This window comes from Nicotiana tabacum, chromosome 2 (assembly GCF_000715075.1).
Source record: "Nicotiana tabacum cultivar K326 chromosome 2, ASM71507v2, whole genome shotgun sequence".
In the NCBI taxonomy this organism is placed as follows: domain Eukaryota; kingdom Viridiplantae; phylum Streptophyta; class Magnoliopsida; order Solanales; family Solanaceae; genus Nicotiana; species Nicotiana tabacum.
This window is the reverse complement of record NC_134081.1, coordinates 48,642,460-48,786,638: the sequence shown is the minus strand read 5'-3', so window position 1 is coordinate 48,786,638 and position 144,179 is coordinate 48,642,460. Positions and strand designations below refer to the sequence as shown.

Below are 144,179 nucleotides of genomic sequence, written 5' to 3'. Positions count from 1 at the left end.
ACAACAGGAATAAAATGTGCCGACTTGGTCAACCTGTCAACAATCACCCAAACTGCATCAAACTTCCTCAAGGTCCGCGGCAACCCAACTACAAAGTCCATAGTAATTCGTTCCCATTTCCACTCTGGTATAGTCATCTGCTGAAGTAGGCCACCTGGCCTCTGGTGCTCATATTTCACTTGCTGGCAATTTAGACACCTAGATAAATACTCAACTATGTCCTTTTTCATTCGTCGCCACTAATAATGCTACCTCAAGTCACGATACATCTTAGTAGCACCTGGATGAATAGAATACCGAGAACTGTGTGCCTCCTCCAGGATCCTTTTCCTCAGTCCATCCACATTAGGAACGCATAGACGATCCTGGAGTCGCAGAACACCATCTGCTCTAATAGTAACTACCTTGGCACCACCTCGTAGTACCGTTTCACGAAGAGCCATTAAGTATGGGTCATCATACTGGCGAGCATTGATCTGTTCAAATAGTGAAGATTGGGCCACCACATATACAAGAACTCGGCTGGGCTTTGAAAATCCAGCCTCACAAGTTTGTTAGCCAAGGACTAAATATCCGAGGCTAATGGCCTTTCCTCTGCTGAAATGAAAGCCAAACTACCCATACTCTCCGCCTTTCTGCTCAAGGCATCTGCAACCACATTTGCTTTGCCCGGATGATACAAGATAGTAATATCATAATCTTTTAGTAACTCCAGCCATCTGCGCTGCCTCAAATTTAGATCCCTCTGCTTGAACAAATGCTGCAAACTGCGATGATCAGTGTAAACTTCACAAGACACCCCATAAAGATAATGCCTCCAAATCTTTAGAGCGTGAACAATCGCAGCTAACTCCAAATCATGTACTGGATAATTCTTCTCATGGGGCTTCAGCTGACGTGAAGCATATGCAATAACTCGCCTTTCCTGCATCAATACACAACCCAAGCCAACACGTGGCGCGTCGCAATACACAGTATATATTCCCAAACCAGATGGTAACACTAACACGGGTGCTGTAGTCAGTGCTGTCTTGAGCTTCTGAAAGCTTGACTCACAATCATCGGACCATCGGAACTGAACACCCTTCTGGGTTAATTTTGTTAAAGGTGCTGCAATAGATGAAAAACCTTCCACGAATCGACGATAATAACCTGCTAAACCCAGAAAACTCCTGATCTCAGTCGCCGAAGTGGGACGATGCCAATTCTGAACTGCCTCAATCTTTTTGGGATCAACTTTAATACCTTCGCCCGATACAATATGTCCCAAAAATGCTACAGACTCTAGCCAAAACTCACATTTAGAGAACTTAGCATATAGCTTTTGTTCCCGCAATGTCTGAAGCACCACTCTCATATGCTGCTCATGTTCCTCCTTACTGCTCGAATAGATTAATATGTCATCAATAAAGACAATGACAAACGAATCAATATATAGCATGTATACCCTGTTCATCAAATCCATAAACGCTGCCGGGGCATTAGTTAAACCGAAGGACATTACCAGAAACTCATAATGACCATATCTAGTCCGAAAAGCAGTCTTCGGAACATCCGAATCCTGAATCTTCAACTAATGGTACCCCGACCTCAAATCGATCTTAGAGAACACCCTAGCACCCTGCAACTGATCAAATAAGTCATCAATACACGGCAACGGGTACTTGTTTTTAATAGTGACTTTGTTTAATTGGCGATAATCAATACACATTCGCATCGTGCCATCTTTCTTCTTCACAAATAATACCGGTGCACCCCAAGGCGATATACTCGGTCTAACAAACCCTTTGGCTAGTAATTCTTCAAGCTGTTCTTTCAACTCTTTCAATTCTTTCGGAGCCATACGATACGGTGGGATCAATATAGGCTGAGTATCTGGAGCCAAGTCAATACAGAAATCAATATCACGATCAGGTGGCATACCTGGAAGATCTGAAGGAAATACATCGGAGAACTCCCAAACTACAGGTACTGAATCAATAACTGGAATCTCTACAGTAGTATCCCGAACATAGGCTAGATAAGCCAAACAACCCTTCTCAACAATGTGTTGAGCCTTTATAAAAGAAATAACTCGATTAAACGAACTAACAGGCGAACCCTTCCACTCCAGCTTAGGAAATGCTGGAATAGCCAAGGTAACAGTCTTGGCATGACAATCTAGAATAGCATGGTATGGAGACAACCAGTCCATGCCCAGAATAATTTCAAAATCGGTCATCTTAAGCAATAGGAGATTTGCTCTAGTTTTATAAGTGCAGAATGTAATAATACAGGACCGGTAGATCCGGTTCACAACAACAGAATCGCCCACAATAGTGGACATATAAACAAGAGTACTCAAGGACCCATGAGAAACATCCAGGAATGGAGCAAATAGAGATGACACATATGAATACGTAGATCCTGGATCAAATAATACTGAGGCATCTTTGCCACAAATAGAAATAATACCTGTAATCATGGCATCTGAGGCCTCTGCATCTGGTCTAGTCGGAAAAGCATAAAACAGAGCTGGAGCGCCAACTGGCTGGCCTCCGCCTAGCTGAACTCCACCCCTAGGACGGCCCCTACCCACCTGTCCTCCACCTCTTGGTGGTCGGACTACTGGTGGAGCAATTGGTCCGGTAAGCATAGGCTGCTGACCCTGATGTATTGGTCTACCTCGAAGCCTGGGGCAAAACTTTCGCATGTGACTGGGATCCCCGCACTCGTAACAACTCCTCGGTGCGATGGGCTGCTGACTAAGTGTCTGGCCCTGGGGACCTGAATACCCACGGGAAGAACCCTGAATAGCTGGTGGGCGATAAGAGCTCTCTGGTATAGCACTGAAATAAGGTCGTACTGGAGCACCCCGAGGAGGCGGTGGTGCCGGATATGAGGGCCTGCTGGACTGCCCTCTCACGAACTGATCTCTGCCCCCAGACGGAGCACCTCTGAACTCTCCAGAATACCTGAACCGCTTATCTCTCATACCCTGCTCTCGGCTCTGCTGACGTACACCCTCAATCCTGCGGGCTATCTCCATGACTAGCTCATAAGAAGTACCCATCTCAACCTCTCGATCCATAGTGGCCTGAATGCCAGTATGTAAACCAGCAACAAACCTCCGCACTCTCTCTGCCTCAGTAGGGAGTATCATAAGTGCATGGCGAGATAACTCAGAAAACCTCGCCTCATAATCGGTCACTGACATCTGACCCTGCTGGAGCTGCTCAAACTAAAACCGCATCTCTTCCCACTGGGAGGGTGGAATATATCTGTCCAGGAAGATACGGGTGAACCTGTCCCAAGTTATGGGAGGAGAATCTGCTGGTCTGCCAAGAACATAAGACTGCCACCATCTACGGGCTCTGCCCTCTAGCTGAAAAGTAGCAAAGTCTACCCCATGAGACTCCAATATCCTCATGTTGTGCAGTCTGTCCCTGCAACGATCAATGAAGTCATGTGGATCCTCATGTCTCTCACCCCCAAAGACAGGAGGATGTAGTCTAGTCCATCGGTCCAATAATTTTTGAGGATCGGCGGCTACAGCTGGCCTGGGCTCAGGTGTAGCTGTTGTCACTGGCTGGGCTCCACCCACATGTAGTGCACCCTGGGTCATATATATAGCAGCTGCCTGTCCATGGGCCTGTGCGGTAGGGGTTTGTGCTCCCCCACCCGCCTGAGATGTGGTTGGGTCTGCCGGAAATAAATCGGCCTGAGTCATATTGTCCATGAACCGCAGCATACGACCCATGACATCCTGAAATCCTGGTGCAGATGTGAAATCCATCGGAGCTGGCTCTGCCACAGGCACCTCACCCTGTTCCTCAATAATGGGATTTTCTGCTGGACCCACTGGCGGCATAACTGGAATAGTCCTGGGACGTCCTCGCCCTCTACCACGGGCTGGAGCCCTCCCTCGGCCTCTGCCTCGGCCTCTAGCAACTGGGGGAGTAGCTCTTCCCTGCTCTGGAACCTTATTAGAGCGCGTTCTCACCATCTGTGAGAGAATAAGAGAAGGATATTTAGTATTACATTAATTGCACGATGGAATATGGAGAAAGGTAGTTTCCTAACACCCTATAGCCTCTCGAAGATAAATACAGACGTCTCCGTACCGATCCGCAAGACTCTATTAGGCCTGCTCATAACTTGTGAAACTTAAGTGAACCTAGTGCTCTGATACCATGTCGTCACGACCCAATTTCACCTAAAGGTCGTGATGGCGCCTAACACTACAGCTAGGCAAGCCAACTAATAAATCAAACGTACATTGGTTAAACTTTTATTCCAAGAAAATAATAAAATACCAACTTCTACCAGTGTGTGTGCCAAGACCCGGTGTCACAAGTGCATGAGCATCTAGTAGATTATACAAAACTCTGAATACTATCTGAAATGAAATAGATAGAATGTAAATACAAGAAGAGATACTGGTAGCTGCAGAACGGCTCGGAAAGGCAGCTTACCCCTATGCCTCGGGATGACGTGGATATGTGATGATAGGTCCTCCACTAGTACCTGTCTCAGATCCTGCACAAAAAGTGCAGCAAGTGTAGTATGAGTACGCAAACAACGTGTACCCAGTAAGTATCAAGCCTAATCTCGAAGTGGTAGAGACGAGATGGCCAACTTTGAGACTCACTATGGGTCAATAATAATAATTGAAATAAGACTAGAATATTTAAATCAGCATGATTCCCAGAATATAACAATAATTTATTTAACCAGCAAAAATAATTAAATTCCTTCAAAATGCAACAATTCTCCGTATATATATAGCTTTACAAGCTATATATATATCAAATAGCTTTACAAGCTGCAATTCAATTTCAATGAATTTCCAATATATTAAATAACTTTACAAGGTGCAATAAACCGTCAAAGTATCGTGTAATTATTATTATTATTAAGCACGATTTCTGTCGAGGTCGTTCGGCCCGATCCAGAATATTGTGTACACTGCCGAGGGACGTGCGACACGATCCATAGATGCATCTATCCTTCCGAGGCGTTCGGCTCGATCCACAAGAAAGGAGGATATTTTCTTATGTACCCCCGGAAGAAAAGTATATTTATTATAAAATAAATTCGGGAGAATGAACAGTTTGTTTTAACAATGAATTAATTTAAACAGAAAATCAAGTATATGAGATTTCCTTCCTTTAATATTTTTATCTAACAATTCACAATATATATATATATATATATATATATATATATATATATATATATATATATATATATATTAAATTAAATAAAGAATACAATTTACACAATTTATTCATGCTTTGAGTCCTAAACTACCCGGACTTTAGCATTAATAGTAACTACGCACGGACTCTCGTCACTGTAATGACCCAACCGGTCATTTTAACTTTAAGAACCCCGTTCCCTAAAATAAAACTTCCCGTAGGTGCTTGTAATGATTTATGACTTGCGGGGATGGTTGGTTCGGGATTTGAAAATGTTTGGGGTGAAACCGGAACACTTGGTTCCTTAAGTTGGCCTTAAAGTGCTAAGTTTGACTTCGGTCAACATTTTGAGAAAATGACCCCGGAATAGAATTTTGATGATTCCAACAGCTCCATATGGTGATTTTGGACTTAGGAGCGTGTTCGAAATTTTATTTGGAAGTCCGTAGTTAAATTAGGCTTGAAATGGCTAAAAACAAGAATTTAAGTTTGGAAGTTTGACCGATGAGTTGACTTTTTGATACCGGAGTCGGAATCCAGTTCTGAAAATTTTCATAGCTCCGTTATGTAATTTATAACTTGTGTGTAAAATTTGAGGTCAATCGGAGTTGATTTGATAGGTTCTGACATCAAATGTAGAAGTTGAAAACTCTTAGTTTCATTAAGCTTGAATTGGGGTATGATTCATGGTTTTAGCGTTGTTTGATGTGATTTAGAGGTTCGACTAAGTTCGTATGATATTTTAGGACTTGATGGTATATTTGGTTGAGGTCCCGAGGGCCTCAGGTGAGTTTCGGATGGTTAACGGATCAAAAGTTGGACTTAAAAAGCTGCTGCAATTTTCCCTTCTGCTGTATATTCTGGGCTATGATCGAGCCCCAGATCGAACCCAGATATCGAGCCCACGATCGAGGCCTGAGTCGAAGTCAGGGACAAGGCTCAGTATCGAAGCCACTATCGAAGGCAAGGCTCGAGGGCCATGATCGAAGGCAAGGCTCGAGGGCCAGGATCAAGACCCAAGATCGAACTTGATCGAGGCCATGACCATGTCCCAGGCTTGAGGCCTAATCGAGGCCATGACCAGCTCCCAAGATCGAGCTCCCAAGATCGAGCTCCTTGATCGAGCTCTCAAGATCGAGCTCTCTGAGATCGAGCTCCCTGAGATCGAGCTCCCGAGATCGAGCTCCCCTGATCGAGCTCCTTGATCGAACTGGACAGAGCTGTAAGTTATAAAAACAGAGGACATTCGTCGAGATGGCTCCATTTGAGGCTTTATAGGGTCGGTGATGTTGTTCACATATCGGATGGTTTGAGCCAGGTGAGGCTAAGTTATATGGTACTGATTTGGTAAGGGATGCCTTGGAAAAGGTAAAGTTGATTCAGGAGCGACTTCGTAAAGCACAGTCTAGACAAAAGAGTTACGCGGATCAGAAAGCACGTGATATATCATTTATGGTAGGTGAAAAAGTTCTCTTGAAGGTTTCGCCAATGAAGGGAATTTTGAGATTCGGGAAGAAGGGCAAGTTGAGCCCAAGGTATATAGGCCCATTTGAGGTGTTGAAATGAGTTGGGGAGGTTGCTTATGAGCTTGCATTGCCTCCCAGCCTATCGGGAGTTCATCCGATTTTTCACGTATCTATGCTCCGAAAGTATCATGCAGACCTATCACATGTGTTAGACTTCAGCACAATTCAACTAGATAATAGCTTGGGTTAGGAAATAACCCAAGAAAGATTACGCGGAATATTGATATGAGAATGGGCCAACGAGTAGTTAGTAGTTGATTCAGGAAGAGCCTAGTTATGGCTAGACAAAAGGATACAGACAAATCAATAGATTGTGCAAGATAAACATAGTGAACCCTAACATGGGGAAATTCAGTCTCGCAGATATGACATCGTGAACCTTGAGAAATATTCAGATAGGAGTTGGGGTAGATAAAGATACCGTATGAGTGTTACAGATAATTATAGGCGGGGGAAGAACATCAAATATTCTGTCAAGTATACGATGTGATAAGCTTGCAGCTTTACAAGAGTTAGAGGATTCTCCCTAAGTACTACAATGAAAGACTAGCTGAGAAAATAAGGAAGAAGACTTCAACCTAAGCACAGTGACCTAAAGAGGAAATGGTCGCGTAACAACAGTCTCACTACAAAATTTTATGCACTCCAAAAGAAAGTGGCACCTACCATGGCTAATGAGCAGGGAATAAAACCAAAAGTAATATTCGAGACCATATGAGTTGCACAAAAATTTCGGCATGCGTGAGAACTCAGATAAGCTAAGTATGCACCCAACAAGGGGGAAAAAAGACCAGGAAAAGCAATTGCTTACGTTTGAAGAAAGCTGAGATGGAACGAAAGGAATTATTCGATTAATGATCAGTCGTAGAAGACTCCGGTATAAGTTAAAAGAAGGAATTGGGTCCAGGTAATAGACAAAGGATTGAATCATTAGAAGATTGTTTCATGGTTTTCCATAGCGTCCATGAAAGCCTAAAGTAATACCATGAGCCGCAGATTGGAAGATAGCTTACGCCTATATAGAGGCTGATTAGAATGAAGAGGAAACTAAAGAGTTACATCAACAAAGTAAATCATGAGTCTAATTATTGGACCCAGAAAATTATAGAAATCGTGATTGAGGACACTGCAGAATCACTCTTAATATCATAGGTACAAGAGAGATAGTACAAGAACCATATTCTATAATGGCTCTACGATAAAGCCAGTTAGAAAAGTACCAGCCTCATAAGAAGTCAGTATGAATCTCCCACCAGATTGTGTATACACCAGAGGTGCAAGTATTATAATATAGCTTCAAGTCGTGGATGTGAATTATACCTAGGTGGAAGGGAGGTCATAAAAGAGATAGAAGATGTGAGGCGAGATTTAAAGGTAAGTAAGGTAAAGGTGAACAACATACGAGATACTCAGGTGCAGAAGGTTGTGAATAATCTATACTTCAGATAAAGGGCTAGAAGCATTGGGATTCGGTATCCAGGAATGATAGAGGCATCGTCAGTGACATATCTTCCAGTCGATTGAGTAATGATTTCATGAATTGTACATGATTAAAATACCCACGTAAGGTGAATCACATTGGGATGCTATGAAATACGGTTATGGAAGTATAGTATTGCCCCTAGGTGGATCAGTCTAATTACTTCAAATGTTCCATGATGCAACGTGAGCCCTAGTGATTACATAGGAGGTTTCAAGTTATCAGTGGTATATTGTAGATCAATATGGAGGTGAATCAACAACGGATAGACAAAAGTCACAAAGTATGAGATGAGATTAGGTCGTCATTCTTAAGATGAACAGTAATGAGGAAGCATTAAAGGACTTACACTTATACATATAGGATAAACAACGAGAGTAACCTAGAGTTTGGTAGCAGACCTCAGTGACGATAAATCGAGGTAAGAGTTATGGTGTAGTATGACCTACCTAGATGCAGTAAAGTCATATGGATGGATAACCGGGGCTATGAAACAAGATATAGCAATAGTCATAAGTTCAACAAAGTACCGAGCAGAGAACTTCGGTGTACTTATAGATGCCCAGAGGGACATCTTATCAAGCTCTGTATATGCTTACAAAGTGAGGCCTAGAGATTGGCTAAAAACTGGAGGAAAAAGGAGAAAAGAGTTGCATAGGCGCACATACAAGAAAAAAGTCGTACAGGCTGCATGGCAGAAGGTAGCAAGAGTTACGAGATTGGAAGAATTCCGACCACAAACCGTGGTGTGAGAAAGAGGCCTAAAGGGGGGAATGCCCTGGCCTTTGGATTTATTCATAGAATAGTTGCCTAAATGGCAAGGAGAGTATTAAAGTATCCGCAAAAGCTATGGTTTATGAGAATGATAAGTGCATTAGTCGACATTCGAGGACGAATGTTCCAAAGGGGGGAATGATGTTACACCCCATGTTTTTGGTACGTGAAAGTATGCCATAAATAAATTGATATAAGCTCGAAAATGAGATGTCACATCCCGCATTTTCGTACGTTAAAGTTTCGTCGTAAGCTAATCGACGTAAGTTCAGGAATGAGATTATTTGGAGATTATAAGTATTATGCTACTTCAAACAAGTGATGAGTAAATTCGTGAAGGTGAGAAGGTAAGCAAATCAAAGAAAATGAATTTTCGCCGAAGTTTGACATTTTGAGATAAAATACGGTCCAAGCTACAATACCCTGTATTTATGGACTAGTCTCATACAAGGTACCACATGACCATAATAGAAAGGTGTGCAAAGTGTGTTAAAAGTGAGTAGTATTTTAAGTAATTTGAGATAATTCCTAATTATGTAGATAATTGGATAATTATTGGATAGTGAACGAATTAACAAGTTAATTAATAATGAGTGGATGATTAATTAAAGTCTTTGGACAAAGACTAAGCTGGCAGTGCAGGGATATCAGCAACTGGAGCAGAACTCATAGCCTGAATACCCCGTTGTGATACATTTGTCTGGAGTCTGGGCAATCTCTCACCATGTGGCTGGTATTTCCACACTCAAAGCAGCCTTTCTGCTGACGTGGCTGTGGAAGTTGTCTGGTACGGGTACCCTGAGACCCATGGGTACCTGAAACACCATGCGAAGCCTGAAGTAAAAACTGAACTGCCTGACACACAAAACCTCTACCATGTCGTACCCTGCCTCCAAAATAGGGACCAGTAGATCCTCCCAGTCTACGAGGCCTCTTAGCATCCCTGGCCTCTCCCTCCTGATCCCGCATGCCCTCTAATCGGCGGGCGATCTCTACTACCTACTGAATGGAACATCCGACCCCAACTCTGAGCCATACTGAACCGGATATCATGACCGAGCCCCCAATGAACCTGCGGACTCGCTCTCTAACTGTAGAAACCAAAATAGGTACATGTCTGGACAAATCACTGAGTCTAACGGCATACTCTAATACCGATATAGTGCCCCGGCGCAACTGCTCAAACTCTGCATGCCAGGCATCCCGAAGGGTTTGAGGAACAAACTCTCTCAAGAACATCCCTAAAAACTGAACCCATGGAAGTAGGGGTGCTTATTGGGAGGATCGGGCGGATAATTACGCTTAAAGGTTCGACTTATCGATTATCAAATTATAATGTAGTAATCTGCTAGCCATCCAATAAGACAACGGGCGGATTGGTATCGGATTAGCAATTATCGGGCGGTTTATCGGCTAAACCAAATAGAAATTCTTTTATCATAGCATCTTCCTACTCTAGCTTCACAACTCGATCATATGTTGTTCTAATGTATATTTGATGCACTTTCTCTGCACATGACAATAAATTCCACAGTATATTATGTACATGTTGGATATGAGACTATCTCAATCATTGTACCCAAATGAAGAAGCAACCTTAATTATCAAGCCAAATAACAGGAATGGAGCAGAGAAGAAAGGACTGTGATCACTTCCAATTGGCCATTTTTTGATCATAGCATCTTGCTGCACTTTCTTTGTTCTAATGTATATGTTGATCTCATATCCAAAATGTATATAGTATATTGTGGGATCTATTACTCTGGAATAAATATTTTGAATACTCAATGAAGGTAAAAGTATAAATATAAAAATACATAACGGGTTAACAGTTTATCCAATAAGAAAATTGAGTAATTCGCCCCCAAACCGTTAAGCCGTTAATTATAAAATCTCAATCCGTTCACCATCTATTACCCCGGTAACCCGATATCAATAAGTCAATAAGATATCGGTTCAGAGGAACAAACTCTCTCAAGAACATCCCTGAAAACTGAACCCATGGAAGTGAAACTGCATCGGCCGGACTACCCAACTCATACGCTCGCCACTACCGATATGTCTCTCCCTTAAATTGGAACGTAGTAAAAGCAACCCCACTCGTCTCCACAATACCCATAGTGCGGATAATACAGTGGCAGTCCTCTATGAAGCCATACGCATCCTCTGAAGCCAAACCATTGAAAGTAAGAGGGTAATACTTCTTGAACCCCGCAAGTCTAAGTTATTCTTCATCATATGCTGCTTCTCTAATCACGGGCTTGGAACAACAGGTTGTGTCGGCATGACACCTAGAACCTGACTAATGTGGACTCGCTGCTCTAGAGTACGGGCGGCGGGAGTCTGAGCTCCTCCCCCGGTCTGTGAAGTAGCTGGTGCAACCGGAATCAACCCCGACTGAGCCAATGTACCAAACATGCTCAGGAACTGTGCTAGTCTCCTGAAGTCCTGGGGTCACAATAGGAGCCTCCAGTACCTAGCGGCTCCTCGATAGCTGCTCTGACAAGCGCTCTAGCTGTAGCACATGCTCCTCCTCTGCCTCTACCTCTGCCTCTGCCCCAGCCCTTAGCAATTTCGGCTCTAGGGGCTGCGTTATCTGTAACTGCAGCTCGTGTCCTTACCATTTGTGAGAGAATAGAATGACAAAGGTTCAAACTCCGAGATCAATAGATTCGCACGATAGGAATGAAGGAAGGGAAACTGTCCTAATAGTTCCGTAGCCTCTCGAAGATAAGTACAAACATCTCTGTACCGATCCGCAAGACTCTACTAAACTTGCTTATGACTCGTAGCACCTATGAACCTAGAGCTCTGATACCAACTTGTCACGACCCCAATTTTTCTCTGTAGGATGTCGTGACTGCACCTAGTCTCTAAGACTAGGTAAGCATAACACTTACTAAATAAATAGAAGAATTCAACCAACAAATGATAAATACGAGATAAAAATCTTATACACAATTACAATTCCCAAAACCGGTAGTACAATATCACGACCCAAATCGAAGGGCCGCGACGGGCACCCGGTGCCTTACTCAACCGAATACCAATGTAACATATCTTTCTTATCACACCATTATAGATAAATGGGCCAGAAGGGCCATCATGAGATAACTGAAATAAAACATAAGGGAATACTAGACATAGGACGACCCAACATGATATAGAAACTTATACACGTGACATAGGGCCTATACGGCCGACATGATCATTTGTACACTCAAAATATAGGACGATAAAGCCATGCAAGTATCCATATATATGACATCTGTATACAAGCCTCTAAGAGTAAATAAACGTCATAAAGGTCGGGACAGGGCCCCGCCATACCAATCAATACATGTCCAAATCATACTGACCGAATAGGCAACTCTGGAGCAAGTGGAGTGCACCAACACCTTCCGCTGAGCTGATAGCCTACTAGGAGGACTGTCAACCTATCTATCGAGACCTACGGGTATGAAACGCAGCGTCCCCAAGCAAAAGGGACGTCAGTACAAATAAAGTACCGAGTATCTAAGGCATGAAAGAAACATGGTGTAAAGAACTCAACATATAAGTTTGAATATCTCTGTGAATCGTAAAACATTTATAATGATATGCATATGCATGTAAATATCATACCATGCATAGGTATATAAGTACATAACATCATCAAGCCTCTGAGGGCATCTCATCATATCATCTCGGCCTCTGTGGGCAAAATCATTAACGTATACCAGCTGATCAGGTGGTGGTGCGTATATAATGCTGTAACCTTTTCCTATATCCCATATACATATAATATATGTGTATATAACGCCATCTGGTCATAGGTCAATGTATATATATAAATGAATGCAATGCATAATGAAATAAGTCAATAAGATCTCGCGGATAAATTTATCAACTTATGTATTTTTCTAAGACCCGTGAACAGATGATGTAATAATAGGACACATGGGGAATCAAGAACATAGGCACTCCTAGTACTTCTATGAATAGAGCTATTTATGAAAGTTGTGCGTTTGCTCGTTTTATTTGTATCATATGGATCATGCCAAAAGTAAAGAAGGGATAGCCTTAACATACCTTATTTGATGAATTTATCAAACACTTTTACTTGAGCTTGCCAAGAACAACTTTTGCTCCTTCTAAATCTTTCAACAAGAACCAAGCACTCCTTATGATCATGGCATATTTCATGTTGCTAAATATATGGAGTATTATGTGTGTATGTTTTTGCTATGTTTCTAAAGTAAGACAATCCCCAAAAATAGAAGAAAAGTTGCAACATCCTTTTTATATCTCAAAATGTCAAAGAAGAATAAAATGAAGGCTTAAGGGATATGTCTTGCATTTACACGTGTAAACAATGCACTTTAAGTACTATGACTCACATATGCACACTTGGTGCAACCCTTGGCCAAATTAATGCCATGTGGCAGCCCACTAAAGTTCCTCATCCACTTAATCCTATTTAATACCATAATTATTTCCTTATTCTCCCATATTATTCCCACAATTAATCAATTAATCACATAATTAATTCTAGCACTCAATTTACTTAAATACTAATATACTTCATGTACCTATCATGGTCTTGTGGTACCTTGTATGATACTAGTCCATAAATACGGGGTATTATAGCTTAGACCGTATTTTATCCCAAATTGACAAACTTCAACGAAACTCATTTTCTTTGATTTGTTTACCCTCTCACCTTCACGACACTTACTTATCACTTGTTATATATTACATAAATACTTATAACCTCAAAAAAATCTCATTCCCGAACTTATGTCGATTAACTTACGACGAAACTTTAACGTACGAAAATGCAGAATGTAACATATAAGTCATAAGCTCTACTGAGTTTGCTAGAAAAATCCCTAAATGCAACTACTTGGGATTGAATTAAACAGTACAATGAAAACATCAGAAGGTGACTCCGAGGCCTACGAATGCAACGGCAGGTTTACGTTGAGTCTCCATAGCTCGACCAACCAGCTAATAATCAACAACAATTGTCGCATGTGGATCTGCACAAAAAAATATGCAGAAGCATAGTATGAGTACACCACAGCGGTACCTAGTAAGTATCAAGACTAACCTCGGTGGAGTAGTGACGAGGGACAGTCAAGACACCAACCAAACTAAATAACCTAAACAAGTGTGAAGGTGAACTAACAGAGAAAAATAATATTAATATACAACTAAGCAAGATAAGGAATACCAAGCAATACTTGCAACGAGACACCAATAGCAACAATATTTAACAGGAAGCAGACATGTAATAATGTCGTAGAGAAAGCTGGACACAGTCAATGTCCGGTGAAATCAAAATAAAAGAAAAAACCAGCAACAACTCAATAAGAACAACCGTTGTCACACCAGATTTGTTCAAGCATTTTCACGAGGTACCGAACCTCATAATCACAGCTCACGGGTCCCAATTCTTGAACTCTAATCACTTGGCATCTTGTGCCCAGATTACAACTCATATCCGCACAGACGAATCACATGCCAATAGAACATTCTTCACACAGAAGGCCAGTAGACAAGAGTACGTATAATGGTTAATGACGTCAGGATTCACCTTTTGAAACTGATATGGGGGATTTAACTACGTGTATGCTTGTGCAAGTGTTCCTATTATTATTCCAGTCAACAAATAGGAGTAGAGACAATGAATGGCATATAAGAAACAATCACCACAAAATGTACAGTGTAATAAAAGTAGCAATGAATTTTGAAGCAGTGACCAGCACAACAAGATTAGCTACATAGAACTGAGTGAAAAGTTTGTATTTTACCAACTTACCTCTTCTTGATACTTAGACTTTTGTATGCTTTTGTTGAGAAACTAAGGTATTTATTGAGCTTTATTGGTATATTTCAGGTATCATATGATTTGGAGAAGATACGGAAGAAAACAAGTCAAAATGTGTTACATTGGGAAAAATTGACTGCTGCCAGTTATTGCTCTATGCGATCGCGGAAGAAGCAATGCGATCGCAGAAGTCCAGGAAAAAGAAACTATGTGATCACGGAAGGATACATGTGATCGCATAAGCCCAGAATAAAGAAGTCATGCGAACACGGTTGAAGTCATACGATCGCAAAGAAGTAACATTGGTCAGCACTGGTCAAACATTTTACGCGAACGCGTCTGTCTCCACGCGATCGCGTAGCTTTGAAGACGTTGCTCTTCGCGATCGCAGTTATCTCTATGCAATCGCATAGAACATAATCTGGGCAGAAATCTGGGCAGTTCTGGAATTTCATATTTTTTACCCCAAACCATTTAATACAGGACCTAACTTATTGAATAGAGATCTTTGGCCAATTGCTGGAGATCTTTGACATATCTTGACAAGAGAACACAAGTTTTGAAGCTTGGGTTCTTGCACACACACTTGGGTCTTGAACTATGAAGCTTTTGGTTGAGAATTTGTTACCCATTTATGTTCATTTCTTTATTTTCTTGCTTTGTATTGTATATCTAAGTATGTAGTATTTTTTCCAACACTTGAATCTTGTTTTGGGAATATTCGTATTTAAAGTGTAGATTAAATATCTTGTTGTGCTTATGTATTGAACGATTTTTATTTATTATGAAGTAAGTTATTATTTCTTTAATAATTCTTGTTCTTTAATATTTCCAAAGGGATTAGCTAACCCTAGGACTCACTCATTTACTTCGAATTAATTTTGGGAAAGATAATTTGGGTTGGGAAAGATTAATTAACTAGAACTTGAGGCATTAACCCTCACTTTGTAGATCCTACCTAGGGATAGGATTGAATTACTTGTAGCCATATTTGGGTGTGCTTAATCTCTTAATTGTTTTAAGGATAATTCAATTAGGAAGTCTTGTTAGTCTTCGAAAGAAGTTAATATAGAATTATTACCCGAGTCTAATTAACATAAACTCGCTCATATTTGTAAAATCGTGAAATACATTGGATCGTTACTTGAGTGTAATTATCAATACATCCATGCTTGTAGCCATTGATCATTTTACTTGCTTTCTAGGTTAGTTTATATTTCTGCATTTAGCTATAATATTTTCACAATCACCCTTTAAGTATTTGACTTAGCATAACAAGTGATAATTCTTTTACACGCCTAATCGCCTACATATTGTTCTCTGTGGGATTCGACCCCGACTCATAGTTGGATAAATTATATTGCATGCGACCGTGTCGATTTACTTTTTAGTAGTGTATTTGGACGTCATTAAAATTGGCGCCATTCCCGGGGAATTATTTGGCGTATTTAGGTTATTTGAGAAATAAGCGTACCTGCTTTGGTCCAAACTTGGGAATATTTGTGTAATTATTTTTTTTATCTTTGTTTATTTTGTCTTGTTGTTCTTTTGTTTGTTTCTTGTTTATTTTTTATTTTTTATTTGAAAAATGGCATCATGTAATGAAAATTAGTCGGATGGTAGTTGTTCATACTTTGATGACCCTTGTACTTATTGTGGAGGACCGCACTCAAGGCAAAATTATTTAAATTCTCCTGGGGGCAGATTGTGCGCACAATCTCAAACCCATGAGTGGAGTATTTGTGATAAGTGTGGTGGTCAAAATGGCCATTTGACTAATTGTGCTTATTTGTCCTTCCCTTCCACAAACCGTCGCTATGATGATTCTACTTTTTGTGATAACAAGTATAGAGATATGGAAGTGGAAAAAATTGAGCATGGTCAAAATGGAGAGTTCAAGCTCATGTTGGAATGCCTACTTGAAAGAGGAAACAAAGAGCAAAATGCCTTGGAGGAGGCCTACTTGAAAGAGGAAACAAAGAGCAAAATGCCTTGGAGGAGCTTTTGGAAAATAGTCTCCAAAATGATTTGGCTCTTGAAAGGTTGAACTCACAAATGGGAGAAATGCTTGAAGCTTTAGAGGTCCAAAAAGCCTCGGAAGTGAATGATATCCAAGAACCTTCCTTAGAGGTTGAAGCCAAAAATCCTTCTTTGGCATTTGATCAAAATCAAGAAGAACACTCAAATACTCAAAATGAGAGGATGATGCTCATATTGGAGGCCATTCTTGAAAATGAGAAGAAGCAAAACTTGGCACTTGAGGACTTAAAACAAGCACTACATCGAAATGATGAGACTATCCGCACTTTGGAAGATCAAATGAAGTCATTGATTGAGGCTCATTATGCCTATCAATTTGAGAGTGTGGAAAGAGGTCAAGAAGAGTCCAACTTCGAGGAAGAAAGTGAGATTTATTTCGAGGAATCAAAAATTGAACATCCGCCAACCGACTCCATGCTTGTTGGTGATGCCAAGAAAAATATAGAATTAGAGTCAACCGGTGTAATTGAAAATATGGTTAAAGTTGACTCTAGTTCGGGGGGAAAACAGGATGTCAAAATCCGAAAAGAGTTGCAAGTTGGGGGGCATTTATATCATTCCAAGCATTTTTCAACTTTAGGCTTGTATGGTGATATGGAAATTGAACCATGTGAATCCATTTGGGAGTGCAAAGAAGAAAGACAAAAGCCATACATCTTGCAATTTGAAAATTCAAGAACGCAAAATGACATTCCTCAAAAGACAACCAATAAATGTGTTACACTCCATATTTTTGTACGTAAAAGTACGCCATAAGTAAATTGATGAAAGCTCGGAAATGAGATATTACATCCCGCATTTTTGCACGTTAAAGTTTCGTCGTAAGTTAATCGACGTAAGTTCGTGAATGGGATTATTTTGAGATTATTAAGCATTATGCTATTTCAAGCAAGTGATAGGTAAATTCGTGAATCGAAGGAAATGAGTTTCGTCAAAGTTTGACATTTTGGGATAAAATACGGCCCGAGCTAAAATACCCGGTATTTATGGACTAGTACCATATAGGGTACCACATGGCCATGATAGTGAGATGTATAAAGTGCATTAAAAGTGAGTAGTATTTTAAGTAAGTTGAGATAATTCTTAATTATATGGGTAATTGATTGATTATTGGTTAATGGGGGAAATAACTAGTTAATTAATAATTAGTGAATAATTTATTAGGATCTTGGATAAGCCTAAGAGGCAAAAACGTGGCAGCCCCTCCCCTTAAGATTTAGATGACTCTTAAAGTCATATTAAATGTGGCAAATTAGGGACATGAGTCATATATGTGAGGCAAATGAGAGATGTAAGTCTTACAACATTTATACTCTCATTTTCAAGCAACAGTAACGTTCTTCTACAAAAATTTCAGCCAAGAATCTTTCCATAGAAATTGAAATATTATTTCTTGTCTCTTAATAAAGAGTTTCCTACAAAGATGAATTTCCAAATAGCAACGTTATTGCTTTGGGTATTTCATATGAATTGCTCCCTATTTCGATCTCGTTGTTACGTGTTTCGTCGTAATTGGCATGTGTTAGAGGGATGGTCAAGAGAATTGGCTCAGGTATGTTGAGGCTATGCCCTTCTTTCTTTTGGCATAATCTATACGACATGAACGAAACGAGCAAAAGCACAACTTCCATAAATTACTCTATTCGTAGAAATGCTAGAGATGTGTATATTCTTATTCTCCCATAAGTCTTATTATCCGATTGTCTGTTCATGGGTCCCAGAAAATACGTAAGTTGATAAAGTTTATTTCATAATATTAATCAGAGGCATAATGGTCTTATGACGTTCAGAAAGATTTTATTGACGTATTTCTCATGTATTGCATTTATTTATGCATGCACATTGACCCATGACCAGATGGTGTTATATACGCATATATATGTATGTATATATATATGGGATATGGAAAAAGATTACGGCGTTATATACGCACCACCACCTGATCAGCTGGTATACGTTAATGATTTTACCAACAGTGGCCGAGATGATATGATGGGATGCCCTCAGAGTGCTGATGATGTTATGAAACATGTACCTATATACGACATGACATTCATACGCATATGCATGACACTATAATTATTTCATGATTTACAGAGTTATCCAGATTTACAGGTTGAGTCATTTACTCTATATTTCTTCCATGTCTGTTTTGTACTTATTTTTGTGCCTTACATACTCGGTACATTATTCGTACTGACGTCCATGTTGCTTGGGGACGCTGCGTTTCATGCCCGCAGGTCCTGATAGACAGCTCGAGAGTCCTCCAAGTAGGCTATCAGCACAGCGGAAGTTGTTGGTGCGCTCCATTTGCTCCGAAGTTGCTTATGTGGTCAGTATGATTAGGACATGTACTGATTAGTATGGCGGGGCCCTGTCCCGACCTTTATGACATTTATGTACTCTTAGAGGCTTGTAGACATATGTCGTGTAAGTGAAAGATTGTACAGCCTTGTCGGCCTATGTTTTGAGTTTATAAATGATCATGTTGGCCTATTAGGCCCGTATGTCACGTGTATATGATGATGTAATAAGAAAGATACGTTATGTTGGTACTCGGTTGAGTAAGATACCGGGTGCCCGTCGTGGCCCATCGGTTTGGGTCATGACAAAAGTGGTATCAGAGCAGTTCTGTCCTAGTGAATCTACAAGTCGTGTCTAGTAGAGTCTTATTTATGGGTGTGTTGTGCACCACACTTATAAACAGGAGGCTACAGGGCATTTAGGACTATCACTCTTTCTTCTTACTCTAGATCATGTGGTAGAGCTCAGTTGTGAGAACTCAATTTCCTAAACTCTATCTTATTCATAATATGATGATGCCTACATCCAGAAAGATGATTGGTAAGGGATATAGCTGTGAAAGAGTTGAGTCAGAGGAACTCGATTTTTGCATCATGCTTATGATGGATAAAGATGAGGTATTCAGCAGATCACGTGTATACTAAGATGTGTAAGCTTCTTGATAAGGATCCCTAAGGCGAGAATGCCTATCCACTCTTATGATAAAAAGTAATGAAAGAATCAAAAGGTACAAGTTTCAACAAGTAAAAGAAGCAAGATGAAGAAGGGTACGATGCACCCAGTTAATGAAGAATAACAGTATTTATAACTCAGGCAGAGAAATATAAGCCTTTTGAGTTACCTTCAACAGTAATAGAGGTATGTACAATTGGCCGCACCAATCTAAGTTACACCTTATGGGAGCTAATATATATGGTTTAAGAAAAGGACGGGATATCAGAATCCTGCTGGGGTTAGAGTAACCCAAAATGGTGGATGGATTCTTTGTATTAGTTGACGTTTCCGAAGGATATTGCAAATGTGTTAATAGATTTCCTTGTGAGACACCCGGATGGTGCACTCTAAAATAGTACAGCTAGATATGAGTACTACAGAGATAGGAACTATAAGATTGGAAGAGATAAATATTACCTTAGTGTGACACCCGTCCCTAGTAGAAAGAGAATGTTAGGCAACCCAAAGGGCCAGTGGATGGAGCAAGGGGAACTAAAAGCAAGATAATGTCTTGTTAAAGTTTTCAGAATAAAGTGATAGACAGAGATGTTAGCAGAGAAATAAGAAGAGAGATAATGAAGCATTATAAGTAAGATATGATATATAGATGACAACGGTAGAGTATTATAGAATCTATAGTCAAGTGAAGGAAGAGACGAGAGGTGATGGGCCTTAAGACAACAAAAGAGTATAGGCCATACAGTCACATCCTCATTTCGAGAAATAAATTCGTGACTCTAACATGATTACCAGAAGGAAAAAGTTAGATCCTAGAGTAACAAAAAAATCAGTATGGGCAGGTGAACGAGATAAACTAAACATGAATTAGGGACTGAGTGATTTGATAATAGTCAGCATCATGAGAATTTCATATTGCGTTCCGGCAATAATAGAATGGACAACAGAAGAAGATTCATGAGAAATTCAGAGAATGGTCATTCAGGAAGATGCTTTCTAAAGCAAGAAATGTGAGCAAAGTTAAGCTTGAGGGACTGTGTGTGCTAGTTACACTAGGTGTCTCCCTCATGAGTAAGGAATTTTGTTATCCTTGGTACAGAAGGATTAACGCAAGGCGAGTAAGGGTCATCGCCAAAGATGAAGAGGTAAAACATCTATAGGTAGATCGTCGTAGCTCAAAATCTTAGCACTCCCCTAAAGGGGGGAATATGGAGTGATGTGGCATGAAGTCAGAATTAAGTGGTTCTAGTAATCATGGAATGGTAAAAGAAGAATGCGGTAAACAAAAGCGAATAATATTACACTTATTCACCTCCTACGATATGCTACGATTCCAGAACATTATGCAAACACAACGTCAAGGAGAGGAAGTGTGGGTTCCTGCTCGAGATATTATTGATTAATAAGGAGCCAGTGCGAGAAGAAAGTTAAGACAAAGGAAATAACCCAAGAAAGATCACGTGGAATATTGATATGAGAATGGGCCAACGAATAGTTAGTAGTTGATTCAGGAATAGCCTAGTTATGGCTAGGCAAGAGGTTGCAGACAAATCAACAGATCGTGCAAGATAAACATAGTAAACCCCAACAAGGGAATTCAGTCTCGCAGATACGACATCGTGACCCTTGAGAAATATTCTGATAGGAGTTGGGGTAGTTAAAGGTACCGTACAAGTGTTAGGAAAATAAAGAGAATGCCACTGGGAAGACAGTCAAAATATCAAGTTCAGAAGCAACCCTACAAGCACATGAGCATAAACTACGGAGAATTTCGTCGAGTATTCGGTGTAATAAGCTCGCAGCTTTACAAGAGTCAGATGATCCTCCCTAAGTACTACAATGAAAGACTAGCTATGGAAATAAGGAATAAGGCTTCATCCTAAGATTAGTGACCTAAAGAGGGAATGGTCTTATAACAACAGTCTCACAATTACATTGTACGTACTCCATAAGGAAGTGGCACCTACCGTGTCTAATAAACGGGAAGTAAAATCAGAAGTGATATTCAAGATCATATGAGTGGTATGGAATTCCAACATGCGTGGAAACTAAGATAAGCTAAGTATGCACGCAACAAGGGGAAGAAAGACCAGGAAAAGTAATATCTTATGTTTAAAGAAATCTGAGAAGGAATGAAAAGAATTATTCGATTAATGATCCAGAATTAGTTACGTTATGAACGCACTTAAGAGTTCGAAATTTTATACATGCAGCATATACGTTGTCAATCATACATACTGGCGTAGAAGATTCTGGTATAAGTTAAAAGAAAGGATTGAGCCGCAGATCGGAAGATAGCTTAAACTTACATAAAGGTTGATCAGAGGGAAGAGAAAACTAAAGAGTTACATCAACCAAGTAAATCAGGAGTCTGATCATGGGACCGAGAAAATTATAGAAATTGTGATTGAGAATATAGCAGAATCACTCTTAATATTAGAGGTACAAGGCAGATAGTACAATAGTCATATTCTAAACGGCCCTTCGAAAAAGCCGGTTAGAAGAGTACCAGCCTCATAAGAAGTCAGTATGAAGCTTCCACCAGATCGTGTATTCACCAAAGTTGCAAGTATTATAATAGAGCCCAAGTTGTGGATGTGAATTATACCTATATGGAAGGAAGGTCGTGAAGGAGATAGAAGATGTGATGTGATATTTTAAGGTAAGTAAGGTAAAGGTGAACAACGTACGAGATACTCAAATGCAAAAGGTTGTGAATAATCCATACTGCATATAGAAGGTTAGAAGCTCTGGGATTCAGTATCCAGGAATGGTAGCGGCATCGTCAGTGGCATATCTTCCACCATATCGTTTCTAGGTATCGAGAGGCCTAGTCAAGAGAGTAAAGAAGAATTAGAGATGATGTGATGTATCGCTTGATGTTCCAGAATAACACAAGGAAATCTATGGTGTAAGCAAGTTGAAGGAAGGTTGCGAGTAATATAAATAGATATATATAGGTCGCAAGCTAAAGGTGACGAGAAGGGATAAGTCTACGGGATTAAGCCCATGAGAACAAGAATTATAGAAAGCTCAGTATAGCCTGAATATACTCAAAGGAGTCTAAGACTACTAGAATTTAAAGGAGATGGAATGATGCCCTGATAATAGAATAAAGGTGTAATTGTGATCGATAAAGGATGACGTTTGGGCCTTCGATTGAGTAATGATTTGAAGAGGATTTCATGAATTTTACGGGATTAAAATACCCACGTAAGTGAATCACATTGGGATGCTATAAAATATGGTTATTGAAGTACAATATCGCCACTAAATGGATCAGGAAAATCACTTCAAATATTCCTCGATACAACGTAAGCCCTAGTTGCAAGGTATTACGTAAGAAGTTTCAAGTTATCAATGGTATATTGTGGAACAATATTGAGTTGAATCAACGATGGATGAACAAAAGTCACAAAGCATGAGATGAGACTAGGCCATCATTCTTAAGATGAACAGTAGTGAAGAAGCATTAAAGGACTTAGATTTATGCATATGGGATTAGCAACGAAAGTAACCTAGAGTTTGGTAGCAGACCTCAGTAACGATAAATTGAAGTAAGAGTGATGGTATAGTATGACCTACCTAGATGCAGTAAAGTCATACGAATGGATAAACGGAGCTATGAAATAAGGTATAACAATATTCATAAGTTCAACAAAGTACCGAACAAAGAACTTCAGTATACCCATAGACGCCCAGAGGGACAACTTGTCATAATTCTGTATATGTTTACAAAGTGAGGCTTAGAGATTGGCTAAAAGGTCAGAGTCGTACAAGCTGCATGATAGAAGGTAGCAACAGTTACAGGATTGGAAGGATTTCGACCACAAGTTGTGGTATGAGAAAGAGGTCTAAAGGGGGGAATGCCCTGTACTTTGGGATTATTCACAGAATAGTTGCCTAGATGGCAAGGAGAGTACTAAAGTATTCAGAAGACATAAGTTATGGAAATGATAAGTGCATCAGTCAACATTCAAGGACGAATGTTCCAAAGAGGGGAATGATGTTACACCCCATGTTTTCATACGTAAAAGTACGGCATAAGTACATTGATGAAAGCTCGGAAATGAGATATTATATCCCACATTTTCGTACGTTAAAGTTTCGTCGTAAGTTAATCGACGTAAGTTCGTGAATGGGATTATTTTGAGATTATTAAGCATTATGCTATTTCAAGCAAGTGATAAGTAAATTCGTGAAGGTGAAAGGGTAAGCGAATCGAAGGAAATAAGTTTTGTCGAAGTTTGACATTTTGGGATAAAATATGGCCCGAGCTAAAATACCCGGTATTTATGGACTAGTACCATACAGGGTACCACATGGCCATGATAGTGAGATGTATAAAGTGCATTAAAAGTGAGTAGTATTTTAAGTAAGTTGAGATAATTCTTAATTATATGGGTAATTGGTTGATTATTGGTTAATGGGGGATTAGCAAATTAATAATCAGTGAATAATTTATTAAGGATCTTGGATAAGCCTAAGAGGCAAAAGCGTGGCAGCCCCTCCCCTTAAGATTTAGATGACTCTTAAAGTCATATGAAATGTGGCAAATTAGGGACATGAGTCATATATGTGAGGCAAATGAGAGATGTAAGTCTTACAACATTTATACTCTCATTTTCAAGCAACAGTAACGTTCTTCTACAAAAATTTCAGCCAAGAATCTTTCCATAGAAATTGAAATATTATTTCTTGTCTCTTAATAAAGAGTTTCCTACAAAGATGAATTTCCAAATAGCAACGTTATTGCTTTGGGTATTTCATATGAATTGCTCCCTATTTCGATCTCGTTGTTATGTGCTTCGTCGTAATTGGCATGTGTTAGAGGGATGGTCAAGAGAATTGGCTCAGGTATGTTGAGGCTATGCCCTTCTTTCTTTTGGCATAATCTATACGACATGAACGAAACGAGCAAAAGCACAACTTCCATAAATTACTCTATTCGTAGAAATGCTAGAGATGTGTATATTCTTATTCTCCCATAAGTCTTATTATTCTATCGTCTGTTCATGGGTCTCAGAAAATACGTAAGTTGATAAAGTTTATTTCATGTTATTAATCAGAGGCATAATGGTCCTATGACATTCAGAAAGATTTTATTGATATATTTCTCATGTATTGCATTTATTTATACATGCACATTGACCCATGACCAGATGGTGTTATATACGCGTATATATGTATGTATATGTATATGGGATATGGGAAAAGATTACGGCGTTATATACGCACCACTACCTGATCAGCTGGTATACGTTAATGATTTTGCCCACAGTGGCCGAGATGATATGATGGGATGCCCTCAGAGGCCTGATGATGTTATGAAACATGTACCTATGCACGACATGATATTCATACGCATATGCATGACACTATAATTATTTCATGATTTATAGAGTTATCCAGACTTACAAGTTGAGTCATTTACTCTATATTTCTTCCATGTCTGTTATGTACTTATTTATGTTCCTTACATACTCGGTACATTATTTGTAATGACATCCCTGTTGCTTGGGGATGCTGCGTTTCATGCCCTCAGGTCCTGATAGACAGGTCAAGAGTCCTCCAAGTAGGCTATCAGTTCAGCGGAAGGTGTTGGTGAACTCCATTTGCTCTGGAGTTGCTTATGTGGTCAGTATGATTAGGACATGTACTGATTAGTATGCCGGGGCCCTGTCCCGACCTTTATGATATTTATGTACTCTTAGAAGCTTATAGACATATGTCGTGTACGTGAAAGATTGTACGGCCTTGTCGGCCTATGTTTTGAGCTTATAAATGATCATGTTGGCCTATTAGGCTCGTATGTCATGTGTATATGATGATGTAATAAGAAAGAAACATTACGTTGGTACTCGGTTGAGTAAGGTACCGGGTGCCCGTCGTGGCCCATCGGTTTGGGTCATGACAAAATGCAAAATGCAGAAATTGATGCTTGGCTTGATCATCTACTTACCACCCCCCGTCGCTCATGGTCACAAGCTTGATTCCAATTTAGGTTCCCAATTCATATCGTCCAGGTAGCGAGAAAAGTGATAAAATTGATTCGCGTCGTGCCACGACGGTAAATGCAGCGCTTGGTGGGAGGCAACCCATCGTTTTCAAAATTTTAATTTGTTTTTGAAATTTTCTTTTTTAGAATGGCTTAGTATATTATTTTTGACTAATCTGCCGAGTTTTAGAATTTTTGGAGTTCATTTGAGCAGGTTGGAGTGGTCCAAATAGCCTAAACCAGGAGCTGAACAAAACTACAGAAAACTATAGAGCTTTGCGATCGCACAAGGACTTCTGCGTTCGCGTAGAAAAAAGTGTTTCCTATCTCTATGCGACCACATATAAACAAAAGCGGTCGCAAACATTTGAGAGCTTTTTTTCTCTACGAACGCCGATAAACGAACGTGATCGCATTGCTCAGGTAAGTGCCCATCTAATTAAAATAGTGGAATTCAAGAACAAAGCGATTTCTGGGTGAGATTGGTTGAGAGATTAAGGGTTGTTTTATGTGAAATTTCTGGGAAAAATACATGGGTTTAATGCTATGAAATTGCTAAGAAAATGAGATGCCCTCCATATGCTTGTTCAAAAGCCTGAAAGAACTATAACTGGGCATGGTAAAAGACCTTCACGATCGCGATGCCCAATTCCGCGATCGCGTAGGTCCAATTCTGCTCTTCGAACCTTTCACTCTGCGGAGAACCAAAAAGGCTCTGCGCGATCGCATGAATGATTTTGTGATCGCATAGGCCTAAGTTTGCTGCAGAACCAAAATTCCCTTCACGATCGCAGTGCTTCCAAGCTGAGGAAAACAAAATGCTCTTCACGATCGCATAAATGTTTCCACGATCGCATTGCTTTAACCTCCAAGCAGCAAAACAATAGCATTGCAAATTTGAATGCTGATGATTTTTGGTCATTTTCTTTGGCCTAAATACATCATAATACATTGTATTAAGTACCCTTCCAAACATTTAACATATGGTCTACTTTTGTAGGTACTTTGAGCATAAAATGGCCTCGAAAAATGATGAAATTGTACAATAGCCTACTCCACAAGCTGTGGAAGAGGAATAATTTGGTCGGGCCAGATTCACAGCTGCTGAATGTGAAAGAAACTATGACAAACTCATGTTGAGCATCATCAAAGAAAGGGGCATCCGTTTGGACAAACTTGAGGCTAAAATGCTGGATTTTTTCGAAGATTGACTAACAGTGGATGGATTTGTTTTGCTCCTGAACCAATCTAAGCCAGCTACCCAGTAGTTCGTGAATTCCATGCCAATGCCCTGAAGACCGACTTCCAACGGGAAGTATTTACCTTTGTTAGGGGCAAGCAGTTCAACTTTGATACCGAGGTAATAAATGCACACTATATTCTTCATAATACTGACAATGAGGTATATAGAGCCAGAGCAAGGGAGAGAGGAAGCCAATGGTTGGTGGAGAAGCTTCATGATGGGTGACCCCGACTTGGGAAAGATTGCACAAAGAGGTTGATTCTTCTGAATTCACAGCTGAAGCCAAGACTTGGCTATCCATTATTGGTGCCAGAATCTTGCCATATAAACATGAGTCTTAGGTGATGCTTGAGAAGGCATTGATGATTGCTGCTAATATGGATGACTTGCTAGTGAATGTGGGCCAGCTCATGGTAAGTGAAAATAAGGAATCATGTAAAGGGAGGTCTAAGAGTCTATTTTTTCCCTCATTGATCACTCAGTTGTGCTATGATGTTGGGGTGCTAAAGAACCCGAATGATTCTGAGAAGGACCCAGGCACGACAATTTATCTGTTGCTCAGAAAAGGGCCAACTGGCGGGAAGAAGAAGAGAAGGATTGATGTATCATCTCCTTCATTTGGGTAGTTTACTGAGACTGCTGCTGGGCCTGGTGGTTCTTCCACAGCTGCAGCAGGGCTACATGATCTATTGCTCCACTTCCTTATGGACCTCCCACTATGCGCCACCTCTTCAGTAAAATGTATGGCATCGATGCACACATTCGCCAACTTGTAGCTGGTCTTCCATCTGGTCCATTTGGGAAGGGAACTTCTACTGGGACTAGTAAGAAGCCATCTCTGGATGATGTAGTTCTGGAACAAAAAGTAATCAAAAATAGGTTGGAAGACATGAGCCGAAGACAAGGAAAGATTGAGAGGCGGCAACTGAAGTTCAAAGAGCATGAGAAAAAGAAAAGAAAATTTCTGTCCAAAATGATTCACAAGCTGAGCTCATTATGTGGCTCACATGAATCAGAGGACGATGATGAGGAGGATTTGGAGCTCAAATTCCCCACCACCTCCAGCTCCGAGTGATGCAGCTTCAGGGAGCACCTCTTTCATTTCATCTTATTTTGTTTAGTTGCATTGAGGACAGTGCAACACTTTAGGTTGGGGGTGGCTCATTTATATGTGATGATGTATTTGGAGCATGACTATATTATTTTTGGAAAATAAGCTTGTGTAGATTGGTAACCGTTTGTAGTTTATTAGTGATATTTTGTAGTTTATTTCTAGCATGTTGGCATTAGTTTTTAGTTTCTTATTTTATTACTTTATTTACTCGTATTAGTATTAATTAAACTCCTTAGTTTTTCTTTATGCCGCAGTTCTTTTCCAATAAAATAATTTGTGTCGAACCGAATGACTTTTTCCTATGATGGATAGCGTGATAACTTTCTTACGGGATTAGTCTTGTCTAGTTTTTTTTTTTTAATTTTTACATTAAAATTTTTTTAGTTAGTTTAGTAGCTAGTAGTGAATAAATTGATTATTGGATATGATCGTTTTCTCCATAAATCAACATGTGGCTTGTTTGATACCAACATGACTTAAACATTGGAATATGAAGTCTTGATCTTTAAAATAAAAAATGATTGAAGTGATAATCCTTGTTGATACTTTTAGGTTCTATTTTTGGCTCTTTAATTTATTAAATAATCTTTTAAGCTATATGTGATTTTCTTTGGGTTCATTGATTTTAATTGGATTTTATATTTATATGTCACTCGAGTTTGCATGTGCCATATGTGGTGAGATTTGTTGTGAGTTCTCTTGCATTATTTGTAGTCTAGAACTTGCCCGGAATGTGCTTCAAGGCGAAATCCTAGACTAACTTGGTTTGAAAAATGATGTTAGGCCTCCCTTGGACCGTTATTGTGCCTTAAATTTCTTACCCTTGCATATTTTCCCCAGTCAACCCCTTTTGAGCCTTTAAACTTTTTCTTTGGCAACCATGTTACAAGCTTTAGCCCTTCGTTCTTTATTGATCTATCTTTTGGCATCCTACCTCCCTAAATACTTTGAAAGTGTAAATATAGGCTAAAAGCCTAAGTTTGGAGGTGAATGTTGGAAAAGTTATGATGTGGAAGTTGCTTAAAAGGTGAAAGGTAATAATAATAAAAAAATTATATAGTGAAATCTTCCTTGATTTTTGAAACAAAATAAATGAGTAAGAAAGAAGAAGAAGGAAGGAAAAATAAGGAGTTTTGAATAAAGGGAAGATTAGGGGTGGAATAAAAAGTGAAGAAAGGATGAAAAAAGTTTTTGAAGGAACTGTACTTTAATTGTTGCAAATTGTAGTGCTTAGGGAGATTTTGAGTCACTCTTATCCAAATTGTACCCTACCTTAACCAAAAACCTACATTACAATCTTTTAAGTCCTACTTGATTTCGAACCAAGTGTGTCTACATTAGTGGAGAAATACATGAAGGGCAAGCTTATGGCACTACTTATGTGCATTTGAATATCTTTATGAGAGAGAGAGTTAATTCTTTCTATTTGATATCTCATTTGTGTTTAAATTACAATTTATAAGTTAGGATTCTCTCTTAAGTGTGAGGGCACATGAAATTTTGAGTTGCGAACTTCATCCAATCTCCAATTGGGAGGAATGAATAAAAGAAAATTATTTGTGATAATGAGGCAAATTTTAAAGCTTTAGTGTCATGACTTGGTTGCTACTTTTATTAATGTGGTGATTGAGCACTTGAATTGAAATGAAATTGGTGAAAAGTTGTTGGCGATTTATATGCTTTGGATTGATTGTTGGTACCAACCGAAGTCACTAGATTGTGTTTAATTTGAACTTTTTTGGCTTGAAATGATGTTTGGTATGTCATTGAGCTTAATGATGATTTTATTAAAGGATGTTCTTAGTTGTTGAATTTCTTGAGGACAAGCAATATTTTAAGTTTGGGGGTTTGATAAGTTAGTATTTTACCAACTTAACTCTTCTTGATACTTAGAATTTTGCATGATTTTGTTGAGAAACTAAGGCATTTATTGAGGTTTATTGGCATATTTCAAGTATCATATGATTTGGAGAAGATACGGAAGAAAATAAGTCAAAATGTGTTAAATTGGGAAAAATGGACTGTTGTCAGTTATTGCTCTATGCGATCGCGGAAGTCCAGGAAAAAGAAGCTATGCGATCGCGGAAGGATACATGCGATCGCATAAGGCCAGAAGAAAGAAGCCATGCAAACGCGGTTGAAGTCATGTGATCGCGAAGAAGTAAAGTTGGTCAGCAGTGGTCAAACATTCTACGCGAACGCGTCTGTCTCCACGCGATCGCGTAGCTTTGCAGACGTTGCTCTTCATGATCGCGGTTATCTCTATGCGATCACATAGAACATAATCTGGGCAGAAATATGGGCAGTTCTGGAACTTCACATTTTTTACCCCAAACCATTTAATACACGATCTAGCTTATTGAAAAGAGATCTTTGGCCAATTGCTGGAGATCTTTGACATATCTTGACAAGAGAACACAAATTTTGGAGCTAGGGTTCTTGCACACACACTTGGGTCTTGAAGATTTGAAACTTTTGGTTGAGAATTTCTTACCTATTTATGTTCATTTCTTCATTTCCTTGCTTTGTATTGTATATCTAAGTGTGTAGTATTTTTTCTAACACTTGAATCTTGTTTATGGGAATATTCGTATTTAAAGTGTGGATTAAATATCTTGTTGTGCTTATGTATTGAACGATTTTTATTTATTATGAAGTAAGTTATTATTTCTTTAATTATTCTTGTTCTTTAATATTTCCAAAGGGATTAGCTAACCCTAGGACTCGCCCATTTACTTCGAATTAATTTTGGGAAAGATAATTTGGGGTTGGGAAAGATTAATTAACCAGAACTTGAGGCATTAACCCTCGCTTTATAGATTCTACCTAGGGATAGGATTGAACTACTTGTAGCCATATTCGGGTGTGCTTAATCTCTTAATTGTTTTAGAGATAATTCCATTAGGAAGTCTTGTTAGTCTTCGAAAGAAGCTAATATAGAATTATTATCCGAGGCTAATTAACATAAACTCACTCATATTTGTAAAATCGTGAAATACATTGGATTGTTACTTGAGTGTAATTCCCAATACATCCATGCTTGTAGCCACTTATCATTTTACTTGCTTTCTAGGTTAGTTTATATTTCCGTATTTAGCTATAATATTTTCACAATAATCCGTTAAGTATTTGTCTTAGCATAACAAATGATAATTCTCTTACACGCCTAATCGGCTACATATTGTTCTCTGTGGGATTCGACCCCGACTCATAGTTGGGTAAATTATATTGCACGTGACCATATCCATTTACTTTTTAGTAGTAGATTTGGACATCATCACTGAGCAAAAAGTGCATCACGAAGGGAAACAATTAGTAGTATGCTAAGGAAAACAAAAATCAAAGACAAGTGCACAGAAAAGGGGAAATAACAACAAGAGTCCTCCCGAGGTACCGCCTCGTAGTCTCAAATTGTAAAATGAATCACAACTTTTCTTATATGACCACAGGAGCCTTTATATTTAGTTTTAAAAATTACTTTCCCAAAATAGCATCCCGCGTTTTAGCCCACCTTAAATCCACATGTCCAAGCCCAACTCTGATGATAACAAAAACGATACAAAGTGCACAAAATTCAGTCTGAGTCTTTATATCCTATACTATTCTAAAAATAAAAAATATTCGGGTCAAGATTACATCCCTTGGAGAAGAATTGATGCCCAAAGAAAAATCAACGGGGATTGTTACATATTATACTAACCTAAATACTAACTACTATTTTTGGATTTTCTTTTCATCGGACTTTGATGCCTCAAGAAAGCTATCCAGAAAATTCATCGTCAGCAAAAGTTTGAAATTTATTATTTATTTATTTTAAATTAAATAAACAACCACTAACAAACACAAATAACGGAGAATTCCTCCCGCCCCACACTTAAAGTTGCACAATGTTACCAATGTATACCAAAATAACAATAGGGTAAAAGTAACTCCATGAAAAGTCACAAGTTGAAAAATTAGTAGTTCACGGGATACTCATACTGCTTCCAACCATGGTGCTTTGTGCTGGCACCCCACACTTAATTCCACCCATCTAGCTCACTTTTGTACACTCCTAATGGTTTCGCTATACATTCTCCTACAAAACTAAAAATAATACAATGAATAGTAAATAAACAAATAAAATAAAATAAAAACTAAAAGAAAGCAGTAAAGTTGGGTTGCCTCCCGACAAGTATCTCAATTATAGTCGTGGAACGACCTTGCTACACTGCTCAAGCTGGGAACTTTCGCTTCTTCCTTCTCCCATGGAGTTTAGCTTTTTTACATGCTCTAGGAAAAATTTCCCCTTCATCTCTAGGTCTTTTCTCAGTCACCTTCACACACCCAGCTTGCAATATCACCTATTCTAACTCAGCTTTCTCTTCTGGACCACTACAATGCACATAAGGACTATGCTCCAACAACTTCGGTTCCATCACAATTATCATGTACAAATCCTCATAATGCTTAGTTATTTTAAGAGCTTTGTACACACTAAATGTGACTTTCTCATCGTGCACTCTCATCTTCATCTTTCCTTTCTCACATCAATAATTGCTCCACCAGTAGCCATGAATGGTCGCCCCAAGATGATAGGAACTTCCTCATCTGTATTATAATCAAGAATAATAAAATCAACCAGAGAAATGAACTTTCCAACTCGTACTAGCACATCCTTAATAATCCCTTCTGGCATTACAAGTGACATATCTGCCAACTATAATACCACTGTAGTAGGTCGAAGGTCTCCCAGCCCTAGCTGTCGGAACACTGACAAGGGCATCAAATTTATGCTATCCCCCAAATCACATAGGGTTCTACCGACCTTATGTTCCCCAATATCCAAGGGAAACGAGAAACCCTTAGGATCCTTCAACTAAGGAGGAAGCTTACATTGAACTCTAGCACTCTAGTCCTCAGTAAGAGCAATGGTATAGAATTCTATATATCTTTGCTTGTTTGCCACAATATCTCTGAAATACCTTGCATACTTCGGTACTTCTTGTAAAATTTCCACCAAAAGAAGAATCACACACAATTGTCTCGAAATATCAAAAAAATTCTTATACTTAGAATCATCCTTTTGCTTCTACAATCTTTGTAGAAACGGAGGTGGTGGCCTTGTAACATTTACTGGCTCTGATCTTTTGCTCTCTTTCTCAATCTTCTCAACTGGCTTATGAACCAACTCTCCTTCGGGCATGACCTTATAATTATTTTTCTTTGGAACATCTTCTAACACTCTTCTATTTCTCAAGGTAATCGCTTTGACTTGATCTTTAGGATTCGGCTCAGTATCACTAGGAAGTGCCCCAACTGTCCTATTATTCTTAGCACTCGAACATTGCCCCATTTGTTTCTCTAAATTCTGAATAGCTATCATAATCTTTTTGAGTATTTTCTCAATATTACCAATATGGTTAGTTGACTAAGCAACTTGTGGCGGCTGGAAATTCTGTTGTTGGCCTTGTGGTCTGAGCTGATTTAGGGCTCCTTGATTTCCACCCTATGAGAAATTTAGATGGTTCCTCCAATTGGGATTATGCATATCACCATACTGATTCTGATTCACTTGGCCTCTATTATCATTTCCCAAAAAGTAAATTGTCTCTGGATTCGTTGGGACAAATATTACTACTATGGCCTTTGCTATAAACTTCATAGAAGACTTGCACTTGTTGTACTGGTTGAACTTGTCGTATGGGTTGGAACTGATATTGGTTCTGAGCCATATTCATGTTGCTGATTTGATTGCCAGAGATGCTACATATGCAGATAATGTTAATACAATATCCAATTCAAGTACCCCGGCAGCTTTGTGAACTGTGTGCCTACCTGCTTCTCCTTGCCAATCTGGATTTCTTTTGAAAAACTTATTCAGAAGTGCATAGATCTCATCAAAGCTCTTTTCCAATACTTGCCCACCAACTACTGCGTCTACCATTGGTTTTGTTTCAGTGAAGATCTTCAATGAAAGTATGAGCCACCACCTTGTTTGTCTAGTTATGGTGTGGACAGTCCCTCAGTAGACCTTTGAATCGCTTCCAGGTTGCATAAAGTAATTCACTTTTTTCTGTTTGCATGCAACTATCTCACTTTATTTTTTATTTTTTTGCAGTTTTACTAGAAGGAAAGAGCCTTGTTAAGAACTTGTGAGCCAAATCATTCTATAATGTAATAGAGTTAGCTAGCTCAGACTTTTAACCTTCTCTTAGCCTCTCCCAGTAGAGAAAAGGGGGATAATGTTAGCCTAACATAATCAGACATGACCCCATTAGTGATATAAGTATCACTAATCTCTAGAAATTTGAGAATATGTTGTTGAGGGTCCTCGTGTGGCAATCCCATAAACTGTCTGTTTGTATGGAGTAGTTGGATCATGCTTGTCACGGCCCCAATATTCCACCTTTAGGATCGTGACGGAACCTAGTCTCTAAAACTAGGTAAACCTAACACATGATGAAATTTAACAAAAATAACCCACTTAACTGTTAAACATTAAACTGATAACTGAAACAACATAGTTGTGTCACGACCCCATTAGTGATATAAGTATCACTAATCTCCAGAAATTTGAGAATATGCTGTTGAGGGTCCTCGTGTGGCAATCCCATAAACTGTCTGTTTGTATGGAGTAGTTGGATCATGCTTGTCATGGCCCCAATATTCCACCTTTAGGATCGTGACGGAACCTAGTCTCTAAAACTAGGTAAACCTAACACATGATGAAATTTAACAAAAATAACCCACTTAACTGTTAAACATTAAACTGATAACTGAAACAACATAGTTGTGTCACGACCCCATTAGTGATATAAGTATCACTAATCTCCAGAAATTTGAGAATATGCTGTTGAGGGTCCTCGTGTGGCAATCCCATAAACTGTCTGTTTGAAATAGAAATCTTTATACACAACTTACAATCCCAAAACCGGTTAGTACAAGCCATAAGCTCTACTGAGTTTGCTAGTTGTTCAGAATAGAATTTAAATTGTATAAGTACAATATCAGAAAGTGACTCCAAGGCCTGCGAACGCGACGACAGGTTTACCTTGAGTCTCCACATCAATGCTCGACAAGCTACCTAATAATCAACAATAACCGAGGCATCTGAGATCTGTACAAAAATGTGCATAAGCGTAGTATGAGTACACCACAGTGGTACCCAGTAAGTATCAAGACTAACCTTGGTGGAGTAGTGACGAGGAACAGTCAAGACACCCACTGGACTAAATAACCTGAACAAGTATAAATGTAGAACTAACGGGGAACAATATCAGTATAAAGCTAGGCATGAGGACAATAATAATACAATGTTTATAATAGAGACTAAAAGCAATAATTAGCAACGAGACACAACAGGTAATAATACTGTAGAGTAAGCTGAACACAGTTCAAAACCGGTCAAACCAAATAAAGGAAGACAAGTGACAACTCAGTAGGAACAACTGCTTTCACACCAGTTTTATCCAAGAATTTTCACGAGGTACCAAACCTCAAAATTACAAATTACGGGTCCCAATACGTGAACCCTAATCACTTGGCATCTTGTGCCCACATTATAATTCATAACAGCACTGCACAAGGAATGACAATATCTAATATTCGGACGGACCACTCACGTTCCAACAATAATAATTACTCATGACTGCACGGATAACTCATGTGCCAACAGGATAACTCTCACACATAAGGCAAGTACACGGGGGTACATGTAAATGGTCAAAAGATCAGGATTCATCTTCTTAGACCTATATGGGTGATTTATCTACGTGTATGCTTGTGCAAGTGTTCTACCACAATTCAGGTCAGCAAGTAAGAGTAGAGACAATGAATGGCACATAAGAAACGAGCACCACAAAATGTACAGTGTAATAAAGTCAACAATGAAATTGAAACAAGTAATACCACAAGATTAGCTACACGGAACTAATCAAATAACGCAACACGGAGAAAGACAATTAGTAGTATACTAAGAAAACAACAATCAAAGACAAGTACAAAAGAATGGGGGAAATGTCAACAAGAGTCACTACCGAGATACCTCCTCGTAGTCTCAAATAATAAAATGAATCACAATCTTTCCTTATATCACCGGGGAGCCTTTACATTTAGTTTTGAAAAATTATTTTTCCCGAAATAGCATCCCGCATTTTAGCCAACCTTATCACACCGCGTGGCTTCTAGTAGTTCCCCTACTAGCCACGCATATTAAGTCCATCTTATCTCACCGCATGTATTTCAGCACTCGGACCTTATACCATCGCATGTGTATCAATAATAACTATAACACGGTAGAAACCTTGTGCAAACATCATAACAATAGCATGGTAGAAACCTCGTGCAAACATCATAACAATCCTCTCAATAATAACATGTGTACCAAAACATAACAACTCAACAAAATAACTTTCACAATATGTGCCCATATACCACAACATTTCCTCAAATAGTTTTAATATCACAACCACGCATAGCCCTCGGCTCAACAACACTGAATACAACAGTAACAACAACAATAACACAAGGATACGGTAAGTAAATCAACTCAGGAACTTCAGAACATAAGAAAACGGTAGAACGAGCTCACAAAGAAAGACACAACAAGGAATAATGGTCTCAACAAGAATAGCTCAACAAGGAAGAGATAATGTGTAGCAAAGATTCCACAAAAGTACAATTCGACGATAAGAGAGATAACATGAATCAATAATTCTAACTAAGGATAAGTCAACAATGAAAAGGGATAACAAAGCTTCATTTAAGGCTGAGCAATTACGGAATAGATACAATAAGCTTAATTAAGGATAAGTAATTACGAAAAAGATAATAATAACTTCAATTAAGGATAGACTAGTACGGAAAAGATAGCATGGTAATAAAAGAGGTAATAACTTTAATTAATGCACATAAGAGTTTAATCGACAATAAGGATAGAACATGAAGTAATTAATTCCAAATAAGACACATAAGGGTGAATTTAGTAAATAAGGGATTTAACATGGCAAAACAACTTCATATCTAATGAACATAAGAAACTAAGAGTCCTAAATGGTCAAATTACCACAAATAAGCCCGAACACGTACTCGTCACCTCGCGTACACGGCCTTCACATGACAAAATTAGCACACTGACTCATATCCTAAGGGGTAGTTTCCCTCACACAAAGTTAGGCAAGATACTTACCTTAAAGAAGTTAGACTAATACTCTAAAATGAACTTCTCGAGTAAAACAACCTCCGGACGGCTCAAATCTAGCAAAAATAACTTCAAATCATAAATAAAACTCATAAAAATAATTCTGGATAATAAAGCTTCGATCTTTAATTAAAACTAAAAAGTCAACCCAAAAGTCAACTCTCGGGCTCGCGTTTCGGAACCCGACTAAAATTATAAAATCCAAACACCCATTCTGTTACACCCCATATTTTCATACGTAAAAGTACGCCATAAATAAATTGATGAGAGCTCGGAAATGAGATGTTACATCCCGCATTTTTGTACGTTAAAGTTTCGTCGTAAGTTAATCGACGTAAGCTCGGGAATGAGATTATTTTGGGATTATAAGTATTGTGCTACTTCAAACAAGTGATGAGTAAATTCGTGAATTGATAGGGTAAGCAAATCGAAAAAAATGAATTTCATCGAAGTTTGGCATTTTGAGATGAAATACGGCCCAAGTTAAAATATCCGGTATTTATAGACTAGTACCATACAAGTTACCACATGGCCATGATAGTAAGGTGTACAAGGTATGTTAAAAGTGAATGTATTTTAAGTAAGTTGAGATAATTTTTAATTATTGGGTAATGGGATATTACCTAATTAATTAGGGAATTGTGTAGGTAATTGATTAATTATTGAGTAATTAGAGATTACTTAGTTAATTAAGGATTAGTGGGTGCTTAATTAAGACTTTGGATAAGCCATAACGTGGCAGCCCACCATCCCAAAGTTATTGACTCTTATATTGTGGTTGAAAGGTGGCTTATTTATGTAAATTGTGGTGCTTAGTCTCTATTACATCCCGTACTTTAATATTAGGATAAATCGTAGTAATCCATATGAGCTTGAAGGGGATTAAGACCATTCATGAGGTTATAAAGGATTTGTGACTATGTTATTATAAGATCCCGTAAGTTTAACAATATTGATATCGTTATATACATTTGATGTGGTATTTTGAGTGGAACTTTTTTTTTTAAAGTTTGAAAAATATGATTTTATATAGTTATTAATATTACTAATTCCGAATATGCTTTAAATTATACACATAATATAAGAAAGTTTATGAGATTTTCTTTATTGCAAAGATAGAAATTATTTTCTCACTAGAAAAGAAGGTTATCTTTTTTACCTGTTTAAGAATTAAGCGTTCGAAAATTTGTACTCTTTATATGAGATTAGGAAAATTAAAAGTTAAAAAAATATATATATTTTTACATGGATGTTTAATAAAATAACAGTGTATGTATTAATTTTATATGGTACCACATAACCACGATAGTAGGGTACATAAAGTATGTTAAATGTGATTAGTATTTTAAATAATTTGAGATAATATTTAATTGTGTGGATAATTATTTAATTATTGATTTAAGAGGATAAGGGTAAGAATTATTTTGTCCACGTAACACCATGACAATTTAAGTAAAGTGTAACTAATATGTTTGAGTGATACGATGGAGTTACATTTTGGGAAAAGAATGCTTTCCAAGCATTGGAGTTTTAAGTGAGGTGGACCCCACTATCCACTCATTCACTTTTTGATAGATACATTTATGATATATATATCACAAGCAAGACTAGAAACGGCCCTTGTTTGATGGATACATTTAGCTAGAAAATACATTTGTTTGCTTCTTCACAAGCAAGACTAGAAACGGCCCTTGTTTGATGGATACATTTAGAAAGAAAATACATGTGTTTGCTTCTTCTCAACAAGATTAGAAACGGTCCTTGAGAAATTGGAGCTACAAAGGTAGATAAATCTCCTTGCATTAGAACAAACCGTGAAGTACGTAGATGTTTATTTGCATATCGGTTTTCCCAAGATTGAGGAGATTGTTCACATATACAAGTAGGAATTTGACACTAAAGGTATTTTAAGGCTATCCCTTCTTTCTTTTGGCATGATCTATACGACACGAACGAAACAAGCAAATACACAATTTCCATAAATGACTCTATTCATAGAAATATTAGGGGTGTCTATATTCTTGATTCCCCATGTGAATTATTATTATATCTTCTGCTCATGGGTCTCAGAAAAATACGTATTTGATAAAATTTATCCGACAAGCATATTATTTTTATGACATTCTGAGAAAATCTTATTAATGTATTTCTTATGCATTTCATGCATTTATACATGTACATTGACCCATGACCAGATGGCGTTATATACGCGTATATTATATGTATATGGGATATGAAAAAAAGTTATGGCGTTATATACGCACCACCACCTGATCAGTTGGTATACGTTAATAATTTACCCACAGTGGCCGAAATGATATGATGGGATGACCTCAGAAGCTTGATGATGTTATGAACGCATATACCTATGCATGGTATGACATTTATACGCATATATGCATGACATTATAAAAATGAAATGGTTCACAGAGCTATGCAGACGTACATGTCGAGTCTTTTACTCCATATTTCTCTCATGTCTATTATTTACTGATTTTTATTCCTTATATACTCGGTACATTATTTGTACTGACGTCCCTTTCGCCTGGGGACGTTGTATTTCATGCCCGCAGGTCTCGATAGACAGGTCGAGAGTCCTCCAAGTAGGCGATCAGCTCAGCGGAAGATATTGGTGCACTCTATTTTCTCCGAAGTTGCTTGTTTGGTCAGTATGATTAAGATGTGTATTATTTGGTATGGCGGGGCGCTGTCCCGACCTTTATGACAATTATGTATTCTTAGAGGCTTGTAGACAGATGTCAGTGTACGTAAAAGATTGTATGGCCTTGTCGGCCTATGTTCAGTGTATGAGTGGTTATTTGGGCCTTATAGGACCGTATGTCTCAAGTATAAGTTTGTATTTCATGTTGTATTCTACTTATCTCACGGCAGCCACTCTAGCTCAGTTATCTATGATAGTATGATACGAAAAGATACGTTATGTTGGTACTCTGTTGAGTAAGGTACCGGGTGCCCGTCTCGGCCCATCGGTTTGGGTCGTGACAGCCGTGGTATCAGAGCAATTCTGTCCCAGGAAGTCTACAAGCCGTGTCTAGTAGAGTCTTATTTATGGGTGTGTTGTGCACCACACTTATAAGCAGGAGGCTACAGGGCATTTAAACTGTCACTCTTTCTTCTTACTCTAGATCGTGTGGTAGAGCTCAGTTGTAAGAACTCAATTTCCTAAACTCTATCTTATTCATAATACGATGATGCCTACATCCAGAAAGACGGTTGATAAGAGATATAGTTGTAGAAGAGTTGAGTCAGAGGAACTCTATTTTTGCATCATGCTTATGATGGATAAATATGAGGTATTCGGAAGATCATGTGTATACGAAGATGTGTAAACTTCTTGATAAGGATCTCTAAGGCAAGAATGCCTATCCACTCTTATGGTAAAAAAGTAATGAAAGAATCAGAAGGTACAAGTTTTAACGAGTAAAAGAAGTAAGGTGAAGAAGGGTACGAGGTACCTAGTTAGTAGAGATGAAAATTATCTACAATCCAAACAGAGAAGAGCATTTTGGGTTACCTTCAACAATAACAGAGGTATGTATAATTGGCCATAACCTTCAACAATAACAGAGGTATGTATAATTGGCCACACTCATCTTATTTATGCCCTATGGGGGCTAACAGAATTAGTATTAGAGAAGGCAGGATGTCAGGATCTAGCTGGGGTTAGGGTAACCCAAAATGGTGGATGGATTGTTAGCGTTAGCTGACATTTCTGAAGGATATTGCAAATATGCTAATAGATCTCCTTGTGAGACACCCATATGGTGCACTCTAAAATAGTACAGCTAGATACGAATACTACAAAGATAGGCACTGGAAGTCTTGAAGGGATAAATATTACCTTAGTGTAGCTCCCGTCCCTAGTGGAGAAAGAATGTTAGGCAACCCAAAGAGCCAATGGATGGAGCAAGGGGAGCTAAAAGCAAAAGAATGTCTTGTTGAAATTTTCAGAATAAAGTAATAGGCATAGATGTTAGCGGAAAATAAGAAGAGGGTCAATGAAGCATTATGAGTAAGATATGATACATGGATGACAACGGTAGATTAAAAAAATGATGACAGTATTACAGAGTCGATAATCAAGTGAAGGAAAAGACGAGAGGTGACAAGCCTTGAGACAACAAAAGAATATAGGCCATAAAATCATATCCTCATTTCGAGAAATAAGTTTGACTCCAACGCAACTACCGGAAGAAAAAGTTAGACCCAGAGTACTAGAAACCAGTATGGGCTGGTGAACAAGATAAACTAAACATGAATTAGGGACTGAGTGAGTTGATAATGGTCGACATCATGAGAATTTCAGATTGCGTTCCGGCGATAACAGAATGAACAACAGAAGAAGATTCATGAGAAATTCAGAGAATGGTTATTCAGGGAGATGCTCCCTAAATCAAGCAATGTGAGCAAAGTTCAGCTTAAGGGATTGTATGTGCCAGTTATACTAAGTGTCACCCTCGCGAGTAAGGAAATTTATTATCCTTGGTACAGAAGGATTATCGCGAGGCGGATAAGGGTCATCGATGATGTGAAAAGACGCCAAAGATGAAGAGGTAAAACATCTATACATAGATCATCGTAGCACTAAATCATTGTACTCCCTAAAAAGGGGAAATATGGAGTAATGTGGCATTAAGTGGGATGAGATTGCACTTATTCAAAGCCTACAGATATGCTACGATTCCAGAACATTATGCAAACACGACGTGAAGGAGAGGAAGTAAGGGTTTCTGCCCGAGATGTTATTGATAAATAAGGAGCCAGTGCGAGACGTAAGTTAATGCAAAGAAAATAACCCAAGAAAGATTTCGTGGAATATTGATATGAGAACGGGCCAACGAGCAGTTAGTAATTGATTCAGGAAGAGTCTAGTTATGGCTAGACAAGAGGATACAGACAAATCAGCAGGTCGTGCAAGATAAAAATAGTAAAACCTAATATAGTGGATTCATCCCCGCAGTTATGACATTGTAATACTTGAAAATATATTCAGATAGGAGTCGGGGTAGTTAAAGGTACCACATCAGTATTACGGAAATAAAAGAGAGTGCCACTGAGAAGATAGTAAAATATATATATATATATATATATCAAGTTCAGAAGCAACCCTACAAGCACAAGGGCGGGGAGGTAAGTAACCACGGATAATTATAGGTGAGGAAGGACATCAAAAATTTCGCCGAGTATACGATATAATAAGTTCATAGCTTTACAAGAGTCAGAGGGTCCTCCCTAAGTACGACAACGAAAGACTAGCTGGGAAAATAAGGAAGAAGGCTTCAACCTAAGCATAGTAACTTGAAGAAGAAATGGTCTTGTAATAGCAGTCTCACTACAACATTGTATGCACTCCATAAGAAAGTGGCACCTATCGGAGCTAATAAGTGGGAAATGAAACCAAAAGTAATATTCGAGACCATGTGAGTTGCACAAAAATTCTGACATGCATGGGAACTAAGATAAGCTAAGTATACACGCAACTGAGAGGGGCAGAAAGACCAGAAAAAGTAATAGCTTACGTTTAAAGGAAGCTCAGAAGGAACAAAAGGGATTATGCACTCAAGATTTCAGAGTATTATCCATGCAGCATATAAGTTGACAATCGTACAGTCGTAGAAGACTCCGGTATAAGTTAAAAGAAAGAATTGAGTCCAGGTCATAGACAAAGGATCGAATTATTGGAATATTGTATCATGGATATTCCATAGCGTCCACGGAAGGCTAAAGTAATAACTAGTACCAGGAGCCGCAGATCGGAAGATGGCTTAAGCCTACATAAAGACTGATCAGAAGGGAGAGGAAACTAAAGAATTACATCAACCAAGTAAATCAGGAGTCTGATTATTGGACCTATAAAATTATAGAAATCGTGATTGAGAACATTGCAGGATCACTCTTAATATCAGAGGTACAAGAGATAAAGTACAACCACCATATTCTATAACGGCCCTACGATAAAGCCAGTTAGAAGAGTACCAGTCTCATAAGAAGTCAGTATGAAGCTCCCACCGGATTGTGTATGCACCAGAGGTGCAAGTGTTATAATAGAGCTTCAACTTGTGGATGTGAATTATACATATGTGGAAGGGAGGTCATAAAAGAGATAAAAAAAATGTGAGGCGAGATTTTAAGGTAAGTAAGGTAAAGGTGAACAACGTACGAGATACTCAGGTGCAGAAGATTGTGAATAATCTATAACTTCAAGATGAAGGGCTAGAAGCATTGGGATTCAGTATCCAGGAATGATAGCGGCGTCGTATGTGGCATATCTTCCAACCTATGGTTTCTAAGTATCAAGAGGTCTAATTAAGAGAGTAAAGAAGTGTTAGAGACGATGTGATCTCTCGCTTGATGTTCCAAAATAACATAAGGAAATCGATGGGGCAAGCAAGTTGAAGGAAGGTTGCAAGTAGTATAAATAGATATGTGTAGGTCGCAAGCTAAAGTATGGTAAAGCGACAAGGTTTTAGGAAGACATGAGTAAGATAAGAAAGGGCGAGTGAGAAGGTGACGAGAATGGGTAAGTCCTCAGGATTAAGCCCATAAAAACAAGAGAACTGATGATTTCTCTAAGTTATAGAAAGCTCAGTATATCCTGAATGAACTCAAAGGAGTCTAAGACTAATAGCATTTAGAAGAAATGGAATGCTGCCCTGGTAGTAGAATGAGGGTGTAATTGTGAAAGATAAAGGATGACGTTTGGGTAATGATTTCATGAATTGTGCAGGATTAAAATACCCACGTAATGTGAATCACATTGGGATGCTATGAAATACGATTATGGAATTATAGTATTGTATCGCCCCCAGGTGGATCAGGAAAATCACTTCAAATGTTCCACGATGCAATGTGAGCCCTAGTGATTACGTAAGAGGCTTCAAGTTATCAGTGGTAGATTGTAGATCAATATTGAAGTGAATCAATAACGGATGGATAACCGGGTCTATGAAATAAGATATAACAATAGTCGTAAGTTTAACAAAGTACCGAATGAAGAACTTCAGTATACTTATAGATGCCCAGAGGGACATATTATTAAGCTCTGTATATGTTCACAAAATGAGGCCTAGGGATTGGCTAAAAGCTGGAGGAAAAAGGAGAAAAGAGTCGCATACGCGCACTTACAAAGTCAGAGTCGTACATGCTGCATGATAAAAGATAGCGACGGTTACAAGATTGGAATGATTCCGTCCATGAATCGTGGTGTGAGAAAGAGGCCTACAGGGGGAATGCCCTGGCCTTTGAATTTATTCAAAGAACAATTGCCTAAATGGCAAGAAGAGTATTAAAGTATTCACAAGAGCTATGGGTTATGAGAATGATAAGTGCATAAGTCAACATTCGAGGACGAATGTTCCAAAGGGGGGAATGATGTTACACCCCATATTTTCATACGTAAAAGTATGCCATAAATAAATTGATGTGAGCTCGAAAATGAGATGTTACATCCCGCATTTTTGTACGTTAAAGTTTCGTCGTAAGTTAATCGACGTAAGCTCGGGAATGAGATTATTTTGGAATTATAAGTATTGTGCTACTTCAAACAAGTAATGAGTAAATTCGTGAAGGTGATAGGGTAAGCAAATCGAAGAAAATGAATTTCGTCGAAGTTTGGCATTTTGAGATAAAATACGGCCCAAGCTAAAATACCCGATATTTATGGACTAATACCATACAAGGTACCACATGGCCATGATAGTAAGGTGTACAAGGTATGTTAAAAGTGGGTAGTATTTTAAGTAAGTTGAGATAATTCTTAATTATTGGGTAATGAGATATTACCTAATTAATTAGGGAATTATGTGGGTAATTGATTAATTATTGATTAATTGGAGATTACCTAATTAATTAAGAATTAGTGGGTGCTTAATTAAGGCTTTGGATAAGCCATAACGTGGCAGCCCACCATCCCAAAGTTATGACTTTTATATTGTGGTTGAAAGGTGGCTTATTTATGTAAATTGTGGGGACTTAGTCACCTAGCATGTGGGGCCCACCTAAAGTTAAAAATAACATTCCTAAGATCAAAATCATTTCCTAATCTCTTAAGAAAGAGTTCAGCCAAGCTTTCCTTACACAAGTAACGTTAAACCATTCTAATATGCATCTACATATTATATATCATATAAGCAACGCCCAAGACCTTCAATAATTCAAATTAACGTGAAATTTTGCAATTCTAAGGGAGCACGGTGTAATCTTTCTCAAGAGAATCGACTCAGGTATGTTAAGGTTATCCCTTCTTTCCTTTTGGCATGATACAAATAAAACGAGCAAAATATGCAACTTTCATAAATGACTCTATTCATAGAAATACTAGAGGTGTCTATATTTCTTGATTCCCCATGTGTCTTATTATTCTATCATCTGTTCATGGGTCTCAGAAAATACGTAAGTTGATAAAGTTTATTTCATGACATTAATGAAAGGCATAATGGTCCTATGACGTTCCAAGAGATCTTATTAACGTATTTTTTTTTATGCATTTCATGCATTTATACATGTACATTGACCCATGACCAGATGGCATTATATACGCGTATATTATATGTATATGGGATATAAAAAAAGGTTACGGCGTTATATACGCATACCACCTGATCAGCTAGTATATGTTGATGATTTTGCCCACAGTGGCCGAGATGATATGATAGGATGCCCTCAGAGACTTGATGATGTTATGTACACCTATAGCTATGCAGGACACGACATTTATACGCACGTGCATGACCTTATAAATGTTTCAGAATTTACAAAGTTATTTAGACTTATAGGCGGAATTCTTTATTCCATGTTTCATCAATGTCTCTTATGTATTGATCATCATGCCTTACATACTCGGTACATTATTTGTATTGACGTCCCTTTTTCCTGGGGGCGCTGCGTTTCATGCCCGTAGGTCTCGATAGACAGGTCGAGAGTCCTCCAAGTAGGCGAGCAGCTCAGCGAAAGATGTTGGTGCACTCCATTTGCTCCGGAGTTGCTTGTTTGGTCAGTATAATTTAGATGTGTATTATTTGGTATGGCGGGGCTTTGTCCCGACCTTTATGACAATTATGCATTCTTAGAGGCTTGTAGACAGATGTCAGTGTACGTAAAAGATTGTATGGTCTTGTCGGCCTATGTTCAGTGTACGAGTGGTTATTTTGGTCTTAGAGGCCCATATATCTTATGTATAAGTTGGTATTACATGTTGTATTCTACCTATCTCACGGCAGCCTTTCCGGCTCAGTTATCTATGATAGTATGATACGAAAAGATACATTGTGTTGGTACTCGGTTGAGTAAGGTACCGGGTACCCGTCACGACCTATTGGTTTGGGTCGTGACACATTCGATAACAAGTCCAACCATACAAGAATTACCAAATTTCGATATCAATTCGTCTTTCAAATCGTCATTTTACATTTTTGAAAGTTTTTCTCAAAATCTTTATTTTCCCCAACTCAAACCACTAATTAAAAGATAAAAATAAAGATGGAATCATGAAATATAATAAATTCCGGGTGAAAAACACTTACACCAATGATTTGCTTGAAAAACCCACGAAAACTCGCTCAAATCTGAGGTCTACAACTCAAGATATGATAAAAATGGCCAATCCCTCAATTTTGGAAAATATATTCTGCTGCCCAGGTATTTGCACACCGCGATCGCGGAAATACACATGCGATCGCAAAGAAGAAACAATGACTGCCACAAAAATGCATTACGCGATCGCGAAGAAGAAATGACACTGCCCCACGAAGAGGTACTACGCGATCGCGCACATAGTTATGCGAATGCGAAGAACAAAGTGTCGGCCTCCCCAGCAGGGTCAACACTACGCGCACGCGGAAGGCCTAAAGCGAACGCAAAGAAGCACATACGAACGTGATCGCGTACTGATCCTTGCGAACGCGAGGAGGAAAAAGGACCAGCCCACCAAACAGCCTTCGCGATCGCGGCTACAACTACGCGATCGCAGAGAAGGACACCAAACACCAGAAATGCAGCATTCCAAAACATAAAAAAATGGCTCGTAGCCCATCTGAAACACGCTCGGGGCCTCTGGGACCCCGTTCAAACATACCAACTAGTTTCATAACATAACGCGGACCTACTCGAAGTCTCAAATCACATCAACCAACGTCGAAACTACGAATCGCATCTCGAATCGAACTTATAAACTTTCAAATCTTCCAACTTCCAAAACTCGTGCCGAAACATATCAAATCAACCCAGAATGAAGTCGAATTTTGCATGCAAGTCCCAAGTGACATAACAGAGCTAATCCAACTCTCAAAATCACATTTCGACTCCGATACCACCAAAGTCAACTCTCGGTCAAACCTCTCAACTTTCCAAAACTTCAACTTTCGAATTTTCGCAGAAATGCTTCAAATTACCATGCGGACCTTCAAATCCAAATTCGAGCGCACGCCTAAGTCCAAAATTACCATACGAAGCTGTTAGAACCATCAAAATACCATTTCTGAGTCATCTACATAAAAGTCAAAAATCCAGTCAACTCTTACCGCTTAAGCTTCTAAAACATGAATCTTTTTTCCAAATTGATCCCGAACCATCCAAAAACTGAACTCGGTAATACACGCAAGTCATAACACATAATACGAAGTTGCTCGAGACCTTACGCCACCGAATAAGACGTGAATTCTCAAAACGACCGATCAGGTCGTTACAAGCTGAAACCGAACAATAGTCATACAACCCCAAAACCGGTAGTACAAAGTCATAAGCTCTACTGAAACACACTACAAATATATGAATATATCACTGTTCTGGAATTCAAATGACAGTATTAATGAAAGACAACAGAAGGTGACTCCGACGCTTGCGAGCGGAATGACAGGTATACCTTAAAGTCTCCTCAGCAACTCAAACAGCTATCTAACGTTCGGCACGCTCCGAGGTACCTAGATTTGCATAAAAATATGAAGAAGCATAATGAGTACACCGCAACGGTACCCAGTATGTATCAAGACTAACCTCGATGGAGTAGTTATGAGGTACAAGTCAAGACACTCATTAGACATAAAAAGCTAACAATAGAAAGAATATTAATGTAAATCTAACAATAGAAAGAATATTAATATAAATCTAACAATAGAAAGAATACTAATATAAAAGAACTCAGATAGTTAGTAGTTTCATACCCAACTTCACACATTTTCTAATCAAAAAGCCAATTCATTTATGAAATTTCTTAGTGTAGGTAATGAAATAAGATTCCAGTGTTCAAACCCAAAACTTAGTACACTATGAAAAGACAGTTTCAGCTTTTTCTTTCACTTGCACTCTAGAACACCATTTCAAGCAGAATTCTACCTAGACTTGAGCTAATGTCATATATATAAATCTTGGGTTCTAACTAAGCAAATCACCTAAAGCATAATGAGTATAATGAAACATAGGTTTTCAAACACCATGCTCATTCCCTTATAAAAAATTTAAGACACTACTACAAGCTCCTTTAAATTGTGAAATAGACATCTCCAGGTCTCAAAATTTTCAATAATCTAGCATATGTTGATCAGGATAACTTGGAATTATTCATTCTAACAGATTGAATAACAACTTTGAATATTATTAGAACGTAAATAAACAACCTTATCTACTTGATCAAATAACAAACCCTATTATATTAGTTCCCGTGACATCAAAATCTTAATGAATATTTCAGCACTTAGTTTAGTACTACTTACAGTATTTTTTTTCTACCATTTGAGCTAAAGTTTGGAGATTCCTGCAATAGGGGAAAAAAAGAAAAGAAAAAAGAAAACCACTAATTAGGCCCCTCAAAATTAAAAGATGATCTAAAATTGAGTCGGTCATGATATCATTGCAAGCTTTATCTTCTGTATAAAATGAGAGACTTTATGTAGACATTTCTGCACCTAAATATTAGCAAGAATGCAATATTTGAAGGCTCATTACAGTTCTAGTATTGGAAGAAAAATAAATATGTAAATGTGTCAATAAAGAAAAACATAAATCTACAACTTAGACATTCGTATGTATAAAAAGCCATAAACAACAGCCCATGAGCACTAGTAAGAAGTAATGTCCAACATCCATGAGGCGTCAAATTTATTGGCAAATGAAATAAGGTACAACAATACCTGAAATTCAATATGCATAGGATCTTGGACGTACTTCTCCAAATAAATGCCATCATTTACTAATGCAATTGTTGCCTCACTGTTACCTTAATGTATAGTGAAAAGTAAACCAAAGTAAATCGGGTAATAGTGTGTGACTACAAAGCAAGAAAAAAGACTTGCAAAAGGATATTGCTTCAATTTATAAAAGAGTAAGTGATTACCATATACAAATGTCTTTTATATAATTAACTCAAACAGATATCTTACTGTAACTTGGAACATGTCTTAAAGGAAGTTCTTCAAGAAAACAAGTCCGATTTTATAAAACTTTCTTAATAGTGTCATGAAGATTCACAAACAAGCCAGTTGATAGATTTCTTCAAAGAGCTCATAAATAATTAAATCAGAGCTTTTCGCAGGAAATCAGTTTAGAACTAAGTAATAAAAGTGAAATGGACAAATTAATAAGACCATAGTCATCAACAGTGGCACAGAAAGATAACTGAAGAAAGCATCAGAAGCTGGGAGCTAGGACATAGATTGTAAGAAGTGGAGAAGACTAAAATTTAATAGCTGAGCCATACTATCATATTCCTTTACAACACAGTAAGTTTTGAAACTTCTTCCTCATAAACGACAACTACTAAACCCTATCATTGCTATATCTACCAGATTAATTGTTAAGTTGATGCTTGTTTGTGCAATGCATAAATATTTATCTCTTCCAGTTGATATACAAATGAGAGAAGGCAATCTTAATTCAAACAAAATTCGAGGAACTATTTTCCTATACAGAATAAAATCATTACTCACTTTAAGAAAGCAGAATAGCACCATCTTATTATCCAAATCCAAACAACATCTTCTTTTACATGCAATCTACCAAAAGTAAGTCATTGCAGATGCCACAAAAATACTATTATAAGGTATACAAGATATTTCTTTTAAATATTCTCACACCGTATATAAAATTGGCTAACCAGGATGATCAATAAATAAATATTAATCAAAAGTAACTAAATACATTAAGTGGTTTCTTTCAAAAACTAATACCAGTAAGATATTTGAAAGTTCATGTTACAATGTTAAGCACCATTATTAGTTTAAACAATCATTATTATCGAAGTGGAATCTTCCCGATTCTAAAAATTATATTTTTATGTTTTGATCATACGTATGACTAGACAAAAAGATCAATAAAATAAGTTTTAAAAAAATAAATTATCATGCTGATATACAATTAGCCTTTTCAGTCAATTGCGTCTATATTTGTTTGGGACACTCAAAGGTGTTTATTGTGAAATATTTTCAAACATCTTCTGAGCACAGATATTCTAACATTGTTTAAAGCACATACGACACAGATTTCCCCTAAAAATTCTAGAATATTCAATTCAACGGGCTACTAATATTTTACCCCTGGGTATTGCCATTAATTAAGCCTTGAAACTATAACCAATTACTCTACAACTTCGGTATATTAAAACAGCTCAAACTGTAGTAGCAAAGCAGAAATAATACAATAAATTCTAAAAGCTCAAGAGTGAACTTCAATCAAGCATACAAACTTGCAAATAAAGTGTATGACTTCGCTTGGAGTATATATCGGGAAACCCTTATACGATGATATACTTGGAAAACCCCAATTATTCTTTTCACCCACACAGTTAGGGTATAAAATTAGGTAAAATTGCAGGGGAAAAGAATCAAAACAATATTGATAACTTACCCAAGCACAAAGAACTTTGTGGTCTCACATCAACTGGTAAGAATACATAGGAGCCAAATGCTAAATCTTTGTCTATATCGTTAAATTACTTACCCTAGGGTATGCATGAGCTAGAAGATATATACTGGAGAAGCAATTTGGTAGCCTTTGCTGGAGCCTTGACGGATTGCCTTGTGACTCGCCGAAGGGGTTAGGGTTCGAAGGGTCGAGGATATTTAAGAGACGATTTAGAGTAATAAGGAAAAAGGGCTAGGCGCGGGGGAAAAACAGAAGGTAAAATCGAGTTTAATAAAATTAAAAGAGGGAAAATATTCAGTGAAACCGTCGCAATAATCAAATATTCAAAATAATTGTCGCCACAGATGAATCTATTAGAACGGTAATTGTGTCGTTGTCGTAGATTCATCTATTGCAACGGTTATTGTAATATTGTAACGGTTTATTCTTGAAACTGTCCCAATAGGGTGGAAAGGCTTATGCAACGGTTATAATCGTTTCCCTAGATTGTCTATTGCAATGGTTATACAGTCGTTGCTATAGAATCCGTTACAGTAGGCTTATTTTCTGGTAGTGGACAGTCAAAATAATCAAGTCGTTCTAACACAAGGTTTACAACTAGAATCACCCTGAGGTACCACACCTCATAATCGCAAATCACAAGTTACAAATCACGAATTTTACTTATAGCGCAGCGTGAGACTTACATTTATTTTAAAAAGATATGTTGAAAAAGATGTTGATTGACAACCAGCAACTTCGAACAGATAATCAGCCTCAAAATCCACCTCAACAGGTAAAAGAAAGAACTAATGATATGTTGAAAAAGATGTTGATTGACAACCAACAACACGAATAGATAATCAGCAATTGAGGACTAAATTTTGAAATATAGAGAGAGACAGATTAGGTAGTTAGCTGCACAACAAAATACTCGACCTGCAGGGGCCCTTCTCGATGATACAGATAGAATCCTCAAGTAAATGCTATAACTTTGAGGAATGGCAAAGAATCAGAAGAAGTACCAAAAACGAAAGAAAGAACAAGTCACTCCGAAGGGTGAACTGATCCCCAAAACTGTGGTGGAAAATGAGAAAGAAACTGAAGAAAGTAAAAAGACTCCGATTACAAGGCCACCACCTCCTTTCCCACAAAGATTGAAGAAGAAAAGTGATGACAAGATGTTCAACAAATTTCTTGATATGCTGAGCCAAATTCAATTGAACCTCTCATTGCTTGATGTGTTACGTGAAATCCCAAAATATGCCAAGTACATCAAAGATATTGTGGCTAACAAAAGGAGGTTGACAGAGTTTGAGACTGTGGCACTTACTGAAGAGTGAAGCTCAAGAATTCAAAGAAAGTTGCCGCAAAAGTTGAAGGATCCGGGGAGCTTCACCATACCTGTTCGAATTGGTGAGGTGGATGTGGGGCGAGCACTCTGTGATTTAGGGGCTAGCATAAATTTGATGCCTCTCTCAGTTTTCAGTCAATTGGGGTTGGGAGCTCCAAGGCCAACCATAGTCATATTGCAGCTTGCTGATAGATCTATTGTCCATCCCGAGGGGGTGATAGAAGATGTGCTACTACAAATTGGGCAGTTTATTCTGCCAGCAGATTTCATTATACTGGATTATGAAGATAATGAACACATCCCCATCATCTTGGGACGACCTCTCTTAGCCACTATTGATGCTGTGATCAAAGTTCGTGAAGGAAAATTGATTCTCTGAGTTGATAATATGGAAGCAGTCTTTGATGTGTACAAGGCAATTCAGCTGCCAAGTCACTATAAGGATCTAGCTATGATATCTGTGATTAAAAAAGAAGAAGAAAAAAAATGATGTGGGTGCATATCTAGGGAAAGCACTTATGTTGTTTGGCGGCATTGATTTGGATAACGAGGTGTAAGGAGATGGTGAATCATCTGGATGCATGTGCTAACATCAAAGGACTAATCGATTTTGAGCCTCTAGATAGACCAACTGGGCCACCTCCTAATATGTCTATCGAAGAAGCTCCTAAATTGGAACTCAAGCCCTTACCCTCCCTTCTTCGTTACGCCTATTTGGGTGTTGATGAAACTTTACCTGTTGTTGTATCTTCTGAGTTATCTATTTTGAAAGAAGAAAAGCTACTTCGTGTGCTTAAAGAGGACAAACGGGCGATTGGTTGGACCATGGCTGGCATTCGTGGTATTAGCCTAGCATTTTGTATGCATAAAATTCTCAAGGAGGATGGTCACAAACCGAGTGTGGAATACCAACGCCGCTTGAATTCAGTCATGAAGGAAGTGGTAAAAAAGGAAGTCATAAAGTGGCTCGATGCAGATATTATCTTTCCCATCTCTGATAGCAAGTGGGTAAGTCCAGTATAATGTGTGCCTAAAAAGGGTGGAATGACGGTAGTCATAAATGATAATAATGAATTAATCCCTATGAGGACTGTCACCGGTTGGAGAATTTGCATTGCCTACCGGAAACTGAATAATGCTACTAGAAATTATCACTTCCCCCTTCCTTTTATTGATCAGATGTTAGATAGGGTGGCCGGACAAGACTACTATTATCTCCTTGACGGATATTCCGGCTATAACCAAATCTCAACTGCACCATAGGACCAAAAGAAGACTACCTTCACTTGTCCTAATGGTACTTATACTTTTAAGCAAATGCCATTTGGGTTGTGCAACGCACCTGCGACTTTTTAAAGGTGCATGATGGAAATCTTCACTGATATGGTAGAAAACATTATTGAAGTATTTATGGATGATTTTTCGGTCTTCAGACCATCTTTTGATGAATGCATAACGAATTTGAGTAAAGTGTTTGCCATGTGTGAAGAGACGAATCTAGTACTGAATTGGAAGAAGTGCCATTTTATGGTAAGAGAAGGGATTGTACTTAGGCACAAGGTGTCCAAAGATGGGTTGGAGGTGGATAAGGCAAAAATGGATGCAATTGAAAAATGCCGCCCCCAGTCTCTGTCAAAGGAGTCAGAAACGTTTTGGGACATGTAGGTTTCTATCGTAGATTCATTAAAGATTTCTCTAAGATTTTTGCTCCCTTGTGCAAGTTGCTTGAGAAGGATACGCCTTTCAAGTTTGATGAACGCTGCTTGAAGGCATATGAGGATTTGAAAAAGAGATTGGTGACTACACCAATTATCACCGCCCCAGACTGGGGGGAGTCTTTTGAGTTGATGTAAGATGTCAGTGACACGGCAATTAGAGTCGTATTGGGCCAGAGAAAAAATAAAGTGTTCTACTCAATTTACTACACTAGGAAAACTCTAAATCCAGCCCAGATAAATTACACAGTCACAGAAAAAGAGTTGCTAGCGGTAGTATGGGCGTTTGACAAATTTAGGGCCTACTTGGTGGGAACTAAAGTCATCTTCTACACAGACCATGCAGCCATCAGGTATTTGTTTGAGAAAAAGGATGCTAAGCCTAGACTAATTCATCGAGTTCTTCTCTTGCAGGAATTTGACATGGAAATCAAAGATCGAAAAGAGACAGAAAATCAGGTGGCGGACCATTTGTCGCGCTTGGAAACTCGCACACATGTTGAGGAAGGGGGCAAAATTAAGGAAAGCTTTCCTTATGAGAAATTGCTAGCCATCACAGCTGGCACAACCCCATGGTATGCTGACTGCGTGAACCTCATTGTAAGTGGGGTGACTCCATCGAAGTTATCTCCAGATGGTAAGAGAAAATTCATGCATGATGTTAGGCTTTATCAATGGGATGAGCCATTTTTGTTAAAGCAAATGTGCAGACCAGCTGGTGTGCCGATTTGTTCCTGAGGAGGAGATGGAAGCAATTTTATATGATTTCAATGCATCACCATATGGAGGGCACCATGGTGGAGACAAAACGGCTGCAAAGGTATTGCAGTCGGGATTTTATTTGTTACATCCCGTGCTTTTTTACGTTGGATTTGTCATAAGATAATTGACATAAGTTCAATGACAAGACTATTTTTGAGGTTATAAGTGCTTATGATATTTATATCAAGTGATAAGTAAGTGTTGTAAAGGTCATAGGGGAAATTGTAGGCTGCCACATGGCATGAAGTTGGCCAAGAGTGGCACTAATATGCACATGAGTCATAGCACTTAAAGTACATGGTTTACACGTGTAAAGTTTGGTGATGAGTCATTAGGTGTGCAACTAGAGGATTACACGTGTATAATGGAAAGTAAGTCTTTAATGTTAGTAGTATAACATCCCATGCTTTAGTACTAGGGTGAGTCGTAGTAATCCATATGAGCTTAAAAGGGATTAAGGTCATTCATGAGCTTATAGAGGATTTGTGACAATATTATTGTAAGACCCCGTAAGTTTAACAACCTTGATACTGTTAGATATATTTTAATATTGTACCATGATCGTTTTTTAATATTTTTATAGCAGAACTTTTGGATGAGGATATATGGACAATTACAAGGTGACTAGGATGTCACCACGTGGCTACATAGTAAGGAGCAACAAGTGACTAATACAAGTTATCATGGAGGTGGCATCTTTATAGCTAATTAGAAAATTGTGGATAAGTATTGCTAATAGTAGAACTAGATAAAGATTAGGTAGAATAAAGGGGTGGATACGTGTACAAATTAGGTGAGGTTATGGAATGGGTGTCTAATTTTATTAGATGACCATGTGTCATAAATTAAGGAAAGAGTGGAGGGGGAAGGATCACATGTATAGTTATGGGAGACAATATCTAGTGACTAAGCACTACTAGAGGTAAAGGTGGCATTCCTATAAATGGTGACTCTTGGTTTATGTGGCTAGGTGGCATCTTTAGGAAATTTTTGAGCATAATTAAGCCACAAAAGCGAGGCCCATAACCCACAATTATAAGAGATCTTCCTACATTATTAAGTGAGATGTATTTACATAGCTAGCAACGAAAAGGCTCCCACTTTGTTTACGATATTCCACAATGTTTTCTAGTCTTTTTAAGGAGTGTTTGGTTCTTGTTGAAAATTAAAAAGGAGCAAAAATTGTTCTTGGAAAGCTCAAGTGAAAGTAGTTGATAATTTCATCAAGTAAGGTATGTTAAGGCTATCCCTTTTTTCTTTTTGGCATGATCCATATGATACAAACGAAACGAGCAAATGCACAACTTTCATAAATGACTCTATTCATAGACGTACTAGGAGTGCCTATGTTCTTGATTCCCCATATATCCTACTATCATATCGTCCATTCATGGGTCTCATGACATTTCAAGAGATCGTATTGACTTACTTTATTATGCATTACATTCACTTATACATACGTATTAACCCATGACCAGATGGCGTTATATACTTGTATATTATATGTATATAGGGTATGGGAAAAGGTTACGGCGTTATATACGCACCACCACCTGATCAGTTGGTATACGTTGATGATTTTGCCCACAGAGGCTGAGATGATATGATGAGATTCCCTTAGAGGCTTGATGATGTTATGTACGCACAGACCTATGAATTATATGATATTTATACGCATATGCATGACATTATAAATAGTTCATGATTTACAGAGCTATCTAGACTTACAAGTTGAGTCCTTTATTCCATGTTTCTTCCATGTCCTTTATATACTGATTTACATGCCTTACATACTCAGTATATTATTCGTACTAACTTCCCTTTATTGTGGATGTTGCATTCATGCCTGCAGGTATAGATAATCAGTTTGACGAGCCCTCATAGTAGACAGGTTAGCGTTCAGCGAAGGATCGGTAAGACTCCACTTCACTCGGAGAGCAGCCGAGTCTATAAGTCATCGTGTCAGAGTTTTACTACAGACTTATGGGTAGGTCGGGTCCTTGTCCCGACTATGTTTTGATGTCGAATAATCTTAGAGGCTTTGTAGACACACAAATAGAGGTTCTTTTTGTATAGTATATCAGAGGCCCTGATAGCCCATATGTATTCATGTTTTAAGAACGATGGTTCATTGATACAGCGTTTGCCCATTTACAGTTATACATTATGAGTTGTGGCCATGTTTGCCCATGATAGTTATCGAAGGAATGAGTTCAGTCAACTCAACCTACGTATGTTCTAGTTTTTGTCGTGTGATCTTGAGTTACACAGTGGTTCGCTCCGGCCAGTACGACACCGGGTGCCAACCACGCCTCCCCAGGTTTGGGGAGTGACAGAAGTGGCATTAGAGCGGGTCGTGTCCTAGAAAGTCTACAAAGCCGTGCCTAGTAGAGTCTCACTTATGGGTGTGTTGCGCACCACACTTATAATTGAGAGGTTATAGGGCATTTAGGTAATGTTACCCTTCTTTTGTTTCCAGATCGTGCCATAGATCTAAGTCGTAAGAAGTCAGTATGAAGTTTTCACCGGATTTTGTATGCACCAGAGGTTCAGGTATCATAGTAGAGCTTTAAGGCATAGATGTAATTTCTACCTATGTGGAAGGGAGGTTATGAAAGCGACAAAAGATACGATGCGAGATTGAAAGGTAAGTAAGGTAAAGGTGAAGAAGATATGAGATACTCAGGTACAAAAGGTTGTGAATAATTCAGACTTCAGATAGAGGTTGAGTTTTCGATTAGTTTACAGAGGAGACCCTAACAAAAATTTTATAAATCTCTAAGAGTTAACATTCGAGGACGAATGTTGCTAGGGGGGAAGGATGTTACATCCCATACTTTTTTACATTGGATTTGTCATAAGATAATTGACATAAGTTCAATGACAAGACTATTTTTGAGGTTATAAGTGCTTATGATATTTATATCAAGTGATAAGTAAGTGTTGTGAAGGTCATAGAGGAAATTGTGGGCTGCCACATGGCATGAAGTTGGCCAAGGGTGGCACTAATGTGCACATGAGTCATAGCACTTAAAGTACATAGTTTACACATGTAAAGTTTGGAGATGAGTCATTAGTTGTGCAAGTAGAGGATTACACATGTAGAATGGATGAGGATTACACATGAGCTTAAAAGGGATTAAGGTCATTCATGAGGTTATAGAGGATTTGTGACAATATTATTGTAAGACCCCGTAAGTTTAACAACCTTGATACTGTTAGATATATTTTAATATTGTACCATGATCGTTTTTTAATATTTTTATAGCAGAACTTTTGGATGAGGATATATGGACAATTACAAGGTGACTAGGATGTCACCACGTGGCTACATAGTAAGGAGCAACAAGTGACTAATACAAGTTATCATGGAGGTGGCATCTTTATAGCTAATTAGAAAATTGTGGATAAGTATTGCTAGTAGTAGAACTAGATAAAGATTAGGTAGAATAAAGGGGTGGATACGTGTACAAATTAGGTGAGGTTATGGAATGGGTGTCTAATTTTATTAGATGACCATGTGTCATAAATTAAGGAAAGAGTGGAGGGGGAAGGATCCCATATGTAGTTGTGGGAGACAATATTTAGTGACTAAGCACTACTAGAGATACAGGTGGCATTCCTATAAATGGTGACTCTTGGTTTATGTGGCTAGGTGTCATCTTTAGGAAATTTTTGAGCATAATTAAGCCACAAAAGCGAGGCTCATAACCCACAATTATAAGATATCTTCCTACATTATTATGTGAGATGTATTTACATAGCTAGCAACGAAAAGGCTCTCACTTTGCTTACTATATTCCACAGTGTTTTCTAGTCTTATTAAGAAGGAGTGTTTGGTTCTTGTTCAAAATTAAGAAGGAGCAAAAATTGTTCTTGGAAAGCTCAAGTGAAAGTAGTTGATAATTTCATCAAGTAAGGTATGTTAAGGCTATCCCATCTTTCCTTTTGGCATGATCCATATGATTTAAACGAAATGAGCAAACGCACAACTTTCATAAATGACTCTATTCATAGACGTACTAGGAGTGCCTATGTTCTTGATTCCCCATGTGTCCTATCATATCGTCCGGTCATGGGTCTCACGACATTTCAAGAGATAGTATTGACTTACTTCATTATGCATTGCATTCATTTATACATATGCATTTACTCATGACCAGATGGCGTTATATATGTGTATATTATATGTATATGGGGTATGGGAAAAGGTTATGGCATTATATACGCACCACCACCCGATCAGTTGGTATACGTTTATCATTTTGCCCACAGAGGCTGAGATGATATGATGGGATGCCCTCAGAGGCTTGATGATGTTATGTACGCACAGACCTATGTATTATTTGACATTTATATGCATATGCATGGCATTATAAATATTTCATGATTTACAGAACTATCCAGACTTACAAGTTGAGTCCTTTATTCCATGTTTCTTCCATGTCCTTTATATACTGATTTACATGCCTTACATACTCAGTACATTATTCGTACTGACGTACTTTTGTTGTGGACGTTGCATTTATGCATGCAGGTGTAGATAATCAGTTTGACAAGCCCTCATAGTAGACAGGTTAGCATTCAGCGAAGGATCAGTAAGACTCCACTTTACTCGGAGTGCAGCCGAGTCTATAAGTCGTCGTGTCAAAGTTTTACTACAGACTTATGGGTAGGCTGGGTCCCTGTCCCGTCTATGTTTTGATGTCGAATAATCTTAGAGGCTTTGTAGACACACACAGAGGTTCATTTTGTATAGTATGTCAGAGGCCATGACGGCCCATATGTATTCATGTTTTAAGAACGATGGTTCATTGATACAGTGTTTAATCACTTGCAGTTATACATTATGATTTGTGGCCATGTTGGTCCATGATAGTTATTGAAGGAATGAGTTCAGTCAACTCAACCTACGTATGTTCTAGTTTTTGTCATGTGATCTTGAGTTACAGAGTGGTTCGCTCGGACTAGTACGGCACCGGATGCCAGCCATGCCTCCGCAGGTTTGGGGCGTGATAGAACTGGTATCAGAGCGGGTCGTGTCCTACGAAGTCTACAAAGACGTGCCTAGTAGAGTCTAACATATGGGTGTGTTGTGCGCCACACTTATAATTGAGAGGCTATAAGGCATTTAGGAAATGTTACACTTCTTTTGTTTATAGATCGTGCCATAGATCTAACTCGTAAGAAGTTAGTATGAAGTTTCCACCAGATTTTGTATGCACTAGAGGTGCAGTTATCAAAGTAGAGCTGTAAGGCATAGATGTAATTTCTACCTATGTGGAAGGGAGGTTATGAAAGCGACAGAAGATACGATACGATACGAAATTGAAAGGTAAGTAAGGTAAAGGTGAAGAAGATAAGAGATACTCAGGTACAAAAGGTTGTGAATAGTCAAGACTTCAGATAGAGGTTGGGTTTTAGATTAGTTTACAGAGGAGACCCTAGAAACAATTTTGTAAATCTCTAGGAGTTAACATTCGAGGACGAATATTTCTAAAGGGGGGAAGGATATTACATCCCGTACTTTTCTACGTTGGATTTGTCATAAGATAATTGACATAAGTTCAATGAAAAGACTATTTTTGAGGTTATAAGTGCTTATGATATTTATATCAAGTGATAAGTAAGTTTTGTAAAGGTCATAGGGGATATTGTGGGCTGCCACATGGCATGAAGTTGGCCAAGAGTGGCACCAATGTGCACATGAGTCATAGCACTTAAAGTACATGGTTTACACGTGTAAAGTTTGGTGATGAGTCATTAGTTGTGCAAGTAGAGGATTACACATGTAGAATGGATGAGGATTACACATGAGCTTAAAAGGGATTAAGGTCATTCACGAGGTTATAGAGTATTTGTGACAATGTAATTATAAGACCCCGTAAGTTTAACAAACTTGATACCGTTAGATACATTTTGATATGGTACCATGATTTTTTTAAATATTTTTATAGTAGTACTTTTGGATGAGGATATGTGGACAATTACAAGGTGACTAGTATGTCACCACGTGGCTACATAGTAAGGAGCAACAAGTGACTAATACAAGTTATCATGGAGGTGGAATCTTTATAGATAATTAGAAAATCGTGGATAAGTATTGCTAGTAGTAGAACTAGATAAAGATTAGGTAGAATAAAGGGGTGGATACGTATAGAAATTAGGTGAGGTTATGGAATGGGTGTCTAATTTTATTAGATGACCATGTGTCATAAATTAAGGAAAGAGTGGAGGGGGGAGGATCCCATGTGTAGTTGTGGGAGACAATATTTAGTGACTAAGCACTACTAGAGATAAAGGTGGCATTCCTATAAATGGTGACTCTTGGTTTATGTGGCTAGGTGGCATCTTTAGGGGATTTTTTGAGCATAATTAAGCCACAAAAGCGAGGCCCATAACCCACAATTATAAGAGATCTTCCTACATTATTAAGTGAGATGTATTTACATAGCTAGCAACGAAAAGGCTCCCACTTTGTTTACGATATTCCACAATGTTTTCTAGTCTTTTTAAGGAGTGAGCAAAAATTGTTCTTGGAAAGCTCAAGTGAAAGTAGTTGATAATTTCATCAAGTAAGGTATGTTAAGGCTATCCCATCTTTCCTTTTGGCATGATCCATATGATATAAACGAAATGAGCAAACGCACAACTTTTATAAATGACTCTATTCATAGACGTACTAGGAGTGCCTATGTTCTTGATTCCCCATGTGTCCTACTATCATATCGTCCGGTCATGGGTCTCACGACATTTCAAGAGATCGTATTGACTTACTTTATTATGCATTGCATTCATTTATACATATGCATTTACCCATGACCAGATGGCATTATATACGCATTTATTATATGTATATGGGGTATGGGAAAAGGTTGCGACATTATATACGTACCACCACCTAATCAGTTGGTATACGTTGATGATTTTGCCTACAAAGGCTGAGATGATATGATGGGATGCCCTCAGAGGCTTGATGATGTTATGTACGCACAGACCTATGCATTATATGACATTTATACGCATATGCATGACATTATAAATATTTCATGGTTTATAGAGCTATCCAGACTTACAGGTTGAGTCCTTTATTCCATGTTTCTTCCATGTCCTTTATATACTGATTTACATGCCTTACATACTCAGTACATTATTCGTACTGATGTTCTTTTGTTGTGGATGCTGCATTCATGCCTGCGGGTTTAGATAATCAGTTTGACAAGCCCTCATAGTAGACAGGTTAGCATTCAGCGAAGGATCGGTAATACTCCACTTCACTCGGAGTGCAGCCGAGTCAATAAGTCATCGTGTCAGAGTTTTACTACAGACTTATGGGTAGGTCAGGTCCCTGTCCTGACTATGTTTTGATGTCGAATAATCTTAGAGGCTTTGTAGACACACGCACAGAGGTTCATTTTGTACAGTATCTCAGAGGCCCTGACGACCCATATGTATTCATGTTTTAAGAACGATGGTCCATTGATACAATGTTTGCCCATTTTAAGTTATAAATTATGATTTGTGGCCATGTTGTCCCATGATAGTTATTGGAGGAATGAGTTCAGTCAACTCAACCTATGTATGTTCTAGTTTTCGGCGTGCGATCTTGAGCTACAGAGTGGTTCGCTCGGGCTAGTACGGTATCGGGTGCCAGCCAAGCCTCCTCAGGTTTGGGGCGTGACAGAACTTGTATCAGAGCGGGTCGTGTCCTAGGAAGTATACAAAGACGTGCCTAGTTGAGTCTCACTTATGGGTGTGTTGCGCACCACACTTATAATAGAGAGGCTATAGGGCATTTAGGAAATGTTGCCCTTCTTTTGATTCCAGATCGTGCCATAGATCTAAGTCGTAAGAAATCAGTATGAAGTTTTCACCGGATTTTGTATGCACCAGAGGTTCAGGTATCATAGTAGAGCTTTAAGGCATAGATGTAATTTCTACCTATGTGGAAGGGAGGTTATGAAAGCGACAGAAGATACGATGCTAGATTGAAAGGTAAGTAAGGTAAAGGTGAAGAAGATATAAGATACTCAGGTACAAAAGGTTGTGAATAGTCTAGACTTCAGATAGAGGTTGAGTTTTAGATTAGTTTATAGAGGATACCCAAGCAAAATTTTTGTAAATCTCTAAGAGTTAACATTCGAGGACGAATGGTTCTAAAGGGGGAAGGATGTTACATCCCGTACTTTTCTACGTTGGATTTGTCATAAGATAATTGACATAAGTTCAATGACAAGACTATTTTTGAGGTTATAAGTGCTAATGATATTTATATCAAGTGATAAGTAAGTATTGTGAAGGTTATAGGGTGGCACCAATGTGCACATGAGTCATAGCACTTAAAGTACATGGTGTACACGTGTATATTTTGGTGATGAGTCATTAGGTGTGCACCTAGAGGATTACACATGTAGAATGGAAAGGAAGTCTTTAATGTTAGTAGTATAACATCCCGTACTTTAGTATTAGGATGAGTCGTAGTAATCCATATGAGCTTAAAAGGGATTAAGGTCATTCATGAGGTTATAGAGGATTTGTGATAATGTTATTGTAAGACCCCGTAAGTTTAACAACCTTGATACCGTTAGATACATTTTAATATGGTACCATGATATTTTTTTAATATTTTTATAGTAGTACTTTTGGATGAGGATATGTGGACAATTACAAGGTGACTAGGAAGTCACCACGTGGCTACATAGTAAGGAGCAACAAGTGACTAATACAAGTTATCATGGAGGTGGCATCTTTAAAGCTAATTAGGAAATTGTGGATAAGTATTGCTAGTAGTAGAACTAGATAAAGATTAGGTAGAATAAAGGGGTGGATACGTGTACAAATTAGGTGAGGTTATGGAATGGGTGTCTAATTTTATTAGATGACCATGTGTCATAAATTAAGGAAAGAGTGGAGGGGGAGGATCCCATGTGTAGTTGTGGGAGACAATATTTAGTGACTAAGCACTACTAGAGATAAAGGTGGCATTCCTATAAATGGTGACTCTTGGTTTATGTGGCTAGGTGGCATCTTTAGGGGATTTCTGGGCATAAGTAAGCCACAAAAGCAGGGCCCACAACTCACAATTATAAGAGATCTTCCTACATTATTAAGTGAGATGTATTTACATAGCTAGCAACGAAAAGGCTCTCACTTTGCTTACTATATTCCACAACGTTTTCTAGTCTTTTTAAGGAGTGTTTGATTCTTGTTCAAAATTAAGAAGGAGCAAAAATTGTTCTTGGAAAGCTCAAGTGAAAGTAGTTGATAATTTCATCAAGTAAGGTATGTTAAGGCTATCCCTTCTTTCCTTTTGGCACGATCCATATGATACAAACAAAACGAGCAAACGCATAACTTTCATGAATGACTCTATTCATAGACGTACTAGGAGTGCCTATGTTCTTGATTCCCCATGTGTCCTACTATCATATCGTCCATTCATGGGTCTCATGGCATTTTAAGAGATCGTATTAACTTACTTCATTATGCATTGCATTCTTTTATACATATGCATTAACCCATGACCAGATGGCATTATATACGCGTACATTATGTGTATATGGGTATGGAAAAAGGTTATGGCGTTATATACTGATAGCATACTAGGAAGCTCAACTCTATTCAAGGACAAGGATGAAGCTTTGGAATCTCAAAGATGGCCTTTAACAATATGTCAAGCTAAAGAGTTGCAAAATAAGGCCATTAGACTTCAAGTGCAAATAAAGAAGCTTTTAATTGTGGAGGACGAGCTAAAGACCAAAGGAGATAAATTATACAAGTTGTACAATTTTTTGGTGGCCCAAATTGAAGTCCAAGAGGAGGAAGATTGAGTCCCGAACTCGGCCCTTGAAATCTAGCAAAAGGGCACACAGAAGAGCCCAAAATGAGCTTAAAAGAGGTCCAAATGGGGGTGTTTGAAATGGAGCCCAATTGGAGTCCAAACCAATGACCCAAACTAGTAGTTTTAAGGCCCAAATCTGCCCCAAAGGGATTTGGCCGCCCCTACCTAATTTTGTGACTTTTCTTATTTCTTAGCAACCACCCTACCTAATTTTGATGACTTTGTTACCCCTTAGCAGCCCCCTACCTAATTGTAATGACTTTTTAAGCCTTAGTACTCCTATAAATAAGGAGTTCTTCTCATTCATTGAGACACTTCATTATTGATTAAGTATATCATACTTTAAGAGTTCTTTTGAACCTTTGTTACTTGTGCTTTGAGATTTATCTTTCAACCTTTACTAGTTCATAGTTCAAGGTAGTAAGATTACTTCTCTATTGTGATATCTTTGATTTCTTTGTGGTATTCTTAGAAGGCGATTAATACTAGTTATTAATTGTTGTCTCAAGTTACTCGTAAAGCGATCAAGATCCGAATCTATTGTTTTGATTTGCTTTTAAGTAAAGGCGTTTGATTTCTTCAATAAATCAAGACGTTGTTGCTTTGATCTTGTCAAGGCTATAGAACTTGCATTTTTGGAAGTTCTTGGAATTCTTTCCTTGAATTTTCCCATATCCTTTATTTTCTACCCTTTAGTTCTAGTTGTTAAATTCCTTATTGTTATTGCTTCCGCATTTACTTTTCAAATTCTTACTCTAGTTTGGATTCCCGACCTTGTCGTTATCATATACGCACCACCACCTGATGAGTTGGTATACGTTGATGATTTTGCTTACAGAGGCTGAGATGATATGATGGGATGCCCTCAAAGGCTTGATAATGTTATGTACGCACAGACCTATGCATTATAAGACGTTTATATGGATATGCATGACATTATAAATATTTCATGATTTACAGAGCTATCCAGACTTACAGGTTGAGTCCTTTATTCCATGTTTCTTCTATGTCCTTTATATATTGATTTACATGCCTTACATACTCAGTACATTATTCGTATTGATGTCCTTTTGTTGTGGACGCTGCATTCATGCCTGCAGGTATTGATAATCAGTTTGACGAGCCCTCTTAGTAGACAGGTTAGCATTCAGCAAAGGATTGGTAAGACTCTATTTCATTCGGAGTGCAGCCGAGTCTATAAGTCATCGCGTCAGAGTTTTACTACAGACTTATGGGTAGGTCGGGTCCCTCTCCCGACTATGTTTTGATGTCGAATAATCATAGAGGCTTTGTAGACACACACATAGAGGTTTATTTTGTACAGTATATCAGAGGCCCTGACGGCCCATATGTATTCATGTTTTAAGAACGATGGTTCATTGATACTGCGTTTAACCACTTACAGTTATACATTATGAGTTGTGGCCATATTGGCCCATGATAGTTATTGAAGGAATGAGTTCAGTCAACTCAACCTACGTATGTTCTAGTTTTTGTCGTGCGATCTTGAGTTATAGAGTGGTTCGCTCGGGCCAGTACGGCACCGGGTGCCAGCCACGCTTCCCCAAGTTTGGGGCGTGACATTATAGGCCTAGTCTATTCAAGGATGCACATGCTTTTGTGAAAATGTATGATAGGTGCCAAAAGACGGGTACAATTTCGACAAGGCATGAGATGCCATTGAAGGGCATACTTGAGGTCAAAATCTTCGATGTTTGGGGAATAGACTTCATGGGGCCGTTTCCAGCATCAAATGGTCATCGGTACATCTTGGTTGCAGTTGACTATTTGTCAAAGTGGGTTGAGGATGTGGCTTTGCTACGAATGATGCTAAAGTGGTGGTGAGCTTTGTGAAGAAAGATATTTTCACCATATTCGGGACTCCGCATGCTTTGATTAGAGATGGAGGTACTCACTTTTGTAACAAACTATTTGGAACCTCTTAACTAAGTATGGGGTGAGACACAATGTCACAACTGCTTATCATCCACAAACCAGTGGTCAAGTGAAGGTCTCAAATAGGGAGGTGAAGAAAATTTTGGAGAAGATAGTGAGCGCAAGTAAGAAGAACTGGGCTAGCAAGCTAGATGACGCTCTATGGGCATATCGCACGACATAAAAAACTCCAATTGGCGCTTCGCCGTACAGCTTAGTTTATGGAAAGGCTTATCTGTCACGACCCAAAATCCCCCACCGTCGGAACCATGATGGCGCCTAACATCCCACTTGCTAGGCAAGCCAACGTTAAAGTATTATGAAGTCAACTCTTATACATTGCAGTAATTAATAGTAATTAAGCTATAACGAGTGCGGAATATTATAACAACTTCATCATTTACCACTTCCCGGATCTGGTGTCATAATTCATGAGCATTCAAGAATTTACTACAAGTAATAGTCTGAGAGAAGTACAACTGTTTGAATGAAAGAAACAGTAAAACAGAAAAGATAGACGGGGACTTCAAGATCTGTGAACGCCGACAGATCTACCTTGAGTCTCCGGATAGCGGGACCAACAGCTAAACTCTCGATCAACCCTAGCCGGTACCAAAATCTGCACAAGAAGTGCAGAGTATAGTATCAGTACAACCGACCCCATGTACTGGTAAGTGTCGAGCCTAACCTCGACGAAGTAGTAACGAGGCTATGACAAGACACCCACATAATAAACCTGTGCAGATAATAGTATATGTACAATAAAACAACAATTACAGCTAAACATGTACTATTGGGAGGGGGCATGCTAAAGGGGCACAGGATATAGGAGATACAGCGAAAATGATAACCAGAATAGTCAACATGCTTTTAACCAGTGGAAACAACTAAACACAATGAAGAAAATTGCACGGCATCACCCTTCGTGCATTAACTCTCATAACGTGGCAAGGCATCACCCTTCGTGCATTAACACTCACAATATGGCACGACATCACCCTTCGTGCATTAACACTCACAATATGGCATGGCATCACCCTTCGTGCATTAATACTCACAATATGGTATGGCATCACCCTTCGTTCATTAACACTCACCCTTACCACATATCAATGAACAAGTAATAGCAGGGAGATAGAATCAACAAGAACAAGCCTTACTTCAACAATGGTTCCACAATACAAACCTCAACTTTAGAATCAATACTCAATTATCACAAAAACCGTAAACACGATAAGTACGATTAATTTAGTAAGTAACTAGTCTAAGCATAGATAACAAGATCAAGTACGCAAAAAACTACAAGGAACAAGTTCCACCCGCATGCTTTAACCCGACAACAACGCATAAGTACTCATCAACTCACATATATATTGTACCCAACATCTAAACATGTAACAAATAAACAAACAATTCCTAATCCCATAAGTCAGGGTTAACCACGACACTTACCTCGCTCCAACGGCCAAACTCAAAGCTCAATCACAGCTTTTCCTTTCACACAAGCCTCCAAACCGATAGAATCTAGCAATTTACCAACCAAACAATTCAATTTAAGCGTTAGGAACTACCCACTATTGTAAAGAATTCAATTTAGGCCATTTTTGAAAAAGTCAACAAAAGTCAACACCCGAGCACGCTTGGTCCAAACCCAAAATTCGGACCAAAACCCGATTACCCATTCACCTCCGAGCCCGGTTATATAATTGGTTTTGGAATCCGACCTCAATTTGAGGTCTCAATCCCCAAATTACCAAATCCCTAATTTCTACCCAAAAACCCCTAATTCCACCATGAAAACCTTTGATTTTAGGTTGAAATCTTATGGAAAATAGTGAAAGATTGAAAGGAAATAGGTTAGAATTACTTATCAACGATTTCGGGGAGAGGAAGTCTTGGAAAAATTGCCTCTAAGGTAAAGGTTTTGAAAATTTGGGAAATGAACCAAAAATCCCGTCTAAGTCCTACTTCATCAGTTGCAGATGTCGCATTTGCGACCTGGGCTTTGCAAATGCAAAGTCCTTCACACCTCTGCTGTCTTCGCAATTGCGAAGAATTTTCACAAATGCAAACTTTGGATGACCGCCAATGCGACACTATCGTCGCAAATGCGATGGATGCCTTTCCCATACCCACTTCGCAAATGCGAAGGTAATTTTGCAAATGCAAAATCTGTGTGGCCCAGCTTCTCTTCGCATACCCCTCAGAGGTCGCAAATGCGATGCCTGATCTCGCAAATGTGAGATCAGAGGCCTGCAACAAGATCAGTTACACCAGCAATTTCACCAAGTCCAAATTCACTCTGAATCCTATCCGAAACTCACCCGAGCCCTAGGGGCTCTAAACCAAAAGTGAACACTAGTCTAAAAATATCATACGAACTTGCTCGCGCGATCAAATCATCAAAATAACACATAGAACTACGAATTGAACACCAAATCAAGTGAGATTTTTCAAGAAAGCTTTGAAATTTCTATTTTCACAACCGGACGTCCGAATCACGTCAAACCAACTCCGTTTCTCACCAAATTTCACAGATAAGTCATAAATGTGGTATTGGACCTATACCGGGTTTCGGAACCAAAATATGGACCCGTTATCCAAAAAGTCAAACTTTGCTCAAACATTTCAAGTTCAATAAGTCTTTAACTTTCAAATTTCGACAAAGTCCGATATCTCGGGCTAGGGACTTCCGAATTCGATTCCGAGCATACGCCCAAGTCCCAAATCACGATACGGATCCACCGGGACCGTCAAAACATGAATCCGGGTCCGTTTACCAAAAGTGTTGACCAAAGTCAACTCAAATAAAGTTTTTAGGTAAAATTCCTTATGTTTATCAGTTTTTAACATAAAAGCTTTCTGGAAAGACGTCCGGATTGCGCATGCAAATCGAGGAAGGCTAAATCATGATTTTTAAGGCTTCGGATCACAGAATTAGGTTTCAAAACACGAGATGACCTATCAGGTCATCACATTATCCACCTCTAAGACAACCGTTCGTCCTCGAACGGACATAGAAAAGTACCTGAACTGGTGAATAGGTGGGGATATCTACTCTGCATGTCCGACTCGGACTCCGAAGTAGCTGCCTCGATGGGCTAACCTCTCCACTGCACTCGGATTGAAGGATAACTCTTCGACCTTAATTGACAAACCTGCTGGGCTAGAATGGCCATCGGCTCCTCCTCATAAGTCAAATCCTTATCCAACTAGACAGAGTTAAAATCTAACACATTTGACGGATCACCGTGATACTTACGGAGCATGGACACATGGAACACTGGCTGAACTGCTGATAACCCCGGAGGCAACGCAAGCCTGTAAGCCACCTCTCCCACTCTCTCGAGAATCTCAAAAGGTCCGATATACCTAGGGCTCAGCTTGCCCTTCTTCCCAAACCTCATGACACCCTTCATGGGTGATATCCGGAGCAACACTCTCTCACCGACATGAATGCAACATCACGAACTCTACGATCGGCATAACTCTTCTGCCTAGACTGAGTTGTGCGAAGTCGATCCTAAATAATCTTGACCTTATCCAAGGCATCATGTACTAGATCTGTACCCAACAACCGAGCCTCCCCCGGCTCAAACCACCCAACTGGCGACCGGCACCGCCTAGCATATAATGCCTCATAGGGAGCTATCTGAATGCTCGACTGGTAGCTCTTGTTGTAGGCAAAATTCGCAATGGGCAAGAACTGATCCCACAATCCTCCGAAGTCTATAACTCATGCGCGGAGCATATCCTCCAAGATCTGAATAGTGCGATCGGACTGTCCGTCTGTCTGAGGATGAAACGATGTGCTCAACTTAACCCGCGTGCCCAACTCATGCTGTACTGCCCTCCAGAAGTGCGAGGTGTACTGTGTACCTCGATCAGAAATAATAGACACGGGCACACCGTGAAGACGGACGATTTCGCGGATATAAATCTCTGCCAACCGCTCCAAAGAATAGGTAACTGCCACGGGAATGAAGTGTGCTGACTTAGTCAGCCTATCCACAATGACCCAAACTGCGTCGAACTTCCTTTGAGTCTGTGGGAGTCCAACAACGAAATCCATAGTGATACGCTCCCACTTCCACTCAGGAATCTCTATCTTCTGAAGCAAACCACCAGGTCTGTGATGCTCATATTTCACTTGCTGACAATTCAGGAACCGAACTACATAAGCAACTATATACTTCTTCATCCTCCTCCACCAATAATGCTGTCGCAAGTCCTAATCATCTTGGCGGCGCTCGGGTGAATAGAATACTGGGAACTGTGGGCCTCCTCAAGAATCATCTCATGAAGTCCATCCACATTAGGCACACAAACACGACCCTGCATCCTCAAAACTCCATCATCTCCAACCGTAACCTGCTTGGCATCACCGTGCCGCACTGTATCCCTAAGGACAAGCAAATGAGGGTCATCATACTGCCGCTCCCTGATGCGCTCAAACAACAAAGACTGAGCGACTGTACAAGCTAGAACACGACTAGGCTCAGAAATATCCAACCTCACAAACTGGTTGGCCAAAGTCTGAACATCTGATGCTAGCGGCCTCTCACCGACTGGAATAAATGCAAGGCTGCCCATACTCGCTGCCTTCCTACTCAATGCATCGGCCACCACATTGGCCATCCCGGGATGGTACAAGATGGTGATATCATAGTCTTTCAATAGCTCCAACCACCTCTTCTGCCTCAAATTGAGATCCTTTTGCTTGAAAAAATATTGAAGGCTCCGATGATCGGTGAAAACCTCACACGACACGCCATAAAGATAGTGCCTCCAAATCTTCAGCGCATGAACAATGGCTGCCAACTCTAAATCATGGACATGGTAATTCTTCTCATGAACCTTCAATTGCCGTAACGCATATGCAATCACCCTGCCCCCTGCATCAATACTACACCGAGCCCAATACGGGAAGCATCATAATATACCGTGTAAGATCCTAAACATGTGGGCAACACCAACACTGGCACTTTAGTCAAAGCCGTCTTGAGCTTTTGAAAGATCGCCTCACACTCGTCCGACCATCTGAACGGGGCACCCTTCTGGGTCAACCTGGTCAACGGGGCTGCTATAGATGAAAACCCCTCCATAAATCGACGGTAATAACCCGCCAAACCCAAGAAGCTCCTGATCTCCGTGGCTGAAGTGGGTCTAGGCCAGTTCTGAACTACCTCAATATTCTTAGAATCTACCTGAATGCCCTCTACTGATACGACGTGCCCCAAGAACGCGACTGAATCCAACTAAAACTCGCACTTCAAAAACTTGGCATATAACTGGCTGTCTCTTAGAGTCTGCAGCACAACTATAAGATGATGCTCATGCTCCTCTTGACTGCGGGAGTAGATCAAGATATCGTCAATAAACACAATCACAAAGGAGTCCAAATAAGGCTTGAACACTCGGTTCATCAAATCCATGAATGTTGCTGGAGCATTTGTCAACCCAAAAGACATCACTAGAAATTCATAATGCCCGTACCGAGTTCGAAAAGCTATCTTAGGGACATCGGATGCCCTACTCCTCAACTGATGGTAGCCGCACCTCAAATCAATCTTCGAAAACACCTTGGCACCCTGAAGCTGATCAAATAAGTCATCAATCCTCGGCAATGGATACTTGTTCTTGATAGTGACCTTGTTCAACTGCCGATAATCTATGCACATCCTCATCGATCCATCCTTCTTCTTCACAAACAACACCGGTGCACCCCAGGGCGAGACACTAGGTTGAATGAAACCCTTATCAAGCAAATCCTGCAACTGTTCCTTCAATTCTTTCAACTCTGGCGGGGCCATACAATATGGCGGAATGGAAATGAGCTGAGTGCCCGGAGCCAAATCAATACAGAAATCAATATCCCTATCGGGTGGCATCCCCGGCGGGTCTATAGGAAATACCTCTGGAAACTCACGAACAACTGGCACGGAATCCATGGAAGGAACCTCTGCACTAGAATCACGAACATAAGCCAAATAAGCCAAACACCCCTTCTCGACCATACGTCGAGCCTTCATATAAGAGATAACCCTACTAGTGGAATGGCCAGGAGTCCCTCTCCACTCTAATCGACACAACCCTAGTAAGGCTAAGGTCACCGTCTTGGCGTGACAATCCAATATAGCGTGATAAGGTGACAGCCAATCCATACCTAAAATGACATCGAAATCAACCATATTGAGAAGTAGAAGGTCTATACTAGTCTCAAGACTCCCAATGGTGACTACACATGAACGATAAATGCGGTCTACAACAATAGCATCTTCCACAGGTGTGGACACATATACAGGAGCACTCAAAGAATCACGAGGTACAACCAAATATGAAGCAAAATAGGATGACACGTAGGAATAAGTAGAACCCGAATCAAATAGAACTGAAGCATCTCTGCTGCAAACTGAAACAGTACATGTGATAACAGCGTCAGATGACTCGGCCTCAGGCCTGGCTAGAAAAGCATAACAGCGGAGCTGGACCCCATCACCCTGAACTACGTCCCTGGGATGGCCTCTAGCTAGCTGGCCTCTACCTCTAACAGTTTGACCTCTACCTCTAACAGTCTGGCCTCTACCTTTGGCTGCCTGACCCCTGCCTCTGGCTAGCTGAGCAGGCGGTGTAGTAGCTAGTGCCGGAACCATGGCATGAGAACCCTGATGTTGTGAGTCGCCCGATGCCCGAGGGCAAAATCTAGCAATGTGCCTCGGATCACCACAAGTATAATAGGACCTCGGCTGCTGTGACTGCTGGCCCTAAAACTGACCCTGTCGACCTGAGTAACCACCCTGAAAACTCTGGAGCGGAGGTGCACTAATAGGAGTTGGTGGTGCACTGTAGGCTAGCTTGTCGGAATAAGGCATATGAAGGCCACGACCACCTGAGGCACCGTGGGATGCCTGGAGTACTGAATGAAACGGCCTGGGAGGATGGCCTCTACCAAAAGTACCCCTGCCTCCAGATGAGGCACCACTGAACCCCCCGGAATGACGTGGTCTCTTGTCAGACCCCTGACCTCCATGAGCAAGAACTATCTCGACTCGCCTGGCGACATTGGCAGTCGCCTGAAAAGAAATCTCACTCCCAGTCTCCTTATCCATCTTCAATTTGATAGGTTGAGCGAGTCCGTCAATAAACCTCCTCACTCTCTCTCTCGGTAGAAAGCAGAAGAAGAGCATGATAGGTTAAATCCACAAAACGGGTCTCATACTGAGTAACAGTCATACTACCCCGCTGGAGACGTTCGAACTGACGACGATACTCCTCTCTCAATGTGATAGGAAGAAACTTCTCTAAGAAGAGCTGAGAGAACTGATCCCAAGTAAGAGCAGGCGACCCAGCTGGTTTGGTCAACAAATAGTCTCTCCACCATTTCTTGGCAGAACCAGTCATCTGAAATGTAGCAACACTGGTCTCTAATATACCTATGTTCCATAGCACCTCATGACAGTTGTCGAGATACTCCTGGGGATCCTCTGAAAGAGCACCACTGAAGTGAACTGGGAAGAGCTTGGTAAACCTGTCCAATCTCCATAAAGCCTCAGAAGACATAACTGACCTATCACCGGTCTATGCCGCAACAACCGGCTAAACTACTCCGACTGGATGAGCGGCTAGAGTCTGATACTGGGGAGCCATCTCCTCCGGAGTGTGAGTAGCAGGAGTCTGGTCTCCTCCTCCAGCTTGAGAGGCGGTTGATGCCATGGGAAATGCGCCAGTATGGGCCACACTCTCCATAAGGCCCACTAAACGGACCAAAGCATCCTGAAGCACTAGGGTGGCAATGAACCCCTCCGGGACCTGAGCTGGTCCGACAGGCATAGCCTGGGCTGGAACCTCCTTATCAAACTCTACCTGAGGCTCCACCACTGGTGTTGCTGCTCAAGCTCTGGGCTGAGCTCTGCCCCTGCCTCGGCCTCTGGCACGGCCTCAGCCTCGACCTCTGCCCCTCGTAGGAGCTGCCACTGGAGGCTCTGGCTGCTGCTCGGCTGAAGATGCGGTATGTGTTCTCGCCATCTGCGAGAGAATAAGAGTAGAAGAGTTCAATTTGCATTGTGAGAACAAAATCGCACGATAGAGAAGATTAGAAGTGAAATTTGTTCCTAAACTTCATAGCCTCTAGGAGATAAGTAGAGACGTCTCCGTACCGATCCTCCAGATTCTACTAAGCCTTCTCGTGAATTGTAAGACCTATGCAACCTATTGCTCTGATACCAATTTGTCACGACCCGAAATCCCCCACCGTTGGGACCGTGATGGCGCCTAACATCCCACTTGCGAGGCAATCCGACGTTAAAGTATTATGAATTCAACTCTTATACATTGCAGTGATTAACAGTAATTAAGCTATAACGAGTGCGGAATATTATAACAACTTCATCATTTACCGCTTCCCGCATCTGGTGTCACAAAGCATTCTTGAATTTACTACAAGTAATAGTCTGAGAGAAGTACAATTGTTTGAATGAAAGAAATAGTAAAACAGAAAAGATAGACGGGAACTTCAAGGTTTGTGAACGCCGACAGATCTACCTTGAGTCTCCGGATAGCGGGTCCAACAGCTAAACTCTCGATCAACCCGAGCCGGTACCGAAATCTGTACAAAAAGTGCAGAGTGCAGTATCAGTACAGCCGACCCCATGTACTGGTAAGTGTCGATCCTAACCTCGACAAAATAGTGACGAGGCTATGACAAGACACCCACATAATAAACCTGTGCAGATAACAGTATATGTATAAGAAAACAACAATAACAGCTAAACATGTACTATTGGGAGGGGGCATGCTAAAGGGGCACAAGATATAAGAGATACAACGGAATTGATAACCGGAATAGTCAACATATTTTTAACCAATGAAAACAACTAAACACAATGAAGAACATTGCACGGCATCACCCTTCGTGCTTTAACTCTGATAACGTGGAACGGCATCACCCTTCGTGCATTAACACTCACAATATGGCACGGTATCACCCTTCGTGCATTAACACTCACAATATGGCACGGCATCACCCTTCGTGCATTAACACTCACAATATGGCATGGCATCACCCTTCGTGCATTAACACTCACAATATGGCACGGCATCACCCTTCATGCATTAATACTCACAATATGGCACGGCATCACTCTTCGTGCATTAACAAACACCCTTACCACATATCAATGAACAAGTAATATCAGGGAGATAGAATCAACAAGAACAAGCCTTACTTTAACAATGGTTCCACAATACAAACCTCAACTTTGGAATCAATACTCAATTATCACAAAAACCGTAAACACGATAAGTACGATCAATTTAGTAAGTAACTAGTCTAAGCATGGATAACAAGATCAAGTATGCAAGAAACTACAAGGAATAAGTTCCACTCGCATGCTTTAACCCGACAACAACGCATAAGTACTCGTCACCTCACATATACATTGTACCCAACATCTAAACATATAGCAAATAGACAAACAATTCCTAATCCCTCAAGTCAGGGTTAACCACGACACTTACCTCGCTCCAACGGCCAAACTCAAAGTTCAATCGCAGCTTTTCCTTTCACACAAGCCTCCGAACTGATAGAATCTAGCAATTTACCAACCAAACAATTCAATTTAAGCCTTAGGAACTACCCACGATTGTAAAGAATTCAATTTAGGCCATTTTTGAAAAAGTCAACACCCGGGCTTGCTTGGTCCAAACCTGAAATTCGGACCAAAACTCGATTATCCATTCACCCCCGAGCCCGGTTATATAATTAGTTTTGGAATCCGACCTCAATTTGAAATCTAAATCTCCAAATTACCAAATCCCTAATTTCTACCCAAAAACCCCCCAATTCCACCATAAAAACCTTAGATTTTAGGTTGAAATCTTAGGAAAATAGTGAAAGATTGAAAGGAATTAGGTTAGAATTACTTACCAATGATTTGGGGGAGAAGAAGTCTTGGGAAAATTGCCTTTAAGGTTTTAGGTTTTGAAATTTTGGGAAATGAATCAAAAATCCCGTCTAAGTCCTATTTCATCAGCTGCAGATGTCGCATTTGCGACCTGGGCTTCGCAAATGCGAAGCCCGCAAATGCAAAGATACAATCGCAAATGCAAAGTCCTTGCTTGCTTTCATCTCAGACTTAAAGGTATGTTCTTCTTCTTTTTTCTTTTCTTGTATTATGTGATTTCTTGGAGTTGTAATCCCCCTTCCCCATCCCAAACGACCCCCACTTCACCATCTCCCCTAAGTTTCTTTTAGACTTTATGTTGCTATGGTGGGTGGTCTCTATGTAAAAATTGGTTGTTGAAATTGGGTGTGACTATGTTCTACGGAGTAGTAAACTATAATTCCCTCTACTTCGTTAAAAATTGGGAGGGCTACCATGTTCCACCATTGTTGAATAAAGAGACACACAATTGATGCTCACCACTTGTTTGATAAAATGCTTAAAAGAGTAAGTTATGCACCGGTGAAGTCTGAGTAGTCGAGTGTAGTTTTATGTGATGTTGGGCTAAATGTGGGGTATTTGGGGGTGGTATTATATAATCCGAAGCTTGTCTTTAATATTCACATGCCATAACCACACCACCCACACCATGTATCTTGTATTATGTATATTATATCACTTTGTTATAATTAGTTATTGTAGTGTATTAGTTGTAGAGATTGAGGACCATGTGTTACTTGCCTGCACTAAGGCTAAGCTACTTCACCAAGTTCGATTACTTGAATTGTGTGGAATAGTTAGTAGATTACAGGAAGTCTTGAGTACCCATCGCCTTGTGGTGCGACATTTGTGCACTTTGAACCACTATTAGAGTGTGTATAGAAAAAAAAGAGAAAAAGAGAGAAAAGAAAATTTCAAGAAAAAATAGACAAATAATGTTGATAGTCAAAAAACACACACACACACATCCTAATCTTACTAATTCGTGCTAGTGGCGATGTAGAGTGCTTAATTGAAGAAAGGGCTATGTTTTGTATGGTTTGTGGCGAGTGAATTGGTTGAGAAGAATACGTGCTCGATTCTTAAGTGTTGTATATTAAAGTGCTTAGGAGGATTAGTCATTATTCCTAAATATATTTTGCTCGTCCCTTAGCCTACATTACAACCCATAAAGTCCTAATTGATCCTAGACTTGGCTAGCTTAAATTAGTAGAGATGTACACTACGAGCAAGCTTATGGTACGACCACGGGATGCTCATGAAATTCTTTGTGAGAGTGAGCGACTTTTTTTCAATTGAATGTGTGGACTATTCCTCTATTCATGAATGTGTGGACTAAATCCTTAATTTATGTTCAAAGTTATACTTGAATGTGTGGACTATTCCTCTATTCACTCTCTTGTTTGTTGGTGAGGGCACATGATCTCATGACGGATTGGATTGTTATAAACTACTCTTGTTGGGTGAGTGCGTGAGTTGAGGGTGCTTAGTGATAACGAGTTGGCTCTTGCGGTAGGGTGGTTGTGGATAGGTTGTTTGAATTGATTAAATTACATTGTGTATACTTGGGCATGTTTAGAAAGTGAAGAATGTGAATTGCGTAGGTTCATGCTTGATTGCCGGTATCGACCATAGTCAAAGGTAGAGCGTATGATTGAAATAAATTTGAATTGCTCTTTCCTAGTGAGATGTACTTTGTTGGGGTGTAGTTGTAGTTCCATTGCTCGAGGGCGAGCAAGTGTCTAAGTGTGGGGTATTTATATTCGGCTTAAAGTATGCATATTTATATTCATATTGCCTCGCATTTTACTCATGTTTCGTAGATTTCAGATATGTGATGTAATGATTTGCGCTAATTAGTGGTATTTTTATATGTAGGAATCATCCGGAGGCAATTTGGGATGAAGGTGCATGAATTGAAGCAAAAAGGAGATGAAACAAAAAAAAGCCACAAAGTAGTGCCACAGGCAGCATGGGGCGCCACCTGTGGCGCACAAATCAGAATCTCCAAGTTTCCAGTGCCATGGCTAGCGCCCCATGCTACCCCGAGCGCTGGTGGCGTGAATTTGTCCTATTTCACCCGGGACTTGGTTATTTCGACCACAATACGCCCCCAACTTGTATAAAAACAAATCAAAACCTATTTTGGAAAGGGAGAAGTCACTTTGAGAGAGAAACACAAATACAAAACACTCGGAAGCACGGAATTCATCAATTCTTCCATTTTTCGTCTAGTTTTCATAGCTTTTATGTTTAAAAATAATATTTTGATGATTGTTATGAACATGAATGGCTAAGAACCTCATTATTCTGGGGTTATGGGTCGTTCTTGGCTATTGTAAATTGACAGTTGATTGTTTTGCTTGACTTTATCATATTAATTTGTTTATTCAATCTTGTACTTATTTATTCTATTATGTAGCTAATAATAGAGTACTATCTACGAATCTATAGTTGAACTCGAAAGTAGGAACTATAAATTACATATAGAATTGAATAGAGTAAGTTCTTGAATCCGGGCATCAGAGAATAGATTCGTGATTAGGATAGGCATATTCTAGTTGCCTTACTTGGTTATTTTTGCAGGAAATATACATGCATTCTTGTCAAGTTTGATTCTATAGACATATAGTCTTAGGTTGGCTTGAATAGGCGAGCGAAGCATCGAAAAAACTTCGCGAACATAATAAACCCTGCTAATCAACAAATTAGATAAGTAAAGTGATTGTATCAACCTGAAAAACGCAATAGGATAGACGTCAATCCCATAACCCTGGAATATCCCCATCTCATTGAATTCTTCCTAAGTATTTGTTTGCTCTGCTTGCGATCTTATTTTCTTGCTTGCTTATTAGTTCTTAGTAATTTAGTTATAAGAATCAGCATCATTTTTTTCACACTCACTTGAGCATTAAATATATAAATAGCTTAGATTGGAAAATAGTTGATCCTAAATCCTCGTGGGAATGATACTTTCTTATCACTTATTACTTGTCGACCGCGTCTACTTGCGTGTGCATTTGGACCCAATAATGGGTTGTACTAGCATAACACCTAGAACTTGATCAACTTGGACCTACTGCTCTAGAGTATGGGCGGCGGGAGTCTGAGCTCCTCCCCCAGCCTGAGAAGTAGCTAGTGCAACTGGGATCTATCCCGCCTAAGCCAAAATACCGAACATGCTCAGGAAATATGCCAAAGTTTCCTGGAGTCCAGGGGTAGCAAAAAGCACCTCGGGTGCCTGCCTCCCAGCCGGAGCTATTGGTGGCTCCTCGGTCGCTGCTCTGGCAAGTGCTCTAGTTGTGACACGTTCCCCTCCTCGGCCCCGGCCTCTTACGGCTCTAGCAGGGGAGCGGGTGTCTGCTCAGCTAATTTGATAGTGCGTGTCCTCACCATCTGTGAGAGAATAGAAAGACAAAGGCTCAGATTCTGAAATCAACAAATTTGCATGATAAGGAATGAAAGAAGTAGAATTTTCTAATAGTTCAGTAGCTCAAAGATAAGTATAGACGTTTTCGTATCGATCCGCAAGACTCTACTAAACTTGCTTATGACTCGTAGCACCTGTGAAGTTAGAGCACTGATACTAACTTTCCACAACCCAAAATCACACCTTTAGGATCATGATGGCACCTAGTCTCTAAGACCAAGTAAGCCTAACACATGATGATAATTAACGGAAATAACCAACTTAACTACTAAACATTAAACTGATAAATGAAATAATATAGCTGAAACAGAACAATAGTCGTACAATCCCAAAACCTATAGTACAGAGTCATAAGCTCTCCTGAAACACACTACAAATATTTGAATACAACATTGTTCTGGAATTCAAATGACAATATTAATGAACGATAACAGAAGGTGACTTCAACGCCTGCGAGCGGAATAGCAGGTATACCTTGAAGTCTCCTCGGCAACTCAAATAGCTATCTAACGTCTGGAATGCTCCGAGGTACTTGGATCTGCACAATAATGTGCAGAGGCATAGTATGAGTACACCACAACGGTACCCAGTAAGTATCAAGACTAACCTCGGTGGAATAGTGACGAGGTACAAGTCAAGACACTCACTAGACACAAAACCTACGTAGAATCTCAATATAAAGCTAACAATGGAAAGAATATTAATATAAAGCTAACAGTGTAAAGAATATTAATATAAAGCTAGCAGTGGAAAGAATATTAATATAAAGCTAACAATGGAAAGTAAAAGCAACAATTGGCAACAAAGATTAGACATGTAATAAACAACAAAATAATCAGACTACAGTTAAAATGCAAGTGAAATTAATTAAGAAAAACAAATGACAGTCCAAATAATCAAGTCGTTCTAACACAAGATTTACAACGAGAATCACCTCGAGGTACAACACCTCATAATCACAAATCACAAGTCACAAATTACTATTCTTCCTTATAACGCCGTGTGAGCCTTACATTTATTTTTAAAGCATTTTTTTCGAAATAGCTTCACGCACTTCAGCCCCCTTATCTCGCTTCGTGTACTTCGAATGAAGTAATTTCCCTTACTAGCAACACACGCATAAATCCCCCTTATCTCGTCACATGTGCATCAATAACACCACTCCTATGCCACCGCATGCGCATCTCATCACAACACAATAATCATCTGGCACCACACGTGCCCATATGCCACAACACAATACTGCCAATATCACAACGACACATAGCCCACGGTTCAATAATAATGTGTACAATAATTTCAACAATAAAATAATGAAATGGAAGAATAACTCAACAATGAAAGATATCCAATATAATAACAACTTTAATTTAATGCATATGAATAACCTAAGAGTCTAAACCGGTCAATTACCACAAATAAGCCTGTGCGCACATTCGAAACCTCATGTACACGTCTTTCACATAATTCAAAATGCAATTAGACCAAATCATATGGGGTGGTTTCTGCCACACAAATTTAGACAAGATACTTATCTAAATTAGACCAAATCAACACTCAAAAATAGCTTTTCCTTTAATATTTGCCTCCGCGCAGCTCAAATCTAACGAAAAATGACTTAATATCATCAAACAATGCTAGAGAAACCAATTCTAATAATTAAAGTTAAGATCTTTACACAATTCCCCAAAAGTCAACCCGAGCTCGCCCGAACTAAACCCGAGTCCAAGGGTAGATGTAGACTACCTATAACCCCACGAGTCCCCATATACACAATTCCCCAAAAGTCAACCCGAGCTCGCCCGAACTAAACCCGAGTCCAAGGGTAGATGTAGACTACCTATAACCCCACGAGTCCCCATATACACAATTCCCCAAAAGTCAACCCGAGCTCTATATATATATATATATTATATTCAAATCTGAGTCCAATTCGACTCTCAAATCTCAAGTTTTTATTTTTCAAAACATAGTAAAAAATTCTCTTCAAATTCCATGGATTAGAGGTTAAATATCATAAATAATCATGTAATATAATTGAAATTGGATCAAAATCACTTATCCAATAGTTGTCTGTGAAAATTCATCCTCAAAATTGCCTCCTACCGAGTCTAGGTTTCTAAAATATGATAAATGAAGCTAAGTCCCGAAATCTCATTATTTTTTTCAGTTGCAGGTCTCGCAAATGCGACCTGAGGTTCGCAAATGCGAACTCCGAAAATGCGACAGACTCATCGCAATTGCTATGCCTGACAGACCCGGGGGATGTCGCAAATGCGACCCTGACTTCGCATTTGCGAAGTCAGTCCTCCTCGCAAAAGTGGTCATTTGGTTGCAAAAGCGAACAGCTCCCAGCAAAGGTCTCCTTCGCATTTGCGAGGTTGGCTTTGCAAATGCGAAGCCACCCAGCCCACTAACCCCTTTTCAAATGTGATGTAAATTCCGCAAATGCGATGATCACAAATGCGAACTTGTGCTTGCATTTGTGATAACTGCAGCACCAACACACCAGTTGCTGAGAAATCAGCACAATTCAATCTGATACACGTCTAAAACTCACCCGAGCCCTCGGGGCTCCACACCAAACATCCACACAAGTCTAAAATCATCATACAAACTCGCTTGCGCAATACAAATACCAAAATAATATCCATAATCACGAATCGGATACCAAAAACACATAGAAAATTACAATAAACTCAAGAATTACTAGAAACACAACCATGCGTCTGAATCATATCAAACCCACTCGGAATGATACAAAACATTCCAGACAAGTTCCGAATAACAAACATACCTATTCCAAGTCACACAAAAAAAAATCCGAACTCGATAGCCATAAAGTCAACCTACGGTCAAACTTAGGATATTTCTAAACCTTCAAATTGTCAACTTTCGACAAAACAAGCTAAATCAATCTAGGAACCTCCGAATTCAATTCTGGGCGTACACTTAAGCCCAAAATCACTATACGAACCTATTGAAACCATCAAAATACCGTTTCGGGGTCGTTTTTACATAAGTCAAACCTCATTTCCAACTTAAGCTTCTAAACCAAGAACCACAGGATCCAAATCATTTCAAAACCTCCCCGAAATGAAACCAACCATCCCCATAAGTCATAAATCTACAAATACACATACGGGAAACTTCAAAAGGGGAAACAAGACTAAAATACGCAAAACGGCAAGTCGGGTCGTTACAATATTCTGCTTCTCTGCTTAAGCTCAAAATGCCCAATGATCCTAGGTTTAACGAGACTAGAGGTGACATTATTAATGCTGGGCATAGCCACCATTTATGCTGCCAGTAGTTGTGCATCCACTATTTCAATTGGTAGTTGAATGAATGTTTGTCAATTATTTGCTTCTCGAGCTTCTCCCAACCTTCTAGGAAATGCTCTCTCAGGTTCTGGTCAAAATCTTATAGTCTATCTTGGCTCCTAACCCATCGCATCTAAGTAAAGTACCTGAGATTTAACACACAACTAAAAAAAAATTAAAAAACTTGACCTGATAGGTAGTAAAATCTTAATCTAGTAAAATAATTAATTTCTAAGTCCCCAACAACGGCTCCTAAATCGCACACACAAGTAATATAGTGTAACGACCCGATCAGTTATTTTGCTTTCTAGATCCTCGTTCCCCTAAATAAGACTCCTCATATGTGCTTTTACTATTTTATGACTTGCGGGGATGATTAGTTCGAGATTTGGGAGGGATCGGGTTGAAATCGGAACACATAGTTCCTTAGTATTGGCTTTAAAGGGCTAAATTTGACTTGGGTCAACATTTCTAGTGAATGACCTCGAAACCAGGATTTGGTGGTCCCAACGGGTTCATATGATGATTTTGGACTTGGGCGTGTGTCCGGATCGAGTTTTGGGTGAACCGGGAGTATTTCGGCGCCTAAAGTTGAAAGTTAGTTTATTGAAGGTTTTAAAGTTCTTTAAATTTGGTGTGGGGTAGGTTTTGGTATTATCAAGGTCCGTTTGGGATTTCAAGCCCGGGAATAGTTCTGTATGGATATTTAAGATTTGCACGCAAAATTTGGTATCATTTCGAGTAGTTAAAGTATGATTCGGCGCGCTCGGAGTAAGTTGGAAGAATTTGAAGTTCATAAGTCCATTCTATTGGTTTTTGGTTGCGATTCTTAGTTTTAATATTGTTTTCCATTTTGAGGGTGCGATCGAGTCCGTTTTATGTTTACAAACTTGTTGGTGTATTTGGGCGAGGCCCCAGGGGCTTCGGGTATTAATCGGACTATGCGGGGACCAAGTTTGGGCTTGGAGAAGCTGCTGAAGCAGCAGGGCTTCTGGTGCGTTCGCACCTGCGAAGGATTGGCCGTAAGTGCAGCACCGCAGAAGCGGTTTGTTGGCCACAGGTGCACATTTGTTCTGCGTGGGCTAAGTCCGCAAATGCAGACATGGGGGGTGCAGATATGTGGCAGGCGCGGCTCGTACGCAGCAGGAGAGGCCTCGCAGAAGCGAACCATTTTTCTGCAAATGCGAACTTAGGCCAGCTGAGGGAGAGCCGCATCTTCGATGCACTTTCCGCAGATGCGGAGCCGCAGAAGCGTCCAATTCTCCACAGAAGCGAAAATTACTGGAGGCAGAAGCTTCATTTAAGTTGGGACTCACACCATTTTGGGTTCATTTATTGCATTCCTTGGGCAATTTTGGAGCTCTTAGAGAGAGAGTTTTCACCTATCTATTGGAGGTAAGTAATTTCTATCCAATGTAAGTTAAATACATAGATTATGGGTAGATTTTAACATGAAAAATTGTGAAACTTTTGGGTTTACATGAAAAACCTAGGTTTTGATAAAAATGGGATTTAACCACGAAAATGATTATGGAATTGGGTGAAAACTGTATATTTGAGTTCGTGAGGTTATGGGTAACATTTATCTTTGAAAATTTCCGGGATCCGAGCACGTGGGCCTGAGGGTGAATTTTAGGAATCTTCCAATTTTGGTTAGGTAATTACTCTAATAGTTAAATTATGAACTTTTGAACATATATTGATTAATTTATATAATATTTGACTAGTTTCGGGTTGTTTGACACTGAGTTGAGGATTTAAATAATATTTATGGATCGGGAGTGACCTTGAGAACGAGGTAAGTCTCTTGCCTAACCTTGTAAGAGGGAACTCATCCCTTTAGGTGTATTTTTGTTGTGAATCACTTGTGTGGGGAGCTACGTATGCACTAGGTGATAAGAGTTTGTACGTAGCTATATTCCATGGGATGTTCGGGTAGTCGTAGATTTACATCATACCTTGATTGTATTGTTATGTTTATTATGCATATTAATTATCTACATAAAGTTGAGATTAGGGGTTGTAAGGTTGAAACTCTCCAATTTAGATTTCTTATTTTGGAAAGAATTGAGGAATATATATATAATAACTCTAAGAAATACATGTTCACTGGTGTCGCAAGTACTTCCGCGAGCGAGGTAAACTTCTCTACTCTCATGGGAGCGGGTCGTTCACCTCGGCAGGTTAATATATGCATCTATGGTTCATGTCGTTCGACCCTCAGCATTGCACACAGTATATTTTTGGATTGGATCGTACGTCCTCGGCATAAATCGTGCGTAATAATACTCGTAGCCTGAATACACTTGATATTACTTTATGACTCGAGAAGTTATAAATTATTAAATGACAGAGATTGATCCGGGGTTAATAGATGTTGGTTGGAGACTTTGAAATTTATTATTAGTTAATGGGTCATTTATTCTCTGTTTGACATTGTATCATTTTTATTATTTCCATGTCTCATACCTGTTTAGAATTTTTGTATTTTATTGTTGGCCCATAGTAAGTGTCGAAGTCGATCCCTCGTCACTACTTCTTCGAGGTTAGACTGGATACTTACTGAGTACATGTTGTTTATGTACTCACGCTACACTTCTGCACAAATTGTGCAGGTTTTGAGGTAGGTACATCTGGTAGTTATCCCGGCGCACACCCCTGATACTTCGAGACATAGTGGTGAGCTCCTTTCCGAGTCCGTTCTGCAGTACCTGGAGTCTTTCTTTTGCTTTTATTTTCTGTCTATTCCATTTCAGACAGTAGTTTAGTATTTTGTATATTCTACTAGTAGCTCATACACTTGTGACATTAGGTCTTGGAAATCTTACTAGTAGACATATGATGATTTTTAGAGTATTTAGTTCATCACACTTGTCCTTATGATTGCTCACACTTTATTTTATCAAATCTCTCACCTCTCACTTATTTAATAATTAAAAATCGACCATTTCTAAAATGTTAAAAAGTGATAATTACACGGTTACTTCACCGTTGGCTTGCCTAGCGGCGACGTTGGGCGCCATCATGACCTATAGGGTAAATTTGGGTCGTGATAACATGGTATCAGAGCACTAGGTTCACGTAGGTCTCACAAGTTATGAGCATGCCTAATAGAGTCTTACGGATCGGTGTGGAGACGTCCGTATTTATCTTCGAGAGGCTATAGGGCGTTAGGAAACTACTCTTTCTTCATCTCCTATCGTGCAGTTGATGTTATGCTAAGTATCTTTCTCTTATTCTCTCACATATGGTGAGAACGCGCAAGGCAGATGTACCCGATCATGGAGGAGCTGCTCCCCCTATTGCTAGAGGCCGAGGGAGGGATCCAGCTTGTGGTAGAGGACGAGGACGTCCTAGAGTTGCTCCAGTTATGCCACCCATGGACTCGGTGGAGGATCCTATTATTGAGGAGCAGGGCGAGGCTCCTGCAGCAAAGCCAGCCCCGATGGATTTCATGTCCTCATCGGGATTCCAGGAGGTCATGGGCCGTATGCTGCAGATCATGGATTCTATGACTCGAGCTGGTTTATTTCCACAAACCCGGCCACATCTCAGGCGGGAGGTGGAGCACAGACCCCTACGGACTTTACCACCTATCAGCTAGAGGGCAGGGCCCGTAGATGGTGGCAGTCCTATCTTCTAGGTAGACCAGTAGGTTCTCCTCCTATGACTTGGGACCAGTTCACACGCCTCTTCCTGGACAGATATATTCCACCCTCTCAGAGGGAAGAGTTGCGATTTCAGTTCGAGCACCTCCAGCAGGGCCAGATGTCGGTGATCGACTATGAGGCACAATTCTCTGAGTTGTCTCGTCATGTACTTATGATACTTCCTACCGATATAGAGAGAGTGCAGAGGTTTGTTGCCAGTTTGTACTCTGGTATCCAGGCCACTATGGCCCGAGAGGTTGAGATGGGCACTTTTTATAAGCTAGTTATGGAGATAGCTCGGAGGATCGAGGGTGTCCGTCAACAGAGCCAAGAGCAGGTGACAAAGGATAAGCGGTTTCGATATTCTGGGGAGTTCAGTGGTGCCCCGGCTGGAGGCAAGGGTCAGTTCATGAGGGGACAGTCTAGCAGGCCACTATCCAGCACCGCCGCCTCCTCGGGGTGCTCCAATGCACCCCTATTTCAGTGCCATGCTAGAGAGTTCCTACCGCCCACCAGCTATTCATGGTTCCTCCAGTGGGTATTCAGGCCATCAGGGTCAGACTTTAGGTCAACAGTCCACCATTCTGAAGGGTTGTTATGAGTGCGGGGATCCTGGCCACATGAAGAGGTTTTGTCCCAGACTTCAGGGCAAGGCTGAACAACAAGGTCATCATCCTATGATTACAGCACCAGTTGTCGCACCAGCCGTCCGGCCGCCCAGAGGTAGAGGGCAGGTGGTTAGGGGTCGTCGTAGAGGTGGAGGTCAGACAGGTAGAGGCCAGTCAGGTGGCGCTCCAGCTAGATTCTATACTTTTCAGGCCAGACCAGATGCAGTGACCTCAGATGCCGTGATCACAGGTATTATTTCTGTCTGCGATAGGGATGCTTCGGTAATATTTGATCCAGGGTCTACATATTCATATGTTTCATCTCTATTTGCTCATTTCCCGGGTGTTCCTCGTGAGTCCTTGGGTGCTCCTGTTTATGTGTCCACTCTAGTGGGCGATTCAGTTGTTGTGGATCGGATCTACCGATCATGCATTGTTACTTTCTGTGGTTATGAGACTAGAGCGGATCTTCTGTTGCTCGATATGACCAGCTTTGAGATCATCCTGGGCATGGACTGGTTGTCTCCATATCACGCCATCCTTGATTGCCATTCCAAGACTATTACCTTGGCGATGCCAGAGTTACCTAGATTGGAGTGGAAGGGATCGTCTGTTAGTGCATCTAGTCGGGTTATCTCCTTTCTGAAGGCTTGACACATGGTCGAGAAGGGTTGTTTGGATTATCTAGCCTATGTTTGGGATACTACCACAGAGACTTCGATGATTGATTTATTGCCTGTGGTCCGGGAGTTCTCCGATGTGTTTCCTTCTGATCTTCCAGGCATGCCACTAAATCGTGATATCGATTTCTGTATTGACTTGGCTCCAGGTACCCAGCATCTCTATTCCACCATACCGCATGGCTCTGAAAGAGTTAAAGGAGTTGAAGGAACAACTTGAGGAGTTGCTAGAAAAGGGGTTCGTCAGACCAAGTGTATCGCCTTGGAGTGCACCGGTGTTATTCGTGAAGAAGAAAGATGGGACTATACGGATGTGCATTGATTACCGCCAGTTAAACAAAGTTACCATTAAGAACAAGTATCCATTGTCGCGTATTGATGATTTATTTGACCAGTTGCAGGGTGCTAGGGGTTTCTCTAAGATCGACTTGAGATTGGGGTAGCATCAATTGAAGATTTGGGATTCGGATGTTCCGAAGATGGCTTTCCGAACTATATATGGCCATTATGAGTTTCTAGTGATGTCCTTTGGTTTTACTAATGCCCCGCCGGCGTTTATGGATTTGATGAACCGGGTGTTCAAGCCATATATTGATTCGTTTGTCATTTTCTTCAGTGATGACATTTTGATCTACTCGCATATCAGATGGTAGGCTATAATCTCATGTTTTATTCGCTTATCGCACTCTAATTTACTGCACTTTAATTGAGTTGGAGCTTTAATCGCTAGTGTTTTGCACTAATTGTGTGTTTTATGCCTTGTAGGAGTGATTCCGATCTATATAGATGTTATGGAATGAATTCAAGCTATTCTGGAGCTTTGAAGTCTGAGTATAAGCCCAAGGATTAAGTTGGGATCGTGTTCAGGGATCAACGGATGATAGTGTACTTTAAGAACGAAACGAAGAATCGAGCAGGTATATTGCGTAGTGTCCAGTAAATACACATAACTTTTTGCTCAGAAATCCTTTTGGGGTCCAAAATATATCGTTGGAAAGCTATTTAAAAGGGCTACAACTTTCATGTTTTACATTTTCCCAAATTCCCAACTAGTGCGGCGCACTGGGCGACGCACAGTGCAACACATCAGTGTAAACATCTGTCAGAAAATTGCAAACTTCAGAAACTGGGTTTTTGGGGTCTGTCAGGAAAAAGCACTAATGCTACGCACCCTGCTACGCACAATGCGACTCATGAAAAGCAATAAGTTTGCAAGTTTTCCTATTTCGGCTACGAAAAGGGAATTTCGTCTAGGCACGGCCCTACTTGGTATAAATACATAGAAAAATGATATTTTATGAACTTTTGACACATATTAGACCTGAGTAAGCCAAGGAGGAGGTGGAGAAGAAAAAGCTCAAGGATTTCATCATTCAATCCTCACTCAAGACAAGGGTTTGGATTGTTTTATATTTTTCTTTAACTTAAATATTGTTATGATGAATTACTCCATATCCATTGAGTAATTCTCTTTAGGGTTTGATGGATTTGGTGTATTGATACTTGTTTGTGGATAATTAACTCTAGTTTTATGTATTGAATCATTTTGGGTGTTTTAATCATTGCATCTATATTCACTAGTTCATGTAATCGAGAGAGGCATAACTTGTGATATTCTTGCATTATATTTTGTTGGTTGAATTCATTAATTCTTCTTAGTAATCAAAAAAGGCTAGTTGAATTGTTGATTAAACTTAGTTAGGAGAATAATCGAGAGAGGTTCTCCTAAAGACCAATCCACTACGAATTCTTGCATATCTTCACATTCTTAAAATTGATTCATCTTGTGAGGTTGAGACTCAATCGAGAGAGGAGTTTCTACTAATCAATTGAACTAATAACCAAGTGAATTCGAGAGACTCACTTGAACATTAGAAGTGAATTATCTAGAGTTAAATCCCAAACATTTATCTTGCACCTATCCTATCAACCCTATTTTCTCCCAATTTATAACTTCCTTTGCTTAATACTTGTGTTGATTGTCATTAGTCAATAGTTTAGACTCTTAGTTAATTCTAGTTTAAATCACATAAATCTCAATTGTTGATCATCTTGAATAGCAATAAAACTATAAACTATGATAATAACTGTTTAACTCCAATCCCTGTGGATACAATATTTTAAATTACTATATTCGACTAGCGAGCATATTTTAGTGTGTGTTTTGTGCTCGTCAAATTTTAGCACTGTTGCCGGGGATTAGAAATCAATAGTGTTTGAAATAGTTTATAGTGTTAATTCAGGAATTTTATTTTTATTTTTCCCTTTTTACGGTTGGTGTTCTTTGACTGTGCACAGGTTACAGGTTAGATTGGTACATGACCCGATCTTCTGGGAAGGAATTACTACCATACGAGCCGAAAATTGAAAAACAACTACGATAGATAGTTAAGGAAAGAAAGAAAGATCATCGAGACGTTAGAAAAGGTTTGGCAATCCTCAACCAAAGATATGGCTAGAAACAGTGAAGATAATGTTGATTTGGCTGCGAGAGAGGCAGCCCAACTAAGAGAAAAAGCAGCACGAGATGCTGAAGAAGCAGCACTTACAGATGCACAACTTGTCTTCGAGGAGGAGAGGGCTCAAAGAATGGCTCAGAATCGACCTGTGGTGGCAGACCAATTTGGAAATATAGCTCCTGGTGCTGGGAGACCGCTTGGCGATTATGCTAGACCGGTCTATAACCAAGGCTTATCGAGTGTGAGACCACCTCATGTTGCAGCAAACAATATTGAGCTGAAGCAAGGGTTGCTTTAAACCCTCCAAAATAGTTGTGTCTTTAGAGGAAAGATGAACGAAGATCCAAACAATCATCTGATGGACTTCGAGGAGATTATGAACACCTTCCAATATAATGGTGTGTCACAAGATGCAGTGTACTTAAGGTCATTCCCCTTGACTCTCAAAGATGATGCAAAGCACTGGCTTCGAAGCTTGCCTAATGGATCAATTAGAACATGGAATGAGATGACCTGAAAATTTCTTGACAAATATTTCTCATCGGCTAAGACGGGCAAGTTTAGAAGGGAGATTCATAACTTTTGTCATAACGAGACTGAAACTGTGTTTGAAGCTTGGGAGAGGTTCAAAGAAATAGTGCGTAAGTGTCAGCATAGTGGAATAGAACTCTGGATACAACTCTAGGATTCTTGGGATGGATTGACACCAACTTCACGCAAAACATTGAGCAACGCAGCTGGAGGTCCATTGATGAAAAAGACTCCAGAGGAGATAGTCACTATTGTAGATGAGTTGTCTGAGGATGCAAATCAGTGTTCCTCTGAAGTTGCTGAAAGAAGAAGAATGACTGGTGTTCACCAAGTTGACGCTAACACATCTATGCAGGTACAGCTTGATGCCATGGAAAAGGAAATAAGGAAGCTAACTTTAGCTTCAATACACAGTGAGCCTCCTGCAGCATGTGACATATGTGGAAGAGGACACCCTACTCATGAGTGTCAAGCCTCGATCGAGGAAGTTAATGCTGTTGGTAATTACAACTTCAATGCAATGGGTCAGAAGCACCCCAATTTTTCATGGAGTTCACCTGGGGGTACAGCAAATGCATGGCAACAAAATAACTCTAGATTTCAAGGAGCTCCTGGTTTCGTGAATCAGCAGAGGCTGCAGTTTCAGCCTCAACAGCCAATTCAGTCTGGGTTAGAAGATCTGATGAAGTCATTCATTATCAAGACAGATGAGAGATTAGATGCTCATGGTGCAGCTATTAAAGAACTTGGGACAGGTTTGCGAAGTTTGGAGAGACTAGTGGGACAAATTGCAACTTTATTATCTGAGAGAATCACAGGTACTTTGCCAACTGATACTGAAAAGAATCTCAAAAAAGGTAAATGTTGTAACCTTGAAAAGCGGACAGGTGTTGAAAGATCCCACTCCAATTCACAAAGAAGTTGTGCCTGAAAAAGAAAGTGGGAAGGAGCTGAAAATTGAAGATGATAAAAAGACTGAGAAGAAGAAAGGCAAGAAGGGAGCTGAGAAAAAAAAGGAGGAGGAAACTTCAAGAAGGGAGAAATCTGATGATGTGAGCAAGCACATGCCTGCTTTACCTTTTCCCCAAAAGCATTATAAGGAGAAGCTGGATAAACAATTTGAGAGGTTCCTAGATATGCTGAGACAGGTTAATGTAAATTTGTTATTCACAGAAGTGCTCTCCCAAATGCCAGCTTATGCAAAATTCTTGAAGGAGATTTGTCACTCCCCAAACCTAGGGGGCGTGGCTGGCACCCGGTGCCTTACTGGCACGGGCGAACCACTGTAACTCATGATCGATCAACCAAAACTAGAACATGCATGGGTCGAGTTGGCTGAACCCATTCTTTATGTGACCATCATAGGCCAACATGGCCACAACTCGTAATGTATAACTATAAGTGGGCAAACGCTGTATCAATGAACCATCATTTTTAAAACATAAATACATATGGGCCATCGAGGCCTCTGACATACTGTACAAAATGAACCTCTGTGTCTACAAAGCCTCTAAGATTATTCGACATCAAAACATAGTCGGGATAGGGATCCGACCTACCCATAAGTCTGTAGGAAAACTCTGACACGGCGACTTATAAACTCAGATGCACTCCGAATGAGGTGGAGTCTAACAGATCCTTCGTTGAATGCTAACCTCGTCTACTATGAGGGCTTGTCAAACTGATTATCTATACCTGCAGGCATAAATGCAGCGTCCACAACAAAAGGACGTCAGTACGAATAATGTACTGAGTATGTAAGGCATGTAAATCAGTATATAAAGGACATGGAAGAAACATGGAATAAAGGACTCAACCTGTAAGTCTGGATAGCTCTGTAAATTATGAAATATTTATAATGTCATGCATATGCGTATAAATGTCATATAATGCATAGGTCTATACGTACATAACATCATCAAGCCTGTGAGGGCATTCCATCATATCATCTCAGCCTCTGTGGGCAAAATCATCAACGTATACCAACTGATCAGGTGGTGGTGCGTATATAACGCCGTAACCTTTTCCCATACCCTATATACATATAATATACAAGTATATAACGCCATCTGGTCATGGGTTAATACGTATGTATAAGTGAATGTAATACATAATAAAGTAAGTCAATACGATCTCTTGAAACATCGTGAGACCCATGAACAGACGATATGATAGTAGGACACATGGGGAATCAAGAACATAGGCTCACCTAGTACATCTATGAATAGAGTCATTTATGAAAGTTATGTGTTTTCTCGTTTCGTTTATATCATATGGATCATGTCAAAAGGAAAGAAGGGATAGCCTTAACATACCTTACTTGATGAAATTATCAACTACTTTCACTTGAGCTTTCCAAGAACAATTTTTGCTCCTTTAAATCTTTGAACAAAAACTAAGCACTTCTTATGATCATGGCATATTTCATGTTGTTGGACATATGGAGTATCATGAATGTATGTTTTTGCTATGTTTCTAAAGTAAGAGACTCCCTAATAATAGAAGGAAAGATTTCAACCTTCTTTCTACATCTTAATTGCAAAAGAAGTATAATATGAAGGCTTAAAGGCTTGCATTGTCACGTGTAAACAAGGCACACCAAGTGCTATGACTCATGTGCACATTGGTGCCACCCTTGGACAACTTCATGCCATATGGCAGCCCACAATTTTCCCTAAAATGCCACCTAATCCCATAAACCAAAGAGTCATCATTTGGATGTTTGTGTCATTTTCACTTGTTACCACGTAGGGGGTGATGTTCCCACCTAACTTATCCACCAATTTCCTAAATGTGCAATCTTGCTCTATGACTTAAGAGTCATTTATTGGGCTTTCCTTGGCTGCCACATTGGGAGGCTTATCAAGTCAAGCCTATCCAAATATTTTAATTACTTATCCACCCCAATAATTTGATGACTAAGCCACCAAAACTCCCTAATCTTGCCACCTAGCTCCAAGACTTTCCTAGTCAATATTGAATTCCCTACTTGCTGCCACCTTAATCCTTATAAAGTTGATTAGTCATGAGCCCCCCTTATCCTCACGATTCCACGTGGATTCATACAAATAACACTTATCCACTTATAACTAATTCCATATTCCATGACTTTATACCAACATTTAACCAATTATTCACACAATAATTTCTAGGTCTCGATTCACTTAAATACTAATATATTTCATATACCTTACTATCATGATCGTGTGGTACCTTGTATAGCACTAGTCCATAAATATGGAGTATTATAGCTTGGACAATATTTTATCCCAAAATATCAAACATCAACGAAACTCGCTTTCTTCGATTTGTTTACCCTATGACCTTCACAACACTTACTTATCACTTGATATAAATATCATAAGCACTTATAACCTCAAAAATAGTCTTGTCATTAAACTTATGTCAATTATCTTATGACAAATCCAATGTAGAAAAGTACGGGATGTAACATCCTTTCCCCCTTTAGAAACATTCATCCTCGAATGTTAACTCTTACAGACTTACAAAAAAGAATTTGCCAAAGTATCCTCTGTAAGCTAAACTAAAACCCAACCTCTATCTGAAGTATGGACTATTTACAACCTTTTGTACTTGAGTATCTCATATCTTTTCCACCTTTACCTTACTTACCATTCTATCTCGCATCGTATCTTCTATCGCTTTCATAACCTCCCTTCCACATAGGTGGAAATTATATCCACACCTTAAAGCTCTACTATGATACCTACACCTATGGTTGATACAAAATCCAACGGAAGCTTCATACTAACTTCTTACAACTCAGCTCTATGGAACGATGTGGAAACAAAAGAAGGGTAACATTTCCTAAATTCCCTATAGCCTCTCAATTATAAGTATGGCGCGCAACACACCTATAAGTGAGACTCCACTAGGCACGGCTTTGTAGACTCCCTAGGACACGACCTACTCTAATACCACTTTTGTCACGCCCCAAACTTGGGGAGGCGTGGCTGGCACCCGGTGCCGTGATGGCACAAGCGAACCACTCTGTAACTCATGATCGTTCGACCAAAACTAGAACATGCATGGGTCGAGTTGGCTAAACCCATTCTTTCTGTAACTATCGTGGGCGAACATGGCCATAACTCGTAATGTATAACTATAAGTGGGCAAACGCTGTATCAATGAACCATCGTTCTTAAAACATGAATACATATGGGCCGTCAAGGGCCTCTGACATACTGTACAAAATGAACCTATGTGTCTACAAAGCCTCTAATATTATTCGACATCAAAACATAGTCGGGATAGGGACCCGACCTACCCATAAGTCTGTAGTAAAACTCTGACACGACGACTTATAGACTTGGCTGCACTCCGAGTGAAGTGGAGTATTACAGATCCTTCACTGAATGCTAACTTGTCTACTATGAGGGCTTGTCAAACTAATTATCTATACCTGCAGGCATGACTGTAGCGTCCACAACAAAAGGACATCAGTACGAATAATGTACTGAGTATGTAAGGCATGTAAATCAGTATATAAAGGACATGGAAGAAACATGAAATAAAGGACTCAACCTGTAAGTCTGGATAGATCTATAAATCATGAAATATTTATAATGTCATGCATATGTGTATAAATATCATATAATGCATAGGTCTGTGCGTACATAACATCATCAAGTCTCTGAGGGCATCCCATCATATCATCTCAGCCTCTGTAGGAAAAATCATCAATGTATACCAAATGATCATATGGTGGTGCGTATATAATGCCGTAACATTTTCCCATATCCCATATACATATAATAAATGCGTATATAATGCCAACTGGTCATGGGTAAATGCATATGTATAAATGAATGCAATGCATAATGAAGTAAGTCAATACGATCTCTTGAAATGTCGTGAGACCCATGACCGGGCGATATGATAGTAGGACACATAGGGAATCAAGAACATAGGCACACCTAGTACATCTATGAATAAAGTCATTTATGAAAGTTGTGTGTTTGCTCGTTTCATTTGTATCATATGGATCATGCCAAAAGGAAAGAAGGGATAGCCTTAACAAGATCCTTACAAATAAAAGAAAGATAGAGGAGACATCAGTGGTCATGCTCACAGAGCATTGCAATGCTATCTTGCAAAATAAACTCCCACAAAAATGTGGAGATTCAGAGAGTTTTACTATACCCTGCTCTTTAGGCTCTATTAATTTTGATAAATCTTTATGTGATTCTAGTGCCTCAATTAACTTAATGCCTTTGTCTATTTACAAAAAGTTGGAACGTGAGATTGGAGAGATAAGGTCGGTGACCATATCTTTGTAGTTGGTAGACCAAACGACTTTAATACCCGAGGGGATAGTGTGGGGTGTATCCCAAGAAGGCTGAGAAGAAGTTATCTGCATGGATGTGTGCACTAGTTCGAGCACGTGGAATGGAGCCCGACTTCGACTCAGACCCTGACTAGATATTCAGGGAAGTTTTCTCTACCTTATACTTTTTAATTGTATGTCATGGGGACATGCCAAAATTTAAAGTGTGGGGTAGGAGGATAATTGTATGTTGTATGTATATGTGTTAGTTTTGTTGTTTTAGTAGTTAGAGTTAGAAAAGAAAATTTAAAAAAAACCATAAAATTTTTAAAATTTTCGACTTTTCCCAACAATGGATATCATTCGATAGGTTTCTTGAGGGAGTAAAGTCGAAAGAAAAAGACAAAAAGATTTTTTTTGGTAGTTAGTGTAATAATTTCCCCTTGGTTTTTCTTTATGCCGCGGTTCTTTTTCAAGAGTTTTATTTGAACCGGGTGTAGGTAGTTTTCATTTTTGTTAGAAGTAGGAAACCTTGTGCTATGAATTGAATTGGAAGCAGTGTCTCTTAACTTTATTATACCTTGAGAATAGTGAGTACTTTAGTTGTGACGCTTAGGCTTAGTTTTTGACTCTGGCATAAGTACCTTAAATTGTATGATCTTAACTTTGCTTAACTGCTTTGACTAGAGTGTCTTGATAATCCAATCTTGAGTGAGTTATGTACCACGTGTGTGTGAGATTTTGTGTATTTTGTGCATTGCATTTGATGTCTAGAACTTGCCCCGTGTGTTTGCAAAGCGAAATTGCAGTTTTATTCAGTCTTGGAAGTGATATAAGCATTTCTTTGTTGAGCCAGATATATGCTTTTACCCACCTAATTGTTATGTATCTTAGTTAACTACGTTGAGCCTGTAATCCTATTTCTTTGGCAACCACATTACAAGCCTTACCCATTTGTTTGAATTGACCATCTATTTGAACCATTAACTTCTCGCGAGCACTTAAAATTTTTATGAACTTTGTAAAAGTTAAAGTGTGGGGTGGTTGGTTTGGATTTTGAGTGAAACTATTGAAATAAGGAAAAAGGTGCACTGTTTTGAAAAAGTAAGAGCCACTTGAATTGAGAAAAAAGAAAAAAAATAGATTAATTGTATGATTGTGAAAAATGATCTTTGGTAAGTGGTAACTCTTGATGTATTTGTGCTTAAAGAAGTTGGGAGTTAATGTATATTGATGTGAAGGTGGAGTATGGTTTGACATAAGTGTGGGGTTTGAACAATAAAATGTATGTATTAAAGTGTTTAGGGAGGTGTAGTCACTCTTATATCTAACTGTATCCTACCCATCCCGCAGCCTACATTACAACCAATTAAAGTCCTACTTGATCCTTGACTAAAAAAACTCAATTAGTTGAGTAGTACACTACGGGCAAGTCTATGGGTCATCTTTCGTGGCATGTGAATGTTATTTCTGAGAGTGAGTGAATTCTTTCTATTTTGATGTTCCTAATTGTCCCTAAATTTATTGTGTGTGGAACTACTCGCTATTGTTGTGAGGGCACTTGATTCATGAAGGAAAGGTAAGGTCGTTGACCTTTGTGTTAGAGTAAGTGAGTGGGTTATAAATAATGCGTGGTGCTTTTGAGTCAAATTTTGAGGCTATGATGTTACACTATTGTGCTTAGTCTATTTTAAATATTCTGGGTGTAATGAGTTAGGAGAGTTGATTAAAAAGGTCGTGTCTATATGAAGTGTAGTTTGATTGCTCGAGGACGAGCAATGGTTTAAGTGTGGGGTGTTAATGGTAGGCTATAATCTCATGTTTTAGTCGCTTATCGCACTCTAATTTACTGCACTTTAATTGAGTTGGAGCTTTAATCGTTAGTATTTTGTACTAATTGTATGTTTTATGCCTTGTAGGAGTAATTCCGATCTATGTAGATGTTATGGAATGAATTCAAGCTATTCTAGAGCTTTGAAGCCTGAGTAAAATCCCAAGGATTAAGTTGAGATCGTATTCGGGGATCAACGGATGATAGTGCACTTTAAGAACGAAACGAAGAATTGAGAAGGCATATTGCGTAGTGTCCAATAAAATGCACATAACTTTTCGCTCAGAAATTCGTTTGGGCTCTACAATATATCGTTGTAAATCTATTTAAAAGGGATACAACTTTCATGTTTTACATTTTCTCAAATTCCCAACTAGTGCGGCACACTGGGCGATGCACAGTGCGACACATCAGTGTAAAGATCTGTCAGAAAATAGCAAACTTCGGAGACTGGGTTTTTGGAGTCTGTCAGGAAAAAGCACTAATGCTACGCACCCTGCTACGCACAATGCGACTCATGAAAAGCAATAAGTTTGCATGTTTTCCTATTTCGGCTAGGAAAAGGGAATTTCGTCTAGGTCCGGCCCTACTTGGTATAAATACATGGAAAAATGGTATTTTATAGACTTTTGACACATATTAACCTGAGTAAGACAATGAGGATGTGGAGAAGCAAAAGATCAAGGATTTCATCATTCAATCCTCACTCAAGACAAGGGTTTGGATTGTTTTATGTTTTCCTTTAACTTAAATATTGTTATGATGAATTACTCCATTTCCATGGAGTAATTCTCTTTAGGGTTTGATGGATTTGGTGTATTGATACTTGTTTGTGGATAATTAACTCTAGTTTTATGTATTGAATTATTTTGAGTATTTTAATCGTTGCATATATATTCACTAATTCATGTAATCGAGAGAGGCATAACTTGTAATATTCTTGCATTATATTTTATTAGTTGAATTCATTAATTCTTCTTAGTAATCGAAAAGGCTAGTTGAATTGTTGATTAAACTTAGTTAGGAGAATAATCGAGAGAGGTTCTCCTAAAGACCAATCCACTACGAATTCTTGCATATCTTCACATGCTTAAAATTGGTTCATCTTGTGAGGTTGAGACTTAATCGAGAGAGTAGTTTCTACTAATCAATTGAACTAATAACCAAGTGAATTCGAGAGACTCACTTGAACTTTAGAAGTGAATTATCTAGAGTTAAATCCCAAACATTTATCTTGCACCTATCATATCAACCCTATTTTCTCCCAATTGATAACTTCCTTTGCTTAATACTTGCGTTGATTGTCATTAGTCAATAGTTTAGACTCTTAGTTAATTCTAGTTTAAATCACATAAATCTTAATTGTTTATCATCTTGAATAGCAATAAAACTATAAACTACGATAATAATTGTTTAACTCCAATCCCTGTGGATACGATATTTTAAATTACTATATTCGACTAGCGAGCATATTTTAGTTTGTGTTTTGCGCTCGTCAGTAGCATGAAGGAGCACGAGCAGCATTTGAGAGTGGTGCTTGAGACCTTACGGGCACAGAAGCTATATGTTAAGTTCTCCAAGTGTGAGTTCTGGTTAGATTATGTGGCATTCTTGGGGCATGTTGTATCAGGCGAGGGTAGTAAAGTAGATCCCAAGAAGATCGAGGCAGTTCAGAGTTGGCCCCGTCCTACTACGGCGACTGAGATCAGGAGCTTCTTGGGTTTAGCAGGCTATTATCTCCGATTTGTAGAGGGCTTCTCATCTATTGCCGCACCTTTGACTAAATTGACCCAGAAGGGTGCTCCGTTCCGATGGTCCGACGATTGTGAGGCGAGCTTTCAAAAGCTGAATACCGCCTTGACTTCAGCACCGGTGTTAGTGTTACCTTCCGATTTAGGGATGTACACTGTGTATTGCGACGCTTCACGCATTGGCCTGGGTTGTGTATTGATGCAGCAGGGGCAAGTTATTGCATATGCTTCACGTCAACTGAAGCCCCACGAGAAGAATTATCCTGTACAAGATTTGGAGTTGGCCGCGATTGTTCATGCTCTTAAGATCTGGAGGCATTATCTCTATGGGGTGTCATGTGAGGTTTACACCGATCATCGCACCTTGTAGCATTTGTTCAAGCAGAGGGATCTCAATTTGAGGCAGCGCAGGTGGCTTGAGTTACTAAAAGATTATGATATCACCATCCTTTATCATCTAGGCAAGGCGAATGTGGTCGCAGATGCCTTGAGCAGAAAGGCGTAGAGTATGGGCAGTTTGGCATTTATTTCAGCAGAGGAGAGGCCATTAGCTTTGGACATTCAGTCCTTAGCTAACAGACTTGTGAGGTTGGATATTTCAGAGCCCAGCCAAGTTCTTACATGCGTCGTCGCCCAGTCTTCACTATTCGAGCAGATCAAGGCTCGCCAGTACGACGATCCGCACTTGTTGGTTCTTAGAGAGACGGTATTACAGGGTGGTGCCAAGGAGGTTACTATCGGCAAGGATGGTGTTCTGCGACTCCAAGGTCGTATATGTGTCCCTAATGTTGATGGATTGGGGGAAAAGATTATAGAGAAGGCACACAATTCTCGGTATTTTATTCATCCAGGTGCTACGAAGATGTATCGCGACCTGAAGCAGCATTATTGGTGCCGGTGGATGAAGAAGGACATAGTTGAGTATGTAGCGAGGTGCCTTAATTGCCAGCAGGTTAAGTACGAGCATCAGAGGCCAGGTGGCCTATTCCAGTAGATAGTTATACCTAAGTGGAAATGGGAGCGCATTACTATGGATTTCGTAGTTGGGTTACCGTGGACCTTGCGGAAGTTTGATGCAGTTTGGGTCATTATCGACAGGTTGACCAAGTCGGCACACTTCATTCCGGTAGTGACCACGTATTCTTTAGAGAGATTGACCCAGATTTACATTCAGGAGATTGTTCAGTTGCACGGTGTGCGTGTCTCCATTATATTAGATAGAGGTCCTCAGTTTACTTTGCATTTCTAGAGTGCAGTACAGAGTGAGTTGGGGAACCGGGTAAAGCTCAGTACAACCTTTCATCCGCAAACTGATGGGCAGTCAGAGCGGACAGTTCATATCTTGGAGGATATGCTCAGAGCATGTGTGATTGACTTCGGAGGGCAGTGGGATCGATTCTTGCCTTTGGACGAGTTTGCTTACAATAATAGTTATCAGTCCAGTATCGAGATGGCTCCATTTGAGGCTTTATATGGTCGATAATGTCGTTTGTCCACCGGATGGTTTGAGCCCGGCGAGGCTAAGTTATATAGTACTGATTTAGTGAAGGACGCCTTGGAAAAGTAAAGTTGATTCAGGAACGACTTCGCACAGAACAGTCCAGACAGAAGAGTTACGCGGATCAGAAGGCACGTGATTTATCATTTATGGTGGGCGAAAAGGTTCTCTTGAAGGTCTCGCCGGTGAAGGGAGCCATGAGGTTCGGAAAGAAGGGCAAGTTGAACCCAATGTTTATAGGTCCATTTGAGGTGTTGAGACGAGTTGGGGAGTTTGCTTATGAGCTTGCTTTGCCTCCCAGTCTATCGCGAGTTCATCCGATTTTTCACGTGTCTATGCTCCGGAGGTATCATGCCGATAGGTCGCATGTGTTAGACTTTAGCACGGTTCAGCTAGATGAGAGCCTGAGTTATGAGGAGGAGCCAGTTGCCATTGTTGACAAGCAGGTTCGCCTGTTGAGGTCCAAGAAGATTTATGCGGTAAAAGTTCAGTGGAGGGGCCAACCAGTCGAAGAGGCGACTTGGGAGGCCAAGGAGGACATGCGGAGTAGATATCCACACTTATTCGGCACTCCAAGTATGATTCTAGACTCGTTTGAGGACGAACGTTTATTTAAGAGGTGGAGAATGTAACAACCGGTTTGCTTTCTAGATCCCTGTTTCCCTAAATAAGACTCCCCATATGTGCTTTTACAGTTTTATGACTTACGGGGATGGTTAGTTCGGGATTTAGAAAGGTTCGGGTTGAAATCGGAATACTTAATTCCTTAGTATTAGCTTTAAAGAGCTAAGTTTGACTTGGATCAATATTTCTAGTAAACGACCTCAAAACCGGGATTTGGTGGTCCCAACAGCTTCGTATGATGATTTTGGACTTGGGCGTGTGTTCGGATCGAGTTTTGGGTGACCCGGGAGCGTTGCGGCGCCTAAAGTTGAAAGTTGGTTTATTGAAGGTTTTAAAGTTCTTTAAAGTTGGTGTGGGATAGATTTTGGTGTTATCGAGGTCCGTTTGGGATTTCGAGTCCGGGAATAGTTCCGTATGGTGATTTAAGACTTGCACGCAAAATTTGATGTCATTTCGAGTAGTTTAAGTATGATTCGGCACGCTCAGAGTAAGGTGGAAGAATTTGAAGTTCAAAAGTTCATTCTATTGGTTTTGGGTTGCGATTCTTAGTTTTAATGTTGTTTTCCGCGTTCCGAGGGTGCGATCGAGTCCGTTTTATGTTTACAAACTTTTTGGTATTGTTGGGTTATTCTTATTTGAAATCATTGTTACATGTTACCTCTCTTATTGTCGAGTTATTCTTATTTGAAATCATTGTTATATGTTATCTCTCTTATTGTTGAGTTATTCTTATTTGATATCGTTGTTCACATTTCCTCTCTTTTTGTTGAGTTATCCTTATTAATATAGAATTATTACCCGAGGCTAATTAACATAAACTCGCTCATATTTGTAAAATCCTGAAATACATTGGATCGTTACTTGAGTGTAATTCCCAATACATCCATGCTTGTAGCCATTGATCATTTTACTTGCTTTCTAGGTTAGTTTATATTTTCGCATTTAGTTATAAATATTTCCTCAAAATCTTTCTAAGTGTTTGGCTTATCATAATAGTGATAATTCTCTTATATTGCCTAATCGCCTATATATTGTTCTCTATGGGGTTCGACCCCGACTCATAGTTGGGTATATTATATTGCATGCGACCGTGTCCATTTACTTTTTAGTAGTGGATTTGGACGTCATCAGCTACCTCTTTGATTGTTGGATTGTTCTTATTTGAAGTTGTTATTACATGATGTCTCTTCGTGTTGTTTTATTCTTATGCACTTAGACGTAGTTGCTATTTCATACTATCTTATTCATCATTAAGCTTATGCTATACACTTGAAATGGAAGTTGTCATTTCGTGGGAATACCTTCATTTTGAGTTATTGAAGTTGAAGTTGGGAAAACTATTAATATATTGATGTTAAAGTTGTTGATTATTAAGATATCTCTCCTCGTTGAGTATTTCTCATTTATTTTGTTATTATTGAAATTTTTATTCACATTGTGGTTAAGTCGTGGGATATATGTTATAATAACATTGGTATTGTTGATTTTGGCAAGTGTTGTGGCATATGGGCATGTGTGGTGCGAGTTGATTATTGTATTGTGATATTGATACGCATGTGGTGGTATAAAGATAGGGGTTGATACGTATGCGGTGAGATAAGGTGGGATTTATACGCATGTTTCTAGTAAGAGAATTACATGAAGCCACGCTGTGAGATAAAGGGGCTAAAACGCATGTAGCTATTTCGGAAAAAATATTTTCAAAATAAATGCAAGGCTTACACGGTGATATAAGGAAGATTATGATTGTGAGTTGTGAAATTAGATTGTGAGGTGTGGTACCTCAATTGCGATTCTTGTTGTACATTCTATGTTAAAAAGGCTTGTAGGTTAAACAGTTTTTTTTGTTATTTCTTCATTCGTCTTACTTGTATTGTCTGTATTTGATTACTTGCTGTTCTTATCATATGTTCACTCCTTGTTGCCTTTATTGCTTTAAACTCCATTGTTGGCCTACATTAATATACTGCTTTGTTGCCACGCATTTCCTCGCTTTCTGTCATTAGACTATATATTCTATTCAGTTTTCTTGTCCTAGTATGTGTCTTGACCTGGTCTCGTCACTATTCTACCGAGGTTAGACTTGATACTTATTGGGTACCGTTGTAGTGTACTCATGCTACGCTTCTACACATTTTTGTGCCGATCTAGGTACATTCGCTCGTGTCGTACGCCGATGATTGATCAGTTATTTTCGGAGACTTCAAGGTACACCTGCTCGACGTTCGCAGGCCCGAAGTCACCTTATGCTTTTAGTTGTATTACTGTTTATTTCCTGTTCAAAACAGTGTTGTATTTCGAGATTATTAGTGCACTCTCTGTAGAGCTTATGACTCAGTTCCACCAGGTTTTGTGAGTTATTGACAGTTGTATTGTTTGGTTTTATTATGATAGATTACCGGTTTAAGTTGATATTTAAACTGTTATATTTGCTAAATCTTCATGTATGTTAGTTTTACCTAGTCTTAGAGACTAGGTGCCCTCACGACATCCTAAGGTGAGTATTTGGAGTCGTGACATAACTGATAATTGATTACCTTCTTTTCCATAACCGTCCCCAAACATATTGTCCCATGCATCAATAACGATCAATTTTGCATTATTGCTATTCATTCTCTTCGCCCGAAATATCAACTACTCATAACATTGTTCTATCTAGAGAAAGTCATTCTTCAAAGCATACAATTTTTTCGTAAAGACTCCATCGGCTTGTTCACCGTTGGATCCAGAACTATACGTGGCCTGATTCCCGTAAAACTAGGGATCTGTAGGCCACTCAAGAACTAGGGTTCGACCCCCACATTTTAAAGAACCTCATACCCCCATCCTCATTCATTCGGACAAAACTGATTATCATCTCGATTTTATTACGCGACAATTCTTTATCATTCCCGGATAAAGAGAAACAGCTATTGATACTCAATTTTGCCCTCATATTTTATAAATATTTTTATATATTTTTTAAAAATTTATTTTTTTTACTTTTGTCAAATTGTTATTACAAGAGTTCCATAAAAATAATTTTACCTCTTTTTAAGCTTTTAAATTGATTTTGGCATTTTAGATTGGTAACTATTTATTAATTATTCTTTCAAAATTACTTCTGGGTGATTAGTTGTCTAAATTAATTACATGCATATTTTATAATATTTTACTTCTTTTTATATAAATATATTTGCATTTTTGTATCATTTGCATATCATTTGCAATAATAGCCACAATTATTCAATAATTGTCATTATTATCCTATTTAGGTCAAAATAACTCTTTTTATATTTTTATAATCATCACTATTATTTTGAAAGTATTAATTTCGAAATAGATTTTTTATATATCATTTTATAATTATTTTTAATTAATTTTCGTATTTTTTAATTCCAACCCAAAACCAGGCTAAAATCGGACCAAAACAAGCCCTACATGTCAGGCCCAGTCCCCAGTCCCCAGTCCCAAGCCAAATAACCCCTTTACTCATGACCCGGTCGGGACCCATTTGTTGACCCGCCCCGCCTCCCCTTTAATCATGTCCGTTGATCTCAAATGATCAACGGCCTATAACAACCTCTCTATTTTTAATTACCCAAGAGCCCCTAACCCTAGTTCCCATTTTCCCCAACCATCCGCCTCTACATTCTCTCAATCTCCCTCCTCTCTTCTGTGAACCCTATCCGCCTTACCTTCCCCCTCCCCCCAAATTCTCTCTAAATCCGGCTATACTATGGATCCATCTTTGTATAAGAGATGAAGAAAGAGAAGTTTCCTAATACCATATAGCCTCTCAAAGATAAGTACGGACGTCTCCGTACCTATCCGTAAAAATTTATTAGGACTGCTCATGATTTGTGAGATCTACGTAAACCTAGTGCTCTGATACCATATTGTCACGACCTAATTTCTCATATGGGCCGTGATGGCGCCTAACATTGCCGCTAGGCAAGCCAACGGTGAACTAGCCATGTATTTATTCTTTTTAATAATTTAAAAGTAGTTGGTTTTTATTTATTAAGTAAATGAGAAGTGAAAAATTTGATAAAGTAAAGCACAAACTAATAAAAGAGCAAGTATGGTGAAATAAATACTCAAAGGCTATTAAGTGTCTACTAGCATATTTCCAAGATCCGGTGTCGCAAGTGTATGAGCAACTAATAGAATATACAAAATACCTATGCTACTGTCTGAAAGGAGATATACAAAAAGTAAATACAAAAGAGAGAGACTGCGGGTGTTGCAGAACGGACTCAAAGAGCAGCTCACCACTATGCCTCGAGATAAGGGAGTGCGCGCATGAATGAACACCAGATGCACCTGCCTCAAATCCTGCACGATTAGTGCAGAAGTGTAGCGTGAGTACATAAACAACATGTACCCAGTAAGTATCCAGTCTAACCTCGAAGAAGTAGTGCCGAGAGGTCGACATCGACACTTACTATGGGCCAACAATAAAATACAGAAATTCTAAATAGGCATGGAATATGTGAAAAATAATAATAACATAATAGCAAGCAGTGAATAAATGATTCTTTAACTGATAGTAAATTCCAACAATCTCCAACTAACACATACTAACTCCAAATCAATTTCGGGCCAATAAATAATTATAACCTCTTAAGTCATGAAAATAATATCAAGTGTATTCGGGCTCCAAGCATTAACAAGCACGATTTATGCCGAGGTCATACGGCTCGATCCAGAATAATGTGTACACTGCCAAGGGTCAAGCGGCACGAACCATAGATGCATTTATTATACGGCCGAGGTGTTCACCCCGCTGCACAAGAAGAGAGAATACTCTATGAACATCCGATTTAAAAGTTATCACAAAACTAATACACAAGGAAGCATAATTTTTATTAACGGACAAATAACTCGCCAAAACTCAAAGTAAGTGAAATTCGGCCTTTACGAATTCTTTATCAAGTTTCAATATAATTTAAGCACTTAAATTAACAAATAAAGTGCAAACAATACAAGTATTTTATGATTTGGATCCTAAAACTGCCCGGATTTAAGTATGATTAGTAGCTATGCACGGACTCTCGTCACCTCGTGCGCACGTAGCCCCCACAATTAGAAGCAAATATCAATTTAAAACACCCATAGGGTAAATTGCCTCTTACAAGGTTAGGCAAGAGACTTACCTCGTCTCAAAGCTCACTTTTCGGCTCAAAAATTCGCTTTAAATCCTTAACTTAGTGGCGAACAATTCGAAGCTAGCCAAATGTTATATAAATTAATCGATATACGCTCACAAGTTTATAATTTAGCTGTTAGAGTAATTACCCAACCCCAAATTGGAAGATTCCTAAAATTTACCCCCAAGCTCACGTGCCCGAATTCCAAAAATTTTTGAAGATAAATGTTACCCATAACCTCACGAACTCAAATATATAATTTCTACCTAATTCCATAATCATTTTCGTGGTTAAATCTCATTTTTATCAAAACCTAGATTTTTTAACTAAACCTATAATTTCTCCAATTTATATGTTAAGAATCTACCCAAAATGCATGTAAGGTGGCAAGTGGGCCGGTCTCGGGCCTAAACGGGCCAAGTGGGTCCGTCTAAACGATCCCGGTCCCGGTCCCGGGCCGGTCCCAAATTAAACGGGCCAAACGGTCCCGGGCCAAATGGTCTTTTTGTAGGGACCAAGACCGTTTGGTTCCAGGCTAAATAGGCTAAGTGGGTCCAACGGATTTAAAAAAAAAATTAAATAGAAATTAGAGACAAAAGGATGTTAAAAAAAAATATCTAAGGCAATGCCTTGTAAATTTTATTATAGAATTGTGACCTAAATTTTTTAATTCAAATTTAAAGTCTAAAGACAAAAATATTGTAAAGAGATATTCAAAGCAATGCCTTATAATTTTATTATAGCATTAAAAAAATATGATAATATCTTTCTTAGTCTTCATCCCCCCTATGGAATGAGCACAACAAGGTGCTAATACCACAATTGAGAAGAAAAAGGAACTAATCAAGATGTGCCAAAATACAAGTTACATAATTCATACTAATTTTTGTTCATACAAGTAAAATGGTATCTCTTACAAACTTCATAAACCCGTCAAGGTCCGGAGGAATTTTCGTTCTGCAATATAAACTAAACAGTTAGAAATAGTAGGATAATATTGCCCAGAAAATTCATTTGTAGCAATATAAAATTTTTCTAAAAAATTTACAAGTATTTTAACATTAGCCCAATCTCCATTTGTAAAGTGCTCATCATCATCACTTATATGTGCATTAAATGTTGAGTTTATGAGGTTTCTATATTCATATGCAACAACCAAGCTTTCATACATGTAATTCCATCTAGTTGGACAATTTCAATATTTAAAATTGTGGGTTTATCATCATCCGGTTGAGTTTTATCAAAATCTATTTCCTCGTCATCATTTTCATCAATAGTTGGATTTGAATAAAGAGCATTCATTAATTCATGGTCTAATTGTTCACCAACTCTAATATTATGGCAAAATTGACTCTCAGTAAATTGTAATAAACTATTATCGCTATCAAGAATAGCAGGTGTAGGACGGGGTTTGGTTCGGGGAGCCCGGGGCAGCGGAGAAGGAACAGATTGAGCACTAGATTCGCCACTCTTGGATTTTTCCTTATTTTTACCAAATTTTTTTAAAGGAAGCCATCTTAATTAATAAAGTAATAGAAAATAAATAAAATAAACAAAATTATAATATTAAAACTTAAGAGTTGGAACGAGTTTACCGAATTGAGGAACAACTTGTTGAAAATTGATTATCGTTGAAGACTTGAAGACTTCAATTCACCAACTTCATAATTTTTTCACAAATTATAACAATAAAGTAAGCAATAGTAGCAATTATAGAAGAAAATTAGAGAGAGATTGTGATAGATTGATGATTTTGTAAGAAAAATGAAAGAATGAGGGGGTATTTATAGTTAAAAATAGGGAAAAAGTGTAATTATAAAAAGTTTGGGGTTAAAACAAAGTTGGGGAGAGGGGGAAGGGGAGTTAAATGGCTATTTTATAAATAGCCAACGACTATTTTTGACAGTCCAATGACTATTTTTGACAGCCCAACGGCTATTTTTTATTTTTTTTTTTTAAAAAAGTTGACCGTTGGGACCGTTTGGCCCGCGAGGGGACCGGTTCCGGTCCCTGACAGGCCAAATGGTCACGGTCCTGGCGGGCCCAAAGCATAGGACCGCCCAATGAGACCGGTCCAGGCCCACTAAAATCGGTCCTAACGGTCCTGGCCCATTTGGCTCGTTTGGCCCGCGGTCCCGGGTCGGTCCCGGGCCTGGACCGGCCCACTTACCAACCTTAAATGCATGTATTAACTCATATTGTTTAGAAATTACTTACCTCAAATTACTAGGTGAAAACCTCTTTTCAAATAGCTCTAAAATTTTCCAACAAATGAATGAAATGAGCCAAAAAGCCTAAGTCCCGACATTAAATGGACCTCATTGCCCCAACGATTTTCGCTTCTGCGGACCTTGGGTCGCACCTGCGGAAAATCTATCGCAGGTGCGGTCCTTGCCCAGCTTGGCCAAGTCCGCTTCTGCGGAGCTGGTCCGCATCTGCGCACACGCGCCTGGAGATAGTCGCCCGCTCCTGCGAACCCATGCCTCCTTGGCCTAGCCCGCACCTGCGACCATCTTCCTCGCACCTACGAGCTCGCAGGTGCGGTAAGCTCTCCGCTTCTGTGAGGTCGCACCTGCGGCCAAAACCTCGCAGGTGCGAACACACCAGAACTGGAGCACTAGAAGCTCCCTCAAGTCCAAATTCCGAGTCCGATTCCAATTCGTTTTGCATCCAGGGCCCCCGGGACCCCATCCAATTACACTCACACATCCATCAACATAATACGGACCCGCTCGCGCGATCGAAATACCAAATTAACATCTAAAAATATGAATTGGACGTTAAAACGCATGAATCAAATTATGAAACTCCAAACACTTCCGCGCGTCCGATTTCTATCAAATCAAGATGGATAATAATTTTTATCTTTAATTTGGCTCTCAACAAAGTGGAATACAACATGAGAAATCTGCATACTGATATCCTAATCTATACTATATTAAAAGCACGAAGGCCCTTAGCGAAATATCGTTCGCCTTTTTCACCCTTTAAAAATATATTTTATATGGGGCAAAATTATAATTTAAGTTATTTTTTTAATTTTTTGAAATTAAAAATCAATTAAAATATTACTTATTAAATTATTCCTTATGAGAATTAAATATGAAGTCCTAATATTTAGGACATTAAAGTTAATTAAACTTTTACTTTATATAAATTATTAAAGAAGAAAATAAAAAAACCATCGACTATTTAAAAAATATGAACTAAAACACAAAATCATGTAAAAGCATAAACGTAAGAATAATCTATATCTTACTTTTTCCAACAATAAAACTCCACGATAACTTTTGTGCTCTTTGCCCTAATATTTTAATCATACAAGGTCAAGTTTGCCTATTTATTTTCTTCCATACCAAACTATTTGCCATTCTTAATTTTAAATCGATAAGTAATTTATTTAAAAGTTTGGTTATTAAATTATACCTTTCTATTTTTAAAATTTACTACGGCAAATATTTCTACAATTAGTATCGCCATTAGCGTTAAAAAAAATAATCACTGCTAGGAAAAAATAGTAATTATTTATTTGTGATAAAAAAAATTAATGATCATTTTTTGGGAAAGGAAAAAGAGGAGAGCAAGAAATATCAATGGAAAAAATAGAAATGCTTTTTTATTTGACTATTAATTTCAAGTAGAAGTCAAAGAGGACACAAAGAAAAACTAGGAAACCACAAATAGATTATGGTATTTATTTACATTTCTAGAAAAATTGTAAATATGTTGAAGACTGCAAAAGTTGTGCCAAGGCAATTAAATAAGTTATTAACAAAGGTATATCAAGCTCAAATAATCTAATTTAAAGTATGAAAGACTATTGTTACAATCTTCTATAAATTAATTCTTTATATTTAGTATATTCTTCTAATCAATTCAAAACAAATTTTTTTGCAAAACTTTGGTAATTGAAGACAAATCTAGAAATCACAAGGAAGTGAATTATATAATTCTTGACTCACTATTACTCATATTGATTCTAAAGTCTTAAAATATTAGATTTTTTTAATCAATTAGTTCAAATAATGAAAGATTTAATATGTAAAATTTTAGTTGATTTTAAAGGCCTAAATATTAGAAAAAATAATTAAATGATAATTTTATCCAATTTAAAAACTAATTTTAAAGGATAAAAAAGGCGAACAATATTTCATTAAGGGGCTTTGTTAATTTAATATAGTATAGATTTAATAACTCAAACACATTAACTGATAATATTTGTATAATTTAAATTTTTTAATACTCATTAATATAAGGTTCACGCGCAACGTGCATATCGTGAGACTAGTTCCTACAAACTTATACACATCGGAATATACTCTGTATGGGCTAAATTAATCATTTTTGTCCATCCGAAAATAAATCCAGAACTATAACGACCCGACCGATCGTTTTGAGCATTTACCCTCCTTTCAACTATTTGAAGTCTTGAATAATTTTCTACGAGGTATTATGACTTGTGTGAATTGTTGGTTTTGGTTTTAAGGTATTTCGGAGTTAGCTTGGAAGCTTAAGTTGAAATAGTTGACCGAATATTGACTTACGTGTAAACGACCTCGAAATTTAATTTTGATGATTCCAATAGCTCCGTATAGTGATTTTAGACTTAGGAGTGTGTCCGGAAAATTATTTGGAGATCCGTAGTGGAATTATGCTTGAAATGCCAAAAGTTGAATTTTGAAAAGTTTGACCGGGGGTTTGACTTTTTGATATCGAGGTCGGAATCCAGTTCTGAAAATTTTCATATCTCCGTTATGTCGTTTATGACTGGTGTGCAAAATTTGAGGCTAATCGGACGTGATTTGATAGGATTCGGCATCGTTTGTAGAAACTAGAAATTTTAAAGTTTATTAGGCTTGAATTTAGGTGTAATTCATGGTTTTAGCGTTGTTTGAGGTGATTTGAGGGCTCGACTAAGTCCGTATGATATTTTAGGACTTGTTGGTATATTTGGTTGAGGTCCCGAGGGGCTCGGGTGAGTTTCGAATGGTTAACGGGTTGGATTTTGGACTTGGAACTCTGCTGGAATTTTTCTGATGCACCATCTGGTTTCCTTCATCGCGTTCGTGAGTGGAGCCTCGCATTCACGAAGAGGAACTGAGAGGCTGGCAATATTTGCTCTTCGCGTTCGCGAAGAGAAGAACGCGTTCGCGAAGGGTGGACTGGGTGTGCATCGCGAACGCGAGAGGTGTTACGCGTTCGCGAAGAAGAGAGGAAGCAGCTGAGGACCCCCAGGCAATTGGTCTACGCGTTCGCGTAGGGGGTATCACGTTCGCGTAGTGAGGGGAGAATGAAGTATCGCGTTCGCGATGGGTTGAACGCGTTCGCGTAGAAGGCATTGAGGCAGTGGTATTTTGTGCTTTGCGAACGCGAGGGTGATGTCGCGTTCGCGAAGGAGGAATTTGGACGGGAACTATTTTGTGCTTCGCGAACGCGAGGCACTGACCGCGTTCGCGAAGAAGAAAAGCCTGGGCATTTCAGTTTTTGACGGATTTGAGCTTGGGAAGAGGCAATTTTCGGGAGTTTTTCAAGGGAAACAACGGGGTAAGTATTCTTAACTCAATATTGGTTAAATTACCTGAATCCATGGTTGTTTTTATCATTTAATTGGTGAATTAAGTTGGAAAAGTTTGAAACCCTCTTAGTTTAAATTGAGGATTTGAAGGCCGAGTTGTGGTCGGATTTGAGTAATTTTGGTATGGTTGGACTCATGGTTGAATGGGGGTTCGGATTTTATGAGTTTTATTGGATTCCGAGAAGTGGGCTCCACGGGTGATTTTTGGGGCGTAATTTCGGATTTTTGGAAAATATTAGTATTTTGATATGGAATTAATTCCTATAAATTGTGTGGACTGAATCAAATTAATTGTGACTAGATTCGAGCCATTTGGAAATTGATACGCACAGAATGGAATTTCTGAAGCATTGTTTAGCTTGCTCGACATTTGATTCGACTTGTTCGAGGTAAGTAACTCTTCTAATCTTATCATAGGAGCCGAAGAAACTAAAGTTACTAATATTTTATATCACAGGTTCATTTCTGAGATAGAGGCAGTATGCAGGAAATGGTTGGCTGATGGCACGAAGAATTTGTTGGTGTGAATGTTTTGTTTATTCACCTCATCTTTACCGGAAAAGAACTTGTGATTTCATTAATGATTTAAACTTATTGAACGACATGCATGCCCAATGGAAATGATCATTTTACACATTGACTAAAAATTTATCATTTTGACTGTGTATTTGACTGACTACTGACTTTCATTTCATACATTTGACGGAAAGAGGTCAAGATTTGGTTGAGAATACTATATCTTAGTTTGCTATTACCAGAAGTAGAAGTTCTCGCTCTGTCCATCTTTCAAGAGATTGTGATGGCTGTAGTTGAATGTTGATGCCATATTCATTAGCGTGGTCCCTAAATAAACCTGATAAGGGACTGGTTTTGATTTTCCATTTGAAAGATTGAAAGGTCGAATAATAGGTGTGACAGATACTTAAGTAAAAACAAAAGATTTGCTTACTAAAGTCTTCTAATTAGTTTAGGTCGTTCCACAAAGATTTGCTACTAGCCTGTCTTTTGGAAAGACTATTTAAAAAGAATTTGAACTTCAACCTCAACCTATACCTATAAAGAAGTGCTAGGTGTGATCATTCATCATTGTTGAAGTGCGAAACCTAAGTGAGTGTCAACAAGGTCGAAAGCACTTGCCATTACTTTTGAAGGAGTAATGGCTCCCTTAAAATCTTCTGCTTTTAGTTGTCCTATACTTATAAGATGCTGGAATAGTTTATTAGATGTTTCAGGTTTATCATCTCTAATGTTTGTAATATTTATGATTTTTTCCGGAAACTAATATATTATCACTAGCTATTCCACTTATCAAAAATAAATTATTAGCCAACATGCTATGTGGTTTTGTGCGGGATAATTTGCTATTTATATCTCTTAATAGCTTCTGTGACAATGGATTTATTTCTGTCAACAAGTGGTTCCTTTAGAGGAAAAAAACAAGTAGTTCCTTGACGGTTTATTTCTCTGAGTGGAATCTTTTGGTCGAAGTATGAAGGAAAAGATTCTCTTATTGCTTGTCTTGATTCCTTGCTTCTGTTTTTTTGCAAATTATGTGATGGTAGAAAAAGGCCGCTATCTGCTTGAATATCTCTGAGGGCCTATATAAAGTCAAAGCTGACCTGAAGTATGAGATGAAAAGCTATTGCATGGAGTACTATTTTGGAACACTTAATGATGGTACGTAAATAAGTCTACTTTGAAATTAAAACTGAAAATATGTTTCTTTCTTTTTTCTTGGGATTGCCTAACAAATATCCAAAAATTTAGTTGTGCCAGGAAAAGGAAATGACTGGAGTTGTGTACTGCATGATCTGCAGCTGTTTTTTGGGGTGAATGAGTTCCTGGTATCTCTATCACTTATCAAAAAAAAAAAAAAGTTCCTGGTATCTCTATCTCTTAGCACCTTGATTTGGGTTATTATGTTTAACTTTCTTTTCCAATATTGAATGCATGTCTCTAGGTGATTGCTCCTCAAAGTGCCAGTGGTGTGGTTCTTGATGGACCAGAGGCCAGCAAACTTCTAAGTGCAGTTGCTATTGCCTTGTCCAACTGTTCCAGGTATGGTTGTCAGTTGCAAACTTCTTATTATATCAACCTGTCGGATCTATACCTTTTAGTAATTGAACCGAAGTACTAGTCTTCTTCAAAATCACTCAAAGGATTAATCTGTCTTTTTCAAAATCAAAGTGAGATTTTGATGGTGAACTAACATGCTTTGTCAAGGTTTCTCTTCATAATTTAAGTGTAATACAATAGAAGCTAGCTAACCTTGCTCAATTTTAAGCAAAATCTTGTTAGAAATAAATGGGCCCTAAATGAAAGAGAAGTTGACAGAGTATCCATTATTGAGAGAACAACATATAATTTGTGACATATTGTAATTCAGTATATAAAGTTGGTTATTCAGAATCATAGAAGTTGAGAAATTGAGAAAGATGTGAAGATAATGGCTACGTATTTTATTTTCATACATCCGGGGCTTTGGTCTATTGGTAGAGTACAACACGTGATGTGTGGATTAGGTGCACGTCATGGTTTGAAATGTGCCACATACAAAATCCTGTGATGAAGGGTAGATAGGTGAGCCCATTATCCATTGAGTTTCGAAGCGTGTGCCAGCTTGCCGTTGGGGATTTCTCGGTTGTTCAATAAAAAAAATCTTTCATCCTCCGGCAAGCAGCATGGCACATTAGCCCTAATGTTACAAGAGTCCTTGAATTTCTTTAGACTTCCTTCTGCAAAAAGCCAATATAACTGAAAGGAGAAAAGTCGGCATATTTTGGAAGCTCTGTAAATTGCAAGGATAGGTTTTTTGTTTCTTTAAGAAAAGTCGGCATAATATCTATATCACTTGAAACTTTTACTAAGAAATATGTAGCATTCACTCGTTGGCAAGAGAAGCGTCCTGCCACTTCTATAAAAAAAATGAACTTTTGCAAATATGTAGGAGTTAGCTACACCCTGTAATTGAAAATCTGCAGAGATGACTAGTACGACCACTGAAAATAACCGCCTTGTTGAAGCTAAGGTATAAATCTCTACCATATTAAGCTGACTTCTGTCGAATTTCTAATGTGCTGCTCTAAAGTAGAGATCATACTTGTATTTGGCTTCTTCAGCAGATGGTGATGCTCATCTCTATGTATATTACATTTCTTTCCTTTCTGTAATGAATAATATAGTACACTTTTGATCTTTTTCACCTTTTGGTCCCTGCAGTTTGTGTCCAGCATTCGTTCCGGTGCATGATCCTTCTCGTAAAGCTTACATTGGTATTCAGAATATGGGAACCCTTTTCACCAGGCGATTTGAGGCTGACCGTATAGGTAGACGGGAAGTTCGCTGGTGTTGGGAAGAGTCACAGCCAGTACCTAGAATGCCATCTAATTGTGTAATTGATCTATCTACCTGTCTGATTAGCCAGAAACTACACATGGTAAGTAGCCTCTGGAGTTTGATGCTTTGCTCATAGACTAGAGAATTGAAAAATATTGAGCTTGAAATTTCATGTCTATAGATTCCATGAGGACGTCTGTATATGCCACTAAGAAGTTGTGTTATGATGCATTTAGATTGTTTAAGTGCCGTGTCTGTTTCCCTCTTTTGCTCCTTCCTATGCCTCATTCTATCCTCTTGTGGTTAATTTTGAAGTCCACCCGCGCAATTCATTGCTGTACATATAGACAATCTGACAGTGGAACTAATTGTGAATGTACAATATGACCCGACCTTACCAGATATGGATAAATATGTCATTTTTTTCAGCTTATAATATGATGTTCTGTAATTTTGCATAGATTTTCATGATAATCTGTTGCCCAGTTCACTTATAAAGAGTGAAATCTTTCTTTGGGAGAAGGTGAAACTGTACAATATCTTTTAATTTTGTGAAAGATGAAGTTTTTGAGTCTTCTAACTGATTGTGTTCCTCTGCATTTTCTCTCTAGTGGATTCTCTTTTGAAGATATGGTGATGAAATATTATCTATCTGCTCTAATTGTTTTTTTTTCTTCTCTCAAATGTGTAGCTTTCAATTTGCATTAATAAAAAGCGTCAGCAGGAACAAGAGAGTCCAAAGGGCGGTGAAAAAAGTTTTTTTCCTGCTCATGTTAAGGTATTATAGTATCAATAAATGCTATCATTTCAAGTGTTTAAGAATGTCAAAACAGTGTTATGGCTGTGTGCCTGACAGGAAACCTATTAACCAATGTGATGTAGGAAGAGACTCAGGTCAAGCGTTGTTTATCTCCTCGTGATGGAAAGACTCAGACATCTTCTGGAGAACGTGACAGGTGAAAAGCAAGTGAGAACCTTTTGTGTTAATGTTGAATGATAATTGTCAGTGGATCGTGTCTTTCCAAAGTAGGTTATTTCAGTTCTTCTGCCTTTTGGTAGTGCTTTTATTCATGCTTGCATTCCAGTCTCCGGATGTTAAGCTTTGGGAATCTAAAGTTGTATTCCGAGAAGTTCATTGCAGTTGCTATTATAATTATCTTGGCCTTTACCTTAGCTTATTTGTTTTCTTGTGATGGAGGACTATAATTTACCTGTAATTGCAAAGCATGGTGATTGTGCTGACACACTCTAAAATATGTCATGAATTTTTGGATGTTTGTCAGATCTACTTTCATTCATTTGTTTTCTAATTTATGAATAACATCATAAGATTGGGATTGGTGGATATGGTGGTTTTTGTCTTGATGTGTTAGGTATAGCCTAAAGTGTTTTCCTAGAGAAATATTTTCCTGTGTTTGGTTGCCCTGCTGAAAAAAATTCCTTCGCGAGATACTTGTAGAGCAAAAAGACTTACTCCATACTTCCCGATTGTTGCAAAGGGAATTTTTTCAACAGGTTAAGGCAACCAAACACCGGAAAATATTTCTCTAGGAAAACACTTTAGGCTATACCTAACACATCGAGCCAAAAAACACCATATCCACCTCAATCTCATGATGTTATGCATAAATTAGAAAACAAATGAACGAAAGAAGTAGATCCGACAAACATCCAAAGATTCAGGACATATTTTAGAGTGCGTCAGCACAATCACTATGCTTTGGAATTACAGGAGAACTATAGTCCTCCATCACAAGAAAACAAATAAGATAAGGTCAAGATAATTATAATAGCAACTGCAATGAACTTCTCAGAATATAACTTGACTCCCAAAAGCTTAACATACTCTTACTATCAACTCTTACTTCGTCTTTCTCAATAAATAAATAAATTATCAACTCTTACTTCATACAATTTGCTTCAAGCAGCATGTAATGCTTAACACTAGCACCACCTTCTTACCTCATCTGGAACCTTTAATATTCACGTAAGCCACCTGATTCTGTGTCCAACCAAATACTGGAAAATGATCTAGAAAATAGTTTTCTAAAGTAAGGCAATTTTCACCAAAATATATTTTCCATTAAACATTTACCAATACACGTGCACACAGTATATGAGAATATTCCCATTATTTGGCACACATTTAAGGGGAAATAAATTAATGCAGTAGTTCTGGTATTGACGGTCCTGTTTTATATCCTATTTTTTAAAACTTATATGACAGTCCTTTTAGAAATATTCATCCGAAACACTTAAAATGTGGTATTACGTGAAGGTGGGCTTGTCAGTTCCCCCCTTCCCCCCCTCCCCCCCAACCTTTTCTCTCATAAGGAGAAACAGGCTGATCCCTGACTAATCCTGATCTGTTCTATAGATTTTTAAGTGTATAGTCTTCTATAACTTCTTTCTGTTGGTATTAGCTTCTATTGTTTGGGTTTTAAGGTAATCTCAACTAGCCTAGGTATAGTCCTTCCAGTTTTTCCTTCATTTACTTTTGAACCAATTCTTTGATTTTGATCTGCAAAATTGCAGTGCCTATGAATTTGGTCTTGTAAGTTGGGGATACTTCTACTGTGCACAATCTGGACAAATGTTCCAAACTTACCAGAATGTTCAGAGTTTGCCTTTGTTTTTTTTTATTTGAATTGAGTTATTTCCTGTTTTTTTGGCAGTCTATCAAGACCAGATGGTCTAAAAGATTCTGTGGGTCATATTTCTAATTCTGGACATTCTGATACTGTGAAATTGGGTGATGCTAAGCATTCAGCATGTATTAATTAGGAGGGGATCAGCTGGTGTTGTGGGTTCTATGATGCTTTTGAAATCTCAACAGAACATGCATGCTCCATTTACACAGGTTGGTTTATTTGAATTGCTAACATCGTCTTTATTTGTTTCATTTGCGTCTTTTACTGTCCAACCTTCTCTTGTTTCTGGTGCACAATATTAAAGTTTTTTCTTTTATTCTGAAAAATTCCTATAGGAGCCGCCAGTTATGACCGAAGATATGCATGAAGAACGTCTACAAGCTGTTGAAGCATTAGGCGATTCTTTTGTGAGCACCAAACTCTATTATCGACAATTCAATTTCCTGAAAGATAATCATCAATTTTGGTGGTATTACTATCCCTACAGCAGGTCATTGCTTCTTGTTGTTGAAATGATTGGTGCTTATTTTGGAAAGTCTGAAGTAGTAGTCATAATTGAATGGTTAGGTGCATAGTGGGATCAGGTATATGTTTTCTGATTTTTTGTTTTGACAGCTCTTAACCTGTTCAAGAAGAGAAATACTATTACCTTCTCACCATTCTATGGATCTTCAGTACCGGGGTCTGGTTATGAATTGTGAAACCACCTTATCCATATTTTGAGATTGCTAGTAGGTTTGCTAAAGATGATTGGGCACATGATGACGTTTGGAACAAAAGTGTAAAGAGCCATCTTAGCAATCCCTTGATCCTTAGACGCGTCTGACCTCACAACTTTTCCTTAATGCTAATGGTTTTCTTGACTAATTTTCTTAAGAAATATTCAATTACAATCTGTAACCATATGGGTCTCTCCAGAAGGTCTGTACCTGGATTTGCACTGTTGTTGTGACTACTAACTTCAATGTTGTTAGACCTACTTTTTAGCCCACCATTTTTATTTTAGCTCACGGAGTATCTCTAAAATATTGTTCCACTTCGGAGAGTAGCAATCTTTGTTTAGAATGCAAAGCTAAAGAAATATGGAGTGAGCTACAATTGGTATTTCTTGAACAGAAAACTCTCTTCTACCATTCTCTGTTTGGCTATCATAATCATACTGCTGTTTGGAGTGGAGATCTGCAGATGTTTCTTGTATCGTATATTCCTAGGATGAAAACAGTTGTTTCCAGTAAATCTATCATTCTGCTGCTTTACCTAAAAGCCTCACCTTGAACGGTAATACTTTCATTTCATCTGACGATGGAAGTTTCTAATGTTCCTTTACAGAGCTTTTCGGCTCAACTGGAGAAAGACATTTTATCATCAGGTACTGACTTCTGTGCTTATTTTCTTGAAAGGCCTTCCTTGCTGTTCTGTCTTTTGCATCATGTCCATGTTCATGTAATGGTATTTTCTCAGTGGTCGTTAAAGTGGAATTTCATTTTACCATCCGAGAAATGCCGATATTTCTTGAAGATCTCTGACTTGCATTGTACTGAGAATTTGCAAACATTTGGAGAGTTTTATAATGCAAAGATTTTGTGCCTAAAGCTAATAACTTTTAGCACATTTTTTGCCTTTGATATTTGTCAACCTCATGGTTTACAGACAGCAGAGCACTGTTGTTATTACCCTTCTTATTTTTTTAATGTTGCAGCTATATATATTATTAAAAAAATGACATAGGCACAGTCACTAGCTGAAGGATGAAATGAGGTCCATTTGCTCTCAGCTTTTCTTCTGAACAGACATTTGCATTTTGCATCTCATTGAGAATTTTGAAGTCATTCGTTTCTTGATATGACTCATCTAGCCTTCCACACTGTTCCTGTGTCACCTTACTATAGAACAAACATAGAAACAAGAGCTAATAAATGTCAAAAAGTTGCATACTAGCAGCTTTACTCCTCACTGTCTCGGAGACAACATTTGATGATTAGGAATTCTCAAAGAATTAAGGATCTCTGATCAATGTTAGTTAATGCTCTGTCAATTTTCAAGTGCAGTTACCCTTTGCAGCTACCTATTTGTAAATCAAATGTTTGATTTGTTTTCCCTGTCAATTATCTAGTCTGCATATCTAGTGGTGTGGATCACATGAAATGTACTCTTTCAGAAAATTATTTGCTTTCTAGATGTGCAGATCACATGAATTAATCTCTCCTTCATGAACTCATCCTTGATAATCCTTGCACTATGAACTAGATATGTCTGCATTTAAAGCAGCAAATCCAGATGCTGTTTTTGAAGATTTCATCCGATGGCATTCACCTAGAGACTGGGAGAACAATGATAATATGGACAGTGGAGCATCTCACGATAATGCAATCAAAGGGTTAACGGTTGAGTGGCCCCCTCGAGGAAAGCTTTCAGAAAGAATGTCTGAGTTTGGCAATTCGTGGAGAAAGATTTGGAATGAGGCACCTCCTTTGCCCGCTTCTGAACAGAAGCCTCTCTTGGATCCAAATCGAGAAGGAGAAAAGGTATTCTGAGATGCTTATAGGCATAAATTCCTGCGTTACAAATTATGCTTTGGGGAAAAGTTATCTTCAAGATATTAAATCATTATTTGTCACCCTTAAAAATCCATTCTAATATAATCAAGAGAATTACAATTAGGTAATTGGACAAATTGCATTTTTGATCCACGAGTTAAAATTTGGAGATATTTTTGCTACAAGACATAGCTTAAGGTGAAACATACCCACTTATTAATTTGGGGGGGAGCTGCACAGGTTTCTCGCAAATTAAATAACTCCCTCGGCTTCATACAGCCTTTTACCTATCTCTTCGAGAGTCCTTTCTTTATCCCCTTAGATGTTCAAACTTTCCTTCACAGCTTGCAACCATTCTTATCATTTAACTTCCATGAATCTCTTGAGGAGGAGGGTTGATCAGGTTTTTTAGAGCTGGGGACGAGTTTAGGGCATATGGCGGGAGCAGCTAAGATATTTTTCCATGTTAATTGTCAAGTTTGATGATAATTTTCTACTACAAAGATTTCAATTCAATACAAATATTAATTTGAATTCAGTTCACATAATTCATTTAGACATTGTGCAACAAAATCATATTAAAAAATTTAAAAAGGAGGAGTCTGAAACTTCAAAGAAACAAGAACTTAAAAATGTTAATTACCTGATGTATACACTACAAAATATCTGTTAAATTGCGGCGGTTTATTTATAGGGTTTATACAAAACCTCCACCATACATTTATTTTGTAGCGTTTGTGTCAATCCCCACAAAATAATTCTTTTTATGGCAGCTTATTTGTGAGGGTTGTAGAAGACCCCAATATATATTTTATTTGTGGCGTTTTTGTTCTAACCTTCACAAAATTATTCTTATTGTGAGGTTTCTTTTGTAAAAGTTTTTGAGACTATGTGTCATCACGACATCCTACGGAGAAAATTGAGATCGTGATAAAATTTTACAATTAGAAAGAATAAGGCAGTAGTAGCTAAATAGTAGAATGAGACAAAAAAATATATAAATATAAGTAATAAAGATTTTATTGATGAATGTTTATATATTTTTAATGCCTGGCGAATAGTAAGAAATAACTTACCTTAAGGCTATGTAAAAAATATAGGCTCGAAGGCAAGTATAAATCATTGTTGTGATATAGTACGCTTTAGATTGACCGTAAACAACACCTTATGTGAGGTAACGATCATACGTCAGGCGTGCGCGATATTTACCTGAAAGATATTTAAGCTTTATAATTATATACACATAATTTTTATTTTATCATTTTATTTTAGATAATATAAATTTTGAAAGGATATAAATAATACTAACAAAACTAAGCACTTGGATTTTCGTTATTTTCATCATACCAATTAAAATATTATTGCATTTATCTAATATAGAGATTTTAGCAATTTTATTGATGCCAAAAATATTTTTGTTATTAAAAACAAAATTTAATTTTCTCAACTAGTTTGGTTTTGCTGCTTAAAATTTTCATTCTTGTTTGCTCCAAAAACAGACGCGGTAATTTCTCCCTCCCATTTCAAAAAATTTCCCAAATCTTTCCCTCTTTTAATTACACTATGCCTCAAGGTTTTCTCTTTTCAACAATTCGGCTGAACTGCCTTCTTCCCTGTGACTTCCTTTCGCTTCAATTGCTTCAGGTATGTTCTTTCTTCATCTGCTTCAATTTTGATCTAGTTTAATTACGTTTAGGTATTCTTCTTCTTCTCAATTTATGGCTCCTACATTGACTTTTAAGATAAGGGATTACGTATTTTCCGTTGCCCCAATGTTTCAGTTTAATGGTTTTTTATTCAATTATTTTCAGGCTTGAAGGATGACAGGGGTTTTTCTGAAGGGAAGTATCTTTTTGGGCAAATTAACTTTAGAATGCCGCTACTCGTATTAAGGTGGTTTTTTCCTTTTCTCTTAACTCAATTTGTTTTCTTTATCTCAGTAGTCATGGAATTTGTGATTTTCAGTTGTAGTTTAGTTATTGCTTGAATCAGTAATAAAACCTTTATGGACAATCTGTCTTGGAATAGTCCTTCTTGAAGAATATTATTGAGTAAATCTTGTTAAATATATATGCTTCAAAATATATGAATACTTTAAACAAACGGTACCTCCGCTATTAGATCTTTTACTTTTGGTTACAGATTACCAAGTGTTTCTGTAAAGAGCTTTTCACTTAACGTAAAGCTTTTTCAAATTCCAACCATAATTTAATTATGTTGTATGATGTTAAAATTGCTTGAAGAGACCCATATATTAATAATTGTGCGAGAGCACATCGGGATTCTTCAGACAGGGTATTTGCTAATGTTATCTCTAACATCTACATTGGAAAATCTCAAAAAACTACATGGTCTTTAGTATCTCTTTTACTTGCTAAGGTCTTACAGTGAATTTTAATCTTGGGGATTTTTGGGTAGGTTAATTATTAGTATACCACTGATGCTTAATTTATTTTGAAAAAAAGACAGTGAACTATAATTTTTTATTTGGTTACTAGAGATAGAGAGCGAAGAACCTGAGCCTTACATTGAAGCATCTCAAGCACAAAAGGTGTATTATGTAGATGATGTGTTGTGCATCCATAGCCAAAAGATTTAATTTGTATGATATGTGAGAAGAGATGGAAGAAGAAATATACTAGAATGAGACATATCAAGAGCAAGAACTTGAACACTTTTTGGCCATGTGACGAGTATGTACAACTAGTTACATACCATCTAATTAATAATGTAGTAAAGGGAAATGTTGTTTCTGACTTTATTAAATATGTGCCCTATCTGAAGGTAACAATAATTAAGTAGTTCTTTTTTTTTTTTTTTGATTTATAGGTATGCTTAGAATGGTATTCATATTTGATTTAAAAGTATGTTTAGAAATGATGTTCATATATGATTCACCCCTTTTTATTTGATTCACCTCTTTTTAAATTTATGGTGCTCATGTGTTTCCTTTAAGAGGATCTCTTACTATGAAGTAGTTCAAGAGACAAAAAGCTTTGTTGAAGCTAACTTGATTGGATGTTAAATTTATGCAGATTTGGTTTAAAGGATTGATGTGCTTGCATGATGACACTGGGGGGTAAGTTATGTTTCTTAACTCATCTCCTAAATTTTCAATTCTTTTACTTCTTTTCCTAGATTATATAAAGTAACCAAATTTGTTTCATATTTGTAGTTGTTAGTTCCTCTAGAAATGAGATATTGAGGTAAGCTAGTAGTATATATTTTTAATTTATTCCAGAATTTTTTTGCACTTTTTGTTGCTTTTGTTTGAAGTTAGCTCCAAAAGATTTTGATTTTGGTGTGGTTTGATTTAATTTGATAAATTAATTATTGGTTTATTTCACAGTTCCAGCATAGTGATATGCAGAGTGAGTCTGCTTCACTCATGGGAGGAAGAGTATCACGAGGTGACAACAATACAGATCACCAAGCAAATACATGTCACTTTTATATATTTATTTATTGTTGACCTACTCTAGATTGTAAAATGTTCAAGCTATCATATACCGTATGTATTGTATAACCTTAGTTTGATATGAACTTGAATTTGTGATGTTGGTTTGTTTAGATACTTTTAATGGAATTAGATTTACGGTGTATTTATTGAATCCTAGAACTAAAATTTTGAATAGAAAAAAAATATTCTGGCAGTTATAAGCTGCCAGTATTTAATTTTTTTTAAAGATTGAGATAGAAATTGTGGGGGTTTATAACTCTCACATAATATTTTTTTAAAACATTGAGATCATATTTAGAAGGTTATAAACCGTCACTGATTGCCTCTAAAACCTCCCACAAACTATAAATTGATTTTGTGACGGTTGTCGTGGAGGTTCTTAAAAACTCCCACAGAAATGCTTGTGGCGAAGGTAACTGTGACATTTTTTAAATCCGCCACAATATATTTTGTGGAGGTCAAAAACTGCCACAAATCTTTAAATTAACCCCCACAAAATGAGCTCTTTCTTGTAGTGATAACATTTCACATGGAAATTGAATCCTTCCTCAATGATTTATAACTTCAATTGGTTGAAATATTTTCATCTGAAAATAGAAATTTGCAAGTTTCCAGCTTCTTTTACAAGGAAGAAAGGACCTGAAATGTCTTCATAAAATTTTAAAAAAATAAAGGACCTGAAATCTGCCTGTTTTAGCTTAAGATATTTTCCAACTATCCAAACAGTAACACAAAACTCGATATTCGTAGTGTTCGTCCTTTTAATGTTTCAGCATTTTCTCCGCATATAATATCTAATAATAACAATAACAAATCCAGTCTAACCCCACAAGTGGGGTTTGGGGAGGGTAGTGTGTACACAAACCTTACCGTAGGTAGAGAGACTATTTTCGGTAGACCCTCGACTCAAGAAAAGGTGAAGAAGAGAAAGGAAGAAGAAGAAAGAAAAAGAAGAAGAAGAAAGAAGGAGGCGGAGGAGCACCAAACAGTAATACAGAAAAATAAAATAACTGAAGGGAACGAAACAACAAGGTGTAAATAGAGCTCTAAGAATATGAAAATACAAGAGTGCTACTAATACTACCGGTAATGAAAGGGGAAACTCTCGACTACCTACGAACCTTCTATTCTAATTCTCGACCTCCACACCCTCCTATCAAGGGTAATATCCCTATATAATATATAATTAGCTAAAAGTTGAAACAAACCCTCTATCCCTAATTCTGCTATGGGTCAAGAAAGTCTTGCCTAGGGAAAAAGTATGGCAAAATGAAGCTATAGAAATATGTATATATCACAAGATAGCGGTAAGGTCTGCATACACACTACCCTCCCCAGACCCTATGGTGTAGAATAATACTGGGTATGTTGTTGTTGTTGTAATATTATTAGTATTATTTATGCACATTAACTTACTTTTTACTTTCATTTTTATTTTGTATGATGATGACATGAGTTGAGCTTAAATGGAAGAAACATGGTCAGTGAGAATTCATATAGTCGAACCCAAGTTATTTGGACTGAGGCATAGTTGTTTTTGTTGTTGCACCCACTTGAATTGAAGCTGGTGAATTGAGGAGTTGCAGAACTATGGATATACCACTTACTTGATGTTGTCGAATTGAAGATCGCCAAAAATAGTTGGAGTCTGAATATTTTTAAGAGATTCTTAGAGACTTAGTTAGGAGGAGGAGAATTGAGAAACAACAAAGGAATAGGAGAAAAAGAAAAAAAAGATGGATCGTCTAAAAAATATGTGAGTTACCTTTAACGATATATGGCCTTGTCATAAAGAAAGCCCTAAATGGGCAAACCTTCAACCAAGGTACCCACAGGTGCTTTATTGCTACGGGGGCCAACCTTACCATATAAAAAAATTATAAGAATTATATACACATAAAACAAAACTCTTGCCAAGTTGGTGGGTGCCCGAGACCCTTTGTCTTCAACTTAGTTTCGCCTCTACAGGGTACTGTCAGATATAGGAAATAACTTTCTTTTAATCGAGAGATCAACTAGAATGCTTCATGAGTGTTGCCCTGAGATATGTGACCTTGGAGTTTCAGAAGATTATTTTAAAAAGTCCCTCTCTATTGTGCTCTCTAGAGCTTTTGGTAAAAGTGCCATAATGATGTACTTCGATGCCTTCGGTTGAAGTGATTTCATATATGTACTTCACAAGTGTTACTTGAGTGCACACGATTCAAGGCACGGCAATAAAAGCAGTAATGACGCATTTCCTGGGGAAGGTGTTAGAAATAACATTCTCCACTTGTCCGTTTGTACGAAAGTGTCAAGCTTTATGAACATGATTCAATGGCAGCTTGCCGGGGCAAAAGTTCCTATATAAAGGCATCCACTCCCTAGGGTTATTCTAATGGTGCCCTAGGTAATGTTAGATAGTTATGTAAATAATATGAATTAGTCCTAGTCCCACATAGAACAGGAGTAGGATATGTATTATATAAATATGGCTCGTTGTATTATAATTAAACAGAATATCAATAATATATTTTTTCCCTTATTTTCTCACGGGTAAGAAACCTATAATGGACAAACATTCAGTGACTTGGGGATATGAAATATGGGCCACATTCCGCCAGTAGGGGATTGATGTTCCCCATATGGTGTCTTGTTTCGTCGTGACAAATATGGCGATATTGCTCAAAGGGATGTGACATGCAGTCATTTGCCCATTGAAGTTTCCGTTGAAACGGACATTTTCCAGACAAATGAAACCAAGGTCAAGTGAGGTCTCTTCAGATGAAGCAACCTTCTGGCCTCTTATTAGGATCTTAAAAGTAAATACCTAGGAGTACACATTTATTTAGATTTTTTACCACGAAGTAGCATGCGCTCATCTCCAATAGTTGGTCTTTAGACAGCCTATCCCTTTTACATTGATCTCTTGATTTTGAAAGTAATTTGTATTCTTCAACTGACCTAGGTTCTTCACTATTTGGAAACACTGCGGCCATGTCAACTACTGGAGCAAATGGTTTGTACTGCTTTTAGGGCAGCTGCAGACACACTAAACAGAACAACATTTGGTGGTTTAAAGCAGCTGACAACCAAAATTGGACAACTTAACCTCACCATGGCAGCCACTCTCAGATGCTTGCAAAATAAACTTGTCAATCAAGTATGTTATTGCGTTATAGTAGGTCTTTGCAAGCTTGTAACTGGACAGTTTTGGCTTTCTGTGTTACAGCAAGTAATCTTTCTATTGACACTGAAGATATTCAAGACTTGAAGCGGCTTTGTGCAATATTTGAACATGTCGAGAAGTTGATCACACTTGCTGCATCGCTTTATCCCAAGTTCATGAATGCCCCGCGTCTATTAGAATCAATTTTCAATGACTGCTACAACTTTTATGCACCAAGAATGGGAACAGTCTCAACTGTCAGTGAAGTAAAAAAGGTATACTTAACGTGTTTTCTCTTTTGATTTTTCATGAATGAGAGATTAATATCTGGGTCAAGAATATGTTATGCTTGTGCTGAACTACTTCGAAGGCATACAACTTTTGGTCCATCACTTTAGCCTTCATGGCCAGTCCTTTCTGTTTTCTTGTATTATTTCCATGGACTAGTCCACTTTACACAACTCTCTTTTGCCTTGTTATTTGCTTAAGACTTTCGTCGTTCATCTCTTAGGATTTCGATAAGAAACAAAAGGTTGGGCGACGTGAAAGGGAGATAGCGGCAAGCATGTTCACAACTCCCATCGCTAACCAATCATGGAGGAAAGTGTTAAGCATGGGAAATCTTCTAAATGGCCATGAACCAACCTTGAGAGAGATCATATTCACCAAGCATGGCCACCTTAGTGAGAATTACTATGGTGGTCATGCTTATCAACACGAGTTAGAAACATACAGAATGTACATAAGCGGAACCTCAAATGATCTTAGTGTAGCACTAGCAGTTGCCTCTTGCGATTAGACATTTCAAGAAAAGGAACCATGTAAAATAACCCACTGTCACTCGATCCATGACCAATTAATGAAGTGGAGACATCCCTCAGCTAAGCCAACCAATGTAGGAAGATTATATTTGCATAACATGGACATGCCATGGTGGAACAAGTTTCACATTGTCACATTTTTTTCCCCTCTCTTCGAATTAGCTATGTTCTTATTCTCTCTGTTTTTCCTTTTATTTTTTTATTTTTTTTATAACAAGTTCCATTTGGAGAAGAAAATAGAAATATATTATTCTGTGAGGATCTTTACCAGCGAAATATTTCTCATGACAATTGGACAAACTGAACCAAGTAGCCATAGCAAGCGACTTATCTTTCATAAAGTCTCTTCAAAGATAAACTTTTGCAATAAATACAAAATTAATATTATATTTACCCAGTGTAGCCAGGTTTTTCTATTTACAAAAAGTAGTTAGTTTTTTTTATAAAATATATACAAATTTGATCAAAACATACAACTTATATACAATTTGGTCAAACACATATAACTTGCATATAGTTACATTAGTTGTGTATATTTTTTTATGTGGTTTGCACACCCGACATATAAAATATATATAATTTATTTTTGTCGTTCTCTTCGAATTTCAATATGAATTTGAATCAAAATTAACTTAAATCTTCACCAAATTTACTTAAAATTGAGATATAAACTCCAAAAGATATTTTCAATCATTTGAAACAACACCTAATTTAAACAAATAATAATTTTGTAAAACTCGATTTACAAATTAAAAGTTACGAAACTTTTTAATGGCTATCAATGGAGTTTAAGTTCGTCTTCGCGTTTCACCCATCCAAACAAAGTCTAATTATAGTTCACCTAAAACAATATGTGAAATTTTTGGTTTTACTGTTAAGTACCAATAAGATTTGTGCCAGACAACTATTCAAGCACTACAACAACAACGACAATAAAGTCGGTGCATTCCCACAACTCGCAAGTGGAGTCTACACCTGAAATTTGCAAGAGCACATGAAATTTGCAAGAGCTATCTTAAGTAGTGGTTTTTTTTTTTTTTTTCTTTTTGTTGTAGAAAAGGGGATTCCTTTTGTACATGCGTAGATAAGACGTACATCCCAAATGCAAAGTAATCGAAGTAGCTAACTTAATCGATTAGGGACAATATCCAATTGCAAATCTCCTCCCCCCCCCCCCCCCAACCCACTAATTTGGCCTAAATAATTGCTATGATTGATTCAGTTTGGGCAATTAGGCAAGAGAAGCGTGCTTGAGCGAGGGAAGAGGAGGAGGAAAAATAGGAAAGATTGGAGCTAGTACATTACTTTGTATACGATTGGTAATTATAAAACTTCTTTAATAGTAATAATTAGGTTTATAATATAGCATAGATAAATAAAATTCCTTATTTGTTTGATAGTTTGGTCTACAAATACTGTCGCCACATCTCAGTATGATTATGAAAAATGGGAAACATCTCGTGTCGTCTGCCTTCAAATTTCCTGCAAATGGTGTTCCCTGCCCCTTCACTTATAGCATTCTATTCGTCTAAGTTTTCTCGATTTGTTGGAGTTTGTTTAAAGTTTTGGAGTTTTTGAATTAGCTATCTACTATCCGCTAAGTGTTTGTGTAGGTTAAACTTCGGACAAAAGTTACCTTGTGGTATACTTTTATAAAGAGATTTGATTGGACACTAGAGTTTAATGAAATATAGATTTTTGGCACATGTTAGAAGTATACATAGAACTTGAGATATTAAACATGCCATACGTTTCAATAGTTATTATATCATACTATTATGAATAAATTGAAGAGTGTAACATTAAAGAATTTTTATATTAACTATGTCCTTTTAGCCTGTCGATTTTTTTAATGAAAAAGAGCATTATTTTTGTGTCCAAACGAAAAATTAGAGTAAATAAACCTTCGAAAACTACAAAATCAAAACCTTCGAAGAGGAGTTATACTCAAGATGTTCTTTCTGCTTAGCTTAGTTGTATTATAAATTTAAACTCAGATATCACCGTCAGTTAAATAGAAGCTCAATACGGGTTTGTATCATTAAATATATACTTGTATTGAATCTAGAACTCAATTATTAGTCTTTAAAATTATCATTCTAAATTAAGAACCTGAAATCCTGGCTCCGCCATTTTGCAGATAAAATAAGAGGTAATGTCAATATTGAATAAGATCTAAAAGATTGTAGTACAAGATCTAAGGTACACCTTTTCAACAAAGAATTTAAACAGGGAACAAAAAAGGCTGAAAAACATAAAAGAAGAAAGTGCAGAGTCACTAAGAAATTGTTGTTCTTCCCTGCTTTCCATTCAAGATTCTTTTGCAAATATTCTTTTTTGATTTATCTATGTATAACCAGTTACTCCCATTGTCTTCCCCAGCCAAAAGGAAAGGAAAAAAGAAGAAAGAAAAAATACGTAAGTTATCCCATGTCCCGAAAAACGGATAGAGTTAAATTTATACGTAGATCTAAGGATACGTGGTATAACTTGGTACAAATCGGAAAAGTAAGTAGAAATATGTTATACCCCATATTTTCATACGTAAAAGTACGCCATAAATAAATTGATGAGAGCTCGGAAATGAGATGTTACATCCTGCATTTTTGTACGTTAAAGTTTCATCGTAAGTTAACAGACGTAAGCTCGGGAATGAGATTATTTTGGGATTATAAGTATTGTGCTACTTCAAACAAGTGATGAGTAAATTCATGAAGGTGAGAGGGTAATCAAATCGAAGAAAATGAATTTCGTCGAAATTTGGCATTTTGAGATAAAATACGGCCCAAATTAAAATACCCGATATTTATGGATTAGTACCATACAAGGTACCACATGGCCATAATAGTAAGATGTACAAGGTATGTTAAAAGTGAGTAGTATTTTAAGTAAGTTGAGATAATTCTTAATTATTGGGTAATGAGATATTACCTAATTAATTAGGGAATTATGTGAGTAATTGGTTAATTATTGGGTAATTGAAGATTACCTAGTTAATTAAGGATTAGTGGGTGCTTAATTAAAGCTTTGGATAAGCCATAACGTGGCAGCCTGCCATCCCAAAGTTATGACTCTTATATTATGGTTGAAAGGTAGCTTATTTATGTAAATTGTGAGGCTTAGTCACCTAGCATGTGGGGCCCACCTAAAGTTAAGAATAATATTCCTAAGATCAAAATCATTTCCTAATCTCTTAAGAAAGAGTTCAGCCAAGCTTTCCTTACACAATTAACGTTAAACCATTCTAATATGCATCTGCATATTATATATCATATAAGCAACGCTCAAGACCTTCAACAATTCAAATTAACGTGAGATTTTGTAATTCTAAGGGAGTACAGTGTAATCTTTCTCAAGAGAATCGACTCAGGTATGTTAAGGCTATCCCTTCTTTCCTTTTCGCATGATCCAAATAATACAAATGAAACGAGCAAAATATGCAACTTTCATAAGTGACTCTATTCATAGAAATACTAGGGGTGTCTATATTTCTTGATTCCCCATGTGTCTTATTATTCTATCATCTGTTCATAGGTCTCAGAAAATACATAAGTTGATAAAGTTTATTCCATGACATTAATGAAAGGCATAATGGTCCTATGACATTCCAAGAGATCTTATTAACGTATTTCTTATGCATTTCATGCATTTATACATGTACATTGATCCATGACCAGATGACGTTATATACGTGTATATTATATGTATATGGGATATGAGAAAAGGTTACGGCATTATATACGCACACCACCTGATCAACTGATATATGTTGATGATTTTGCCCACAGTGGCCGAGATGATATGATGGGATGCCCTCAGAGGCTTGATGATGTTATGTACAACTATACATATGCATGACATGACATTTATACACACGTGCATGATCTTATAAATGTTTCAGAATTTACAAAGTTATTTAAACTTATAGGCGGAATTCTTTATTCCATGTTTCATTAATGTCTCTTATGTATTGATCATCATGCCTTACATACTCGGTACATTATTTGTACTGACGTTCCTTTTGCCTAGGGACGCTGCGTTTCATGCGCGCAGGTCTCGATAGACAGGTCGAGAGTCCTCCAAGTAGGCGATCAGCTCATCGGAAGATGTTGGTGCACTCCATTTGCTCCGGAGTTGCTTGTTTTGTCAGTATGATTTAGATGTGTATTGTTTGGTCTGGCGGGGCTCTGTCCCGACCTTTATGATAATTATGTATTCTTAGAGGCTTGTAGACAGATGTTAGTGTATATAAAAGATTGTATGGCCTTGTCGGCCTATGTTCAGTGTACGAGTGGTTATTTTGGTCTTAGAGGCCTATATATCTTATGTATAAGTTAATATTACATGTTGTATTCTATCTATCTCACGGCAGCCTCTTCGGCTAGTTATCTATGATAGTATGATACGAAAAGATACATTATGTTGGTACTCGGTTGAGTAAGGTACCAGGTGCTCGTCGCGACCCATCGGTTTGGGTCGTGACAAAAGTGGTATCAGAGCAGTTCTATCCTAGGGAGTCTACAAGCCGTGTCTAGTAGAGTCTTGTTTAAGGGTGTGTTGTGCACCACACTTATAAGCAGGAGGCTATAAGACATTTAAGTCTGTCACTCTTTCTTCTTACTCTAGATCGTGTGGTAGAGCTCACTTGTAAGAACTCAATTTCCTAAACTCTATTTTATTTATAATACGACGATGCCTATATCCAGAAAGATGGTTGGTAAGAGATATAGCTGTAGAAGAGTTGAGTAAGAGGAACTCTATTTTTGCATCATACTTATGATGGATAAATATGAGGTATTCAGCAGATCATGTGTATACTAAGATGTGTAAACTTCTTGATAAGGATTCCCAAGGAAAGAATGCCTATCCACTCTTATATTAAAAAAATCAATGAAAGAATCAGAAGGTACAAGTTTCAACGAGTAAAAAAAGCAAGGTGAAGAAGGGTACGAGGTACCTAGTTAGTAGAGATGAACATTATCTACAATCCAAATAGAGAAAAGCATTTTAGGTTACCTTCAATAATAACAGAGGTATGTACAATTGGTCACACCCATCTCATTTATGCCCTATGAGGGCTCACAGAATTAGTATAAGAGAAGGCAGGATATCAGGATCTAGCTGGGGTTAGGGTAACCCAAAATGGTGGATGGATTGTTAGCGTTAGCTGACATTTCCGAAGGATATTATAAATGTGCTAATAGATCTCCTTGTATAGCTAGATATGAATACTACAAAGATAGGCACTGGAAGCCTTGAAGGGATAAATATTACCTTAGTGTAGCTCCCGTTCCTAGTGGAAAAAGAATGTTAGGCAACCCAAAGAGCCAATGGATGGAGCAAGGGGAGCTAAAATCTAAAGAATGTCTTGTTCGAGTTTTCAGAACAAAGTGATAGACATATGTTAGCGAAAAATAAGAAGAGGGTCAATGAAGCATTATGAGTAAGATATGATACATGGATGACAGTATTACAGAGTCTATAATCAAGTGAAGGAAAAGACGAGAGGTGACAAGCCTTGAGACAACAAAAGAATATAGGCCATAAAGTCATATCCTCATTTCGAGAAATAAGTTCGTGACTCCAACGCAACTACCGGAAGGAAAAGTTAGACCCAGAGTAGTAGAAATCAGTATGGGCTGGTGAACAAGATAAACTAAACATGAATTAGGGACTGAGTGAGTTGATAATGGTCGACATCATGAGAATTTCAGATTGCGTTCCGGCGATAACAGAATGAACAACAGAAGAAGATTCATGAGAAATTCAGAGAATGGTCATTCAGGGAGATGCTCCCTAAAGCAAGCAATGTGAGCAAAGTTCAGCTTAAGAGATTGTATGTGCCAGTTATACTAAGTGTCACCCTCGCGAGTAAGGAATTTTATTATCCTTGGTACAGAAGGATTATCGCGAGGCGAATAAGAGTCATCGATGATGTGAAAAGACGCTAATGATGAAGAGGTAAAATATCTATACGTAGATCATCGTAGCACTAAATCATTGTACTCCCTAAAAAGGGGGGAATATGGAGTAATGTGGAATTAAGTGGGATAAGATTGCACCTATTCAAAGCCTAAAGATATGCTACAATTCAAGAACATTATACAAACACGATGTCAAGGAGAGGAAGTAAGGGTTTCTGCCCGAGATGTTATTGATAAATAAGGAGCCAGTGCGAGACGTAAGTTAATGCAAAGGAAATAACCCAAGAAAGATTTAGTGGAATATTGATATGAGAATGGGCCAACAAGTAGTTAGTAATTGATTCAGGAAGAGTCTAGTTATGGCTAGACAAGAGGATACAGACAAATCAGTAGGTCGTGCAAGATAAAAATAGTAAAACCCAATATAGTGGATTCATCCCCGCAGTTATGACATTGTAATACTTGAGAAATATTCAGATAGGAGCCGGGGTAGTTAAAGGTACCACATCAGTGTTACAGAAATAAAAGAGAGTGCCACTGAGAAGATAGTAAAAAAATAATATATCAAGTTCAGAAGCAACCCTACAAGCACAAGGGCGTGGAGGTAAGTAACCACGCATAATTATAGGCGAGGAAGGACATCAAAAATTTCGCCGAGTATACGATATAATAAGCTCGCAGCTTTACAAGAGTCAGAGGGTTCTCCCTAAGTACGATAACGAAAGACTAGCTAAGGAAATAAGGAAGAAGGCTTCAACCTAAGCATAGTAACTTGAAGAAGAAATGGTCTTGTAATAGCAGTCTCACTACAACATTGTATGCACTCCATAAGAAAGTGGCACCTATCGGAGCTAATGAGCGGGAAATGAAACCAAAAGTAATATTCGAGATCATGTGAGTTGCACAAAAATTACGACATACGTGGGAACTAAGATAAGCTAAGTATACACGTAACTGAGGGGCAGAAAGACCAGGAAAAGTAATAGCTTACGTTTAAAGGAAGCTTAGAAGGAATAAAAGGGATTATGTACTCAAGATTTCAGAGTATTATCCATGCAGCATATAAGTTGACAATCGTACAGTCGTAGAAGACTCCAGTATAAGTTAAAAGAAAGAATTGAGTCCATGTCATAGACAAATGATCAAATTATTGGAATATTGTATCATGGATATTCCATAGCGTCAACGGAAGGCTAAAGTAATAACTAGTACCAGGAGCCACAGATCGGAAGATAGCTTAAGCCTACATAAAGACTGATCAGAAGGGAGAGGAAACTAAAGAATTACATCAACCAAGTAAATCAGGAGTCTGATTATTGGACCTATAAAATTATAGAAATCGTGATTGAGAATATTGCAGGATCACTCTTAATATCAGAGGTACAAGAGAGAAAGTACAACAACTATATTCTATAACGGCCCTACGATAAAGCAGTTAGAAGAGTACCAGCCTCATAAGAAGTCAGTATGAAGCTCCCACCGGATTGTGTATGCACCAGAGGTGCAAGTGTTATAATAGAGCTTCAAGTTGTGGATGTGAATTATACCTATATGGAAGGGAGGTCATAAAAGAGATAAAAAAAATGTGAGGTGAGAATTTAAGGCAAGTAAGGTAAAGGTGAACAACGTACGAGATACTTAGGTGCAGAAGATTGTGAATAATCTATAACTTCAAGATGAGGGGCTAGAAGCATTGGGATTCAGTATCCAGGAATGATAGCGACGTCGTATGTGGCATATCTTCCAACCTATGGTTTCTAAGTATTAAGAGGTCTAATTAAGAGAGTAAAGAAGTGTTAGAGACGATGTGATCTCTCGCTTGATGTTCCAAAATAACATAAGAAAATATATGGGGAAAGCAAGTTGAAGGAAGGTTGCAAGTAGTATAAATAGATATGTGTAGGTCGCAAGCTAAAGTATGGTAAAGCGACAAGGTTTTAGGAAGACATGAGTAAGGATAAGAAAGGGCGAGTGAGAAGGTGTCGAGAATGGGTAAGTCCTCAGGATTAAGCCCATGAAAACAAGAGAGCTGATGATTTCTCTAAGTTATAGAAAGCTCAGTATATCCTGAATGAACTCAAAGGAGTCTAAGACTAATAGCATTTAGAAGAGATGGAATGTTGCCCTGGTAGTAGAATGAGGGTGTAATTGTGAAAGATAAAGGATGACGTTTGGGTAATGATTTCATGAATTGTACAGGATTAAAATACCCACATAATGTGAATCACATTGGGTGCTATGAAATACGATTATGGAATTATAGTATTGTATTGCCCCCAGGTGGATCAGGAAAATCACTTCAAATGTTCCACAATGCAACGTGAGCCCTAGTGATTACGTAAGAGGTTTCAAGTTATCAGTGGTAGATTGTAGATCAATATTGAGGTGAATCAATAACGGATGGATAACCAGGTCTATGAAATAAGATATAACAATAGTCGCAAGTTTGACAAAGTACCGAGTAAAGAACTTCAATATACTTATAGATGCCCAGAGGGACATATTATTAAGCTCTGTATATGTTCACAAAATGAGGCCTAGGGATTGGCTAAAAACTAGAGGGAAAAGGAGAGAAGAGTCGCATAGGCGGACTTACAAAGTCAGAGTCGTACATGCTGCATGATAAAAGATTGCGACAGTTACAAGATTGGAATGATTCCGACCACGAGTCGTGGTGTGAGAAAGAGGCCTAAAGGGAGGAATGCCCTGGCCTTTGAATTTATTCAAAGAACAATTGCCTAAATGGCAAGAAGAGTATTAAAGTATTCGCAAGAGCTATGAGTTATGAGAATGATAAGTGCATCAGTCAACATTCGAGGATGAATGTTCCAAAGGAGGGAATGATGTTACACCCCATGTTTTCATATGTAAAAGTACGCCATAAATAAATTGATGAGAGCTCGAAAATGAGATGTTACATCCCGCATTTTTGTACGTTAAAGTTTCGTCGTAAGTTAATCGATGTAAGCTCGGGAATGAGATTATTTTGGGATTATAAGTATTGTGCTACTTCAAACAAGTGATGAGTAAATTCGTGAAGGTGAGGGGGTAAGCAAATCGAAGAAAATGAATTTCGTCGAAGTTTGGCATTTTGAGATAAAATACGGCCCAAGCTAAAATACCCGATATTTATGGACTAGTACCATACAAGGTACCACATGGCCATGATAGTAAGATGTACAAGGTATGTTAAAAGTGAGTAGTATTTTAAGTAAGTTGAGATAATTCTTAATTATTGGGTAATGAGATATTACCTAATTAATTAAGAAATTATGTGGATAATTAGATAATTATTGGTTAGTGGGATATTAATAAATTATCAATAATTTGGATAACTTTAAGAGGGCAAAACGTGGCCAAAACGAGGTAGCCCACCATCCCAAAGTTATGACTCTTATATTGTGGTTGAAAGGTGGCTTATTTATGTAAATTGTGGGGCTTAGTCACCTAGCATGTGGGGCCCACCGAAAGTTAAGAATAACAATCCTAAGATCAAAATCATTTCCTAATCTCTTAAGAAAGAGTTCAGCCAAGCTTTCCTTACACAAGTAACGTTAAACCATTCTAATATTCATCTGCATATTATATATCATATAAGTAATGCCCAAGAACTTCAACAATTCAAATTAACGTGAGATTTTACAATTCTAAGGGAGTATAGTGTAATCTTTCTCAAGAGAATCGACTCAGGTATGTTAAGGCTATCCCTTCTTTCCTTTTGGCATGATCCAAATGATACAAATGAAACGAGAAAAATATGCAACTTTCATAAATGACTCTTTTCATAAAAATACTAGGGGTGTCTATATTTCTTGATTCCCCATGTGTCTTGTTATTCTATCATCTATTCATGGGTCTCAAAAAATATATAAGTTGATAAAGTTTATTCCATGACATTAATGGAAGGCATATTGGTCCTATGACGCTCCAAGAGATCTTATTAACGTATTTCTTATGCATTTCATGCATTTATACATGTACATTGACCCATGAACAGATGGCGTTATATACGCGTATATTATATGTATATGGAATATGGGAAAAGGTTACATCGTTATATACGCACACCACCTGATCAGTTGGTATATGTTGATGATTTTGCCCACAGTGGCCGAGATGATATGATGGGATACCCTCAGAGGCTTGATGATGTTATATACACCTATACCTATGCATGACACAACATTTATATGCACGTGCATGAACTTATAAATGTTTCAGAATTTACAAAGTTATTTAGACTTACAGGAGGAATTCTTTATTCCATGTTTCATCAATGTCTCTTATGTATTGATCATCATGCCTTACATACTCGGTAAATTATTTGTACTGACATCCCTTTTGCCTGGGGACGCTGCGTTTCATGCCCGCAGGTCTCGATAGAGAGGTCGAAAGTCCTCCAAGTAGGCGATCAGCTCATCGGAAGATGTTGGTGCACTCTATTTGCTCCGGAGTTTCTTGTTTGGTCAGTATGATTTAAATGTGTTTTGTTTGGTATGGCGGGGCTCTGTCCCGACCTTTATGACTATTATGTATTCTTAGAGGCTTGTAGACAGATGTCAGTGTACGTAAAAGATTGTATGGTCTTGTCGGCCTATGTTCAGTGTACGAGTGGTTATTTTGGTCTTAGACGCCCATATGTCTTATGTATAAGTTGGTATTACATGTTGTATTCTACCTATCTCACGGCAGCCTCTCCGGCTCAGTTATCTATAATAGTATGATACAAAAAGATACGTTATGTTGGTACTCGGTTGAGTAAGGTACCAGGTGCCCGTCGCGACCCATCGGTTTCGGTCGTGACAAAATATATCGAATATTGACTATATAAAGGAATGAAATACAAACAAAATTGAGTAGAGAATGATTTATAAACAAGCAAGATGAATCAATGTCCAAGCTCAAAAAAGGATAATCTCAATTATATATCAATGTAATAATCTTTTGAATGTGAGTGTGTATATCAATATTTTCTTCTCTGGATGTTCAATGTTGAATGGATTACAGAAATTATAGCCACTCTTTATATAGTTGAATAACCTACTTTGGATATTATTAAAAATACATAGTGGGGATCCCATGATAGATTAGTTAATTAGCTTTTTCTTAATTCTCGTCGAGATTCTCTCCCCTAGTACGGCTACAACGGCTCTTTGTCTCTTGGCTCGATATCGGCCGGTCTCGGTCTCAGTCGGTCTCTGGGTCTTGAGCTCGATATTGACTTCGAGCACGGTATTGATCGCTCCCTGAATCTTGAGCTCGATAACCTGGCTTCAGATCTCATCTCGATATTATGGTGATGACCCTCGGTCCATCATGTTCCAATCTCGACTAATTACACGAAGGGCGAACCCGATTTTGACCGTATACAGATAGTCCCCTCGTTTCTCGGAAGGAATGTGGCGAGAAATGATATGATTTTCCGATTCCAACTAGGTGGGCAATGACGTCAACGATGAGCCCGATTATGACGTATGTGACAAACGTCCCATCGGTCCAGTTACCAAGACATTAAATGTTTGTTAGTCGTTGGTCGGTCACTACCGGTTCTGAACCGTCATTATCTGGCCTATAAATATTCAAACTTTTATTCACATCCAAACTTTTTACCCAAAAGTTTTTCCTATGCTCTTGTATCTTCTTCAAAACTCCCTCTGCTTCATATAATTTACATCACAAACAAACCCAATTATCTTTCCTTTATTTATCAATGGCGAAAACCTCAAAACGGTGCCACAGAAAGAGCCCGCTTCTTCATCGCGGCCTACCGGCGACGAGGATGCGGCGGAGCTATGCTCTGAGGTGTTCGTTCTGCTAGGGTGCTTGACTGTCATTGATTTCAAAGTTTAAAAACATTCTTCGGTACAGGGCTGATGTGAGCCGATCTCGAGGTACCAGTGTTCAATCACCGAGAAAATTTTTGAAAAGGTAAAAAAAGAATGCAACTAGGGTGACAAGCACGTGCTAGTCCCATCGCCCGAAGAATCAATTACTACCCACGTGGAAGGGTTCTTAAGTGTCTATACTTATCCTTTCGCGTTGGGTCCATTAGATCCCGACATCGTCGCTTTTTGTAAAAGATACGACGTGACCCTTGGCCAAATTCATCCTTCGTTTTGGAGAATAGTGATTCTTCTTCGATTCTTCTCAAGAAAAATCGAGGGGTGTCTTTTTACCCTCGATCACCTTATGCGCCTTTATAGTCCCCAACTCTATCGAGGAGGGCTGATCAAGCTAGCTCATTGAGCCACTAAAGCGCCGTTCTCGAGTATAGACGAAACTCGTGATCGAGGTTGGATGGGCCGGTTTGTTCGAGTCAAAACCTCAGACCTCATTTCTGCCGCCGACATGCCGTTTCCTGAGAAACGAAATATGAGCCGTGAGTATTTGCTTCCTTTTGAGCACTTTAATTTGGGACTGCCTTTCATTTTCTTGATCCACTCTTTCTTTTCTGTTACAGCTGTGGCTCAGATGCCGGAACCGATCCCGGACCTTAAACAATGGGTTGAAGGTCTCGTGCTGTAGAGACTGTATTCTAAGCGTGCTTGGGTGGAACTATCAAAGAGTCGATGAGAGGCCCGTAGTCATGGTAAGTCTCTTTCTCAGTTTGTTTATAGCTTGATCTTCTTCACTTACATACCTCTTTTCTTCCTTTGTAGGACTCGGGAAAGATGTTGTTATGAGGCCCCCATCTGGTGATGAAGAGGTCCCTGCCCCGAAGCAGGTTAAATAGAGGAAAATAAAAGATGCACCGAGTTCCCTGGTCTCGGACAAGAAAAACCTGGTGAAGAGAACTCGCAAACCCAAGGGGGGCTCCGATATCATGCGTTTGGACTCGATCCGCCGATTAAGGGACGAGCCCGAAGAAGAAGAAGAAGAGGAGTTAGCCTGTGTGCGGGCCAATGTTGTGATACAACAATCCTCCGAATCGGCGGAGGTTAACAAGGGAGTTCTGGCTGTGATTCTCGAACAAGGGAAAGGCGAGAATATTCGATCTCGAGCTGAGATGGTCGAGGGAGAGACCAAGGGCAGGATATATCGGGCAGAATATATCTCGAGGGACAAGCTCGGGATAGTCGATATTAATGGATCCCCTCAGATATCGGATGCTATGATCCATGAGGCCAGCATGTTGGAAGGTCGATCCTACGAGGACATTCAGGAGCCGACCGATATCCACGGTTTTCTGGATGGGATCGAGTCAGCTGCCTCGGAGGAGGTTATCGGGTTTGATGGATTACCGATACTAAAGAAAGCATCATGTTCGGGCTCTGCCGGGTCTTCATCAGTTCTGAAACTGGTGGACCAATTCTCGGCCTCGAGTGTTGATCCCGATCGTAGGCGGAGGGTAGTGCTCTCCATCCCGGAAGATAACCGAATTTTATCTCCCCCCGTGGGGGTTGCCAGTTACCTTCGGTCCTTGGTGACCGAAAAGGATCAATCAGTGATGAATGTGGTAGGACCCGCCTGCCTTTTCAATGAGGCCCAGCATGCTCTGAATCGAGTAACTTCGATGACATCTTTGTTGTTTCTCTTATATTTAGATATGTAGTTAATTCTAACATTTTTCCTATGTTCGTAGGCTTCGGTGCTGCATCACGAGACCTTCCTCCGAATCCGAGAGGAGCACGAGGCTGAGGTTTGGAACATTACTGAGAAGAGTGACTCTTACAAGCTTCTTAGTGAGAAACTTCGAGCAGATTTGACAGCAGCTCGGGAAGAGAACGAGGAGATGACTGAGCAGGTATTCCGAATTTTCCATGATATTGAAGATGAATTAGAGATAACCACTAACGATCCGATTCTACAGGTTCGGCAAAGGATCGAGCAGATCGGACGACTCAACTCACAGGTAGATGGGCTACTGGCTGAGGCGGAAGAATTTAAAAAGAATATGGATATCCTTGCCTCGATAAAGGAAGCCATTCAAGCTCAGTTGGAGTTGTCTGAGGCCCAACTTCGATCTGCAAAAAAAATGTCTCGGGGCTGATCGAGAGGATGAAGGAGCTTCAACATCGGTTAGATTGGTCTATTTCTGATAAAGAAAGCTTGGCTGATGAACTTGAAGTGGCCAGATCTGAGGTGATCGAGGCTAATAAAAGAGTTGATGCTAAAGTGGCCTACTTCAGGATCGATGTTGAGGTCAACCAAGCCAAAGCCAAGAGCATGGTCAAGCATGCTAAATGGCAGGCTCGGAGAGAAGCTCTCAACGAGGTCAGTGCTCAGGGCTTCGATATTGGGGCCGAGATTGAAATTGCCAAGGCGGAGGAAAACAAGGCTCGAAGACTGGCCTTCCCTGCGGAAGACTCCGATAGCTCGAGCGAATCTGAAGGTGCGGAAGATGCTGAGGACGCGGCCTCCGATGAAGACCAAGCCCTTTAGGATCTTAGGTAGTTGTTGTTATTTATTTTGAGGCTGCTTTCGATCTATGTAAAGAACTTCATTCGGCCGAGTTGCCTTTGTAAAAAATTTGTATATAAAACCTTTTCCCTTTTATGGCTTCCGAATCTTTTGCCTTTTTGTTAATTTATACAAAGGTCAAAAGTGCCTTAGCATTGAATAATTATTCGAAGGTCCAAGATTGAGATAGCAAAGGCCGGTAGTAAGTACTGCACTCAACCGTTTCTTATAGGCAGTCCCTGAGTGAATGTCCGAATTCGAACTGAGGTGGCCCCTAGGCTCGATGGATAGATGTAAAATGAAATGATTTGCTCAAACTTGAAACAGAGTAGCCTTTTTAAGCTTGATACGTAGTCCCCGGTTCGGGGCAATAGTTCGAACTTGAATCAATGTGGCCCTTGGGCTTAATGGTCGAGTGAGAATGATTTCTCCAACTCGAAGTGAAAAACAACCCTTAGGCTTTATGGTCTAGTGAGTGTTCTCTTTGAACTCGAAGTAAGAGCAGCCCTTAGGCTTTATGGCCGAGTGAGTGTTTGCTCGAACTCGAACTAATGTATCCCTTATGCTTTATGGTCAAGTGAGTGTTTGCTCGAACTCGAAGTAATGTAGCCCTTAGGCTTAATGGTCAAGTGTGTGTTTGCTTGAACTCAAAGTAATGTAGCCCTTAGGCTTAATGGCCGATGGATAGATGTCAAATGAAATGATTTGCTTAAACTTGAAACAGAGTAGCCTTTTTTAAGCTTTATACGTAGTCCTTAGGCTTAATGGTCGAGTGAGTGTTTACTCGAACTCGAAGTAAT

The 144,179-nt window shown here is 38.6% G+C and overlaps 1 protein-coding gene, 1 long non-coding RNA gene and 1 pseudogene across 3 annotated transcripts; 2 read left to right on the top strand and 1 right to left on the bottom strand.

Annotated features, from left to right (window-relative positions):
• Positions 1-46,698: 46,698 nt before the first annotated feature.
• On the bottom strand, positions 46,699-51,453 carry LOC107776474 (uncharacterized). 2 transcript variants are annotated; one of them, XR_001645984.2, is made up of 5 exons: positions 51,272-51,453; positions 49,468-49,553; positions 49,051-49,091; positions 47,863-48,261; positions 46,699-47,768 (listed from the first exon to the last, which is right to left on the bottom strand). It is a non-coding gene; the product is annotated as an uncharacterized LOC107776474 (long non-coding RNA). The 2 variants fall into 2 exon arrangements; XR_012700107.1 differs by having other exon boundaries at positions 46,699-48,261; positions 51,272-51,447.
• Positions 51,454-53,090: 1,637 nt separating this feature from the next.
• LOC142166782 (uncharacterized) lies at positions 53,091-54,982 on the top strand. Its single transcript, XM_075226045.1, has 3 exons — positions 53,091-53,537; positions 54,251-54,378; positions 54,460-54,982. Exons 1-3 carry the CDS (start codon positions 53,091-53,093, stop codon positions 54,980-54,982), a joined length of 1,098 nt encoding a protein of 365 aa, XP_075082146.1.
• Positions 54,983-90,865: 35,883 nt separating this feature from the next.
• LOC107796777 (uncharacterized) lies at positions 90,866-129,033 on the top strand (annotated as a pseudogene).
• The last annotated feature ends 15,146 nt before the right edge of the window (positions 129,034-144,179 follow it).

Bases quoted from the DNA above. Each gene is read 5' to 3' on its own strand.
- LOC142166782 (XM_075226045.1), top strand. From the start codon at position 53,091: ATGGTGAATCATCTGGATGCATGTGCTAACATCAAAGGACTAATCGAT. The intron at 53,538-54,250 runs GTAAGTCCAGTA...CCCTTGTGCAAG, and splicing joins CCATCTCTGATAGCAAGTGG to TTGCTTGAGAAGGATACGCC. The intron at 54,379-54,459 runs GTAAGATGTCAG...TTACTACACTAG, and splicing joins GGGGAGTCTTTTGAGTTGAT to GAAAACTCTAAATCCAGCCC.